This window comes from Rhinopithecus roxellana, chromosome 12, assembly GCF_007565055.1.
Source record: "Rhinopithecus roxellana isolate Shanxi Qingling chromosome 12, ASM756505v1, whole genome shotgun sequence".
Lineage (NCBI taxonomy): Eukaryota > Metazoa > Chordata > Mammalia > Primates > Cercopithecidae > Rhinopithecus > Rhinopithecus roxellana.
Genome location: NC_044560.1, coordinates 18,380,981 through 18,525,159, shown reverse-complemented (window position 1 = coordinate 18,525,159; position 144,179 = coordinate 18,380,981). Strand labels below are relative to the sequence as shown.

At 50.2% G+C, this 144,179-nt stretch overlaps 1 protein-coding gene across 1 annotated transcript; it reads right to left on the bottom strand.

The window, feature by feature from the left end:
* Window positions 1-50,902: 50,902 nt before the first annotated feature.
* Window positions 50,903-141,107, bottom strand: PTPRU (protein tyrosine phosphatase receptor type U). Its single transcript, XM_030913499.1, is given in 31 exon segments — window positions 50,903-52,113; window positions 52,386-52,521; window positions 53,889-54,046; window positions 54,187-54,312; window positions 56,896-57,036; window positions 59,809-59,982; window positions 61,598-61,747; window positions 62,242-62,377; window positions 65,010-65,164; window positions 65,946-66,062; window positions 66,161-66,249; window positions 66,921-66,957; window positions 72,265-72,341; window positions 72,844-72,919; window positions 73,658-73,848; window positions 85,850-86,007; window positions 93,046-93,104; window positions 93,106-93,185; window positions 93,938-93,974; window positions 94,919-95,192; window positions 98,074-98,176; window positions 98,560-98,761; window positions 99,096-99,205; window positions 101,945-102,253; window positions 116,196-116,489; window positions 117,039-117,213; window positions 117,515-117,630; window positions 117,737-117,818; window positions 118,306-118,577; window positions 121,742-121,873; window positions 140,927-141,107. Coding segments are annotated over 31 exon segments (4,302 nt in total). The 5' UTR covers window positions 141,000-141,107; the 3' UTR covers window positions 50,903-52,050.
* Window positions 141,108-144,179: the final 3,072 nt, after the last annotated feature.

Below are 144,179 nucleotides of genomic sequence, written 5' to 3'. Positions count from 1 at the left end.
TTATGCAGCTATAGATAGGGATGAAACACAGCCTAGTCTCCTGCAGCACCCCCAGGTTTGCTAGGGTTAGGAAATTCCAGCCTGGTAAATTCTAGTCAGACCAGTTCTCTGCTCTTGTACCTTGTTTATCAATGACAATGCATGCACAGCTGGACATGGAAGTTCATTACTGATTCTAGTTTTGCCCTGTGAAATCGCCATGACCTCCTGCCTTGTGATCTTTTTTCGCCCTTGAAGCATGTGATCTCAGTGACCCACACCCTATTCGTGTACTCCCTCCCCTTCGAAAATTGCTAATAAAAACTTGCTGGTTTTATAGCTCAGGGAGCATCATGGAACCTGTCAACATGTGATGTCTCCCACGGACACCCAGCTTTAAAATTTCTCTCTTTTGTACTCTTTCCCTTTATTTCTCAGACCAGCCAACACAGAGAAAATAGAAAAGAACCTATGTGAAATATCAGGGGCTGAATTTCCCCCGACACTCAGTGATCTCCAAGATAACACAGAAAAGCAATTCCAAAATTTATCCGAGGAATTTAACAAAAAGATTGAAATTTTTAAAAATCAAACAGAAACCTTGGAACTGGGAAATACATGTGCTCAACTGAAAAATTCATTAGATGGTCTCAACAGCAGAATGGATTAAGGAAAGGGGAAAAAATCAGTTAGCTTGAAGATATGCTGTTTGAAAAATAATCCAGTCAGAGGGGAAAAACAAAAAAGAATGAAAAAGAATGAAGATCACCTACAAGACATGAAAAATTACTTCAAAAGACCAAATCTAAGAATTATTAGTGTTCAAGGGAGGGAGCTGAGCAAGAGCAAGAGGTATAAAGCTTATTCAAAGAAATGATAACAGAAAACTTTCCAAAACTTGAGAAATATATATATATCCAGCTCCAGGAAAGTCAGAGGACACTACATAGATTCAACCCAAATAAGACTACCTCAAGAGGGCCAGGCATGGTGGCTCAAGCCTGTAATCCCAGCACTTTGGGAGGCCGAGACGGGCGGATCACGAGGTCAGGAGATCGAGACCATCCTGGCTAACACGGTGAAACCCCGTCTCTACTAAAAACTACAAAAAACTAGCCGGGCGAGGTGGCAGCGCCTGTAGTCCCAGCTACTCGGGAGGCTGAGGCAGGAGAATGGCGTGAACCCGGGAGGCGGAGCTGGCAGTGAGCTGAGATCCGGCCACAGCACTCCAGCCTGAGTGACAGAGAGAGACTCCGTCTCAAAAAAAAAAAAAAAAAAAAAAAGACTACCTCAAGACATATATTAATCTGACCCTCAAAGGTCAAGGACAAAGAAGGGGTCCTAAAAGCAGCAAGAAGAAAGAAGCAAATAACATATAAAGGAGCTCCAATTTGTCCAACAACAGACTTCTCATACAGGCCAGGAGGGAGTGGGGTGATATTTTCAAAGTTCTGAAAGAAAAAAAATAATAAACTGCCATCCAAGAATATAGTATCCAGCAAAGTTATCCTTCAAATATGAAAGAGAGATAAAGACTTTTCCAGACAAACAAAAGCTGAAGAAATTCACCACCACCAGACCCATTTTACAAGAAATGCTAACAAGAGTTCTTCAATCTGAAAGAAATAAAACTAACATTCAAATAGAAAACACTTGAAATATAAAACCCAGTGGTAAAATTAAGAAACCCAAAATACCCTAATACTGTAATTGTGGTGGAAATGAATTATGAAATCCACTCCTGACTCTACTGTGAATCCCAAAAGATAAATCTATCAAAAACAATAATAGCTACAGCAACCTGTTAAGATATTCACAATCTAGCATGTGTAAATTGGGACAACACAAAGTCAAAATTAGGGGGTGGAGTTAAAGTGTAGAGGTTTTCCCCATTTGTTCTTTCTTCATTTCTGTTCTTTCCTTTGTGATCTAAGATAGTTGTCATCTCTTCAAAATAACTTGTCATATCTATTAGATGGTTTTATAAGCCTCATGGTAACCACAAAGCAAAAAACCTACAATAGATTCACAAGATATAAAAAGCAGTGAATTAAAATGTACTACCAAAGAAAATAATTTCATCACAAAGTAAGACAAGGAAGGAAAATATTTATAAAACAACCAAAAAACTAGCAACAAGATGGCAGTAGTAAGACCTTACTTATCAATAATAACACAGAATGTAAGTGAATTTAATTTTCTAACTAAAAGGCATACAGCAGCTAAATTGATAAAGAAAAGAGACCCAACTTTGTACTGCCTTAAAAAAAAAAACCCCCACTTCAGGCCAGGCACAGTGGCTGATGCCTGTAATCCCAGCACTTTGGGAGGCCAAGACAGGTGGATCGCCTGAGGTCAGGAGTTCAAGACCAACCTGGCCAACATGGTGAAACCCTGTGTCTACTAAACATACAAAAAAATTAACCAGGCATGGTGGCACACTCCTGTAATCCCAGCTACTCAGGAGGCTGAGGCAAGAGAATCATTTGAACCAAGGAGGCACAGGTTGCAGTAAGCTGAGTTCACACCACTGTACTCCAGCCTGGGTGACAGAGTGGGACTCTTTCTCAGAAAGAAAAAAAAATCCACTTCACCTATAAGGACACACATAGACTGAAAATGAAAGGGTGAAAAAAGATATTCCATGCCACTGGAAACCCAAAAAAGAGCAGGAGTAGTTATATTTATATTGGATAAAATAGACTACAAATCAAAGACTAAAAAGAGGCAAAGGGCAGGGCGTAGTGGTTCACACCTTTAATCCCAGCACTTTGGGAGGCTGAGGCAGGTGGATCATGAGGTCAGGAGTTCAAGACCAGCCTGGCCAAGATGGTGAAACTCTGTCTCTACTAAAAACACAAAAATTAGCCAGGCATGGTGGTGGGTGCCTGTAATCCCAGCTATTCAGGAGGCTGAGGCAGGAGAATCCCTTGAAACTGAGAGGTGGAGGTTGCAGGTTGCAGTGAGCCACGATCACGTCACTGTACTCCAGCCTGGGCATCAGAGTGAGACTTCATCAAAAATAAAAAGAAGCAAAGAAGGTTACTATAAAATGATAAAGGGGTCAATTCAGCAAGATGACATAACAATTATAATTATCTATGCACCCTGTACTAGAGCTCCCAAGTGTATAAATTAAACACTGATAGTTATAAAGGGAGAGACAGGCTGCAATACAACAATAGTAGGAAACTTCAACACCCCACCCCCAGTAATAGATCATCCAGACAGAAAATCAACAAAGAAACATTGAAGTTAAACTACACACTAAACCAAAAAGACCTTACTGACCTTTACAGAACACTCACCCAACTGCTGCAGAATACATATTCTTTTCATCATCACATGGAACATTTTCCAGAATAGATTATATCTTAAGCCACAAAACAAATCTCAACAAATTTTTTAAAATTAAAATCATATCAAGTATCATTTATGACTGCAATGGAATAAAACTAGATATCAATAACAAGAAGAATCTTGGAAAAGACACACAAACACATGAAAATTAAACAACATACTCTTGAACAACCAATGGGTCAATGAAGAAATTAGGAAGAAAATTTTTTAATTTCTTGAAAAAAATGAAAACGGAAATATACCGAAATCTATGGGATACAGCAAAAGCAGTACTAAGAGAGAAGCTTACAACAATAAACATTTATATTTAAAAAGCAGAAATAAACAACTTGTGAGGGTTAATACTGAGTGTCAACTTGATTGGATTGAAGGATACAAAGTATTGATCCTGGGTGTGGCAGTGAGGATGTTGCCAAATGAAATTAACATTGGAGTCAGTGGGATGGGAAAGGCAGACCCACCCGTAATCTGGGTGGGCACAATCTAACCAGCTGCCAGTGTGGCTAGAATATAAGCAGGCAGAAAAATGTGAAAAGAGAGACGGGCCTGGCCTCCCAGCCTACATCTTGCTCCCATGCTGGACGCTTCCTGCCCTCGAACATCGGACTTCAGGTTCTTCAGTTTTGGAACTTGGACTGGCTGTCCTTGCTCCTCAGCCTGCAGATGGCCTAGTATGGGATTTTGTGATCCTGTGAGTTAATACTTAATAAACTCCCCTTTATATATATCTGTCCTAATAGTTCTATACCTCTAGAGAACCCTGACTAATACACAACCTAACGATGCATCTCAAGGAACTAGAAAAACAAGAACAAACCAAACCCTAAATTAGTAGAAGGGAAGAAATAATAAAGATAGAGCAGAAATAAATGAAATTTAAACAAAAAAAATACAGAAGATCAATGAAACAAAAAGTTGGGGTTTTCAAAAAAAAGATAAAACATAGACAAAGCTTTAGCTAGAATAATTAAGAAAAAAAAAGATAGAAGACCCAAATAAATAAAATCAGAACTGTAAATGGAAACATAACAACTGACACCACAGAAATATAAATAATCATTTGTAACAGTACAAAGACTGCTACAGACAACTATGTGCCAATAAATTGGAAAACCTAAAAGAAACAGATAAATTCCAGGACATATGTACCCTACCAATATTGAACCATGAAGAAATAGAGAACCTGAACAAACCAGTAATGAGTAACAAGATCAAAGTCATAAGTCTCCCATCCAAGAAAAGCCCAGAACTTGATGATTTCACTGCTTGCTGAATTCTACCAAATATTTAAAGAAGAACTAATACCAATTCTACTCAAACTCTTCAAAAAAACTGAAGAGGAGGGAATACGTCCAAACTCATTCTACATGTCCAGGATTACCTTGATACCAAAACCAAAGACACAACAAGAAAAGAAAACTACAGGCCAATATCACAGATGAACAGAGATGTAAAAATCCTCAACAAAGTACTAGCAAGCTGAATTCAACAGCATATTAAAAAGATCATTTGCCATGATCAAGTGGGATTAATCTCGGGGCTGCAAAGATGCTTCAACATACACAAATCAATAAACATAATACATCACATTAACAGAACCAAGAACAAAAACCATATGCTCATTCAATAGATGTTGAAAAAGCATTTGATAGTATTCAACATCCCTTTGTGATGAAAACTGTCAACAAGATCAGTATAGAAGGAACACACCTCAAAATAATAAGGGCCATATATCACAAACCCACAGCTAAATCACACTGAATGGTAAAAACTGACAGCATTTCCACTAAGATCTGGAACAGGATGCCCACTTTCACTACTTTTATTCAACATAACACTGAAAGTCCTGGGCAGAGCAATTAGGGAGAAGAAATAAAGGCCATCCATAGGCCACTGAAAACCACCTATGAGGGGGAAAAAACAAAAAAAAAGGGCATTCAAATTGGAAAGGAAGAAGTCAAATTCACCATGTTCACAGATGGCACAGTTGTGCTTAGAGAAACCTAGTGACTCCCCCTAAAAAACTGTTAGAACTGATAAATTCAGTAAAGTTGCAGGATACAAAATGGACATACAAAAATCAGTAGGATTTACATATGCCAACAGTGAACAACCTGAAAAAGAAATCAAGAAAGTAACTCCATTTACAATAGCTACAAAGAATATAAGATAACCTAGGAATCAATTTAACCAAAGAAGTGAAGGATCTATGCAAGAAAAACTATAAGACACTGATGAAAGAAACTGAAGAGGACACCAAAAAATGGAAAGATACTGCATGCTCATGGATTAGAAAAATTAATATTGTTAAAATGACAATACTACCTAAAGCAATTTGCAGATTCAGTGCAATCCCTATCAAAATACCAAGCACATTCTTCACAGAAATTCAAAAAACAATCCTAAAATTTGTATGGAACCACAAAAGACCCTGAATAGCCAAAGCAATCTTAAGCAAAAATACCGAAGCTGGAGACATCACACTACCTGACTTCAAAATATACTACAAAGCTATTGTAACAAAATCAGCATGGTACTGGCATAAAAACAGGCACATAGAACAAAATTAAGAAGCCAGATATAAATCCACACACTTATAGCTGACTCATTTTCAACAAAGGTGCCAAGAACATTCAGTGGGGAAAGGAGTCTCTTCAATAAATGGTGGTGGGAAAAAACGGGATAACCATATGCAGAAGGACGAAACTATACCCCTATTTCTCACCATTCCCAAAAATCAAATCAAAATGGATTAAAGACTTAAATCTAAGACCTGAAACTATGAAACTACCAGAAGAAAACAGTGTGAAAACACTCCAGGACATTGGTCTGAGCAAAGAATTTAGTGTAAGATCTCAAAAGCACAGGCAACCCAAGCAAAAATAGACAAATGGATTACATCAAGCTAAAAAGCTTCTGCACAGCAAGGAAAACAATCAGCAAAATGAAGAGATAACCTACAGAATGAGAGAAAATATATGCAAACTATTCATTTGACAAGAGACTACAGAATATATAAGGAGCTCAAACAACTCAGTAGCTAAACAAATAAATAATCTGATTTTAATTTTAAAAGAATCAGATTCTTCTTTTTGTCTTAAAAGAAGACATACAAATGGCCAGTAGGTATATGAAAAAATGCTCAACATCACTAATCTTTAGAGAAATGCGAATCAAAACCACAATGACATATCACCTCACACCTGATCAAATGACTATTATCAAAAAGACAGGCTTGAGACTAGCCTGGCCAACATGGTGAAACCCCGTTTCTACTAAAAATACAAAAATTAGCCAGGCATGGGGGCGAATGCCTGTAATCCTAGCTACTCAGGAGGCTGAGGCAAGATGATCGCCTGCACCTGGGAGGCGGAGGTTGCAGTGAGCTGAAATCGCACCACTGTGCTCCAGCCTGGGCAACAGAGCGAGACTCTGTCTCAAAAAAAAAAGGGACAGCTAATAATGGACGCCTGTGAGATGTGGAGAAAGGGGAATACACACACTGTTGGTGGGAACATAAATTAGTACATGCACTGTGAGAAACTGTTTTTTCCTCAAAAAACTAAAAATAGAACTACCATATGATTCAGAAATTCCACTACTGGGTATATGCAAAAGAAAGGAAACTAACATAATGAAGAGAATAAGCATGCCCATGTTTATTGCAGCACTATTCACAACAGCCAAAATATGAAATCAACCTACATGCCCATCCATGGGTGAATTAATTTTTTTAAAAAGTGGTACATATACACAATGGAATAGTATTCAGCCATAAAAAATGACATCCTGTCATTTGTAGCAACATGGACAGAACTGGAGGTCATTATGTTAAGTGAAATAAGCCAAGCACAGAAAGACAACTATCACATGTTCCCATTCATATGTGGGAGTTAACAAGGTGCGTCTTATAAAAATAGAGAATAGATTGGTGGTTACCAGAGGGTGGGAAGGAGGGGGGGACGAAGAAAAGTTGATTAATGGGTACAAATATACAATTTGATAGAAGTAAGACCTGATGTTTGATAGATCAGTAGGGTGACTACAGTTTATGATAATCTATTGTATATTTCCAAATAGCTAAAAGAGCATAATTCAAACATTTTGAGCAGAGAAAAAGACAAAGGAAGAGGCAAATGTCTAACCCTGAATGTTCCAAACTGCATCCCCAGGAGATCTGATTACCTGGTATTTTCCAGGGCAGTGGGGCTTTAAGATGCAGGATACTCAAAGTACATCAAACAGCCCCATTATGACCAATTCCCTCTTTGCTGTTGTTGTTTAATTTCTCCTGGAGAATAAGATTGGAAAGGCAGTGCTAATTTAATTTGCCGGAATGAATAAAGATAAGACAGTAACAGAGGGTGATGAAGCACTGGGAACACATAATTCATATCCCCGAAACCCAGTCTCCTTCCATCACAACTGCCTTCCCCATGCTGCAGCTAATTAAGCCAGAATGACGGCAGTTAATTATTTTCCTCTGTAGCTAGGGAAGGCTGGCTTCCCCGGCCAGGCAGTGGGCATGAGGGGGTTTGTAAAAGGAAAAATCAGATGAAAAGGAGGAACAGGGGCTTGTGGATCCCCTAGGGGCTCACAGATCTCCCTTACGGGGAGGGAGGTGGCACTTAGATAACATGTTCATTAGCTAAAAGTTCACCTGTCAATCCTGGTCTCTGGAGTCCAGTACTCCTGGAAGATGCATATGGGTGTATGTGAAAGTGGGTTCATCATTAAGCCCAATACTAGGTAGTCTTGTCAGGCTGGGTCCAGAACACAGAATGGCGTTCACAGGGATGGCATCACTATGACCTAGGCAGGCATCCCTGCGTGCAAAAAGGCTTTTCATCCATGCATGCAGGGGTGTTGCTCATCAGAGAGAAAAAAAGAGTAGCTTCATAGTACATATTGGGGTCCTCATTGGTAGAAGAACACATGGGTATACTTGGACACTGGTTCAGCCCCATACACATGAGTATGATATAATTAGAAACACCTGTATTCAGACAGCCCTGAGGGTCCCTGCCCCACTGCTAACTAGTTGCATGACCCTGGTGAAATTGCTTCTGTAAGCCTCAGTGACTTTGTAGAGTAGGGATAGTCATAGCACCCACCTTATGGAGTTTTGATGAGGACTAAGAGAAAGTGCCTAAAAGAGCCCAGCTCAGCATCCAGCCCATTGGAAGGGCTCTGATCATGAGTTATGATCCATGTTATAGTATCATGATGATCACATGGCTTCTCCTTTCTGAGTGCAGGTGGAGGGTGGGCCCTCTGGGCTGGTTCATGCACTTCATGGAGAGTTGTATTTATGGCCAGAGGGGAGACCTTCCTGTCATGTCCGAGATGCTCTTTTGTGATCCTCCTTTGTGACTCAGATAATGAGTACTCGGTGCCTGGCTAGGAGGGAGGGAAAGAAGGTGGAGAGCCAGCCACTCCTTCAGGGCCAGGAAATTTGGACTTTATGGAAAGCTGGCAGTCTGCTTTGCTGAAATTGAAGGCAATGTGCAGCAACACAAAAGGGTGCATTAGAGAGGGAGGGCCAGGAGTCCCAGCAATGGGAGACTGGAGGCTGGAAAAGAAGGGAATGAAACTGGCCCAGAGAAGAGCAATTTGAAATGCAACCAAAGCACGAACACATCTGCCAGGGACCGGGGTTTCCATTCACATGGAATGAAGGACCCATGAGGCAGGTGCCTTGTCTGGCTGGTGGAGCAGGGGAAGGAAATCCCCACAGGGGCCAAGCCTCGGTGGGCTGGGCTTTATTTCCTTTTCCATGAAGTCCAAAATGAGAACAGCTGGTGTTGGGCCTGGGCTTAGACTCAGATAGGGACTGGGATTTTTTCTTGGCTGAGGGAAAAAGTAGAGTCACAATCAAAGATGAAGGGGGTTTGGAGCTGGAAAGGCATCGGCTCAAGAGTGGATGCTGGCTGCGAGCGGGAGTTTCAGGGAGTAGGTAAGACTGAGGACAGCAGGTGATTCCCAGCAAAAGACTCAGGACTGTGAAAGGGGAGGGTGGGATGCGGCTCCAGGTTTGCAAGGAGCCTAGCAACTTAAAGGAACAGGAGCCTGGATGGCAGTACCCTAACCCCAACCCCAGCTCACCGTGGGTTTCTGGGACCCCTTGGGAGCCCAGAAAGTCCCAGATGGAAGAAATGTAATAAAATTCCACTACTCCAGTTTGGAGAATCATAGAGTACTGGGGATGAGAAAAGTCTTGGAAATGACCCAACCCATAACCATGCACAGGAAATTCCAAGGGCTAGAGATGGGCAGTGACCTGACCAAGGTCTCTGCAACAGTTTAGATTTCTTTCAGCAAATATTCGCTGGCCTCCCTCTTGAGGCAGAGTATATTTATCCATCCTACTGATGTAGAAAAGTTTGCCCATGTGACTTGTTTGGGCCAAGAGAATGTGAGTAGAGGTGACAGTTGCCAATTCTGAGCCAGGACCTGAAGAAGCAGCCTGTGGTTCTGCTCACTCTCTTGGCCTGGTGCCATTTTCAATGAGAAGAACATGACCTCGGGAGCCACGACCCACAGAGGATGAGCGACACATGAGGCAGACCAACGCCCGGCCCAGCTCAGAGGCAGGCCCCCGCAACCTGAACCTGGAACAGAGCTGCCCTGGTCAATCCCCACACCCACCAGCAGGAAAAATAAATGCCTACTGCAGTCAGCTACTCTCCTGGAGGCGGTGCTAAACAGCATTACAATAGAATAGCTGACAGCCACAGAGCAGGTCAGGGACTAAGCTGGACACAACCCAGGCAGCCCAGGAAGAATAAAGGACTCTTTCTCTCCACCTCTGTCCCCTGACCAGGCCATCGCACCTCTGGATAACATGATGGCCCAGGTCCAACTCTTAAGAAGCAGTGTGTGGCCACTGCAGCCAAGTGCACTGTCTCCGGGAGGCACCTCACATTGCCTGGAAGGGGTGAGCTAAACCCTCTCCCATCAGCCCAGCAGCAGGGACTCCTCTCAGACCAGGCAGAGATGCTGCAGCAATGGTGGGTGAGCCTAGCAGGGGGCCTGGAAGCAGAGCAAGCCCAGGAGGGCGCTGGACAGCAGCACCAGGGTGAGGGGTGGAAGCCTGAGTGCTGACAGGCACAGGAGGGAGAGAGGGGCGGGGTGCTCTGGAAACACTGTGTCCCAGGGGCCACTATCTGCAGGGAAGAGCCCCTGGGTATGGAGTGAGTAGAGGGAATTGGACCCTGCTCCATGCACACAGCTCCGTGGCCCTGGGCAACCAGTGACCTCACTGCTCTGAGCCAGGGATGGGGATAAGAATGTCCCCTCCAAGGACTGCAGTGGGCAGTCAGATAACCTTTAACAGGTAACATGCTCAGCCCAGTGCCTGATAGATGGGCTCCCTCCCCAGCCCCTGGCCAGGACACCCCAGGGGTCAGGATTGTGGGCTCCCCAGTCTCACATCTGGGAACTGTGTCCTGCTTCACTGCCTCTGGCTGTGTGACCCGGGGCAGGTTCCTACCTTTCCCTGAACCTCAGTTTCTTCTTCTGCAAAATGGGGATCATAATAGCACCTCCCTCCAAGTTATGGTGAGGACACAGGGAGATAATCCTCATAAAGTGCCTTGCACAGGGCCTGGCACAGAAAACTTACTCCATCAAAGGCAGTGGGTGTCGCCCCGAGCTGGGGAGTCTGAAGGGGACTTTTAGACAGTGACGTCTGGCCCTGCAGAAGGGGTTGTTATTCCCACAGCTCATTCGCTCTGGCTGTCCCTTCCAGGATTCACAGGTCCATAGCTATTCTTCTCCAACCCCCAAACACCTCTCTCTCCCTCCCCATCCAGCTTTGGCAGGGCAGGTCTGGCTCTATGTGAAAATGGATTTTTCTGTTCACATGAAAATCTCATGGAAAACAATATCTTTTTTTTTTTTTTTTTGAGACAGAGTCTTGCTCTGTCACAATATCTTCTTTATAAACAAACACTCTGTCCCCATGTGTGGGAAGATTATTAACAACAACTACCTGGGAAAATGTGGGTCCTCCTTTCAAGCCACATTATGTTCAAAGCAGTGTCCACTCCACCATCTGTTACCTGTTTCCTTTCTTTTCTTCTGAATGAGAGCAGCCTGCGTTTATTGCTATGGACTCAGTTGTGTGACCCCAAAAATTCCTATGTTTCAGCCCTAACCCTCAATGCAATGGTATTTGGAGATGAGGCTTTGGGAGGTAATTAGATTTAGATGAGGTCATGAGGGCGGGGCCTCATGATGGGGTTAGTGTCCTTATAAGAAGAGACTCCAGGGTGTTTATGTGTGCTCTCCTTCTCTCTCTTGCATGCCCTCTTTCTCGGTCTCTGCCATGTGAGGACATAGCAAGAAGGCGGCCATCTGCAAGCCAGGAAGAGAGCCCTCACTAGAACCCAACCCTGCTGGCACCCCGATCTGGGATTTGCAGTCTCCAGAGCTGTGAGAAAACTAGTTTCTGTTGCTTCAGCCATCCAGTCCGTGGTACTTTGTTCTAGCAGCCCAAGCTGACTGACACTCCTTCTTGTAAAAGATTTGCTAGGGGAGATGAATCCAGGAAATTCACCAACTCCTGGAAAGATGACTCTTGGAAAAAGCATTCATTGTGATGTGGAATAGGACTGAGTGTGAGTGGGTAAATCCAGGCAAGGGCATGGGACCATCATTGTGGGGGTTGAATTGTTTTCCTGGAGTTCTGTCTATAATTAATTACCTGCTCCTAACTGGTTCTCACAGCTTCCGTGAGTGAAATGGTTGAAGTCTGGCTGGATCCATCAAACCGTGTAAGGCAGGCAGGTAAAACTCTACCTGTATCTTACCTATCCAACTCTCTGGAACCCAGGCCCCTTCTCTGTCTGACTCTACCCTTGGGCCTCCATGCCCTAACTTGGGTCCTATCTCTGGTCCACAGTCTTGGCATGGGGTCTGTGAGTCTTACTCTGGCTAGTGGCTTGGTCCAGCCTCTTAGGTTCATCCCACTGCAGAGCCAGGCAGACATCCTGGCGAGTGGAGCAGGGCTGATTTCACACCATCCTCAGACCTGGCCAAGATGGATCCTTGCTCTGGGTCCCAGAATTTGAGGACTCTGCTCTGTTCCTCCTCTGGCCATGCCTCTCCTCATAAGATGAGGAATCTGTGTGGCCAAAAGGATGTGACCTTTGGAAACTAATCCCCAATTGAGACACTAGTTTGGGTACCTGAGACTGCAGCATTCCCTGCCCAGATATCCCAAAGCCGACTTCCCAAGCCCAGGTGGGCCTTGTCACTGGGTCCCTCCTCCTGAGGGTGGCCCGCACTGTGGGCGGGCACCCAGGCCTGGGTTGGAGGGGAGGGGGTGTGAAAGGAGTTTGAATGTGCGCTGGTGTCCAAAGGCATGGGAGGCCCTTGAGGTGTGGGAGGGACCTGAGGTAAGAAGAGAAGGGGGCGGACCAAGGAGGGGCTAAGTCCGGTTCTCCCTGCATCTCCACACCTAGGGTGTGAACTCAGGGGTCTGAGAACTTTAAACCCAAAACTGGCCTCCTAGGTTGTTATAAAGTTGCATTTGTTAAAGGAGGAGGGTAGGACATCTTTTCTTCACCACTGTGTTGGTTTGGTTTATCATTTTAAATATTTGGAAATGTGGGCATCCATTTGTGCTCTTGCCCTGGGCCCCCTAAATGTCAGGGATGGCCAGAGCATCCACTGTGCACAGACAATGTGCTTGTTCCTGGGGGTCAGAGCCACAGGCCACATCAGGCACCTCCCCATTACACGCTTAGGAGTTGGGGAGTCAAGGTGACCTTTCCAGTCTGGTCTGATTGAGAAGCAGAGAGTGAGGTGTAGTCCTCACTCGTATAGCACTCCCCCTGCAGTACCCGCCAAGGTACCTGTCCTGCCCATGGGGGAGCATGTGATGGCACCATGTGGAGGGGCACGCTCTGCCTAAGTGCAAGTTCACTGATGTGCTCCAGAGAGAGCAGGGCCCTTTAAGGAAGTGTGGCTGGAGAAGGTGGCAATCATCCTTCCTGCCTCCAGGTGAGGGCACCTCCAAACTCCTTGTCTGAAGAGACCAATCCTCTTCAGGGTCAGCAGAACTCAGGAGCTTGGGCCAAGAGCAGATTCAGAGGCTGTGGTGGGGGAGCTTTGTCAGCCGGGAGAGGTCTTTGTCATTCCTGCTCCCATCCTCAGGAGTTTTAATGCCCAGCACAGGGCTGAGCACAGAGAGAGCCCCTGAGGCACATGGTTGGTGAAGGGATAACACAGCTGCGGGGGCCAGGGTAGGGAGATCCCCCAGGACCCGTGATCCTGACCCCTCCTCGTCCCTCAGCCTCTGCCTTCAGCATCTGGGGCCTTCTCTCAGTCTCCCAGAATGCACCAGGCTCCCGCCCACTGCAGGGCCTTTACACGTGCCCTTCTCTGCCTAGATTCCTCTCCTGGTCCCTGTGGCTCTTCTTACCTTCTTGGGGCAAGTCAAGTCTCTGTATTATTGGGCCTCTTTCAAAGCATCAGAGCCCCCTCTTGCCTGGCGCTCACTCCAATTGTGACGAATTAATGATGTGGGCAGTGATTTCTTCAGCACATCCCTCCTCCACTGGCTGCAAATTCACCAGTGAGTCTATGCCACAGATTTGGCTGCAGCCCTCCGAGGTCCTGGGGGAGATTCAAGAAACAAGATGGTGCTCAGTAACTGAGGGGCCAGGAGGAGAGACGTCAGGACAAGCATCTTGGTGAGGTTGATGCCCCTCCTCCCAGTCCCTCTCTCCTCTGATAAGAAGCCACACTGGCACACCTGAGACTGTTCTTCAGTGGGCTGAGGGCCTGCAGAGTTGGTAGTATCTAGGAAGCGTTGGTGGAGTGACAGCTTTTTACTCATCCCATCCCCTTGAGGTCTGACATCTTAAAATTCATAGAATCACAGCATTTCAGTGCTGCAGGGACTTTCCTAGGCACTTGCTGATAACCTGCCATGGCAGGAACTGATTTATTATCCTGTGCATATTTCAATCATTTACATGTACACACATACACAAGAATGTTATCTTTCCCCACTCAGCTTCTCCCCTTCCCCTGCCTTCTAAATGAGAATATTATCTTTACAAGATGGTTTCTGATGTGGGTGTGCGTGTGTGCACATGATGCCAAGTCATGAGAATAGGCAATGGAGAGAGGAAGAAAGGAGGAACCAGAAAGAATAAGCTGATCTTTCCACATAATGAAGATGAGAGGAGGTGACAGAAATAGGAGACAGAGAGAACAGCTCTGCAAGCTTGTCTGGGGAGCTGCTGGAGCTTCAGCTTGTGAAAGGGTCTGCAATTCTTGATGGTGAAGAATGAAGCCTTCAGAGAAGAAAGAGAGAGAAAGAGAGAGAAAGAAAGAGAGAGGAAGGAAGGAAGGAGGAAGGAAGGAAGGAAGGAAGGAAGGAAGGAAGGAAGGAAAGGAGGAAGGAAGGAAGGAGGAGGAAGGAGAAGGACTGAAGGAAGGAAGGAAGGAAGAAAGAAGAAAGAAAGAAAAAGAAAGAAAGAAAGAAGAAAGAAGAAGAGAAACCCCCTCCCTCCTCCTCCTCCGCCCGCCAGCCTCCTTCTTTCTGCTGGGTTCAGCTTTCCTTCACGTCTGGCTTGAATGAAGGAAGGCATTCGGGAAGAAGAGCAGGCCCTCTCTAAGGGCGTGGCTTTGCACAGCTCCCCCAGCCAATGGGAGTCAAGTGCATGGACTTAGTTTAGACCTCTTTTCAGCCCCTCAAACTCTTGTTACCTGTGCTCTATCGGTAGCTGACTCCCAGCCCTGCCCTGGGGCCCTGAGCGCTAGGCTAAGGTTGGCCCAGATCTGCACATCCAGACTCAACAGGCCCCTCAGACTCCATCTGCCTGCCCTGAGCCCGTCACCCACGCAGCCTCCTCAGGCTCCGCCCCTTGGACAGTTCTTAGCCAACTCAACAGCTGGGGTCAGTGATAAGAGTAGCCATTTTGAGGAATAAGAATAAGTCGATCCTTCCATATAACAAAGATGGGAGGAGGCGACAAAAATAGGAGATCCAGAGAGAGCAGCTCTGCCAACATGTCTCGGGGTACTGTCCTGCCCATTGTCCACATTAAAGCCACATTTTCCTAAAGCACCCATCAGACCAACTCACTGCCCTGTTTACGGCCCACCAAATCTGGAGCCACTAATGCCACCCAGGCTGCCCCAACTCCCACCACCACTGTGATTGTCCTGTTGTTCTCACCATGGAGGAAACTAACCTGGGGCTGTCCAGGTGTGACCTACACTTGTCAGCCACCCAGCAGCCCTGCCATTGAGCACCAGATGAGGCTGCAAACAGTGGCTTCGTCTGACCACTCACCATCTGCTCACTCCCAGCCACACCCCTCCAGGTCTCTGTCATTTGTCTGTGGCCTGGGCTTTCTCCTGGGAATCAGGCCTCATGTTTTCCTGTAGAGTATCCACTGGGCGCAGCCATCACTGACTCTCTGGGGACCCAGCACAGGACTCTGTCTCTATCTGTGCCCAAGTCAGGGAGAGTGTCCACCAGTTCAGGGGCTGCACTCAATAGCTCTGGGAGGAGAAGGAGGGTTCTGGCTTGCCGGCAGCCACCACCTGCCAGATACCTGGATTTCCACCATGAGCACAGCGGGTCTTGCAGGAGCCTCTTCAGACAGGCATATTCTCTGTGAGAATAAATACATCATGTTTCTTCTGTTCTCCAGTTTTCTTCTCAATCATCTGAGAATGCTGAGCCCTAGATCCCCAGGTCTCTGTCACTAGGGGTCAGGTGCTGCTATCATGTGAACTGGAGCCCCTTCCTTGACCACTCTGGACCTCAACCTTGCATCTGTCCTTGGGACAAAAATATGAGACTGAAAACACAAGGCAAAAAACAGCCACCTCCAAGGGTGAAGGAGAGGAGTCGAGGAGAGGAGGCCTGTAAGTGCTTAGCCCGGAGCCTGGCAGACAGGAGGAGCTCCATACGGGCTGGCTGCTGCTGTTATCACTATCACAGCAGCAGCAGCGGGCATGGAGCAGTGAAGGGGTCAACTCCAGAGTCAGCCTGGCTGGGTTGAAATCTAGGCTGTAAGGCTGGGCGCAGTGGCTCAAGCCTGTAATCCCAGCACTTTGGGAGGCCGAGACGGGCGGATCACGAGGTCAGGAGATCGAGACCATCCTGGCTAACACGGTGAAACCCCATCTCTACCAAAATACAAAACTAGCCGGGCGAGGTGGCGGGTGCCTGTAGTCCCAGCTACTCGGGAGGCTGAGGCAGGAGAATGGCGTGAACCCAGGAGGCGGAGCTTGCAGTGAGCTGAGATCCGGCCACTGCACTCCAGCCTGGGTGACAGAGCGAGACTCCGTCTCAAAAAAAAAAAAAAAAAAAAAAAAAAAAAAAAAAAAAAAAGAGAAATCTAGGCTCTACCACTTCCCAGTGTATCATTTGGGCAAGCTACTTAACCTTGGTGTGCCTTAGCTTCTGCATCTGTAAAATGGGGATGGTGACAGAAACCTCACCACAGCGTTGTTGATTCAATGAGTTAATACATGCAAAGCATTTGGCACAGGTCTGGGCACACAGCACCTCCTCTGCTCACCTCCAGCCGGGCCCTCCCTACCCCATTAAGAGCAGCTGTTTGGGGGCCCATCAGCCTCACCCAACCCCAGGCTCCTCAAGGGCCATGCGTGTCTCTATTAGGGTGATGAACGCATCCCACTTTTTCCTAGGACTGTCCTGGTCTTATCACCGAATGCCCCGCGTCCCAGGAAACCTCTCGGTCCTGGACGACCCAGGAGGGTTGGTCACCGTAGTCTCCATCCTTGTACCCCCCAGGTTTGTCCCTTTGGGCCCAGCTCTGTGTCACCTCCTCAGAGAAGCTAGCCCTGACCCACCACCCAGACAGGAATGTCTCCCTCCTGGTCCCTCTGTCACCCGTCGCATGGGTTTGTCTCCACGGCCTCTATCAGGCGTCTTGTCCAGTGATGTTTCCACTTGTTTCCTATCCTCCTTCTCCACCTTGGGAAGGGAAGTAATCTGAGACCGGGAGTCCCGTTCCCCGTTTTCCACAGGATCCCCATAGAATAGGGCCCGGTATGCAGTCAGTGCTCAATACATATTTGTTGGATGAATAAATATCCATTTCCTCAGCACTATGTCCAAGGGAGGGGAGGCAGCACTGAGCAGGACAAATTCAGCACCCTGGGCCAAGCCCAGTGGCTTATGCCTGTAATCCTAGCACTTTGGGAGGCCAAAGTGGGAGGATCACTTGAACCCAGGAGTTCGAGACCAACCTGGGCAACATGGCAAAACCTTGTCTCTACAAAACAGAAAAACATGAAGGAATCAGTTATTTTACCCAGGAGGAAGCTGAGGCTCGGGGAGGGTCATGGGCCTTCCCCAGTCACATAGGAGTTGGTGATGAGGTTGCTGGGCTGGAAGCCCACTGCCCTGACCCGTGGCCGGCCTCTTTGGCCTCTGGTCTTTCTCTGCATCCTGAACCACCTCAGCCTCTATCGAACTGATCCTTTTTCCCTCTTCTCCAGCAATTCCTCGTTCACCTTCCACCCCGGTGGCTGAGACCATTTCTCAATGTCCAGTCAAAGGAGTAAAAATTACTGGATGTGACTTAAGTAATAAAACAATCACTGCTGAACCATCCGGGTGCTGGAGAGTGGGGAGCAGCAGGCATGGCTGCAGACATGTGCGTCCACCTCACTGCCTTGCCCAGGATGAGAGCTCAGAGGGGCTGGCTTGGGGCTCTGGGCCTGCCCTGAATCTGCACTTCCCAACTAAGTGAGCCTGGGTCCGCCTTCACCTCTGACAGCCTCCACTGCGAAAAGTGGAGGCCCACTGTGCATCCCACAGGGGTGGTAGTGAGGCCTGAAGACACCATGCAGCCCCAGCCCTGGGTGCGAACCAGCCTACTCCTGGAGGCACTCCAAACCCCTATTGGCAAGGAATGCTGTGGGTGCAGTGGTGCTGGTCCTGCCCCCTTCACAGACAGGATGCTCATTACCTAGCCATGCAAACCCACATCTCAGTGGCTCTATCTGGATGGAAACAAATCAATACACCCCACCATCACCACCACCAATAATTCTCCTGGCCCCAGAACAGGCCCTCTGAGTCCCTACTCTGCACACAGGGAGGACAGGGCACTGAGCAGAGACTCAGGTTCAAGTCCTGGCCCTGCATCTCCAGGGAGCTGCTTCCCCCTCAAGGCACACTGACTCATCTGTACAATGGGGTTGTTGTCCTTACCTCTCGAACTTGTTGAAGGGATTCTGATGCCCAAGCTCCCCATAAACCCCCAGCACTCCGCCGCCCCAGGTTTTGGGATTTGCTATTGATCTTGTTACTTTGTCCCCCCCGTGTCTGCTGCAGTTTCTCCCAGACCTTGGGAGCTCTTCCTCAGGGAGCTGGTCCCGGCTCTCACGATCCTCTCTCTCTGGGCCCTGAGTTCTCCTTAACAAGGTTTAGTCCCCATTTTTCAGCCTGAAGTTCATTCTTTTCTATTTGTTTTTCAGTCTGGAACAGCATTTATACTAGAGAGCATCTGGTACAATTCCCTTATTGTCAGGTGGGAATATAGAATCCCAGGAGGTCTCTCAGGGACTCAGAGCTGGGATTAGGCAAGGGGTTCTGATGCCAAGTCCAGGGCTCTCTCTCTACCTTCCAGGTGGCCATCCTTTTGACAGCCCTCCTCTGAGACCCATCCATATGGGGTCTCTACACACAACTATGCCCCAGATCAGGCCAGGGCAGATGTGCAGCAAGGCCTGGGGACGCAGTCATGCCCGTTGGAGAGAGGTAGAGGGGAGGTAGAGGGGAGCAGGGGTTACAGAAGCATAGATTTTTCAACCTATGAAGTGGACACAATAAGATCTCTCTCTCAAAGGTGGCGGAACAGAGAGGATTGCTTGAAATTATCCCAGTCAAGGGACACTGCCTGGTTGAATGTGAAAAATTCAAGAACGGGGTTGAGAGGAACAGGACATGATGTTTTCGAGGAAACTGATGAATAAGTTGCAAGTCATTCAGAGGTATTTGAAGCTTACCTGCCTCCACTGAATCGATCTCCAACTCTTTCCCTCCTTCTAGCGGAGAGTGGAGTGAGGAATGAACAGCAGCTGCCTCCCACACACACTCACAGGAGAGAGAGACCAGCCTCAGTGCAGACATCCCCTATGAGGGTGGTAGGGCTAGAACAGGGAGCCAAAGCCAACCTTCCTTCTGGGATCAACCACAATCCTAATACTAACAGCTACTGTTTGTTGAGTACCTACTTTGTGCCAGACACCGTGGTATTTTACATGCATTGTCTTTTTCTGTTGTCTTTATTTTTAATTGTTTGTGGGTACATAGTAGGTATATATTTAATATATTTATGGGGTACATGAGATAGTTTGGTACAGGCATGCAATGTGTAAAAATCACATCCTGGAAAATTGGTTATCCATCCCCTCAAGCATTTATCCTTTGTGTTACAAACAATCAATTTACACTCTTTTAATTATTTTTAAATGTACAATTAAATTATTATTGACGATAGTCCCCCTTTTGTGCTATCAAATACTAGGTCTTATTCATTCTTTCTGTTTCTTTTTTGTACCCATGAACCATCCCCACCTCTCCCCTGCGGCCCCACTGCCCTTCCCAGCCTCTGGTAACCATCCGTCTATTCTCTATCTCCATGAGTTCAATTGTTTGGATTTTTAAGTACCACAAATAAGTGAGAACACACATGCATCGTCTTGTTTCCACCTCTCAAGAAGACAGTGAGGTGAGCATTATGAACAGCCTCATGTTACAGAATTGCAAGAGGGTCAGATAGTGGCAGAGAGAAGGCTCTACACTGACATCGGGTTTGATTTCCACCTCTCACACTTGGCCATTGTGAGAACTTAAGCAAGTTATTCAGCCTCTCCAAGCCTCAGTTTCCTCATCTATAAAATGAGGAGTGACAACTTTGCTGGACTCTTTTGAGGAGTCTACGAGCAAATGGGTCAGTGTCTGGCATGTAGTAATTATTCACAAGTGGTGGTCATCGTTATTCATATTGTCATTGTTGTTCAAACATTGCTTCTACATCATTCCTTTCCCCTGTGCCGTCCCAGTTGCCCATGCTGGGGAGAACTGCAGAGATGAAACCAACCAAAAATAGAACACTGAGATGTCTCATGAACTTTAAGTGACTACAGAGAATTAAGACTTCCCTGCTGGGAGGCAACACACACACACACACACACACACACTTTTCTTCCAGCAAGGAGAAGGGAGGTGGGGATTCCCTGGACATTCTATGTCCTGGACATTCTACAGTTCCTGGACATTCGGTAATTCCTGATGATTGCAGGCCCAAGCTCCTGGCATGTCTGGACATGGGACCCTATTTGCTGGCACTAGGAGGAGGGTGAATGAAACCAGTGGGCAGGGACATTTCACTCTGCCTGAGGGGCCTGCCCAGCTATGGCCACCTCCTCTTCAGCTCCAAGCCTCCCTCCTGCTTTAAGACAATCTGTTCTCCACCTGACAGCTGCAGAATTGTCCCAGTACCCAGCACAGAGCCTGGCACAGAGTGGACATTCAGAAAATATTTATTGAATGAATTAACAAATTCTAAGATTCTATAATTCTAGGTGTCTACAATTCTATGACTCTGTGATTTGAGAATCTTAAACTACGGTTATTTTAACCCAGCATCCTACTCTCCAGTGCCAAAGGGGGCCAGGCAAGGAACATGCATGAGTGAAATGAGCCAGACGTAGGAGCAAATACACACTGTGCAAACGGGGCAGGCTGGGAGGGACTCCGCTCCCCATCATGGCTGTGGCCCATTCTGAACCTAGTGTGGGTAGATCTGCCGATTTTTCAGGACATGGCAGATATATGGGGTTTTTTTTTTTTTTTCTTTTTCTGTCTTTTTTGTTTAGTAGAAATGATGGCCCTGTTTTTTGCTCACTTTTAAAGAGTAGCATATTTTGAACAATATAATAATGAGGGAAACTGAGTGCTGGATTTATGGAAATTCTCTGGACTATCTTTAACTTTTCTGCAAATCTAAACCTACTCTAAAATTTAAAATTTTACTAAATGAGGGCCAGCCAAAGGAAATGGATCTGTGAACAGAATCAGCCCCTGGACAACCATTTGCAAAGTCCATTCTCAGCAGCGGTAAAAGTGAGTACTAGGTGTACAGCCAGTGCCCATGTCCTTGAGCGGCTCAGACACTCCCACTTCCCAGTCAGGCTGGGGAAGGTGGGGCCACCCCCAGAGACTGGGGCTGGGGGGACAGAGGGCAGAAGCTGGGGAGAGCAGGCTTGACTGGGCTGGAGGTGGGGGTGGTTCCAGGCCGACACATTGAGAGGCCTGTTAGACGTCCAAGTGGGGAAGTGTGGCAGGAGCTGACGGAGTCAAAGCCCAGGTGAGCAGTGTCAGTTTGGGGGCGGTGAGTGTGTAGATGGTATTGCTATGGGACTGGGTGGTCTCATCTGGGGGAGAATGTTGATGGAGAGGAGGAGAAGGTGGAAGACTCAGCCCTGGGCTCTCCCATCTTCAGAGAGCAGGAAGAAGAGAAGGACCCAGCTACGAGACTAAGAAAGGTCAGCCCGAGAGGTCAGAGGAAGACCCAGAGAGTGCATGCCCTGGACACAGTGTGGTGAGGTGGGGGACATACTAGACTTTGACACCTGATGGCCCTGTTTTTTATCAGATTCAGTACAAATTCTGAGATTCCATTATTTTAGCAGTCTCTGACTCCAGCAGTTTAGGGGAAATCCTTCAGACCTCAGGCTTGAGTCTGACAGAGTCTGAATCCTGATTCTGCCCCTTTCTAGCTGTGCGCCCCTCTTTAGGCCTCAGTTTCCTGATCTGTGAGATGCAGATAATAACTCTCTGTGGAAGTAGGAAGAGAAGGGAATGCTGGAGGGAGTGAAGGTCTGGACTCAACCCCCACTACAGTCCCCATAGTCCTTGGAAGAGGTAATGTCCTAGGTGTTCTCTTGAGCTCTGGGCCTCAGCTAGACTGCCCCCTTCAGCTGCTGGCAGAATGGACACACAACAGGAAGGCGGGTGCCTTATATAACCCAGGACTGAAGAGGAAGGTATTTATCACACAAGCAAATCACAGGAGGAACCAATCAGCAGAAACCACCAGTCAGATGGATCAAGCTGATGAATTCGTTTATTCAACCAATCACGTGTTGAGCAGCTGCAGTGAGCTCCAATTAGGAGACAGGTGGGCTTGGTGGTGCCTGCGGGTTCCCAACAGCCTTGGGCCTCCAGGCGGCTCCTACCTCCCCCACCAAGGAGCAGGTCTCACCAAACAAGCAAAGGATAAATGGCCTCCTATGGATGGAAGCCGTTCATCCTTTCCAGGCATAAGGGAGTGTGGGGGACACCCACCTGACATTTCAGTGGTGCATCGATACGCTCGCATCTCCAGGCCCCTGATGATGTCAAAATGTTATGATCTTGCTGGAAGAAGTGATGAATGGAGCACAGTGGAATTAAATATAGTCCTGAAACAGGATGTGGGCTCCCGAGCATGTAGCCATGGTGACAGCATCCCTGCTGACTTCACTCACCAAAGGGGATACAGGCACTTGGGGGGAAAGGCACCTGTCAGGCCCTCCTGGGGACACTGCCCCAGAATATCTGTCTCATCAAGAGACTGAGGATGTTCAACTTTGTTTACTCATTCACTCACTCATTCCATCTATTTACCTAGCACCTATTTTGTGCTAGACATCATGAACATCACAGGATGTTTCCCGTCCGGAGACAGCAAGTAGTCTAGGAGAGGAATGAAACATAAATAAACATAATTTAAAACATGTATGCTTATTGTGAAGTAAGAGAATAAAACAATGTGAGGGAGAACAAAAAGAGGGATTGATCTGGGGAGTCCAGGGAAGACCCCACTGAGGAAATATTTGAACCGAGACCAGGAGGGTCAGAATGAGCCAATCGGGTAAACAGGAGGAGAAGAGATTTTCTGGTGGCCAGAGTGGTCTATGCAAAGGCCCTGAGGCAAGAAGGAGCCTGGGGCATCCTGGGAACAGAGACCCCAGCGAGGTTGCAGCAAGGCTGGAAACACCACCAGGACTGGGTCAGGCAGGACCACGAGGGCTGTGCCAAGGCCTAGCAGCTTAACAAGCGCAGGAGTAGGCCATGGGAGAGGTTGAAGCTGGGTTGTGATGCCATTGGTATCCTGTGTTTAAATATCCTCTGTCAGCAGTGTGCAGAGTGGGCTGGAGGAGGGACAGGAAGAGAGAAGAGTATTCCAGGAAGAAGCAGCAGCTCACAGGCAGGTCAGGCTGAAGGCGTGGGCGAACATGTTCCAGAAACTGCAGGAGCAGGTAGCTGGGAGCCGTGAGGGAGGGGAAGGCGAGGGTGGGGATTTGGACGGGGATTTGGACAGGGCCATGCAGGCTTCATAGCTGCTGGTTCAGAGTATGGCTATTAAATGGGGAGAGATGACATGATCCCTTTTTTAAGTTCCCTTTAAACTCAGCCTTACTTTGTCCTACAGCCACCAGTGATCACATTGTAAGGAGGCTCAGCTCCTATAGGATGGGGGAAGGGATCCAACAGATAATAGTCCCAGCACTAACCTTTCTACCTGTGTGGCCTTGAGTGGACTCCCGAATCTCTCTGAGCCTCAGCTCTCTCCTCAAGAAATGAGGCTGAGGCTCCCTGCTCCATAGGCTTTAGAGCAGGCCTGAGGAGCTCAGGTGTGTGGCGCGGGGGTTAGTGCTACCATCCATGTCATTATGAGTCCATTTACCTCATAGACAAGGAGTCGCCGCAACATTCCAGGAAGCAGAAGGGTCAGGAGTTGTCCCTTCTATTTTCCAGATGAGAAAACTGAGGTCCAGGGAGGGGGAGTGGCTCTCCCAAGGGTGGCAGGGGGTAGGCAGTGCCCAGGAGATAATGAGGTGTAGGATGGTGGGGTGGTTAGAGCTGACCCTCTCTGGAGGCCCATGGACATAAGTTCCAAATCTCATCCCTGCCACTCACCAGCTGGTACCTGACCTCTCTGGAACTCAGTCACCTCACCCTTTTTTTTTTTTTGAGATGGAGTCTCCCTCTGTCGCCCAGGCTGGAGTGCAATGGCGTGATCGTGGCTCACTGCAAACTCTACCTCTACTTTCAAGAGATCCCCCTGCCTCAGCCTCCCAAGTAGCTGGAACTACAGATGTGAGCCACTACACCCAGCTAATTTTTGTACTTTTAGTAGAAACGGGGTTTCACCATGTTGGTCAGGCTGGTCTCGAACTCCTGACCTCAAGTGATCTCCCTGCCTCAGCTTCCCAGAGTGCTGGGCTTACAGGCGTGAGCCACCATGACCGGCCAGTCACCTCATCTTTAAAATGGGCTTTGTGCCCTCCTGTTCCGTAAGGTGTGAGGATGGACAAGACGGTGCTGGTGAGGGACTGCACCATTCCTGGCACCTTCTCTTCAATGCTTGTTCAATGGTAATTGTGGTGACAGGATCTGGGACTTCCCCCAGCCTGGCATAGGGTTCACAGTGGTCGAGGCTGCACCCATGTTTGTTGGGGTGAAAACTGCTTAATAAGCTGGCAACAAGGAAGCGCATCAGGAGAAGGCAGGAGGACACTGCCCAGGTAGAAATTACTCTCCCCACTCTGGGGGCAGCTGCCCTGAGCCCCTCACACTTGGGCTTCTCTTCTCCCCTTGGCTCTTGGTGGGATCCACTGTCACTTCTGCACAGGGATAACAATAACAATAACGATAATCCCAATCCTCGAATCTGTCCTCTCAGCAGAGCTTTGCCTGCACCAGCTGCCTCCCCGTCTGCACCTCCCCAGAGAGAGGGCTGCTAAAGGCAGAATCTTTGGGCAGGAGGTCCAACACCAACACACTGTGTGACTCTGGACAGGTCCTTTCCCATTCTGGCCCTCAGTTTCCCCTTCTGCACAACACAGGTGTTGAACTACATACTCCCAGGGGTAGGAAGAGTCAGTCCATTTGAGCCATTAAGTTCTGTAAGGATGTTCTGGGAACATACATGCATCTGCCCCCTCAGCTCCCACTGCCCCCTGACCTCATCCCCTCTCCTTTCCCCAGCACAAAGCTCTGCCCACAGTAACCTTACGCTATTCCCCAGGGCCTTTGCACAGGCTGTTTCTCCTGCCCAGGAGTATACTTCCCTCAGCTGTAAGCAGGGCTTGACCTTCACTTCATTCCCATCCCTGCTCAGATGTCCCCTAAAGTGTCACCAACCCCCATCTATCACTCTTTGACTCCCTAAATTGCTTTTGTCTCCTCAAAATACTCGTGTTGAAGCCATAACTTCTAGTACCTCTGAATGTGACTGTATTTAGAGATAGGGTCTCTAGAAAGGTGATTAAGTCAAAAATGAGGACCTAAGAGATTAGGACACACAGATATCAAAGTGTATACAAAGGAAAGACCACTCAAGGACACAGCACAAAGATAGCTAGCCAAGGAGAGAGATTCCAAAGAAACTAACCCCACCAGCACCTTGATCTTGGACTTCCAGCTTCCAGAACTATGAGAAAATACATTTCTGCTGTTTAAGCCACTTAGTCTGTGGTGTTGTTATGGCAGCCCTAGCAAAGTAATATGTCCCCACTATCTAGCACTGATCAGCCCCTGGCATTTGTTATATGTTCATTTGTTGTTTTTCCCCTCCCTACACCATACACTAGAATGTGAGCTCCATAAAGGCAGGGACTTGGCCTATTCTGTATCCCCAGACCACAGAACAGCACCTGGAACATAGTAGGTCCCCAGTAAATGAAGCAAGTGGAGCCAGACATCCATGATTTCAAGTTCTAGCCCTTTCACTCCTTCATGGTGTGACCTTGGACTGCCCCCTTAACCTCTCTGAGCACACTGTGTCTCATCTGTAAAATGCACCTAATAATCATACCAAACTCAGAAAGACTTGTGAAGTCATAGCAGACAAATGCAGGCAAACTGCCTAGCACAGTGCCTGGTGTGCAGTATATGCTCCAAAATAAAAGATACAATTGTTGCTGTTATTGTAACAGTAGCAAGTTTGATCCTTCATTTAACCCTCTACAAACACAAGTTGACACCTCTTCTGCTGTCTGATGCTGGAGACAGAAAAATCACTCTGGCCTCTGACCCAGGTTTGCTCACAGGTTAGTGGAGGAGATGGACCGGGGGACGTGTGCCAAGACAGAAACAGGCCAAGCAGGGAGGGCTTCACTAAGAAAGGGATATTGGAGCTGGATCTTGAGGCATGAGTAACAGCTCACCAGATCAACAGAGAGGGGAGGGCATCTAGACAGGGAGAAGGGCAGGTGCAAAAGTCGGGACAGGTGCTTTATGATTTGCATCTGGCTGATGTCTGTGCCTCTGCATGAGCTGTGAGCTGAGGGCACTGGGAGCCTGGGAAGGGTTTCCAGCTGGGAGGGATCCAGCCAGCTTTGTGCTGCTGAGGAGAATTCTGGGTTAGACTGGTGGGGACAAGCTTAAGGGCAGAGACCATGCATAGTGTGTGGAGCTGGGGCATGAGGTGGGCTTGACTAGAGGACCAAGGAGGGCACAAATGGTCAGGATGTGCCTCAGGTCAGCTGGAGAGAAGCAGTCAAGCCAATGGGCTTGATGTGGAAATGCCTGAGCTGCAGAACAAGGCTTCTTCAAACTCCCAACTAACGTTGGGGTCTCCCTACCTAGACAGAGATAGACTGGTGGGCAAGGCTTGGGGGCTAGGGGATCAGAGAGCTGAGAAGGTCAACCAGGGCATCACCCACACAACTCACAGGGATGTCGGGAGGAACATTCTCTCAACCAGAACCAGGGCAGGAAAGCTGACAGGACTAGAGAAGTTTCCTCCCACCAGACAACCAAAGGAAAACACATTTGTTTTCAGGAGACAACGTGATTGTTCTTTGCACTGAAAAGGCATGAATAGAAAATTCCACTTTCCAAGACAGCCATTTCCTCCCCCAAGCATTAAAGGGAGCTTCTGTCCCCAGCTTATTGGTGCTTGAAATTCTACCACTGGAGCTCCATTCCTATGGCTTGAGGCTTTGCCATTTGTTAAAATGCAAACAACCTCAAATAAGTCATGTCTTCAGCACAAACTTATTTTCATTAATTCAACAAATATTTATTGAGTTCTTTCTTTAAACCAGGCAGTACCCAGAGTCTCAGAACACAGAAATTAATTAAGTCTTATACAGAGCCAAACCTTCAAGGAACTGGCAGCTCTGTGTGGATAGCAGGTGGAAAGTAGGGGCGGGGATGCAATAAGGAAACCTGACCATAACGGTGTTGGAAATGATGGTGGTGGGAGCGAGGTGCTGTGGGAATCCCCGGCAGAGATTATTTATTTTAAAGTTGCAAAAGGTGAAAACCTGCGATCGAAAAGATAAGGAGGGTAAAGGCTGGGGGCTGAGAATCCCAGATGGAGGGTACAGCAACGGCAAATAAATGGAGTCATGAGCCAGTATGGGGAAGGGGGACTCCATGCCACTAAGCAGAGGGCTTGGCCATAAGGCAGGACATGGAGAGAGGGCTGGAGCAGCAGGCGGAGTTCTGATTGACTGGATCATATTCATGATCTCAGGCAATGGCGATGGCGTCTATCTCAGGGCTTTGTTGCCTCCCCAGCCCCCATGTCACCACTTCCCACCAAGTCCACAAATCCTCCCTCAGGGAACTACCCTGTCCTCTCAACACAAGCCCTGAACGACCCACCCTCAGCTTCAGGGCCGGATTCTGATTGGCCTAAGCCGTCGGTCTAGCCTATCTTGCTGGATACAGTGATTGGTTCTGGCAATAGCACATGACCCAGTTCAGACCAATGAAAGGCGAGGAGATGTTTGCTGGGGTTTCTGGGAAAGAGGAGCTGTCTCTCTCTTCAGAGGGAGCTCCTGGAAGCGACTGGCTCTTTTCTGATTGCTGCAGAGTGAGGCTGTGATGGGCCAGCAAGGATGGGCAATAGTCGAGAAGGAGAGCGGAGAGACTGCCAGAGAGATGGAGCCCGAACCTGAATGCAGGATCAAAGGGCAACTGGGGAGCACTCGCTCTGGAGTTCTCAGTCGGCTGTGCCGCTGACTTACCAAATTTGCCTAAGCCCGTTTGTTGGTGTTTTCAGGTCCTAACTGATGCGGTGCCATTTTTCAAGTTCAGAATTGGATAAGAGTTGGAGATAGGGAGCCGCCAGCAGGTGCAAGCGCTTCTGTGGGTCCAGTCCCTTTACTTCTGATTCTGTCTCTGTGTACGCTTATCACCAGTCAGGGTCTTGCCCTGGAAAACATCTCCCGACCCCTCTTGCTGGCCTGGCACCTGCACAGTAAGTCCTGGTCGGACAGCCCGGGTGTCAGGAACCCTGGGCTCTGTCCCAACCCTGTCTGCTGTCTGGCTGTGGGACCTGGGCTGAGTTACGCCCACTCTCTGGGCCAAATTTGTGATTCATCCACCAGCCCATAGATTGTGAACTCCCCGAGGGAAAGGGCAATGTCCAACCCATGCATGTGGCCCCCAAGCCCAGGACAGGCCTGGCATACAGCAGGTGTCCATGGGGCTGTTGACCAGTGTGGGAGTGGCACCTTCCAGCTCTAACCTCCCAGGATCAGGGCCATTCATGATGCTGACAGGGACAGCTACAATTCCTTCTGTCCACCCCAACAGCCTCCTGGAGGCCCTGGTCCGATGCTAGAGCAGCAGGAAATCTCACAGGAAGAGATTTCACACGGAGGCTTTGAGGCACAGGCCTCAGTTCGCACACAGCCTCTATCTCTGTTGAAGGTTCACTGAACCACAGTTAGACTATAGGGTGAGGAAAATCCCCCAAAGGCTCAATCCTTTACTCTCCAGCTGCAGCTGACCTGGGCAAGTTTTGAAACTCTTTCCTTAGTTCATTGGTGTCTGTGGCAGGGCTGAGGGAGGAAGAGCAATGATGAGGAGCTCGTTATAAGACAAAAATCAAAAAGAGAAATGAGGCTGGGCATAATGGCTTCCACCTATAGTCCCAGCACTTTGGGAGGCCAAGGCAGGCAGGTCACTTGAGGTAAGGAGTTCGAGACCAGCCTGGCCAATATGGCAAAACCCTGTCTCTACTAAAAATACAAAAATTAGCCAGACATGGTGGTGAGCACCTGTAGTCCCAGCTACTCTGGAGACTGAGGCAGGCGAATCACTTGAACCTAGGAGGCAAAGGTTGCAGTGAGCTGAGATCATGCCACTGCACTCCAGCCTGGAAGACAGAGGGAGACCCTGTCAGAAAAAGAAAGAAAGAGAAGAAAGAAAGAGAGAGAGAGGGAGGGAGGGAGGGAGGAAGGAAGGGGAAAAAAGAAAGAAAAAGAAGGAAAGAAAGAGAGAAGGAAGGAAGGAAGGAAGGAAGGAAGGAAGGAAGGAAGGAAGGAAGGAAGGAAGGAAGGAAGGAAGGAAGGAAGGAAGGAAGGAAAAAAGAAAGAAATAAAAGAAAAGAAATGGGCCGGGCATGGTGGCTCATGCCTGTAATCCCAGCACTTCAGGAGGCCGAGGCAGGAGGATCATGAGGTCAGGGGTTCAAGACCAGCCTGGCCAACATGGTGAAACCCCATCTCTACTAAAAATACAAAAATTCGCTGCACATGGTGGCAGGTGCCTGTAATCCCAGCTACTCAGGAGGCTGAGGCAGGAGAACTGTTTGAACCTGGGAGGCAGAAGTTGCAGTGAGCTGAGATTGTGCCACTGTACTTCAGCCTGGGTGACAGGGTGAGACTCTATCTCAAAAAAAGAAAATAAAAGAAACAAATCCATGGGGTTCAGCTAATGTTTATTCCTTAACAACAGCAGAGCCACTCCTCGGCCCTATTGGGTGGCATGGGCCGAACCTCAGATTGCTCAGAGGATGAGGACCTGTGTGTCTGTATTCACAGGCAGGAGCAGAGAAGGCAGGGGTGGAAAGACCCACTTTCTCCCATGGGGAGAGGGTTCAGTCTAAAGAGAACTGGAGGTGGGTCAGTGGCTCAAGGTGACCCTGTTGTATGTGTAGGGAGTTTGTGAGGGGAGAGTAAATCTTGTGTGACATGTGAGGGTGGGCAAGGATGAAAATAGAGGAGGAAAATGAGGAAGTGGTGGATGATGATCGGGAAAAGTTAAGAGCCAGAACATAAAACGCTGAATTCCAAGTCAAGGATCTTGGCCTTCACTCCGTGGGCAGTGTACCTCACACCACACACCCCAGAGGAATTTTGGCAGTGTGCCCAGAGATACATGAAGCCATAACATGGGTACAGGACATCATCCCTCTGTGTGGAAAATGCCCATTATTTTATATTTTATATTAAAAGAATCATGGATATATCACAGAGGGCAAAATATGCATGGCTTTGAAATATTAGATTGGAGAATTCAAAGAACCTGTGAGCCTGTGGCTGGAGTAGACGAAGCCCTGTCTGGATGCAGACCTCTCAGTAACCTGGATGTCCCCATGTCCTAATGCTATTAGCAGGAAACCCCCAGTTTCTCCTTCCCAAACTTATCAAAGCGCAACCTCAGCCTCCTCCAATACTGGGAGGGAAGAAATTGGGGGTGGCGGGGCCTGTCCATGGTGCTAAAACTGGATTAATCCATTTCCACAGATGAGCTCTGACCTTAAAGTTTCTATTCTGTCTTCACCTTCTGGAAGCTAGATGAAGGAGGGTGGCTCGGGGAGACCCCAGGAAGCTGAGCACCCCAAGGGCTAAGGAAGTAATAATCCTCAGGGCAAGGTAGGGCTGGAGAGTAGAGAGAGGACCTAGAGGAACAAGATTAGGACAATTATCATGTGTAGCATTCACAGGTCCTAGGAAAAATATTTTCTTGAGTTTGGAGACTTTCTCTGCTTCCTAAGAACCATTCAGTGTTCTTGAAGTGAGCCCTGAAAATGGTCCCTTAGGAAAATAGTTCCAGGATCTCCTCTTTATGTGTGTGGGTGTGTATCTGTGTGTGTAGTTGCTTCTGTATGCATGTGTGTGGCTCACTATGCATGTAATAGACTCTGTGTGTGATGATGCACAGCTCATATTAAAACAACTGGCATCTCATAATTCAATTCCTCAAGAGGAAAAATCTAGGACAAATATTTAGCTGGTATTTTATCCCAATTCAAAAATGTGTACATCCTGAGTTGTCTCATCTCCACCCACAGCCCTGTAGTCACAACCACCCAGGTAGCATCTGCTAAGAAGAGAAAGCTCCAGTCTCCATGTGCAGGGGTGGGGGTGCCTGTCTTGGTGGGGGCTGAGGGGAAAGCCTGCAAGCATTTCACAGTTCCAAGGAGATGGAAAGCCTGCAGCTCGGCACAGCCAACCTGGGCTTGCAGAAATGGTCTCTAGCTAAACTTCTTGTCTGGTCCATCATGACTAAAGGGAAGGGGCCTGCACCCCTGGTGTCTATACCCATCCATCTTGGGCTGCTCTATTCCCCAATCTTGCTGGGCCTTACAGGCCTGGGAACATCCAGCCTTCAGACATGGTGTTGGCCAACTCAGAACCTTGGCTGCAGGCAGAGCTGGGTTGGAGTCTAGGCTCCACTACTCACCCATTGTGGGACTGAGGGCATGTTGTTTCAACTGCTGCACCTCATTTGCTGTTGACCCCAGTGAGTGCCCCAGTGTGGCTGCCACACAGTCAGTGCTCCCTCACTGTGGATCGCCCTCTCTGTCTCCCTAACAGGAGACATGACAGTCATTTGCTCAGGTACATTTCTTCCTGAGTGATCTATTGACATGAAATTGGCCTTCAGTTTCTTCTTCTTCTTCTTCTTTTTTTTTTTTTTTTTTTTTTTTTTGAGACAGAGTCTCGCTCTTTTCCCCTGGCTGGAGTCCAGTGGTGTGATCTCGGCTCACTGCAACCTCTGCTTCCCGGGTTCAAGTGATTCTCCTGCCTCAGCCTCCTGAGTAGCTGGAATTCCAGGTGCCCACCACCATGCCTGGCTAATTTTTGTATTTTTAGTAGAAACGGGGTTTCACCATGCTGGCCAGGCTGGTCTTGAACTCCTGATCTCAGGTGATCCACCCACCTCGGCCTCCCAAAGTATTGGGATTACAGGTGTGAGCCACAGTGCCCGGCCTCAGCTTCTTATATATTTATCAATGTAGCCACCATTGGTACATAAACTGTTGTCCTCACAGTAAAATTTGTTAGCTACATTCCTTTGCATGTGTGATTTGGGCTTCTGTGCCTCTTCAGACTTCTCTCAACTCAGGACAAATCCATCTGCTCATCTGCATGAACAAGCCCTCTTACCTTCCAGTGGGATGGATTTTCCAGCCTCTCCCAGAACACACACATTTGTAGATTTACAGCTCCTTTTCCCACTTGTGCTGCCACTCTAGCTACTGCATACTAAGGACTTGCTCTTGGCCAGGCATAGTACTGAATGCTTTGCCAAGATTATCTCTAAGAAATGGGCACCATTCTTATCCCCATTTTACAGATGTGAAAACTGAAGTTTAGAACAGTTGAATGATTAGCCCAAAGTCCCCCAAATACTGAGTGGTGGAGCCAGTCTTTGATTTTAGATTTTTCTGATTCTAGAGCCCACAATTTCTGCTTGCATTTTGTACCACAGAATGGAAACAGTCCTCCTCCAAATGTTCCATTGTCTCCTTCTCTTTGTCCTTCTCTTCTTCCTCATCCTCTCCCGCCTCCTCCTTCTTTTCTTCTCACCCTCCTTTTCTTCCTCCCCATTCCTCTGTAAACCTCTTCTTTCTCTCTTTCTCTTCCCCCAGATATTTGCCCCCAGTCCAGCACTGCCAAACCTCTGCAGCCAGGATGTTTAAGAGCTGAGATTCCATGTCACCTGCTGGGACAGCAAGGGGAATATGGCTTCAGAGATACCCCTACATTATGGGAGGAAGGAAGGCCAAGGCCTCCAGACTTACAACCCACCCTGAGGCCCCTCCCCTGGCTTGGAGCTGTGTGCCTAGAAAAAGACACGTTGGTTTCTCCTTCACTTCTAGCAGCTCAGCGGAGGGACCATCCCTGTCCTCAGCATCCCATCGCTGCAGGTGTGTGGGTGACGATAACGCTGTTCCCAGGTTTACTTTCACACAGTGTGCCAAAGAGTTTCTTCTGGACCTCATGTGATCTCACAGCATCCTGAGAAGCAGAGATTATGCCCTTTGAATGGGGAAACTCAGGTCACATAGGAAGGTAGGAGCAGAACCAGCATCAGATTCCAGAGTGTCTCATTCCCAGGCCAGTGTCTGTAACAAAAGGGCAGGCCCAACCTGTGAGTCGGTCACGATGTCAGTTGTTTTAGTTTTTATTTCAGCACGAGTCTCACTGCCTGCTCTTCACAGCCGTGGGGGAGGGTGGGGCCAGAGCTGTCTGGATTCAGTTCAGGGCCCCAGCTCTGCCACTGGCTCAATGTGTGTGACCTTGGACACTGAGGCTCCTTTGCCTCAGTTTGCCACAGGCCTATTTTCTCATCTGTAAAATGGTCTTTCACGGGACCAGGGCACTGAGTTTGACTCTCCGGCAATCTGTGCTCAGAGCATCCCGTTCCCCAGGGGCTTCAGGGCTGGACGTGGCCTGCATGGCCACTTGGCTCTGCAGCAGCTGCTTCACTTCCTCAGCCAGGATTTTAATTCCTCCTGCTGGAAACTGGGTCCATGCATTTGGCCTGAATAAGTTGGTTTGTCGAAATTACTATTTCCTGAGGCTGTTCACTTCAGAAGCAGCAGGTGGTTCTTCCGTGTGCTTCAGAAAGCGCCCCAGAGTCCAGCTGGGACAAATCCATCCCTCCAAAGCAACATCTCCTGGAAGGCAGCACTGAATTACATCGCATTATAACAGCATTTCACTCGGTTCCTGTGACCTTCATTTAGCCAGAGCCAGAATCTCCTGCTGAGACGCCCACTCCCGCGTCTGGAGACTTTTCCTGGCCTGCACCAGGCAGACTGCATCATAGCAGGTGGGACAGGGGTCAACAGCAAGGTGAGGCAGGGGCGGGCAGGGATAGGCCCCCTTGACAGAGAGGAGAAGGCAGGATTCAGAGGACCACATCCATGGGACAATTTGCTTCACAGGGCCAGTCACCCACCATGGGTGGCCCTGGAGACTCCCGTCCCCTTCACCCATTCCCTTTCTCACTCAGCAAACATTTCTTGGCCACTGATGTGCCGGGGTGACGTGCCAGGTTAAGGGGACACAGAGGTGGGGAAGAGCTTGCCTTTATCTCAGGGACTGACAGTCTGGAACAGGAGACAGAAACACTGCGTCAAGTAACAATAACAGACATCAGGGAACAGGAGGAGGGAGCAGTTAACTCCCTCCAGGGTTAGGGGGACAGGGGTGAGTCTCGGGGTGGCTGCCGCAAAGGGTGCTCTTTTTGAAGCACATGGAAGAACCACCTGCTGCTTCCAATGTGAGCAACCCCAGGAAATGGTAATTTCAACAGCTTGCCCTGAGTCAAGGGCCCAGTGCTGATAGTTTATCTGAGAGGGAATCCCTCTCAGATAAAATGTGGAAACAGAGCGACTAAGCCGGGAAAAGAGAAAAGTCAGTGAAGCGTGAACTAAGCAGTGGGTTACAGCGACGGCAGCTTCGGGGCGCAGTCCTGCTGGGGAGCCTCTGAGACCTGCGTGGAAGACATCCCAGAGTCCACTGTCATGACTCAAGGGGCAGTGGGCCCTGTTCACCGCCTCTCGAGGAATTAACTCCTCCTGTTCCCTGTACTCCTAGCTGACACCTGCCACACAGACAAGCAAGTTCTCCAGGTGCCAGAGAAAGAGAGAAAGAGATACAGGCATTTGAGGTGGGAAGCCAGTCTGTAGCTGCAGAACTCAGGGAGCCAAGGGGAGGGGGACACCAACCACATCTGTTACAGCATCTTAGGAAAGCTGACATCTGAGCTGGGTTTGAAGGTGAGTAGGAGGTTTGCAGCTGGAGTGAGCAGAGGGAGTGGCTCATCTGGGCAGTACAAACAGTATGTGGATGGGAGGGGAAGAAATGAAAGAAATGAAACAGATTGGCCCTCAACTAGAGGAGGAGAGAGTCTGTCCTGAGATAAGGTTAAGAGTCCTCTTCCCGAGTTGGCTGAGAACAGGTTCAGGAGAGAAGGGAGTATTTGAGGAAGTCAGGTCGCTATTGGGAGTGAAGGAGTTGATGGTGGGACTAGGGGAGAGCTTAAGAAAGGTGGAGGATCTGAATAGTCCTTGAAGGGAAGGGAGGTCGGAGCAGATGACAGGGAGGTGGCAGAAACGATGGGTGATGCTGGAGCCTGCCGACATTGGCAATCACCCCTTGGCGATGTTGCCAGTACTCACTGAGTGCAGTTTTCTCAGCAGCTTCCCGGCAGCTCAGGAGTTGAGAAAGCAGATGGTTGTATTGGCAAGTGGCTGGGGGTTGGTAAGGCAGGTAGGCGAGAGGAGAATGTCAGCCACCTGCAGGCACAGAATTCCTCGGGGGAGGTTTCACTGGCTTCCCATTGCCTTCCTACCCCGGGAGCTGGGAGAAGAATGGAGAAGGGTTGAAAAGACCAGGGCTGGGGGTTTCGGTGCCTGGGCTCTCATCCAAGCTGTGCTGCTCCCTTTCTGTGTGACCCTGGGCAAGCCACCTCCCCTTGTGGGACCTCTCTTTCTACACCTATTAACTCAGGTCTTCTCATCCTCAGCACTACTGACATTGCAAGCCGGACAATTTCTTGTTGGGGGAAGGTGGGCTGTCCCATGCGTTATAGAATATTTAGCAGCATGGCTGGCCTCTACCCACTAGATGCCAGTAGCATAACCACATTGTGGTAACCAAATGGCCACTGGGAAGCAAAATTGCCCCCATTAAGCACTGTATTAATCAGAATAACAATAATATAATTGGAATAATAATGTAAGTGGAAAAATAATGATAAGATCTATCCAGCCAACCCACAAGAAGAAGGGTTGTCCTGAGGATCACAGAACATCATGGAAGTTGAGGTGGGGAGAAAGCCTTTGCAGCTCATTACAGCAGCTTGGATGTAAGCAGGCATCTGACACAAGCTCTCTTCACTTTCCCCGCCTGTAAAGGACATAGGTTAGAAGCTGAGCTGGACCTAGAACTCAGGCATCCTGATTCCCAGCTCCAGGCTTTGGCCTTTCCATGAGGCATGCTGGGAGGATGCCACATCCTCATCTTCGCCATTTTTGCACAGAAACTGAGACTTTCCAAGACGGATCTGAAAGAGGCAGAGGTGAAGAGAAAGGCCAAGAGGAGAACAAGGGGGAGGCCAAATCTTCATCTCAAATCTGATTGAGATGGAGGCAGCAAGGAGGCCAAATGCCAGGGTGGAGAGTATGTGAATAGGGACTATTCAGGAGACAGAGACCACACCAGTAACCTGAACATGGAAAATGTAATGTAAAGAACTGTTCATGAGGCCAGGCGTGGTTGCTCACACCTGTAATCCCAGCACTTTGGGAGGCCGAGCCAGGCAGATCGCTTGAGGTCAGGAGTACGAGACCAGCCTGGCCAACATGATGAAACCCCATTTCCACCAAAAAATACAAAAATTAGCTGGGAGTGGTGGTGTGCACCCATAGTCCCAGCTACTCAGGAGGCTGAGGCAGAAAAATCACTTGAACTGGGGAGGTGGAGGTTACAGTAACCCAAGATCGCACCACTGCACTCTAGCCTGGACAACAGAGCGAGACTCCATGTCAAAAACAAAACAAAACAAAACAAAATAAAAAAGGTTCATTAGTCAAAGGGGGTAAACTACTAACAGGGATAAAAAAGGACTCTCGAACACAGAAATGACAAGTAGAGGGGAATTTTACTACTTCTGGCAATGACTACGGGTGTGGCTGTGGTCTGTAAAAGTGGCTGCCAGTTGAGGAGAGCCTAGCCTGGGAGTGCAGCAGAGCTGGTCCCTGATGGCTGCTGAGGGGAGTGCCACTGGGTAGTTCCCACACCAAACAAAACAGAGGGAGGTCCAAAACCAGAAAAGAAATGTCATTCAGCCGGGCACAGTGGCTCACACCTATAATCCCAACACTTTGGGAGACCAAGGAGGGTGGATCACCTGAGGTCAGGAGTTCAAGACCAGTCTGACCGATATGGTGAAACCCCGTGTCTACTAAAAATACAAAAATTAGCTGGGCGTGGTGGTGTGTGCCTGTGGTCCCACTGCGGGGACACTGGTGTGCTACTGGGGAGGTGGAGACAGGAGAATTGCTTGAACCTGAGAGGCAGAGGTTGCAGTGAGCCAAGATCATGCCACTGCACTCCATCCTGGGCAACAGAGAGAGACTCCATCTCAAAAAACAAAACAAAAAAAGAAATACCATCCGTTTCTATTGCCTTGTAATACCCCTCCACTGCCCTCTATTGACAGAGATTAACATTGCACCAGCCTGCAAACAAATGTTTATAGGGTCCAGCTCCAGTAACACAAAGCAGGACACAGAAGGGTGGACTTGAGAAACAATCGGTGGAACCATCACAGTCCTTGCCTTTGACTAATCAGCTTCCATATATATCTTCTACACACTTTTAAACTTCCATTCACAACAAGGCAACTCTGTGTTCCCACCTAAGGAGATGCAGTTGTCCCTTGTACACATAAGGAAGTTCTCACCCTTGCCTCAAAATAAGGAGATACATAGTTCCAACATCATTTACCCCTTGCTAGCTGTATGAACTACTCCTCAAAATCAGCACAGTCACACTGAATATTCTGTTTCCTAAAGGCCATATGGTAAAGTTAACCTCCAATAACTGGTACATAAATAACAATGGGGAGAACACATGGACACAAAGAAGGGAACAAGAGACACCCAGGCCTGCTTGAGGGTGGAGGCTGGGAGGAGGGTAAGGACCAAAAAAACTACCTATTGGGTACCATGCTTATTACCTGGGTGACAAAATAATCTGTACAGCAAATCCCTGCCACACACAATTTACCCATGTAACAAACCTGCGCATGTATCCCCTGAACCTGAAATAATGGTTGGAAAGAAAAATAGGCTGGGCACGGTGGCTCACACCTGTAATCCCAGCACTTTGGGAGGCCAAGGTGGGTGGATCACAAGGTCAGAAGATCGAGACCATCCTGGCTAACACAGTGAAAGCCCATCTCTACTAAAAATACAAAAAATTAGCCAGGCGTGGTGGCGGGTGCCTGTAGTCCCAGCTACTCGGGAGGCTGAGGCTGGAGAATCACTTGAACCTGGGAGGCGGAGGTTGCAGAGAGCCGAGATTGCACCATTGCACTCCAGCCTAGGTGACAGAGCAAGACTCTGTCTCAAAAAAAAAAGAAAAAGAAAAAGAAAGAAAGAAAAAGAAAAATTATAATACCAACAGGAAGGAGGAGAGAGAAGGAAACAATTAACATAATCATAAATGTATACACATAACGAGAAATGAGAAAATATGCAAAGCTACTCTAGTCCTCATTTCTGTAACTGACCACAAGGCCATAATTTATATCCACTACTCATTCCGAATTTCCACTACCCTCAACCAGAACCTCAGCTAGTTGGGGATTTTTTACTGGGAAGAGTGAGTCAAAACATCATTCTTGAATGATATGAGCCCTCAATTATCCTGCCTTTTTTGGATTGCTGAAGTTTCCCATTAACCTTTACAGTTGGGCATGGAAGTACTAAGAGGCACCCCCGCAGAATCCCCTGAGTTCCAGACATAGCCCGCCTGTCCCCATTGTGTAGAAGCAATCAAATTTTTCCTTGGAAACCAGGATCAATCATTCCATCCAACAGAGTAACCCTTTTACCGCCCGTTTGATAGGTGATGTAAGGACCCCAAATGGCTAGAGGCAGTCTCATCCTTCCATTCATTGGAACCAGTGTTGTGTCCTCTGGGATTCCCCCCATCCTTGCCTTAGGAACAAAGATATCTGAGCCAGCAGAGCTCAAATTTACAAAGACAAGAAAAAAACATTCTCCAAGTGGGTGATGAAGAATAATAACGAGAGGAGCCTGTACCAGTTTTCATTTATTGCTTCTGAGTTCCAAATCCAACCCTCATGGCCTGCTTGTGAAACTAGAACATTTTCTCTTGCAAGCTGGCATGGTGTTGATTTTGTCAATAGATGGCACTGACAGGATGTTGGACACTCTGATTCCAGAGTACTTGGCTTCTTCTTGCATTCAGTGGTGTGCAGGACACTCAGTAGAGCACACCGCTGGTGAGAGCAGCAGCCCTCCCATATCTGGGTTCCCAAAGGCAGGATCTATAGAAGCCCCAGCTGACTTCCACTTATCTTCCCAAAAATGGTTTCCTATCCTCCTCGCCTCCCCCCCCCCCCCCCCAATACTCTGAGAAACTTATTGGCAGCCAGTGCTCCAGCTGGCTTCCCAGCAAGTTCAACAGAAACCCTCACAGGCAGCTTCTGAATTTCATCAGCATCTCAGCAGCCGTGTCCACTAACCTTGGCCCACCATGAGACCATCTCTGGACTGAAATTCCAGTGAAATTTTCTGCCATCCAATAGGCTGCAATTGTACCTTCCTCAAGGGCCTGAATCCCTGCTGTGGAGAGGATCCCCTCTTCCTTCTAAGTTTTGGGCCTTGTACATTCTCCTTCACCTTAGTGGTATTCTTTAGAGTTCTCTTTCATTCCCCCTTAGTTAATTTCATATGTTTTCTGTATCTTGATTGAAAACTGACTGACATAGAACCACTCCCACTTCCACCCCTGATTAATGGACCCATGTATTCTAACAATGAGGGAGGTAGCACTATACAATGGTGTCTGATTCAAAAGATATATCACATCCTTTCAGGGAATGTCTCCCAAATGGTGCCACACCTGAGCCTTCAGTAAGCCATTCCATCTTCTTCCTGGTGATGAGTGATGTGGTAAGACCATTAGTTCCATGGGAATGAGCCCACTTCTGCATTTCCTCTGTTGTGAAATGAGTTCACTGGGAAGAGGCAATTCTGTGTACTATACCATGATGGTGGGTGAGACATTCTATGAGGACACAGATGGTGGCAGGGACAAAAGAATCACAGGCAGGGACATAAAATCTATCCCCAGATAACGATCCTATTTCAATAAAAAAGAATCTATGCCCCCTACATGATGGGAGAGGTACAATGAAATCAAGATGAAACCTGGTAGATGACCAGTCTATCCAGGGAATGGTGCCATATTGTGGGCTCATGTTGGTCTCTTCCGTCGGAAGATTGAGCACCCAGCAGTGGCAGTGTCCAAAGAAGTCCTCAGGAAGGGGATGTTCATGTTTTTAAGCCCAGGTATATCTTCCATCCCTGCCACTACAGCCACTTTACTCATGGACCCACTGAACAAGCATAGGGACTGAGGAATAAAGAGGTTAACTGATCATCACAAAGCATGTCATATTGCTCACCTACTTACTGAAAGCCTCCACCGCAGTGGATGCCCTTTAGCAGACATTCACATGGGACACAAATCTTCACAGTCTATGCCCATTCTGAGAAGCCCATCCACATGACTATTCTGAAGAATTCCCCCTCATCAATCTTCCAATCCTGTTTCTTCCAAGTCTCTGACCATCCAGCCAAACCATACCATTAACAACTGCTCATAAATCAGTGTAGAGCCATACTTCTGGTCATCTCTTATTCCAGAATGGACAACCAAATATACTGCTTAAAAGATTTTCCCCCACCACTTTGTATTTCAAGGTCACCCCAATGGGGCTGTGATACCTCAGTCTTCTGTTTTGGGTGGTGTATCAGACAGCACCATCTGTAAACCAGGTTTGAGTTTTCATTTTTCAGCAACTGGTCATAAGGAGCTCCCCAAGAAGCCATAGGCATGATTTGAGAGGGTGACAAGGCAATGAACCAGGAGTTGGTGTTAAAGGAGTTTGAACTACTAATTCATACAACTTACTTACACCTTCCAGACTTGCCCAAGTGAGGTCTCTTTAATATCATTCTCATGAGATGATAGATTGCTGCCACACAAAGCTAACCTTATAGCTAGTTGTGTCAATAGAATCTTAATTAGCAATCTTAGGCTGCATGGTCACTTGATGTCCCAGTTAGGCATCCAGTCTCTACCACAGTCCAGTAGCAAGCTAGAAGCTGTTTCTCGGGCAGGGGTTGGGGGGGGAAGTGGTGTCTGAATAAACAGGCATAGATTTACTTTAGAATCCTGCAAGTTTGCATTGTGATTCCCCTTTAGGGGCTTAACTGTGATTCCATACAGCATCCCTACCTGCTATGGACAATTTGAGAATCATTGGATCTACTGGATCATCCACGTTGTAGAAAACCTTTTTCTGAAGCCTTAATTTGCTGCAGAACCTCCTTGACTCAAGACTGGAAGCCTGATGGAGATTTTTGCTCATGAGTCAAAGTTACACACTCAAATGTGACATATGTTGCCTCTAAAATCCAAAATGCCTACGAAGTGCTATGCCTCTTTTTTAGCAGTAGGTAATGTGCAGCAACTTGACTTTCACCTTGGAGAGACATCTCAACATGTTCCAGACCACTGAACCTCAGAAACTACCGAGACGGCAGACTTCTGAAATTTTGTGGGATTTATTTCCCACTCTGTCATTCACATATGTTGTACTTGCTACTTCCTGTTCATCAGGTATAATCAGTTCATCATCAATGTAGTACACCAGTGCAATGCTTTGTAGAATGTCAAAATGATCATATTATCTGTAGTCTAAATAATAGGAGGAAGCAAGAGAAATTGACTTGGCCCTGAGGCAAGACTGTGAATGTGTACTGTTGGCCCCTCCAGGTAAAAGCAAACTGTTTTTGATGGTCCTCACTAATTGGTACAGAGAAAAATTCAGTAGATGGGTCAACAGCTACATACCAAAGTGGTATACTGAGTTGCTCCAGTAAAGATGCTCTATCTGTAGCAGCAGCTGCAACTGGAGTTAACACCTAATGAAATATACAATAATATAGTCATTCTCCAAAACCCTTCCAACCTCTGCATAGGTCAAATAGGCAACTTAAATGGTGATGAGATAGGAATCACCACCCCTGCATATTTCAAGGCTTCATTAATCTCTGAAATTTCCCCAGGGATATGGAAGTGCTTCCAGTTTGCTATCATGGCAAAGAGAGGAAGTTCCAGAAACTTCTATTTAGGTGCCTTCTTCCATAATGGACCTCATTCCATAAGTCAAAGACCCAAAATAGGGTCTCTTTCAGTGAGAGTCTGCCAATTTCACTTATATATTCAGAAACTGGGGGAATAACCAACTGAACACATTTGGGCTAAATATCTATCATCTAATGATCTAAGTCAAGACTTTGAATGGTGGACCCCAGTGGCATTTTGCATCCCCAGGAATTATCATAAATTCAGAGTCATGTCTAGTAATCCCCCAAAGGTCTGGGTACTTTCTTTCCCCAAATGCAGTCATTCTAGTAAGTGGCCACAGGTCCCCTTGGAGAAGGCTTTGAGGAAGTTTTTTTAATTCTTTTTATTTCAAATGTTTTGGGGGCACAAGTAGTTTTTGGTTACATGGATAAGTTCCTTAGTGGTGATTTCTAAGATTTTAGTGCACCCATCACCCAAGTAGTGCACACATACCCACTATGTAGTCTTTTATCCCTTGCACCCCGCAAACCTTCCCCCACTGAGTCCCCAAGTCCATTATATCATTCTTGTGCCTTTGTATCCTCATAGCTTAGCTCCCACTTATAAGTGAGAACATACAATATTTGGTTTTCCATTCCTGAGTTACTTCACTTAGAATAAGGGAGGCTTGGAGGAAGATTTATGGTATATACTTACAGCACTACTGCAAGAATCTTCTTCAAAGGATCTGACATCCTCTTAAATCAAAAGCTCTGATCTGTGCATTGCTTTAGGTCTAGAAACTGGATGAGAAACCATAACTCCAACATAGTCATTCAAGTCAGGTTTTGGGCACCAGTGCTAGAGTTTTGTTTGTTCACTTGTTTTTCTGTTATACAGATCAAGCAGTGCTTTAGTAGGCTATCTGTCCATTTCCTTTCTGGAGACAAAGTGGTCAATTAGTCACCACCAAAGATCCCTATGGGCCAAGGCATTCTAATTACAGGTACATCCCTGCTGCCCTTTATGGTACATCACTCATATTGTCTTTGGCTATTAAGCAATCCCACTTAGCCTCTGCTGCTCCAGGAGGCTATCATACCCATGAAATCAAGAAGTTCATAGGAATGATAGCATAATCTGTGGTAATAACTGGACTATGAAGGTGAACATCCACAGAGTTTCTTAAGGATGAAAGTTCACCTTTCAATAATATATTTCTCAGTGCCTTAGTTAAGAAGGTGTCTTCTGAGAATTTTCATGGAACATAGTTTGGGGGAGTGGTTGTGCAGGTCACACATGATAAATTCACTCCAACATCCTATCTCCTTAAGCCTTTGGATTCCCTCTTCCACATTATGCCATGGAACCTCTGGCATTTCAATTTCATTAAATGTAAGCCACCTTCAAGTCCAAGTTTCAGTCAACCAACTGAGTAAACTGTTAGAGCCAACTTCAGCTGCACAACTTAACACATTAAATACCAAATTCACATCCATGAATTCAGAATTATTATCTTCCACCCTTAGAATCAGCTCTCATATATATTCCCTGAATTATGTAAAATCTTGCCATTAGCAAAACCTTGCCTTTCTTCTGTTGCATTGCCTCCTTCTGCATCACAGTGAGTACCTGTCCCTTTGAAGCATGCTGAGATTTGACCCTGGTTGTGGATCTAGCGGTAACAAAGGGTGCTTGTGGCATCTCCTGAGGATAATGGTCATGCTGTCTCAAGACATCTGCCCCACATGAGGTCATCACCACGTTTTCAAACAAAGGAAAACTAACCTCCCCAGATACAAGAGGGGAAGATATTTCCATTGGCAAGGGGGGCTCAGGGGGCCTCAGGGAATCAGGATTCTCCATTTCATCTGAGTCCAACCAGATGTCCCTATTCCAAGTTTCAAGATCACATTCTTCCCTAATTTATACCCAAACTTTCACATGAAAAACTTGTGATGCTATAAATTTAACTGACATTTAAATTCTGCCACCCATACAATTAAATTTTATGTTTGGTTTTCAGCAATATCAGCCCTGTGGCTACATGAAATATGAGATTCTTTTATGGATGACATGGAAACTCTGTGGTCCTCAAACTATGATTTCAGCTGAGAATTAAATAACCTCGACTTGTGTTTTTTTTTTTTTTCTAGTAAGTGCTCCAGTGCATGCAAGATTCATCCCACACCACAGTCCTTGCAGGCATCATTACTGGTGTAATCATGGTCAGGTGCAGGAGTCACTTGAGTTCCCAAGACACTTGCTCCAGTTGGCCTTGCACCAAAATCCACCACAGGTGATAGCATCGTTATGATGCCATTATGCTGTAGATTACGAGCATCCCATTCCCACTGGCAAGGAACTCAGCATTGTGCTCAACCCCAAAGGCACAATGAAACCTACCAAAATCTCATCTTTGCGTGTCTATCACCTGGGACCATTCCTGCTCTCGATTCCTTATCAGTTAGGATCCAGTCAGGAGACAGAGCTCACATCCATAATCTGAACATGGAAATTTTAATATAAAGAATTATTATCTAACAAAGGATAGCTAATTACTAAAAAGGGTAAAAGAACACTCTATGAGACCCAGAAGCAGCAAATGCAAAAAAGTAGCTACTGTGTCTAGGCTGAGGGAAAGTGAATAATGAAGGAATTAGGGCCTCAGAAGGTCCTCCCCCTGACACAGACCTCCTCTATGAGGGAGTGATGACCACGAGAACATGCAGCCTCCAGTGGCTAAGAAACCTGCCAGGGAAAGTAAGCTGGCTCAATCCGTGGACATGGCCGTCTTTGTGGGAACCTGATCCCACATAGGTGCAGGCTGGTGTGAGGTTTGAGTAGGGCTGGTCTATAGAATCAACGTCCAGGTGGAGAGAGTGAAGCCTGACGGTTCTTTTCTGTTATACAGAAAAGACGTTTGGAGCTGGTCCACACAGGCCACTGAGGCAATAGCACTGGGCCTTGGTTCCTGTGCTGAGGAAACAAACATATGGAAGGAGGACCAGAACCTGAAAGGGAAGTGCCTTCCGGCTGCTATCGCCTTACAGTGTCCCTCTAGCGCCCTCTCCTGACAAAGCCTAATATACCTCCAGCTGGCACGAGAACCATTCACAGGGTCCAGCTCCAGTATTACAAATCAGGGCAATGAAGGATGTATTTGGAGCTCAGAGACAATAAATTAATAACTGTCATGGGGGAGAGAGGCAGACATGGAAGGGAGCAAAGGGTTGATTGGGTAAGAGGCTAGAAGGGGAAGAGTTTCTATGCCTTTTTTAGGGAAAGGAGCATGCATGGGCTGGAGCCCTGGGGAGCAATCCTAGCCCTCTTCAAAGAGAGAATGTAGTCACAGCATAAACATAGCTCAAGAAAGCTACATTGTTCCACTTTCAAACCAATAGAAAATAAAATTCCTGGACAGGTTCCCTCTTCCCACTCCTGGGAGTAAGTAGGGAGTGGGTTGAGATACATTTCATTTTTCTTGAAAAGGCTTTCTCAGCTCCTGCTGACTCAGGCCACCTCCACCCTCTGTAGATTCAAGACATTAAATTGTCCAGTCACTGGCTTTTACTGCAGGCCTACTAGATGCCCAGCCTTGAGCCCTGTTTGACTGTGGGCCTCAGCTAAGCCTGTTTGTGGCTGTGGCTGAGCCTAGCTTGAGTGAGTGTTGAGAGGGCAGACTGGTTCATGGAAAAGACTTCCAGCAGACAATGTGTTTCAGGTTTAGATCTGCCAGTATTTCTCCAGTGATTACAAGAGCAATGGTTTGGAGTTAAGCGACATGGCTTCTAACCCTGTCTTGGCTCTTTTCTAGCTGTGTAGTCTTAAGCAGTTCACCTCACCTCTCTGAGCTTGTTTCTTCATATATCAAATGGTTTTGGTAACATCTATCTCTCAGGATTTCTGGGAAGATTCGAGACAATGTCCACATTAGGTATAATGCAAGGACCTGCCAAAGTAGGTACAGAGGCCCATCAGACCAAAGCTCAGACTACACCCAAGATTTCATCAGGCTCAGAAAGCAGATACTTAGGCCAGTAGCCTGGGCACTAATGAGCAATGCCAGCCCTATTGTCTCTGAGGGACGTTGAGCCCAGTGCTCTTCAAACAGGGATGCATTAAGAGAATAAATACAGCCCAAGAGAGCCACATTATTCACTTTGAAATCAGCAGAAAATGACATTTCTGGTCAGGGTCCCTCTTCCCACCCCAGGGAGAGAATAGGAGGTGAGCTTAGATTAGTTTCCTTTTTCTTGAAAGTTCTCAGCTCCTGCGCTCCCGCTGACTCAGGCCACCCTCACCGTGAGAATTCAGCAGGCTAGGATGATCCGGCAGTGTTTCAAGCCGCCCCGCCGCCTGCCAGCCCTGGGCCTGGAGAGGCTGTTGATGGTGAGGTTCAGTGGAGGTGAGCCCAGCTAGAGCAGACTTGGGAGAACAGCCTGGCTGAGGGTTGAGAGCAGCCTCAAACAGCTGGTGTGGTGCAGGCATAGACTGGCTGTTGTTGCTGAGTTTGCATGAGCACTGGCTTTGGAGTCAGTCCCAAGTTCTAGTCCAGAGACTGAATCTTTTCTAGCTCTGACATTGAGAGCTCTGCCCTCAGTTCTCTGAGCTTCGGCTTTCTTACCTGCTAAATGGGCTTGGTGATACCCAACTCTCAGGATGCTGGGGAGATTAGGAACAATGTCTGTATTAGGTACAATGCACAGCAGTCCCTATTATGATCACCAAGACCAGCCAGGGTTGGGGTGCAGGCCCGTCAGACTAAAGTCAGTATAAAGCCACCAGCCTCAGAAACCAGATGCTTAGGCCAATGGCCTGGGCCCCCCTGAGTAATGTCAGCCCCATTGTCTGAGGGATGTTGAACCTGATGCTGTCCTATTTAGAATGAGCTCCTAGAAAGCACCTAGTTCTGCCTCTTCATGAACAGTTCAGGAGACTGAGCCCCAGGTGTTTGCTCAATGCCACACAGCATGGTGGCAGCTGAGCCAGCACTGGAATCCAGCCTCATGTGGTCAAGCCATGTGGTCATCCAAGGACTAAAAATGATGTGCTTAAGAGTATAGGCTTTGGAGCCAGACAGACCTGAGCTCCAGCCCCAGCTCTGCAACTTTCATTCATTCAACAAATACTCATTGAGTTCTTGTCATGTGCCAGGCACATGCCCAGTGCAAGGGACACAGGAGGACAAGACCTACATGGCCCTGGCCTCTCGATACTCACAGTCTGGTGGGAACAAATACCCAGTGAATGAACAAGTTCATCATCCACTGTGAGAAAGCAATGAGGGGCACAGGATGGGCCCTGAAAGAGACAGGGGCAGTGGGTGCTGGAGGGCCACTCAGGGTATTCAGGGAGGGTATCTCAGGAAGGGGACATCTGATCTGGGGACTGGACACCAGGCAGGAGCCAGGTATGTGGGACTGGAGAAATGTGTCCACGCAAAGAGCTCAGAATGATGGGGGAAGAGCCTGGAGTGCGCAGGCGTGTGCAGGAGGGACGTGGACAGAGAGGGTGGAGCCAGGACATGCGGGCCTCAGAGGTCATGGTCAGGAGTGCAGAGCTCATGTACACAGCAGCAGGAGGCACTGGAGGGTTTGAGTAGGTGAGTGACGGGATCTGCCCTGTTTTTTCAAAGGATCACACTGGTTGCTGTTGTTTGTGTGACCTTGTTGTCTCTCTGACCTGGGGCAAGTTGCTTAAGCTCTCTAAGCCTCAGTCTCCTCATCTGTAAAATGGCGATGATCACAGTACCCACCTCACAGGTAGAACTGGAGACTGACATATGACAGTCTACGGAGAGCACTGGGCAGTGTGCATTTCAGTGCCAAATAAAGCTTTGCTTTCTCACATCCCCACATCCAAAGCCCTCATCCTCTACCAACTGGCCATTCATTGCCTAACTTGAACCTGTTGATCCTGCCTATGCAATGACTCCATTATTTCTGCACTGCCTTTAGCCATGGGGGTGTTGAGGCCAAAGCTCATTAAGCTCTTGTCCATCAGAAGTCAGCAGGGGGAGGTCCCTGGAGCCCAGGGAGAGAGAGTGGCCAGGCCCCACTCCCAATGAGGGCCTTGCAAATGGCCTTGGCATCCATCAGTGACACAGCTCCATCTCCTGGGTGCCTGGAATATATAATGCATCCCAATCAGGGACCAGCAGAGAGGTCGTAGAAGTAATCATTGCTTTCACTGACTCCTACAGCCAGATTTATTATGGCATAAAGAAACAACTTAGCTTCTGGCAGTAACAGGCAGCCGGCCTATCTACACTTGTAGAAATCTTATTTGCTGGGGCCTGGATGGGTGGAGGTTTCTACCCACACCTGCTTGGCCAGAGGCCCTGGACAGAACCCGGCTGGACCATTCATCTTCCTGTGCTCCAGGCCACCTTGTCCAAGAGGCCACCACCTCTGACACATTTCACAGCATTTGGGAAGCAGTGCTTAGGCCACAAATTACACATCTGGCATTGCACTGAGGGGATCCTTGGGCTGCTGACCCCAGGGAAGCCACAGAGCAGAGCCAGGTGTGGAGTCAGCCTAAACATGGGTTCAAGTCCCTGCTCTGCCATATGTTGGCCAGGTGACCTTGGGTGAGTAAACTCACTTCCCTGAGCCTCCGTGTCTTATCTGTAAACTGAAGGGGTAGGAATCCCCACTTTAAAGAGCTGCTGTATGGAGTAAGGAAGAGATAAAGGCTGTAGGGCACACAACACAGGAATAGGCACTAAATGAAAGGTGACCGTCACCATTTTCATTATCCAGGGGCTTCAGTATTATGGTGTGAGATGCCCTTTATTGAGGACCAATTATGTCACTAAGGACTATGCTGGCTCCTTTTAAATATTTTGTCCCTAGACCTCACAACCAATCCTGCAGATAGGTCCTGTTATGTTTATTGCAGGGTTGTTAGGGGATTGTGCAAGGTCACCCGACTGTGGGGTGTGGAGCTGGGGGCGGGACCTTGTCCTGTGCATTCTGGAGCTGGTGCTCCTTCTAATACACAGCCCACCTCCCCAGCTCCTCTGAGAGGCCAGATGCCCCTGGTCAGTCGGGCAGGCAAGTCCAACCTCTCCTTCCTTCCCTCCTTCGTGCCAACATTTCCAGGGCACTAGCTCCAAGACAAGCCCCTTACTGGGCAATGGACACAAGATGGCACAGAAACACTCCCTGCCCTTGAGGAGCCAGCACCAGAGCAAAGGGCCGAGCCGCATCCAGACTGCTCCACACGCGTGTGTGTCAGCGAAAGCTAACTGTGTATGTAACAAGGGATTCCAACAGACCGTCTTCAGAGAAAGAACCATTTATCATCTCTCCCAGTTCTAGGGGCTCATTGGGCAGTGTCTTCTAAGCTTAGCCATGGGGCTACACTTACCTGACAGGTCAGCTAGACTAGAAGGTCCAGGACAGCCTCACTCACAGCCTGGGAGTTGATACTGACTGTTTATGGCATGCGCTGGTTCTCCTCTGTGTGCCCTCAAATCATCTGGTAGGTGAGACAGGTTCCCTTGTATAGCAGAGTTCCAGAAGAGCTAAAGCAAAAACTGGAAGGCCTCATGAGACCTGGGATCCAGAACTCACATGCCGTCACTTCTGCCCCATGCTATTGGGCAAAGCAAGTCATATTCTATCACGGGGCCAGTACCCATGACACACATTTGTGATCCATCACGTAAGGCTCAGAGGTCAGCTCAGAATGAGGATGAGGGGTCAGTCTGTGCCCTAGTCAAGTGCGATCCTAACTGGCCAATTAATTTTTAACTCAGATTAAAGTATGCTGAATTGTGAGGTCATTAGAATGGGTTGTATCCTCTGACCAATGGAGAAACTGAGGCACACAGGGTCAGCCAGTGTGCAAATAGAATGAGTACATCATAGAGTCAGCCTTCACATGAAGAAACTGAGGCCCAGAAACAGGAATTGTCTTGTCCAAGGTCAGGCAGCAAGTCTGTGACAGAGCCAGGAGTGACCCGGGTCCCTACCAGCCAGCCCGCTCCTCCTCCCTCTCTACCCCATGAGGAGGCTGGGGCTGGGAATGGGCTGGGCTGGGGCAATGGGACGGTCATCCCCAGCAGGGCTATGTCTCCTCTGCCCCCATCTCTGCCATGTTTGTAAAGTGAGCCCTTTCAATGTGCCTGGCACTGCATAAGGCACTTAATCATTACCTCATCTGATCCAAACAGGACTGTCTCCACTTTACAGATGATAAAGTAGGCCCCAGAGAGGGCACTAACTCACCCAGGGTCTCGCAGCTGCTGGGCCCATCTGCCTGACACCACAGCCTGAGCCTCCCATTCTGCCCCAGAAAGAGCTCAACCTGATCCAGGGCCCCCAGTGGGGTGAGAGGCAGCTCTGTGGCCCTCAGGGGTCTCAGGTTGATATACCCTACCTGAGGAACTGCTTCAGAGGCCTGGGTGGGGGCAGCAATGGCCAGGGTCCCTTGGAACCAACTCTGAAAGTGAAAGGACCCTGAGCGATGTCCTGGTCCACACTCCCACCATTTTACAAATAGAAAAACCAGGACTGGATCAGAACCCAGGCCTCTCCAGGGCCCTCCCACTGCACTGGAGGCTGGGAGCAGGTGAGCAGGCCCCGTCAGGCTGGTGAGACACACACAGGGCTGCTCTGTGGCATTCAGAGAGCACGTTTATTTACAAAGCGCTTTACAAACATCAGCTTATGCCTCCCCACAGCCCCCTGCGAGGTAGGTCAGTAGTCATATCTACAGTTTACAGATGGGGAAATTGAGGCACAGAATGGGGGTGTGGCCTGCCCCATGTTAAAGAGACCTTCCCAACCACCCATCCAAAAATAACAAAAGAAACAAAAAAGCACTGGTCCTCCTTCCTCTGAACTCCAGAGGGTATGACCAGCCCTGCTCTAACACTGCCCCTCCCCACAAAGGGCGGCCTGACCAGGAGCCACAGGGGCCTCAACCCCAGGGGCTGTTGTTCAGCCTTGCAGATTGTCACTGGCCCAAGCTGAGCAGGACAGGCCAGTGAGGCCTGAAGATTGAAGGAAGAGGGGGGCAAGGTGACTTCATTCTGCAACAGTGGGTCAGGCAGGGAAGGAGCCCACCATGGGGCCCAGCAGGAATGGGCAGGGAAGCTCAGAGCACATACCAGGGAAGCAGAAGTGGGGAGGGATAGTGAGCAAAATATCCCAGGGGCTGTAGGGGGCAGTGGGGAGGAGGGCACTGCAGTTCCCCTGGGGAGGACAGTCAGTGTGCCCCACTGGCTGTTCAGAACAGAGTCCTGCTTCCCCAGGACCCTCAGAGGCTGTGCCAGATGGAATCCTAGATGCCAAGCCCCAGTACACCCTCTACCCACATGCCAAGCCCCAGTACACCCTCTACCCACATGCAGAGTGGGAATCTTGGCCTGGGATACTCTCTGCAGGGCCTCACTCATCCCTGCCAAAGGCCAGGATGGTGCCAAGGGGCTTGGCTTGAGTACCCCAGAGCCGGCCGTCCTGGGCCCTTGTCACTCTGCCAGGCAGTGCCAGGCCTCTCAGCACAGGCCTGCAGGACCCTATGGAGGTGGGGCTGGGCTGCAGACTTGCTACGCTCCTCCTTGGCCTACGACCTGCCCATGGGACAAAGTGAAAGACCCTGCCCACAGTGGAAGGGGCAGCAAGGTGGCCCAGCATCCACTCCAATGCTTGCCCCACGGGGGTGTGTTTGGGCAGAGCAGGAGGCACTGATCTTCCTTGCCAGTCCAGGATGGTGGGTCTGGCCCTGAGTGTGCAGTGGGTGCCCCAGGCCAGGGCCCCGCTATCTTGACTCCAGCCCCTCCAAGTATTCCAGGGCCACATCGTAGCAAAAGTGGTACTGATCCTGGGGAGAGAAAGAGAGGGAGGAAATCATGAGCCTGACCCCGACTCCAGTATTGTGGCGGCGGGGGGCGGGGAACGGGGAGCGAGAGGGCAAGCATGAGCCCAGGCCCGCCCTCGGGGACAAGGGGGAAATGGGGGTAATGTTTTAGGACCACAGGGCTAGAACCAAAGCCCAATGGTGGGGCCCAGATATGGGAGAGTGGTTGCTAAGGAACCTGGCCTGGCATGGACCAGGAAGGTAGAAGTGGCTGGGCACGGGACACAGCCCCTCACCATGGTCTCCACCATGTTGGGTTTGTAGTTCCGGAGAGTTTTGGCAGCAAAGAAAACGTCCACCAAGTTGTGGCAGCGTATCATCTCCAGGACCGTAGAGCAGGCGCAGAAGGTGCCGCTGCGTCCTCCCCCATTTCTGAATGAGAGATGCAAAAGGTTTGGGGCGGGGCTCAGGAGCCAAAGGTGAGGGGTGGGGCCTTGGAACCTGAAGGTAAGGAAAGGGTCAGGGAACCACGAAGGAGGGGCAGAGCCTAGAGGAGAGGGGCGGAGCTAGGGAACCCAGAAGGAAGAAGCCAAAGAGCCAGGAAATGAGAGGCAGAGCTAGGAAACCCAGAAAGGAAGGGCCGAAGAGTCCAAAGGTGAGGGGCGGGGCAAGGAAACTAAGAAGGGCCAAAGAGCCCAAGGTGACGGGCAGAACTAGGGAACTCAGAAGGGCGGGGCTGAGGACCCTGAGGTAAGGGGTGGGGCTAGGGAACCCAGAGGGAGGAGGAGAGGGCCCAGAGGTGACCAGCAGGACGAGGTTAAGGAGGATCAGAGGCTAGGACATCTCAGAAGACATGTTCTCAAGGCGAAACAGACTGCAGATTCTGAGAGAAAGGAGGCCTGACACACTCCAAGAGAAACACCCGGAGACAAAGGCAGTGACAAAGAACGGCGGGGTAGCAGCAAGCGCGTACCCAGAAAGCAAGGTGGAACAGGAACGCTGAGAAGACTGGTCACCACCTGGCAACGTGGGCACACAGGCACAAACGTACCCACACCCCAAGTCAAGCCCACAGCCTCCCACTGAGCTTCATCCCCTCTGTGCCTCTCCCTCCTTCCCTGTGACTCCACGTGTGGGGTGCCTCCTGGGGGGTGGCAGACTGAGGCGGCCCTCACTCCCCTTCTCAGGGGTCTTTCCCACCAGAAGAACCAAAACCCCTGGGGGCCAGACCCAGACTGACTCAGCTGCCCACCAGCTTCCAGTAGGCCCAGCCTGCCACTCGAGAGGCTCAGTAAGTGCTGAAAGCATGAAAAAGTGGGGAGCAAGGGAGTGACTGCACCCAGACATGAGTGAATACATGAACTTACGAATGCGGTATGTGGATGGACGGATGGATGGATGGATGGATGGATGGATGGATGGATGGATGGATGGAAGGAAGGAAAAAGTCACATGTGTGCATGCATGAACAAAGGCTGGTATTCTGTTGGCATAAAAAGTGTGCCACAATCTCATGGGGTAAAAAATTCTGACAAAGGACTCTCAAATTGGCGAAGTCAGACATCACACAGAGGGTACTAGGCAGTTGTTCAGGGCTGAGTCTATAGCCTGGAAACTGACTGGATTCCTCCAGAGCCAGCCTTGGCTGGTTGGGCAGCATCCAGGTCACAGCCATCTGAGAGCCCAGGGGTTTCGGTGCCAGCTTTGCAGTCCAGCCAAAGCTGGCACCCTTTCAGACTGGACCTCTGCCCCTGGCTCCCCAACCCCTCCACCCGCCCTCCTGCTGGGCAGGTACTCACAGGCAGTGCACAATGGTGCGCCCATCCCCACTCTCGGCCTGCCACTTGTCCACCTCAGCCAGCAGGTGCAGGAAGGCCTTCTTGGAGTCAGGCGTGTCCCGGTATGCAGACCAGCGCAGGAACTGGAAGTGCCGCACCAGCAGGTGCCCCTCCTGCAGCTGGAGACAGGGGCAGCCAGCCACGGGGACATGAGCACCAGAGTCCCAGGAGCCCCTGATGACCCGGAGGGTCATTAAAAGCTCCCCCAGCCACCAGCCACCACCCAGGGTCTTTCCCTGGGGATCCTCAGACCACTCACCCGAGAGATGTTCTGCACCCGGAAGACTCGGGCCACTAAGTCTTCATCTGCTGTGCCCGACATAAACTCCACCTCCATGAGGCCATACTGCTGCCGGCCTGGCTCTGGCCAGTACTGCAGGCAGGGCTGGGCATGGGTACGGAGAGGGGAGAGCTGAGTAGAGCCTGGCCGGGGCTCACCCCACAGCCATGCCCACTCCCAGGGCTCCACATTTGCCCTGTAGCTCCCACGCACCCTGGCCCACCCACTCTCTCCAGACTCACCTTCAGCGGCCCACCAGTCACCACCAATCACCCACAGGCTGCAAGGCCCACCTGCCCCAATACGTTCTGCACTGACACGTTCAGATCAGCCAAGACGAACCCTTCGCAAACAGTGCACTGATGCCTACTGCTGTGCAGCTAGAAAGCTACACCTTAACCGGTTCACACGCTCCTACATGAGGCTGCCTGCTTCCAGGAATAGGCCTGGATCACTCCCACCCACCCCAGAACCTCCCCCAGCCTTCTCTCTCACTGCCTCTGCCCTTCAGCACCAGCTCCCAGAGGTGGGGTGTCCCTGATGCTGCAACACAGTTCAGTACTCCCACTTCTGCCCCAGGACCCCTCCATGGAGTCAGGGTCCTAAATACAACCCCCTCCCAGACTCCAGACTATGGAGGAACAGAGGAGGTACAGCCCTCCGACCTCATATACACACACACACACACGCACATATACACACACGTGCACACACACACATGCGTGCGCACACACACATCCTCCAGGCTAAGTATCCTGAGCCTCAGTTTCTAGTCTCAGCTCTGCCTGAAGCCCAGGAAAGGCTCTTCCTTTCTCTTGGCCCCAGTTTCTCCATCTGTAAAATGCCTCCCAACCTCTTCCAAAAAGACACCATGCTCATCAATCCCCTCTGACCACAGCCCATGACAGGAAGACACCACCTTCCCCGTTTTGCCTCAGGTCCTGGCAACCCTGTGCATTCAGAACTCTGCACAGGCTGCTCCCTCTCCACGGGTCACTCCTCCTTCACCTCCTCAGCTAGCCAACTCTGCCCTTCCCACATATCTCTGGTCAGACACTACCTCCTCCAGGAAGCCGTCGCTGATACATGGTCCCCTGGGTTTCTCTGTCCCTGTGCCAGCTCTTTGAAAGCCCTTTTCCCTCTGTGCTGTCACTATCAGTTTTTCTACCTGTTTCCTCCTGGACCATGAGATCTGGGAGGGGCTGTGTCTCTTCTGCCTCTGTCTCCTCCCTGCCCACTGCAGGGAGCAGTTCATGGGCAAAGTTGGTTGAGCAGATGAGCAAATCAGTGCCCAGTGAATGATGTCTGTGTGAGCCTCCCTCTGGGCCTCTCCCCTCTACTCTCAAGGATGGTTCCTGCTACACCCAGGGCTGAGGCCCATGACCCTGTAGTCCTGGGTCATTTTCACAAAGTGCCTGATACATAAAGAGCCCAGTTAATGAAATATTCTCCAGGAGGCCATTAAGAAGCTGTTGTACTCATTTTACAGCAAATCTTCCTAGCCCCGAGCCCAGCAGAAAGCTGGAGTGGGAAGGGGTCCAGAGACCTACAGCACATGGTCAGGCAGGGCTGGAAGGCTGGGTATCTGTACTTCTTGGGAGTTCCAAAGGGAAATGGGGGAGTCAGAGGGGCTGCCCCCAGGCTGAGGTCACTGAACCAGTGTCTGGGCCAATCTCAAATGCAACTGTCACACTCATCATCTTTGTCCCTGCCTACTGCCTACACGTACCACATGCCTACTGTGCACCAGACACAGCAGTGCCATGCATCCTATGCACACCTGACCTGGTCCTCACAATAACGCCTTAAGAACACGTCCTATGATGGCCCCCATTTTACAGAGAAGGAAAGTGAAACTCAAAGAGGTCAATCAACTTACCCTAGATCAAACAGTCAGAAAGTAGGAGGCTTGAATTGTACTCTACCTCGGAGGCCCCCGTGAAGGGCGCTTTAGTGGAGTGACTAAAAGAGCAGAAGCTCTGGAATGAGGCAGTCAAGGCTGGGGAGCGCAGCTCTGCCCCTCCCCAGCCATGTGGCCCTGGAGAAGGCACTGTACCTCTTTGGGTCTTAATTTTCTCACTGAAGCCTTCCCTCCAAGGTCATTATAGATTCTAAATAAGACCAGGAGTGCAAAGCAGTCCCTGGCTTAGCAGGGGGCCAATAAAGAGCAACTGTGGACAGATGCAATGGCTCATGCCTGTAATCCCAGTACTTTGGGAGGCCAAGGTGGGAGGATCACTTGAGGCCAGGTGTTCAAGACCAGCCCAGGCGACATAGTGAGACTGTGTTTCTATTTAAAAAAAAAAAAAAAAAAAAATCAGCCAGCTGTGGTGATGCAGCCTGTAGTCCCAGCTACTCGACAGGCTGAGGTGGAAGGATGGCTTGGGTCCAGGAGGTTAAGGCTGCACAACTCAGTGAGCTATGATCCCGCTACTGCACTCCAGCCTGGGCAAAAGAGTGAGACCTTGTCTCAAAAAAAGAAAAGAAAAAGAGCAACTAGTGGTCTCCCATCTGACACCCTTGTTTTACAGATGAGGAAACTGAGGCTCTAAGAAGGTGTATGACTCGTCACACAATAAATAGATGGCAGAGCTGGGACCCAACTCTTGGCTTTGGGGACCATGCCGCTGAATACACAGAGGACCTGGGCAGCAGGTGGCCTGTCGGCCTGGCCAGTGGAGGCCTCACCCAGGCGGAGTTGGACTGGTTCAGCTGGTTGAGCATGACGATGGAGGTGCACCCGTAGTCGTAAACCAGTCGCCAGAAGTCAGGCGTGGTGCTCTGCAGCGGGTGCAGGGTCACGATGAAGGCCGCGCTCCGTGTGTAGCTCTGCAGGGAAACCGGGACTCAGCGGGGCCCTGTTCCCGGCCCCTGGCCTGGGCTGAGCCTCTGCCCCAGACTGTCTTCCCGCACTGCCCACCCTGAGTTGGGCGGTTGTGCCCCATAGGACCAGGCTGCCTCCAGTGGGCCATTTCTGATGCTGGTCGGCACACAGAGCCCCTGGGTTGACAGGGTGGGCCCAGGCCTCTGGGCACCAAGCCCAGGACCCCCCAGAACTAAACAGCAAAAGTTTCCAAAGGTATGGCGAGGGGAGCTTGGGCATGAGGCTGAGCTCATGGCAGAGGCTGGCCAAGCTTACTCCCTGCCTCTGCGCTTCGGCATCTGCTATTTTGGCTGCCTAGGCCAAATTTCCCAAATGTCTATATGGCTCTCTCCCTCACTTCTTCCTGGTCTTTGCTTATCACCTCCTCAGAGAAGCCCTCCCCTACCACCTCATCAAAAATAGCCCCCCGCCAACACCCCAAATCCACATTAAACACTCTGCCTGGCTGTTTTTGTAGAAATTTCCAGTTGATGACATTTCATTGTATATTTATTTCCTAACTATCCCACTCCATCTCCTAAAAGCAAGGTTCAGGAGAGCAGAGCTTCCAGGGTGTGGTCTCCACCCAGAGCCCTGTAGGGGCTCAGTAAATATTTTGAATAAATAAATCTCTAGGTCCCTCCCAACTCCATCAATGAAGGGTCTGGGACCCCAGGCTCCCCAGGCAGTGACAGGCCCTGACGCTGCTCACTGCTCCCTCGTCCTGCCAGGGGAGCTGGCACCCGGCCTTCTCCCGTCAGAGATCTAGCTCCCAGGCTCCCCTGGTGACCTGCCCTGCCCCACCCTGTGCCATATCCCCCTCTCTTTCCCGAGCTCTTCTCCTGACCCCCAATCTTCCTCCCGACCTAGGGGCTGGCACAGGCTCCCATGACCCTGGTCTTTGTCTGGCTTCTTCTGGCCTTGACCCTGACTTGGGCCCTGACCAAATCTTGATCTGCCCTTTGTAATCCTGCAAGTTGTGGTGCAGAGAAACAAGGAGCCCCCCTGGTCCCCCAGTGGTCCCTCTCCAGGACTCTCTGAAGGCTCTTGATTAACAACTCCTCAAGGCCAGGCCCAGACTCCAAAACTCAGGCCTGGGTGCCCAACGGGGCTCCTTGAAGACTTGACCACCAAAAAAAGATTCCAGCTGGCCCCTCACTGACGAGTTCAGGGCCTGTCTGAGAAATGGGGCCTCCTGGCTCCTGAGCCAATAGGACCCGCATGGCTGGGGTCAGACATCAGAGGCATCAATGACCTCAGGAGGGGACAGGGCTGTCCCAGAACTTCTCCATGTGATAACCCACCCATCAGGGCCAGGGAGCCCCAGCTCAGGACCCTCAGACAGTCTCCCTTCCAGGCCCCCATTGTGCAGATGGGCACCCTAAGGTCAAGGAGGGGGCTGGGCACAAGAGTACAGCTTTCTAAGTTTAGTTCAAAGATCTTCCCAGCACTATATGCCACTCCTCCAGGACCCCTGACCCCTCAGCAGGCCGGATGTTCCCAGGCGAGCATGTGAGCACACATTCCATCCACCAAGCTGAATGACAGTGACTGATGGGCCCCTCACATCTCTCCCATCAGTGGCTAGGGCTGCTCTTCCCCTCTCCTTCAGCTGATGCCCAGAAGCCCCCTGGGAGGTCACCCTCTTTAAAGAAACCCTGCTGTCCCCTGCACTGCCCTGCCAAGGGGTTCCTGGCCAAGCATCAGGCCATAAAAAGTCCATCTCCCTCTTACCCGCTGTGGGAGAACCTTCCCTGTCGGCATTCCTCATTTCTGTGTGGAGAGACGCAGCGGTGACACACCTGACCCTGGCCCACCCTTCACTCACTCCTCCCATAAGCGAGGCTGCTTGGCTCCACTCCCTCTTTTTCGAGGCCAGCCTACCCTCGGAAAGCATGCAGTCAACTGCTCCTGCTCCCTGCCAGTAACGGCCAGTCCCTGACGGGGAGGGGTGGCCTGCGGTTACACAGCTATATTGGGGAGAGGCGAAGGAGCGGCCCACCCATTGGCCACACATCTCAAACTCCATCTCCAGTTTTATCTATAACATTTGATCTCCACCTGTGTGTCTCCTGTATCTACATATGAACTAGTTCCAGTGTCGCAGAGGAATAGGGATAATAATCCTAGACCCTTCCCACCTCAGACAGCAGCATCTTGGAGCCATTTATCAGGGGCCTAAAATGCCAGCACCCATCTCCTGCACTGCTTGCAACCCTCAGTAAAGGAAGCAAAGCCTCTGAGCTGCAAGCAGGGAAAGAGACTTCTAAATGGCTCCTGTGCCCTCAGAGGGCCCATGCCCACCCAGGGAAGAATGGGGCCAGAGATCACTGTCCCAGGCCCGGTCCTGGATCAAACTCCAGCTCATTCTCCCCAGGACAAGCTCCCCTGGCTGCAGACATCAGGTCTCAAGTTCCATCCCCAAACCCTCGAGGTCTCCCCAGCCAAAGCCCCCTGAATCACTCATCCTACCCCAGGCTCTGCTGGGCCTGATCCTGGAGACAGCCCTGCCTGAACTCCACAAACAGACCCCGCTCAGGCAGAGTGTGGGGGACACTGGCTTGAATGCCCTGAATGGAAGATCCCTAGGGGTAGGAGAGTCACGCACGATCCTGTTCCCCAGAATGGGCAGGGGTTCCCCCAACCAGAGCCTTCAGCTCTGTTCCCTTGGACCCTGGACCTTCCCTGATGCTGCCGGGAGGGGGAGCCCCAGAGCCCCCTCCACCCCGAGCTCTCACATCAGTCAGAGCCGCATTAATGTAGTTGTTGGGGTCCCCATCAGTGGAGATGAGGAAGGGCAGGCAGCGGTCGGGCGGCAGGACATCCATGCTGCGGTTCTTGTCGCGGTTTCGGGGCAACAGGGCGATGCTGCACTCCTCTACGTCCAGCGGCGGGGTGACCGAGTTCAGCGTCTACAGGGAGCGGGGGTGGGGACAGACAGTTATGTCCAGAGCTTGCTGGGCCTCCTCATATCCCCGTGAAGGAGGCTGGACTGAGTTACTAACCCCATTTTATGGATGGAGAAACTGAGGTCCAGAGAGAAGGGTACAGGGCAGGGACCCAGACTCCCAGTCTCTAGGCCATTGTAGGGCCTGGACAGAACTCTAGAGACCAGAGTCTACCTCCTTGCCACCCACATAACCTCAGACAAGCTACTGCATCTCTCTGCCTCAGTTTCCTCGACTGTGAAATAGGGAAGTAATATACCTACTTCATGGGGCTGTTGGGAGGCCAAAGTGAGATCATGACAAGCACTGGGCTGAGCTCGGCACACACAGACGGGCACAGTGAGGATCTCTACTAGCTCATCAGTGCCTTCACTGAGGCAACCCCTGAAACCCCATGCCCTCCACAAAGTGGACTCCAGGCACTTGGAGAGGGGGTCACCTTCCTTGGTCATGGCCCTGTCTGAACAGAATGAAGTCCTAAGCACCGGGCACTGAATCACACCCGGATCTCTGGAGCATCTCCTCCACCCCCGTGCCTTCGCACCTCATGCAGCCAGACCCAGGGGCTCTGTTCCTTTCTCTTGTCCTTGGAGATCCCTCACAGGGAACGCAGTCTATCATGATCCCCAAAGCCTGACACCCTCCTCCGGGAATCCTGCACCTCCTGTGAGAAGTGCCAGGTCCCCAGCACGTGCCATCCTGCTGAGCCATTGCAGGAACCCTGGAGTGGAGAGGACTGCTGAGGTCTCTGCCCACCCAATGATCACTCTCAGGCTTCTCTGGAGAACCAGCCTTTTCCCATCTCAGCCATGTGATATGGTAAGCCAGGTCCTGCCCCAAGAGCCAGGCATTGGGTATGTGACCAGAGCCAGGGGCAATCAGCGAGCTCCATCTCTCTGACCTGTGACTGGTCCAGGGATGGGAACATGAGAGTCTGATCTAGGACTTTTGGGGGGATGCTGGGAGCAAGTGCCTTTTTCCAAAGTCACTGGACAATAGAGATGACAGGAGTCCAGCACTGCTGGGGACCAGGTGCAAGTCTGAAAATGAAGCCAAAACAGGAGAGCAGAACCAAGGCAGAGAGAAACCACATGTTGGCATCATCATCTGAGCCCCTGGATCCAGCCACAACTGAAGCTGCACAATCCTCAGGCTTTTCAGTTACAAAAGCTGGATTTTTATCACTCACAACCAAAAGAATCCCAATGAATACAAACACTCCAAGGGACATATTCACACTTTTCTTCTCTGGGTAACAAAACTGAGGCTCAGAGAGGTAAAGGGACTTGTTCAAGGATACTCGCAGCTCTTAACTAGGTAAGCCAAGATTTGAACCTGGGTTTATCTGACTTCAAAGCCTGGGCTCTTAACCGCTTAGATGCACTCTCTCTTCCGCTGTCTCAAGGTCCTTCCTAGTAGCTCAGCTCTGTCCCTCCAGCTGTGGCCTCAGACTGGTCCCTGCTTCTCGGCCTTCAATGACTCCTGCAATACTGAGGATGCCCCAACACACTCACACACACACACACACACACACACACACACACACACACACCCCTATACACGTGCACTCGTCCCCCACCTGGAACTCTTCCCGCAGCTGGGAGGAATTACTCTGAGGATCAATGCGGATCATCTCCTTGTAGGTGGCCTTGAACTCACTGACAGGGATGGTGGTCTCCCCACACAGGCAGGCCTCCAAGATTGCATCATGAATGAAGATGTACTGCTCCTGGAACAGGAGACGAGAATGAGGCCGAGGAGGGGCCTAGAAGCTGGAGATCTGTGGTGATGGGGCTTAAGCAAGCTCAAAGTTGAGGCAGGGTGCTCTGAGGTAGAGGCCAACCGTGTGTTACTACAGGCTGGACCAAGCCTACCTGAAACAACCTCCATGGACATGCCCCTTTATCTCCTATTTCATCCCTATCTCCTATAACAACCCTGTGAGGTGCTCTGAGAGGTGGGGGACAGCCCACGATCACACATCCAGTGAGGATGCAATCCCAGGTATGTCAGCTACAGGACCCGTTGTCTGACCCCACCCAACAGAACACAGGGGAGCAGTCCAGGATGACCCTATGCGGTTGGTGGCTCAAGGTCAGGGATGATCTGAGGGAAGGGAAGAGCCTCAGGACACCCTTTGGGCATGCCCCGCCAGCTCCAGGCTCCTTCACGAGAAACTCCAGTCCTAGAAGTAATGGTGGGGACAGGGCCAGGTCCCCGCACCTCAGTCTGGATCATGTTGACGCGGCGGGAGCAGAGAGTCTTCACACAGTTGTAAATGTCCACGACGCCCTCACACTCTGCCATGTCCAGCATCACATCCAGGACGATGTAGCAACCTGTGCGGCCAGTGCCCGCGCTGGAGAGAGAGCAGCCCCAGGCCATGTCAGAGCTTTGGGGAGGAAGCCCGGGACTAAGGAGAAGAAGAGAGGAGGGCACTGGCCATGTCTACACCATACAGGGGACAGGGACACAGAGATGATTGTCCCTCCCCAAGTAAGGAGCCAGGGCCCAGGCTGCTGGATGGAAGAGCTCTGGTGAAATGTGCCAGAGGACAGAGATGGGATGGGCCTTGGGGAAGGAGAGAGAGGGTGGGGAGAATGCAAAGGTGACACTGGCTCAACCTAGCAACATAGATTAGGAGAGATGACCCTCGGAGCTAATTCAAGACTGTTCTTTCCTCCTGAAAACCACCAAATCTCCTGCACATCCTTGAAAAGCCCACACACTCATACCCATTCACATAGCCACTGGAGCATCCCTGACCCTTCCAGGATGATGTCATTCTTTTGAGGTCCCAAAGCAATGTGGGCAGGTTTTTATTAAAATACTCTTCATGGCCATGCATGGTGGCTAACCCCAGCACTCTGGGAGGCTGAGGTGGATGGATCACTTGAGGTCAGGAGTTTGAGACCAGCCTGGCCAACATAGTGAAATCCTGTCTCTACCAAAAAATACAAAAATTAGCCGGGTGTGGTGGCACGTGCCTGTAATCCCAGCTACTCAGGAGGCTGAGGCAGAAGAATCGCTTGAACCCAGGAGGTGGAGGTTGCAGTGAGCCGAGACCACACCACTGCACTTCAGCCTGGATGACAGAACAAGATCCTGTCTCAAGAAAAAAAATTAATTAATTCAATAAAACACTCTTCCTGCTACAAAGTCATTGGTTATGTGGCTATCTCCCTAATTTGACTGGAGGCACATCAAGATCCTTGTCCTCACACAAGGTTGCGCAGAGTTGAAGGGGAAGGAGAGTGGACAAAGATGACAGCAAGATTTCAGGTTTCAAAATGGTGGCATCCACGTGCTGGCAAGGACATATAGCAACTGAATATCCTGCATATCCCTGGTGGGGCTTAACTTAGCACAACCCCCTCGGAAAACTGCTCAGCAGTATCTCCTAAAGCTGAACGTTCACACAGATAACAGTTCTACTCCTACATGCATACCACACAGAAAGAAATACATTTCTTGGCCAAAAGACATACGATTGAATGTCCTTAGCAGCACTACTCATAATAGCTCAAGACTGGAAACAACCCAAATGCCTATTGTGGCAGAATGGACAAACACACTCATTTATTCACTCGATGGAAGATGATCCACTGTGGACGAACCTCACAAATCTAAGGCTGAGGGAAAGAAGACAAACAGCAAACAGTACATGCTGTATGATTCTATTTATGACAAGTCCAAAAGCATGCGAAACTAACTTTGCTGTAGAAGTCAGAACAGTGATTTCTCTGGGACTGGGGATGGGGGAATTCAGGCCAGAAATGGGCTCAAGGGGGCTTCTGGGGCTTCATGTCCTGTTCCTTTCTTTACTTTAAAAAAAAATTTTTTTAGAGGCAGAGTCTCGCTCTGTTGCCCAGGCTGGAGTACAGTGGTGCAATTACAGTTTACTGTAACCTGGAACTCCCATACTCAAACAAACCTCCCGCCTCAGCCTCACAGGTAGCTGGGACTACAGGCTTGTGCCACCACGCCCCACTAGTTTTTTTTATTTTTGTAGCAATGAGGTCTCATTATGTTGCCCAGACTGGTCTCGAACTTTTGGCCTCAAATGATCCTCCCACCTTGGATTCCCAAAGTGCTGAGATTACAGGCATGAGTTCCTGTGCCCAGCCAATATTCTGTTTCTTAATCTGAGTAGAGCTGGTTATTTCACAGGTGTGCCCAGTTTATGAAAATTCATATTTTTAAACATATTTCTGCACTTTGCTTTAAGTGTATTATATATCAATAAAGTTTTGTTTTTAAAAGATGGCATCTCAAAGAGGCCTAAAGAAATCAAAGAGAAGCTGGTTTAGGTGGCAGGGCAGGGAGGACGACTCTACCATGCGGCATCTGGGGAGCTGATAAGAACACAGTAGAGGAACCGCAACGAGACCCAGAGGCCATAGACAAAGCCACAAAGGTTGGGGGTTAGGCTCTCCAGGAGGAGACAGAGGGCAGACCAGGACAGCGTGCTGGGTCCCCATTTAAGAAGCAAGAGAAAGATGTGGAGCCAGGAAGGAAGCAGAGAGAGGAGGGGCAGCTAGGGTCACGGGAGCCAGTCAGGGTCTGCACAAGGTGTGAAGGCCAATGGGTGGGCAAGGCCCACTGGGTTTGGTGGAAAGAACTGAAGTCCTTCCCACCCCCAGGCCAGGCCTAGCACGCAGCAGGTGTACAACGAAAAGCTGCTTACTGAAAGCAGGCAGAACTCAATCGTGCGGTGTCTCACCAGCCCCTAGGCCCTTCCCTATCTCCAGTGCCTCCTCAGCAACTGGGTCAAGGGGCTTCACAGGTCTTGGGGAGCACATGAAGGTGCCAACTTCAGAGCCAAAGCTCAAAGGGGACAGGGTCTTTGGGGGTTGCTCCTCCTGCACTTTGTCTCTAAGCAGGAGAACCCAGGCCTGGTCTCCACTAAGGATCCTAAACCAACCCAACCCCAAGCCCAACTTCCCAGGGAGAAGGGCCCCTTTTCTCCTTAGGATTCCCAGTGCCCCCACCTGCAGTGGATGACAATGGGCCCGGCATCAGGTGGGGTGGAGGCCTTCACGCGTCGGATGAAAGCCAGCAGCCCCGTGGCGTGGTACGGGACGCCATGCTCTGGCCACGCTGTGAAGTGGAACTGGCGGACCTCGTGCCGGGCAGAGTAGCCTCTCTGGGGAGACAATGGGAATAATAGTCAGAGTCCCTGGCAGCATCTATTAGACACCTGCTGTGTGCCAGGCACTGTGGTGAGCGTCTCATTGTATAATCTCAACTAATCCCAATGATCAATTTATTGATGAAGTAAGTATTAATGTCCCATCGTACAAACAAGAAAACTAAGGCTCAAAGAGGAGAAGCCACTTTCCCAAGTTTAGAGAAACCGACAACATGCAGGATTTGGATAATGGTCTGCCTGATGCCTAAACCTGGGCTATGAAATACTCACCTCTGCCACCAGGTTGCTGTGTAAACCTAGATCATTTTGACTCCCAGGGTCTTAATTTAAAGGAAAAAAACTATATTTCCTCTGAGGACTTTACAGAGCAGATCAAATGGGATCGTGGACAGGACTCGCCAGCCAGTCACTATGTGGCCTTTCCTGCCTGGCATAAGCCCTCTGAGCCTCACTTTCCGTATCTGGGCTAATCCCACGGAGCTTTCCAGGACTGAAACAATATGTGTAGCAGGCTCAGCACAGAGTAGGAGCCAGCACCTGGCAGATACTGTCAACCCCTTCATTGTCTCGGCTTCCTCTTATGGGCACCAACAAAGGCAGTTACCTTCCTGCCCTTCCAGAGTGTTCCCAGCAAACAGTGACCAAGTAGCTTCCTTGCTGGGATGGGCACTGGTGTGCTCCTCACCCTCCTGCTCCCAGAGTTGGGGGAAGTGGGAGTGGGCTCTGATCCCTGCTCAGGCACCCTCTGCAGGGAACAGGCGGCAGGGAGACTCACCCGCTCCAGGGCAAAAGTGCGCACGACATACTCAGCCAGGGTCTCCGTCTTCACCAGCGTGATCTTGATGTCCCCGTAGGTGTCTGAGTCCTCTGGCCAATACCGTGAGCATTTCACCTGAAGGCCCCACAGGACAGGACTCAGTGGGCTCGTCGCTGCCCCCTTGGCCTGCCATGCGCCCCAGCTCGCCCCACAGCCCGGCTTACCCTGCCCACCTCGACCAGCTTGGTGATCATGACGATGCTGGAACAGTGCTCCTGCCACACCATGCGCCAGAAGTCATAGACCATCTCAGGCTTCGGCCCTGGGGATGCAGAGGATGCCTGTCCCTGAGACAAGGTCTCCACCCCAGGTCAGCACACCCAGCACCATCCAGCACCACGCCCTAGGCCAGGAGGCCTCCTGAGCCCCAACAGGGGCTTCATGCCGCCCACAACACCCAGCTTGCAGCTGACACCTGCCTGTAGGGCCCTGAGGCTGCATTGCATCAGGAGAGGGCCTGGCTAAAGAGCCCGCTCATCCTGAATGGGACCCTGGAGGAGGGCCAGATGGTTTGGCAATGGCATAAGTGTCCAGGAGGGACAGACAGATGGACAGTCGTGGAAAGAGATGCAAACAGAAGAACCCAGGCAGCCACCAGACTGAGAGGCCCAACTCACACCCATGAGGCCTGAGACCTGCTAGCCCTTTTGCAAATACCACTTTGGAGACAGGCAGGTGGACCAGCAACTGCAGATGGACTAAGCACATCAGGGAGACACAAACACAAAGAGGTGACAAAGGCAGTCGGCCAGATTCCAAGAGACCCAGCAGAATAGGGAGCAGATGAACAAGCAGGGAGCCAGAATGTGGCGAGGGTTGGGGTCATTCAGGAATCCAAGTGGATCAGCAGGGGAGGCAGAAAGGCAAGCTGAGGGCATTCCAGCATGCCAGAAGGCACACAGGAAGGCGCATGTGGGCAGAGGTGCCAGGTACCTTGAGTGGCTATGAAGTGGTTTGACCTGTGGTAACCCTGGAACAGGAGGAGAGGGAGCGGTTAGACCCCAGGGAGCAGCCCCTCACTCCCTCACACACCCTCTGCCCTCCCCTTCCAGAGGCAGAACCCCTACCCCACCAGGGAACTGTTCCCTCGCGTCCCTAGGACCTCCTACCCAGGGTGACTCTGCATCCCCCCTAGTCCCCTAGGAAATGGAGAAACGCAGCTGGGACACCAGAGTTGTGGGCTTAATCCAACCTGGACTGTGCAACCCCAGAGAGAACATGACTCCTTTATGTGCCTAGAGGGACCCCCCACCCATAAAGTGGAGAGAGGCATCTGCTTTCTGCCAGGCTGTCGTTGGGAGACAGAGTCCCCAGTGGCCCTGCCTGTTCCCAGGGTTCCAGAAGCTCTAAACAACCCAGATCCCAAATGTGGGGTAACCAGAGTTTGTCAGTTATCCTAGCCCCCCTCGGGATAACCAGCATGGACAGTACCCCTCCCCCCTACTCCTCAGTCACTCAGAGCATGGTGGGCCGAAATGAGGGCTTCAGGATGGAAGTATATGGGCACAGGCATTACTCACGGCCCTTAGATAAAACTGTTAAAATCTTTAAGATCAATAATAATGACCCTGTTATGGTCACGTACTGTGCTAAGCACTTTACCTGTACCACCTCCCACAAGAGAGAGGCCAAGAGCTACTTTATCCTCCATCCCCAGAGCCCCCAACCTGAGGAGAGAAACCTGCCCTCCCACAAGCCACCCCAGGGCCACAGCCACCCATGAGGTCCTGCCATAAGGCCTCATCTTTCTAAGCAAAAGAATTCACCAGATACCAAGGGCATCAATGCGGAAAGGGGAATTAGTACTGCAGGGCTGGCACTGAGAAAACCAGCCCAGGCCCCTACCTCAAGTTTACACTCTCAACACAGCTCCCAGCAACAACTCTGGTCTCGTGAACTTCCCAGACCTGAGGAGCCCGGGGGACAGACTGCCAAGGTTCAAATCCCAGCTCTACCTCTCACTAGCTGTGTGCCTTTGAGCAAAAACCCCCTCATTTCTCTATGCCTCCATTTTCATGTCTATAAAATGGAACAATTACAGCATTTACCTCTGAGGGGCTGCTGTGAGGAGCAAATAAAGTAGTATGTTAAATGCCTGGCACTGGGTCTAGCACAAAGTCAGTACTTAATCAGTAACACCCATTATTATTACTACTACTACTATTTTAAAGCTGAAGCAGTATCCTTGAAGATACAAACGAATCAAGTGTGTCAAATGGAAGTCAAGAATTGCTGGGGCAGAAGGTGATTGACTATGGGGTGAAGAATCTGAGTGTTGGAGCTGAATGGACCTGGGTCCCTGCCACAGCTATGCAGTAGTAGCTGTGTAACTTTGAGCGCTGAGAAGGTGCTTCTCAGTCTTTCTTGAGCACATAAATCTCCCGGGGATCTTGTTAAAAGGCAGATTCAGATTCAAAGGTCTGGGGTGGGGCCCAGGATTTTGCATCACCAGCTCCCAGGGGGTATCCATATTGCTGGCCTCAAAACATCCTCTGAGTAGCCAGGCTCTCAACCTCTCTAAGCCTTTGTTCTCCTCTGCAATATGAGGATAATAGTAAGACAAACACTCAGAGATTCTGTTGGATACCTGCTCACTGTTCCCATGAAAATGACCAAAACACAGTCAAAGTGACTAATGATAAAAAGCCTCCCAGCGTCTCCCAGCCCTCAGCACTGGAACTTCACGTCTAGCTCAATTCCCTCCTGCTGTCACTCTATGCCACTGTCTCCACTGCAGCCTCGAACTCCAGTGCTCAAGCAATCCTCCCACCTCAGCCTCCCAAGTAGCTGGGACTACAGGCACAGGCCACTATATCCAACTAATTTCTGTTTGTTGGTTTGTTTGTAGAAACAGGGTCTCACTATGTTACCTAGGCTGGTCTAACTCCTGAGCTCAAGCAATCCTCCTGCCTCAGCCTCCCCAAGTACTGACATTACAGGTGCGAGCCACTGCACCCAGCCAAGAAATATATTTTTTAAAGGAAAAAGGAGACAATATGGAAAAAGCACCCACAAAATAGCATATGAGTCATTAAATATTATGAAAATAGTATATACATATTAAAAATCCCCAGCCTAGGCAACATAGTGAGGCCCCATCTCTCTCTCTTTTTTTTTTTTTTTTTTTTTTTTGAGTCAGGGACTGGCTCTGTTGCTCAGTCTGGAGTGCAATGGCACGATCTCGGTTCACTGCAACTTCTGCCTCCTGGGCTTAAGCGATCCTCCCACTTCAGCCTCCCCAGTATCTGGGACTACAGGCATGAGCCGCCACACCCAGCTAATTTTTGTATTTTTTGTAGAGACAATCTCACTATGTTGCCCATGCCGGTCTCGAACTCCTGGACTCAAGCAATCTGCCTGCCTTGGCTTCCCAAAGTGCTGGGAAGACCCCATCTCTTTAAAAAAAAAAAAAAAAAAAAAATGAAAAAAATTAGCCAGGCATGGCAGCACACACCTGTAGTCCCAGCTACTCAGTAGGCTGAGGTAAGAGGATTGCTTGTGCATACGAGTTCAAGGATGCAATGAGCCATTATCACACCCCTGCCCTCCAGCCTAGGTGACAGAGCAAGAACCTGTCTCAAAAAAAAAAAGAAAAAAGAAATCAAATCAGAGAATAGCTAGATGAATTATGGTAGTTATTTTTTTAATTTTAAAAGGCTAAAAAATGGGCCAGGTGTGGTGGCTCATGCCTGTAATCCCAGCACTTTGCGAGGCCAAGGCAGGTGGATCACCTAAGGTCAGGAGTTTGAGACCAGCCTAACATGGTGAAACCCCATCTGTAGTAAAAATACAAAAATTAGCTGGGCGTGGTGGTGCATGCCTATAATCCCAATTACTTGGGAGGCTGAGGCAGGAGAATCCCTTGAACCGGGGAGGCAGAGGTTGCAGTGAGCCGAGATCGTGCCACTACACTCCAGCCTGGGCGACAGAAGTGAAACTGTCTCAAAAAGGAAAAAAAAAAAATGCTTAATTTTAAAAAACAGAATATCCAAACTGCTCCCTCCAAAAAACATTCAAATTAAGGCTAAATGGAGGGTAAAATGGTCGGGGTTGAGTTTCAGGCAAACTGATCATGAAGGTATTTGAACACTAGGGAAAGTAGTTTTAGGAGGCTGACCTGGGGCTGTCCAAGCTCTTGACCCTCAAGCAGCAGAAACAGGGCCCTCCAGGGCAGCTTCCCCTGCACCCTCCAAAGGGTCCTGTAGAAGGTGCAGCTAGGGAGGACTCCTTGGGAATGGCGGGACCAGGGAAGGAAGGTGACAGACAGTGGTGACCAGTGCAGAATGGGGCAGGGGAAGCACCCCCAACACTGCTGCCCCTGCTCAAGGCAGTGAAGGATGGGAGGGAACTGCTTACAATAGGAACACTCTCGAATCTTCAGCCCTGGGCGGCCCCTGGCCAGGCTGCTGAAATGGACGGTTGGTGCGCTGGGCACATAAGTAGAAAGGAAGGACAGAGACAGAGAGAGAGAGAGACAGCCAGAGACTGTGAGAGTCTGAGATACAGCCAGTCAGACAGACAGGAGGAAGAGGAGGAGGAGGAGAAGGGGAGAGAGATACTTACTTCTCGGTTTATCCGAATCTTAATGATTCCAGTGAGGGAACAGTATAAAGCAAAAGAGACAGATATTAGGCCAGGGGCAGATGGAGGTGGACGGAGCACAGGAGTGGCCAGAATGGGCGATGTGAGCAGGGCAGGCAGAGCGGAGACGGGCAGGCTGGGCCGGGCTGAGCCACAGAGTGGGGAGTGGTGTGTCCCTGCCAGGGCCCAAGAGAAGCCAACTGGGACCTTGACAAGACCAAGGAGAGGCCCACTGTCACCAAAGCTGCCCATGTCTGCGAGGCCAGGCCTGGCCCTGACTCCAACCAAGGGATAGGATGAGTGGGGGAGGCAGCAAGGGATTCTGGGAAACATGGCATGGCACATCTGGCCCCAGGAGGAGGAGAAGAAGAGGGAGAGGAGAGGCCACCTCCAGAAGCCCTGACTACCTCGGCTCCCAGACCTGTGCCTTGCTCCACCTGGCCCCCCAGGCCTTTGCTTAGGCAGCTCCCCACCCGGGATACTCTTCCCTCTCCTCTCCAGCCACCTAGAGGCAGCTCAAGCCCTGCTTCCTCCACAAAGCCCGCCACACCAGCCCTGGCTCTGCCACTAGCCTGCTGTGTAACACTCAATCTGTGTGATCTCTCTTCTGGCCTGCGCTTGCTCATCTAATCTGAAGTTATTTTGATTTGTAGAAATGTCTATCTGTCTCACCCACTTGAATAGATACGTTCAAGGAAAGCAGAGGTCATGACTGTCTTGTTCACATCTGTATCCCTGGTGCCCAGCACAATACGTGGCACAAAGGAAGTGCTTAAAATTTATTTCATACGTGATTAAATGATGCTCTCCCAGACTTGGTTTGCTGTAGGGGTTAGGGGCCCTGTCCCGTCTCACCCCTCTTCCACACCTAGGGAGTAGACTCATCACCTCTCCTTGACACCCAAGCCCAAGCCTCCTGGCTGCCTACTCTGTCTCTGGCCCCTCCCTCCCATCCATCCAAGTCCTGTTGCTACAGCAGTGGGCAGGACAGCCTCACAGCAGCAAAGGCTTTAGAGACAAAGACAGGCTGAGATTTGAGTCCTTTCTTTACCACTCACTAGCTGTGCAACCTGGGACAAGTCGCTTCGCGTCTCTGAGCCCCAGTTTCCTCACCTGTAAAGTGAGGTCATGGTGCTAAGTGCCTCGGAGGGTGGGTGGAGGAATTACAGAAAAGGAGATCTTGGGTGTAAAGTACTTAGCACAGTGCTTGGCACCCAGTACATGCTGGATAAACGTGTGTTATTATTCTTAAAGGACCACTCTGATTATGGTCAAAACACTTTAACAACTCCCTGGTGCCCCTAGGAAAAAGCCCCCACTCCTGAGCCTACCATTTGAGGTCTTCACAATCCAGCCCCTGCCTACCTCTTCAGCCTCACGGTGCATGGTGAGAATCCCATTCTCCATGCCTCCCGCCTTCCTCACCTCTTGGCCTAGCTGTCTGCCTCTTCCCTTTGTTCTGCTTCCCTAAAGCACCTCATCTCTCAGGCCAACTCCAGCCTACAGAAAGCCTTCCAGAATCTGCTGCCCACTGTCCTCCCTCCTCTGAGCACCCTGGCACTGACTGCAGAGATGGGGGCACTCCAAACTCAGCCACTTGAACCCCCATTTATCCAACAGGTTTCTGCCCTGCCTGGATAGTAAGCCTGGAGCGGGCAGGGCCAGGTCTGCAGAAATGACAGGGCAAGGCACTCACATCTATGTAGTTGGCATTAATGTAGTCAGCATTGGGGTCTCCCAGCATCGGGTGCAGTTTCACTCGGTGCCGATCATCTGTAAACACAGAGCAGGTGGGCAGGGGCTGAACTGGGGAGCCCAGAGCTAGGCAGTCAGGGAGGGATTCCTGGAGGCTGGGGATAGGGCACAGGCAGGGCCACCAGGGAACCTAGAGTCTCAGGGCTTACCAGTAGTCTCTGGGCACCATGGGAGGCGGGACACACCAGGGGCTAGAGTCTGGGCTATGGAGTCAAGGAGGCCCAAGAGTGTATGCTGCTCAGGCAATTACTAGCTCTGAGACCTTGAGCAGGAATCTTAATCTCCCAAGCCTCAGTTTCCTTATCTGTAAAACGGGGATTATAGTATTTCCCGCTTCACAGGGGAATTGACGGGAATAAATGAAATAAGCACAGGGCGTGGCGTGTGGCAGGACCCTCAATAAAAGGTGGCCAATGCTACTATCATCTCTGAGGCTGCCCCAGCTCACCCTGGCTGTGCTCCCCTTCCTGATGCCCTCCCGCCCACTGCCCTGGACCCCAGGCCCTTCCCCAGGACTCACAGGCAGGCATTGGCTCCTGCCGGCTGCCCTTGACCTTGTCTTTCTTCTTTGTGGCGTCCCAGCCTTCAAAGAAGCTCTACCAGAAGGGGAAGTGGTGGTCAGTGGGAGAGAGGGACCCTCACTCATAGGGCCCCTTCCCCTCAATGAGGATGATGTAGGCAGGATGGGAGTGGGACAATCAGGGCCAGGTTCAAGCTGAACTTGGGCCTGAGATAAAGTCACTGTCACTGTGGGTCCTTTTATCATAAAGCCAGCCAGGGACCAGGGTCAAAACCAAGGCGTGTGGGGGGAAGGGAAATGAGAAAAGAGGAAAAGAGGGTCAGGGTTCAAAGACATTTTGGAATAAGGGTCAGGCTTAGAATAAGAATTAGAAAGAAGGTAAAGGTGGGGGTCAAATTTAGATTAGGATAAGGGCGATGTCAGAGTTCAGACAGAGGTGAGATGAGATCCAGAGTTCAAATGGAGCTTAGGATGACACTCAGGATCAATGTCAGGCTGGGATTAGGTCAAGGTCAGTGTCAGTGGGCAGGTTCAGACTAGGGACAGAATAAGGATCCTGATCACAATCCACATAGAGATGGAGACGGGATTCAAGGTCAGATTTCAAATCAGGGTTAGCATGAGAGTGAAAAACCATATCAGTCTAAAATTCAGATGAGGGTAAGAGTCAAGGGCAAAAAGGTTGAGTAGGGAACTGTCAGAGCAGGGGTCCAACCAGGGCTAGGCTGAGGGTTGCCAGGGTCAGAGTCTACAGAGAGTGAGAACCAGGTGAGGCCTCCGCAGGGGTCCTGCTGGCCCAGGGGCCGGCGTGCACCTCGTACTCCTGCTTGAAGCCGTAACCCTCAGCCGTCTTCATCTGGTTGATGTGCTGCAGAAGGTCCGCCACACGCACTGCAGGGTGCAGCTGCCCCGTGTGGTACGGGGAGCCCTTCCGGCCACAGGGACGCCTTGGGGAGCCCCCCAGGAGGCTGCTGGCCTCAGTGACCCCACCGCTGCGCTGGTCTCCTGCAGTCAGAGAAAGACAAAGCAGTTCTTGACACACACGCCCCAGCCTTGGGGGCCCTGTAGAGACTGGGGGGCTATGGGGGAAGGGAGGCACAGCCAATGCCAAGGATGGCTGGGTTGTTGGCTGGAGCCAAGCACCTAGTCAGGCCCACCCTGTGTGGTCCTGGGCACATCCCCTCCCTCCGAATCTCAATTCCACCTGTAGAATGAGCAGGTCAGATCAAGTGGTCTCCAAGGGCCCTTGTGGCCCAGCCTGGCTATGATTCTATTATCCCCTCACTCCACCCCATGAGGCTTCACCGCACTCCCTGCAGAAGGCAGCGCTCCGCTGAGCCCACGACAGACAGCCCCTTCTTCCTCCCCTTCTTCCAGAGAACAACCTGGAACACTGGCAACTCCCAGCAATTACCCCCATTCAAAGACAAGCAAATTGGAAATTAGCAGCTACTGCCAACCCCTCTGCAGATTAACACGAGGCACCTGAATAGGAGCCTGTCTCCTGCACAGGCAGTTCCACTGTCAGCCCGTGCGGGGCCGCAGCCATTGGGAGAGTTGCGTAGCTCCTCACACACCCTGGGAAACCACCCTCCCCGCAGCCCCCAGGACCACCCTGTCCCCGGCTGTTCTGCTCAGCATTCCCAAGGACGTCCCACTCTGGTCTTGGAGATTAGGTCCCGGAACTGAGAAAACAGCCATACCTGCCTTGGGACACACACTTCCACTCACTCACTTAATACTCATGCATTGCTTAACCACAGGGATACGTTCTGGAAAACGCATTGTTAGGTGATTTGGTCTTTGTGAGAACACCACAGAATGTATTTACACAAACCCAGATGGTACAGCCTACTCCACAGACCTGGGCTGAACAGCATAGCCTATTGCTCCTACGCTACAGGCCTGTACTGAATACTGTAGGCAATTATAACACAATGGTAAGTATTTACGTATCTAAACACAGAAAATGCACAGTAAAAATATGCTATAAAACAATAAATGGGCCGGGCACGGTGGCTCAAACCTGTAATCCCAGCACTTTGGGAGGCCGAGGCAGGAGAATCACGAGGTCAGGAGTTTGAGACCAACCTGGACAACATGGTAAAACCCAGTCTCTACTAAAAATACAAAAAGTTAGCTGGGTGTGTTGGCACGAGCCTGTAATCCCAGCTACCTGGGAGGCTGAGGCAGGAGAATCACTTGAACCTTGGAGGCAGAGGTTGCAGTGAGCCGAGATTGCGCCACTGCACTCCAGCCCAGGCAACGGAGTCTTTTGCAAGACTCCGTCTCAAAAGAAAAAAAAAAAAACATAATAAATGGTACACCTGTATAAGGCAATTTACCATGAGTGGAGCTGCAGGACTGGAAGCTGCCCTGGGTGAGCCACTGAGTGACTGGTAAGTGAATATGAAGGCCTAGAATATTCCTGTACAGTACCATGAGCTTTATAAACACTGTATGCTTAGGCTACAATACATTTATTTAAAAATAGTTTTCTTTCTTCAATAATAAATTAACCTTAGCCTACTGAAATGTTTTAATTTGAATTTTTTGACTTTTATAATGACACATGCACATAGTACAGCTGCACAAAAATATTTTCTATCTTTATTCGACACACTTTTTTCTATTTAAAATTTTTTTTTGGTTTTTTAAAATTTTTTGTTAAAAACTAAGACACACACACACACACACTAGCCTAGGCCTGCACAGGGTCAGGATCATCAGTATCGCTGTCTCCCACCTCCATGGATCTTGTCCCACTGGGAGGTCTTTAGGGGCAATAACACACATGTAGCTGTCATCGCCTATGAAAACGGTGCCTTCTTCTGGGACACTTCCTGAAGGACCTGCCAGAGGCTGTTTTACAGTTAACTTTTTTAAAAATAAGTACACTCTAAAATAATGATTAAAAGTATAGTATATTGGCCGGGCGCGGTGGCTCAAGCCTGTAATCCCAGCACTTTGGGAGGCCGAGACGGGCGGATCACGAGGTCAGGAGATCAAGACCATCCTGGCTAACATGGTGAAACCCCGTCTCTACTAAAAAAATACAAAAAACTAGCCGGGCGACCTGGCGGGCACCTGTAGTCCCAGCTACTCGGGAGGCTGAGGCAGGAGAATGGCGTGAACCCGGGAGGCGGAGCTTGCAGTGAGCTGAGATCCGGCCACTGCACTCCAGCCTGGGCGACAGAGCGAGACTCCATCTCAAAAAAAAAAAAAAAAGTATAGTATATTAAATACATAAACCAGTAATACACTCATTATTATTAACTATTACGTACTGCACATAATTTTATGTGCTAAACTTTTTTACAACTGACAATGCAGTAGGTTTATTCCAGCATCACCACAAACCAGTGAGTAATGTATTGCACGACGACATTATGATGGCTACAATGTCACTAGGTCATAGGAGTTTTTCAACTCCGTTATAATCTTATAGGACCACCATGGTATCTGCGGTCCATTGTTGATCAAAACTTCATTATGTGGTGCATGACTGTACTAATGTCCCTCCTGCTGCCCTGGGTGAGGCTGCAAGGGGCTTATTCCAAGTCCAGCCCTCCCATTTTCGAGCCAATCTCTGCCCAGGTCTAAGCTGGCAGGGTTCAGTGGGGGACTGTCAGTGGGGCTTAGATACATGCCCCTACTCCCTGTGCCTTCACATATGCTGTCCTTCTCCCTCCAAAATCCCTCCTCCCCCTACTTTTCTTGCCTGATGAACTCATACTCATCCTTCAACTCTCAGCTGAAATGACCCTCCCTGCAAGAACCCTCTCCAGTGCCTGGCCTAGAATTCCTACTCAACAACTAACTGGCAGAATGAATGCAGGATCACCAGGAGACCCCCTGATGAGCCCAACTTCCCCAAACTCCAACCAGGTCAGTGAGGCTGCCCCATTGTGCTTGGGTTCCACCTTCCTGTGCCATGGTTTGAAGATGGCCTCACCTCATTTGTTTCTCTGCTCTCAGGAACCACAGTCTTGAGCTGTCTATAGTTCAATGTCTGAAAGCAACTGATTCCTATATTTTAGCTGGATTTCTGGTTGCTTACAGCTGGATGGCAAATCAAGTACCAGTTATGCCATTGTGGTGGGATGCCCAAACCCTTAATTTTACAGATGGGGAAATTGAGGTCCAAAGAGAACAGACCGGCCTAATATGGTGGTTGCCAGAGTGTTTCAGAAAATAGTAGGGACGTGAGATCATTAAGTGGTATCCCATTAAAAAGAAGAGCAAGAGGAGGAAGAGGAATTCTGTGTTTTAAAGGAGTCTGTGAAATTCTAGTTTAAACAAAAACAAACAGGTTTCTTCCCTGCAAGACCTCTCGGGGCTTTTGGCGTGTTTGTGTGCATTTTAAATCTTCAAGACAGGAGTGGAAACAGCAATGTTCCATAAACATCTTTCGCCACGGAGGGCTTTTCTTGTTTATTTCATGAAACATCCTCAGGGGAACACAGTGCAATGTAGACTCTGAGAGATGGGCTCTGGAGTCAGACTTCAGATCAATTCCCAGCTCTGTATGTGACCGTGAGAATGTTACTTACTCTCTCCAAACTTCCATTCTTACATGTCAAGTGAAGGTAAAAATTGTTACAATCCAATATGATGATGTAAATATTAAATATAATAATGTATATAAAGCACGCAGCCCAGTGCCTGGCACACAGCGTGCACCTGCAAGGGCAGCTGTTGACATTACTAGTCATTTCCAGGAAAAGATGGAAGCTCCTGAGTGCCAGAAAGCCAGGGCAGCTGGCTGACAAGAGTCTTGGTCCTTCTCTGCTGTAAGATCTTGGATCTGGAATCTAAAAGGCAACTTGAAAAGATGATTCCAAGGAGCATCCATAACACACACACAAGACAAGTGCAACAGTTTCAAGAAGAGGGACTTCTGTTGGCTTAAAGAACTCAGAGAAGAAACTGGCGAGATGGAGAAGCCCTTGTGCTCTTTGCAGGAAAGTGGGCCGACAGCTCCACAGAGAGCTCTCCTGGCAGAGAAAGGAGCAAATGAGGGTGGCAGAGAACCAAAGAGTTTATCCCAGAGATCCTGAAGGGGTGGCAGCCCTGGCACAGCCCCACAAGGAGGCATGCAATCAGCGCACAGTGGCTGAGAACAAGTAAAAAGTCCCACCTGGAAAGCCAGAGCCACATCTGGGCAGCTGACAGCTGAGCCTAAGAACAACACAAGATGTTCTACAAATAAGACCACCGGGAAAGGACAGGATGATGATGTTCCCAAGAGGACCCTCCAATTTCTGGGCCCAGAGAGGACAAGTCTCTACTCTCCTTGCCTATGAGTTCCCCTGTGGGACTTGAGACACACTTCCTACCTCATCCCATCCCCTACCCCTAAGGACCAGTTTGCCCAGAGGCCCACCTTCAAAGTCTCCACTCCAGGGCTCTCCCAGGCCCTTCCTGGCTCCATCGTGACTGTGGAACATCTTCTGTGAGTAGCCACTGGACAGCTGACGTTTTATGGGGAGGGCCGAGGCCCAGAAAAAAGAACACTAGGTTTGGAGTCAGAGAGACCTGAATTCAATTTCTGGCTCAAGTTCCTTGACCTCTCTGGGTCTCAGTCTCCTCATCTGGAAATGAAAATCCTCAGTCCTCCCTCAGCGATGGGCACTTCCCCTGATTCCCACCACCCTCAGATGAAGAGAGGCCCCCAGTTATACCATTTGGTAGCACCCTAAACTTTTCCTCCACTGTTTGCAATTAGCAAGTAAGTTTCTTTCCTAAAGAAGCACAGCCTGTAATAAGGCCTAGCCATCTCTAACATATTGAGTGCCCTGCACAATTCTTAAGTCACTTATTCCCTAGAACATCCCTATGGCAGGGGCACTATCATTGTTCCTCTTGTGCAAACGAGAAAACTGAGGCCCAGAAGAGTTAAGCTACTCACTCATTAAATGGCAGCACTAGGATTCAAACCCAGGCTTGAATTCACCTGACTCTGAGACCCTGCTGTCCCCACTGCCCTCTCTGCTTCCCTGATTAGGGCGCATTGATGGGCATGAGAAAAACTGGCACTTATTTGACAAACAATTTGGCCAACACCAACTGGCACCCACAGGAGTCAATAGCTCCAGACAGACAAGGCCCAGGAGGATCTGAGGGTTTTCGCAGGCAGAACTTCAGAGACAACGGGGCTCATTCCAATACCTTGGGAAGGTTCCATCTGGCTTCTTCACACCAGCCCCGCCATCAGTTACCCACGGTGATAAGTCCTTCATTTAAAATTTGCACAGAAGGATGCACTAAAATCAACATGGCTTTCCATTCTAAACCAAAAAACCTGGCCTCCACTGTTTGGAAAAGAAGGAAGTGGAAGCCAGACCGGCATGTGGAGGGCAGAGAAGAAGAAAGAGAGAGAAGGTGCTGAGGCGCAGCTCAGCTCATCTCCTGGACACATTTTTTTTTTTTTTTTCTTTTTTGAGACAGAGTCTTTCTCTGTCTCCCAGGCTGGAGTACAGTGGAGTGATCTCGGCTCACTGCAACCTCTGCCTCCTAGGTTCAAGCAATTCTTGTGCCTCAGCCTCCCAAGTAGCTGGGATTTCAGGTGCCCGCCACCATGCCCAGCTAATTTTTGTATTTTTAGTAGAGACAGGGTTTCACCATGTTAGCCAGGCTGGTCTTGAACTCCTAACCTCAAGCGATCTGCCTGCCTCTGCCTCCTAAAGTGCTGGGATTACAGGTGTGAACCACTGTGCCTAGCACCTGGACACATTTGGAGTTTCCAACCATCACCTCTGCCCAAGCTCAGTGTCCCTTCCTCCTCACCATCCCATCTCCAACCGTACCCATCTCACCAAAATGCTGACCATTCCTGCCCAAGGGCATATTTTCTCAAAACTGACAGCACTGATTGTCCCCACTATCCACATAGCAATTAGCCTGGTCCCGACTTCGCTGGGTCAGTCCTGACTCCCCATCTCATCAGTGAATCCCAGGAGCAGAGCCCATGTTTCCTGCCTCTATCTCTCAATAAGAGTCAGCAGCTAGGCATGAGCCCACACCACCCCGATCTCCGGCTCTCTCTAGCACACACTGGAGGATTCAGTGCAGTCGCACCTCTCCCTGTCTCCTCCTGTGCCCGTCATCACACATTTGCACATACTGTGCCTCCTCTACACATGCCCTTTCCTTCCCATCTCTGTGGTCTGAATCCTACCCATCCCTCAAGGTGCAGCATGATGCAGTAGAAACAAGTTTGCAATTCAGAAAGATTTGCATTTAAGTCCTGACTCTGCCACTTTCTGGCTGTTTAACCTGGACAAGTGACTTCCCCTCTCCAAGCCTCTATTTCCTCATTTGTAAGTTGAAGGGTTAATAACTGCTACTAAGCAGGCAGGCACGGTGGCTCACGTCTGTAATCCCAACACCTTGGGAGCCCAAGGTGGACGGATCACTTGAGGTCAGGAGTTTGAGACCAGCCTGGCCAACATGCTGAAACCCCGTCTCTACAAAAAATACAAAAATTAGCCAGGCGTGGTGGTGGGTGCCTGTAATCCCAGCTACTAGGGAGGCTGAGGCAGGAGAATCACTTGAACCCGGGAGGCAGAGGGTTGCAGTGAGCCGGGATCGCACCACTGCACTCCAGCCTGGGCAACAGAGCGAGACCCCATTTCAAAACAAAAAACAAAACAAAACAAAACAAAAACAGCTACTAAGCAGGGTAAAATGGTATAAAATGGTGAAAATTTAATGAGAGAGATGACAAAGATAATGTGATTAATAAGTGCATAACACTGAGTTTAAAAACATAAATAAAATGACCAAATACCTAGACAAATATAATTATCAAAAATATAACTTTCTATTTAAAAAAAACCAGAAAGCCTGAATAGTTGTTTAGTCCTTTAAATATATCAAATTAGAAGTTTAAAATCTAGCCAGACACAGTGGCTCACACCTGTAATCCCAGCACTTTGAGAGGCAAAGACAGGTAAATCGCTTGGGCCCAGGGGTTCGAGACCAACCTGGACAACATGACAAAACCCTGTCTCTACAAAAAAATACAAAAAAAAAAAAAAAAAAAAAAGTGAGGCATGGCAGTGGGCACCTGTAGTCCCAGCTATTCAGGAGGCTGAGGTGGGATGACCACTTGAGCCCAGGAGGTTGAAGTTGCAGTGAACCATGATCACAACACTGTAGTCCAGCCTGGGCAACAGAGTGAGACCCTATCTCAAAGAAAAAAAAAGAAAGAAAGAAAAGAAACATCAGCCAGGCACGGTGGCTCACGCCTGTAATCCCAGCACTTTGGGAGGCCAAGGTGGGCAGATCACGAGGTCAAAAGATCGAGATCATTCTGGCCAAAATGGTGAAACCCCGTCTCTACTAAAAGTACAAAAATTAGCCGGGCGTGGTGGCAGGCGCCTGTAGTCCCAGCTACTTGGGAGGCTGAGGCAGAAGAATTGCTTGAACCCGGGAGGCGGAGGTTGCAGTGAGCCGAGATTGCACCACTGCACTCCAGCCTGGCTACAGAGCGAGACTCCATCTAAAAAAAAAAAAAAAAAAAAAAAACTAAAGAAAAGAATCATCATAATCATCACGACCAAGTTGAATTTATCCCCTGAATTTAAGGTAATTTTTTTTAAAACCTAAAAATGTCACTAATCCCATTAGCAGACAAAAGGGGAAAAATAATTATCACAATGATTGCAGAAAAAAGTATTTGGTAAGTTTAATGCCCACTTAAAACCTCTCAGCAAACTAAAAACTAAAGGAAACTTGGTTAGCCTGATAAAAGCATTTCTACCAAAACCCAAAGCAATCTTCATTCTGTGTTTAAATGTTAGAAACAGTCCTTTTAAAATCAGGAGAAGAAGACAATGATTCCAGCTACAATCACTCTATTCAACACAGTAATGAAGGTCCCAGCCAGAAAAACATGGGAAAAAAAGAATAAGAAACGGGAAAGAAGAAACAACTATTTCTTCTGCAAAGGATATTCACAGATCCTTTAACTGCTTAGAAAGCCTGAAACATTCTACAGACAAATGAGAATAAGAAAGCATATCAAGAAGTATGAATATAAGGCTGGGCACGGTGGCTCACGCCTGTAATCTCAGCACTTTGACAGGCCAAGGTGGGTGGATCACCTGAGGTCGGGAGTGCGAGACTAACCTGGTCAGCATGGTGAAACCCCATCTCTACTAAAAAGATACAAAAATTAGCTGGACGTGGTGGCGCATGTCTGTAATTCCAGCTACTTGGGAGGCTGAGGCAGGAGAATCACTTGAACCAGGGAGGCAGAGGTTGGAGTGAGACGAGATTGCGCCACTGCACTCCAGCCTAGGTGACAGAGTGAGACTCCGTCTCAAAGAAAAAAAAAAAGAAGTATAAGATCAATATACGATCAAAAATAAACCGCATTTCTCTATATAATAAATAGAAACGTAATATTTGAAAAGTGTACCATTTGCAATAGAAGTCAAAAATAAAGAACCTAGGGACATCTATCTAAAAAAAGATGTACAAGATTTTATGGAGAAAATTATTGAAAGACATTCAAGACCTAAATAAATGGGGCAATATACGTCACTTTCATGGGTAGAAAGACAATTTCATAAGATGTCGGTTCTTCCCAAATTGATCTATAAATTCAATACAAATCCATCCAACAAAGTTTTTCAAGAAACTTAAAGAGATGACTCTAAAATTTATAACAAAGAGAATTAGCCGGGCGTGATGGCTCATGCCTGTAATCCCAACACTTTGGGAGGCTGAGGCGGGCAGATCACGGGAGCCCAGGCGTTTCAGACCAGCCTGGAGTAACATAGTGAAACCCCATCTCTACCAAAAAAAAAAAATGCAAAGATTAGCCGTGCATGGTGGTGTGCCCCTATAGTCCCAGCTCCTCGGGAGGCTGGGGTGGGAGATCGCTTAAGCCTGGAAGATGAAGGTTGCAGTGAGCCCAGATTGTGCCACTGCACTCCAGCCTGGGTGACAGAGCTAGACCCTATCTCATTAAGAAAGAGAGACAGAATGAAAACAAAAATAGCCAAGACATCCTTGATGAAGCACAAAGTTGGCACGGCTTCATGTTTCAGATATCAAGACTTACACAGCATCGATAATTAGACTGTGTGGTTGGGAATCAACGAAAACGACCAATGAAAGAAACAGGGAACTGAAAAATGATCCATGTATCTGTAGAAATGTGGTGTGTGAGAAGGATGGCACCGCAAATCAGCAGGGAAAGCGTGAACTATAATAAATGATGCTGGGACAGTGGCTTATCGCCATGGAAAAAATAAAATCCTTAATTTATACCATCACACACAAAAATCAATTCCAGATGGATAAAGACTTAAATATAAAATGTAAAATGTTATAAGTTCTAGAAAAAAAGCAAAAAAAAAAAATATAACTTTGGGTAGGGAAAACTTCTTTAAAAAACACAAAAAGCAGAAATCACAAAGAAAAGACTGATGAATTTAAGTACGTGAAAATAAAAATCTTCTGTTCATCCAAAGACACTATAAATAACCTAGGAAGATGAGCCACAAATTGGGAGAAGATATTTGCAATTCATAAGTGACAAATGATTATTATCCTAAAAATATAAAGAACTCCTAAAAACCACTAAGAAAGCAACAGAAAACCCAATAGAAAATTAGGTGAAAGACATGAACAGGCATTTCATAGAAAAACAGACCTGAATGGCCAATGATGACTTGAAAATCTGTTCAACCTCATTAGTCATCAGTGAAATGCAAATTAAGACTATAGAGAATTACCATTTTATACAAACCAATGCGGCAGAAGTGAAGAAGGCTGGCAAATTTTGATCTTGATGTAGAGCAACAGAAACTCTTACACACTGCTGCTAGGAAAGAAAACAGGCAGAGTTGCTTTGGAAAGCAACTTGGCACTCTTATTAAGCTGAAGATGCATGTACTCCATAATCCAGCGATTCTATTTCTAGAACCTTGTGTGCAGGTGCATCTAGAGATCCACATCAGAATATTCATAGCAGTCTCATTTGTGATAACAAGAAAACTAAAAACCAATCGAACGCCCATGGATGGCAGAATGAAGAAGTCAATTGTGATACAGCCATACAATGGGAAACTATGCATTTGTAAAGTAAATGAACTGCAGCAAAATATCCACATGGGTAAATTTTAGAAATATGATGTTAAGAAGTAGTGTGTGATTTCATTTTTATAAAGCCTGAAAATGAGCAAAACTATACAATGCATTGTTTGGGGATATATGTAAACGTGGTAAAACTACCCCCAAAAGGCCGGGCGCGGTGGGTCATGCCTATAATCCCAGCACTTCGGGAGGCTGAGGCGGGTGGATCACCAGGTCAGGAGATCGAGACCATCATGGCTAAGATGGTGAAACCCCATCTCTACTAAAAATACAAAAAATTAGCCGGGCACAGTGGCGGGTGCCTGTAGTCCCAGCTACTAAGGAGGCTGAGGCAGGAGAATGGCGTGAACCTGGGAGGCGGAGTTTGCAGTGAGTGGAGATCGCGCCACTGCACTCCAGGCTGGGTGACAGAGCGAGACTCCGTCAAAAAAACAAACAAACAAACAAACAAAAACTACCCCCAAAAAAGGTAGGAAAATTATAAACATAAATTTCAAGGGAGGCTGGGCACAGTGACTCACTGCCAGTAATCCCAACACTTTGGGAGGCCAAGGTGGGCAGATCACTTGAGGTCAGGAGTTCGAGACCAGTGTGGCTAACATGGTGAAACCCTGTCTCTACTAAAAATACAAAAACTGGTTGGGCGCAGTGGCTCATGCCTGTAATCCCAGCACTCTGGGAGGCCAAGGTGGGTGGATCACCTGAGGTCAGGAGTTCAAGACCAGCCTGGCCAACATGGTGAAACCCTGTCTCTACTAAAAATACAAAAATTAGCTGGGCGTGGTGGCACACACCTGTAATCCCAGCTACTCAGGAGGCTGAGGCAGGAGAATTGCTCCATCCCAGGAGGCAGAGGTTACAGTAAGCCAGGATCGCACCACCGCACTCCAGCCTAGACAACAGAGTGAGACTCTGTCTCAAAAAAACAAAAAAATTAGCCGGGTATGGTGGCAGGTGCCTGTAATCCCAGCTACTTGGGAGGTTGAGGCAGGAAAATCGTTTGCACCTGGGAGGCAGAGGATACAGTGAGTCGAGATCATGCCACTGCACTCCAGCCTGGGCGATAGAGTGAGACTCCATCTAAAAAAAAAAAAAAACACCACAACAATTTCAAGGGAATATTTACATATAAGAAAGAGGTAGGGGTTATAGCTAGGGAGGTGTACCAAGATAATGTTCTAATTCACCAATGAGGTTCATTGCTGTTTGTTGTATTGTTATCATTTTATGACTTTCATAAACATTACTTATTCTTTTCTGTACAAATCAACACTAAACAGAATAAAAAGATGTGGGATGAAGCAAGTTATGACACAGACCTAGTACATGATGGCTGACTCACTATATTCTGTGAATACAAGCACAGCCCTAAGTGATTTTGCACACATTATCTCATTTAGTCTTCACATCAGCCCTACTAGCAGAGGCTATCGGCATTCCCATTTTATACATGAGGAAACAGACATCCAGAGGGCTTAAGCAACTTGCCCCAGGTCACACAGCTAACAAAGGGAGAGGCAAGCCCAGGTCCGACTCTGTATCAGTCTCTCTCAGCCACTGTATCCCCACCTCTCACATAATAGGTGCTCAATAAGGGGTGGCCTAGGCCACTCTGATCCCTCTGTTCCTACAGCAGCACCTCCTCTTGACAATTGTCACAACGAACCTTGCATTCCTCTTATGCTAGCAGAATTCCTTCCAAGACTCCTCCAGTACACAATGCAAAAATGCCACCTGTGCTGGCTCTGTACCCAATAGGTATCCAGCAGGAGCACCATAGATGCTTCACTTTTGGTTGCAGGTGTTACAGAACTCATCTGATGTGGGGACCCTATTGTCTCAGGTCGGGAGCCCCAGAGCCATGAGGAAGGGGTAGGAGGGCAGGGGCACTCACCCCGGGTGCTGTAGCCATGGGTGTCCATGAAGGACAGGCCCAGCCGCTCATCCTCCTGCAGGGTGCTCTGGTCTGTGAAGCTGCGGTCGACGGCACTCATCATGTGTGTCTTTTCCTGGCGGTAGTTGACGGTGGCCTTGGTCATGTTCACCGGCTTCCTGGAGACGGGGGTTGAAGGAAGACACAGGCACTGTGTGCTGCTGGACAGCACCCAGAGGTGGGTGGGGAGGTCCTGGAGTAAGGGGGCCTCAAGGCCAGGAGCCAGCAGCTGTCCTAGAAGCATCTCTGGATGCTGAGGGCTCTGCCTCCATCCTTCATTCACTAGACCCAGAGCTGCTGCTTCCCTGAAAAGGGCTTGGGAGAGCCCGTCCTAGGGACCTCTGCTAAGGGAAAGGGGTGGAGCAGCAGTGGCCTCAGGCTGGGATCCCACTCCTAAGTTCTACTCCTAAGTTTCACTGGCCCCCTGGGCTTAGGAAATGGGAAAGAAAGTCACTCCAGAGCTAATGTGGTATTACAGCAGACAGCTCCCCTCACCCCCACTGCACCCCAAACTAGGAAAATGGCTAGTCCAGCTCTGGGCCCAGCATGTCCCCACTTCTCTCTCTTCTCCCCGTGTTAAACAGGCACCGCTCTCCAGACTCCTCTTTCTCCTGCAGGAAGGAGGGACTACAACCCCTCCTTCCCCGCAGAGGGTCTGGCTCTTGCTCAGCCAGGTCTCTGGGGCTTCCCCCATGCACACAATGAACTCTGCCCTTGGCTTCTCCCTACTCTCAGTAGCACCCAGGATGGTCCCAGCATAGACCACCACAGACTTGTAAAGAGACCCACAGAAGGTCTAGATTCCCACCACTGCACACCAGTCCGTCCTGCTGCTCAGAGCAGCAGGGAAGAGAAAGAGAAACCTCCTCTCCCTCCAGGCCCAGCTTCATGGATGAGGATGGCAGTTTGTGGCTTCAAAGGAACTTGGAGGAAAGTGGGAGGGAGAAAAGGAGGTGGGGAGACAGGGCTGTGGACAGAGGACAGCCGGCCAGCCTGGCTGAACATGGAGCCCAGAGAGGACCCATCAGTGAGTGGATGCTGGCCTAGAGGGCGGTCTCCTGTGGTGTGCCACAGACTCTGTTCCCAGCCCAGGACTCTTGGCCTACCTGGAAGAAGAGCTACAAAAACAAACCAACCCGATCCCCAGAAGATAGAAACCGGAAGGAACACCTAACGCTGTTGGCATCTGGCTGAGCTCAATGCGAGATTAAGCAGGGGGAATTTAATACAGATTCTTTGAAGAGTTCTGCATCTGGTTTTGCAAACTAACTGCACAAGCTGCAGGGAGGGAGAGCTGCCTGTCCACAGCCCCTACAGGAGCCGAGCTGGGGGCTCAGCGTGAGTTGCTGGGTGTTGAGTTGCTGGAAAAGCTCGTGTCAGGAAACAGCAAGGTAAGGAGCCATCCAGGGAGGAAAAGGTGAGAGACCCACTGTCCTCAAGGCTGGCCTGGCACTCTCTGGGCCTGCTCTTCAAGGGAAAACCAGCACAGGTGTGGGAGGAATGTTCTGGAAGGCTTGCAGAGTAGAAGAGACAGAAGACAGAGTAGCATAGGCAGGCTGTGGAGTCAGCAGGGGCCTGGGTTGTATCCCAGCTCCAGCGCATTCTGCAACCTCCCACAAGTCCCTCGGTCTGAGCCTCAGTTTCCTCATCAGTAAAGTGGGAGTGATAAGAGCTCCTATTTCTCAGAGCTGTTTTGAGGACTCTGTCAAGAACTGAGCACAGGGCTTGGCCCAGAGGAGGCTCCCAGGAAGTGGTCGGTCTGCAGAGCTGGGGCTGCCTGGCTGGAGAAGGGATTTGTGGGGGCCTGAGAGTTGCCTGTGCTGTGGGAGGTGCTGCCAGTCTCAAAACAGGTAGGCCCCACCCACGTGCACACAAGCACACACATGCACATGGACGTGGGCTCCAGAGTATGTCCTGACCGTGGATTTGGTTGGAGGTCAGAACATCCTTCTAACACGGAACAGTAGACATAAGGGGCTGCTCTAGTGGTGAAGGGGACATTGAGGTTCAGGGACTTGCTGGGGGTAACTCAGCAGGGCCAGCTCTGAACCCATGCCTCTGAAGGGCAGAACCAGCACTTGTGACCACGACTTGAGGAGGAAGATGCAGAGGGGAGGGACAGAGCAGAGGAGAGAAAGTCAGAGGCCAAGGTGACCACAAAGAACGGGGTGGACACCAGACCAGGCTGGGTGCAGCGAGACTAAGCCCAACCAGAGAGGGCGGGGGCAGGGGGTCTCCCCCTAGGCAGGGCCGGGGACTCCCAGGCAAGGTGGAGCTACTTACGGGTAGTAGGAGTAGGCATAGTGGTCTCTCCTGGCAGCATGCAAAGAGAGAACAGCACAGTCGTGTCTGAGGTCCATCCACCAAGGCCAGGCTGAGGCAATGCCCATGCAGCAGGGTGGGGCCTGAGTGCTTCCCAGGCTGGGGAGGGGGCTGGCCAGGTACTGGACAGGTCAGAAGGACCTTCTTGGTCCCAAGAGCTGGTCAGGCTCAGATATTAATGACCAGGACCCAAGGCCCTTCTGGAACCTTCCCCAAGCCTACTGCAGGAGTGAGGAGGAGGTGGGAAAAGGGCCTGGGGGGCCACAGAGCTTTCACACACAGTCATACACATATGCACACTCACACACATGTAGATATAGGCTCACATACACTGATACATGGAGAAACACACATCAACACACACAAATGCAGACACACAGGTGCAGACAGGCATACACACGTATTCAAACACACTGACACACACTTAGACATATATGCGCACACACACACACAATAGACATCCCTGACACACACAGACTCATACTCTCCAGGCTAACTGCACTTACCAGGGCTGTTCTCGTCCCTGCAGACAGCACCCCACCCTCCCTCCCTGCACGTCCCTCTGCCCCTAAGAGGTCAGCCTTTTGCCTGCACCTCCACCTGGGTGGGGACAGAAAGTGGGCAGAGTGGAGAGGACTCCAGATGGATGCCCAGGATACACCTAGGGCCCGCCCTCGCCCACCCTGCAGGCCCCTGGGTGTGGGATCCACTAAAGGAGTCAGGTCATCCCCTCCGGGAGCACCTGGGGTGCAACTTCGGTCAAAAGCCCTACCTTACCGCAAAGTACCCACAGTGTAAAGCAGGTTGGATTCGCATTTCACAGGCAGGGAAGCTGAGTCAGGGAGCATGGGCTGCCTGGGCCTCTCTGGGAGTCAGTGGCAGAGTCCAGAGCAAACACCTGCCCCAGGACCCTGGCCCTGGAACCTCCTCTGTGCTCCCTTCCCAAGCTCTCCAGAGGTCTCCATTCACTTGCCCCCACATCACCCTGTCAGCAGGGACCCAAAGAATGACCTTCCACAGGAAATCCTGCAGATGAAGGGGAGGAGAGTGGAAGACGGACCAGCAAAGGCAGGCGTTTGGCCCCAGGTCACAGAGCACATCTCCTCCATCCCAGGGAGAGAAGGAAGGGTCCAGGGCACTGGAGCTGTTGCAGAGGCCCCACGAGGGAGGCTACAGCTGAAGAAATGGCATTCTTCTGACCTCAGTTGACACACTGTACCTTCAAAAGGGCCTTCCCAGACCACTCTCCCACGAGTGCCAGGTACATGACGTTTCCTATATTCTCTTTGCCCCCAACACCCAGCACCTTGTTCTTTTCACAATTTGTAATTATCTCATCCATTTGTGTTTTTTTCTAATTTCATGCCAGGCTCTCCACTGGCTACAAAGTACAGGAGGACAGAATCCTTGTCTTTTTGTCTCCCTCGGTTTCCCCAGGGCCCCACACATTGCAATCCCGCAATAAGTATTTTGTTGAATGGAGTAATCAATAAATGAGTAAAAATAAATAAAAGAACTTCACCTCCATGCGCTTCCACTTTCTTCTTTAAAAAGTGAGGTTAAGGCTGGGCGTGGTGGCTCACACCTATAATCCCTGCACTTTGGGAGGCCAAAGCGGGTAGATCACCTGAGGTCAGGAGTTTGAGACCAGCCTGACCAACATGCTGAAACCCTGTCTCTACTAAAAACACAAAAAATTAGCCGGGTGTGGTGGCGGGCGCCTGTAATCCCAGCTACTCAGGAGGCTGAGGCAGGAGAATCACTTGAACGCAGGAGGTGGAGGTTGCAGTGAGCCAAGATCGCACCACTGCACTCCAGCCTGGGCAACAAGAGCAAAACTCTGTCTCAAAAAATACATACATACCCATCCTGGCTAACACGGTGAAACACTATCTCTACTAAAAATACCAAAAAAAAAAAAAAAAAAATTAGCCAGGCATGGTGGTGTGCGCCTGTAGTCCCAGCTACTCGGGAGGCTGAGGCAGGAGAATGGCGTGAACCCGGGAGGCAGAGCTTGCAGTGAGCCGAGATCATGCCACTGCACTCCAGCCTGGGCAACAGAGCTAGACTCCGTTTCAAAAAGAAAAAAAAGAAAAAAAAAACACATACATACATACATAGTGAGGTTAATAATAACCTCCCACAGGGACTGCTGTGAGGCCCCAGCACCAGGAAGCACCCAGCAGTGCCCACAAACCACTCCTCCCTAAACCTCAGAGTGGGGAGGCCCGATTCCCCTGGGCTAGATCGTGGGTATACACAGACAAGACAGGGCTTTCTCGGCCCTCATGGAGCTCTTAACCCAGGAGGGAAGACAAACATTGAGCAAAACACTACAAGTAAGTAAATGACAAAGTGCAGGGAGAAGAAAGTGCTGCCATGGAGAAGGGTGGGGTATGGGGACTTCTGAAAACAGAGCTGGGGGATCTGACCTGGCCTGGGGTCACCAGCCTCCCTTCCATGCCCTGGAATTCCCCTACAGCAGAAGCATCCAGTCTGATCGTCCACAGAGGCAGGGCAGGATGGAGAAGCTGAACTCTCCTCCCAGCTGGCCCCTATTTCCCATAATCCCCAAGAGTCTCCCTCCTGCCTCCAATAAGGCTCCACGGGGGTGTAGTAACTGCCCTCCTCAGCAACTTCCTACTCTTGTTAGTTACGTTGGCACCCCAAGTTGATCTGAATACCCCCATCCCTGACAGGGCTGCTGCATCCCATGATACCCACAATGCAGACTGCAAGAGCCCTGGGGAGCACCAAGGGCCTTGAAGGCCAGGCTCAGATCCAGGGGGATGCAGTAGGTGCTACACAGTGAGACTGAATGGCTTTTAGAGGAAGTAAGGAGTTCCGGGGTGATGGGGGATGAGGGGTTCCTGGAGGCATCTGGGATAACCTGGGTTTATAGGGTAGCAAATACATAATGGAAGGTCTCCTAGTGAGGCCCTGACAACATTTCTGATGCACCCTGTCCTGGGCCCAGTGCTCTCTTTGCAGGGGTGGGTGACACCCCCTACTCTGCCAATTCTCTTCTCCTTGAGGGTAGATTTCTAGAACCTCAAATACCACCTGAAACTGAAATCTGCCTCCTCCATTACAGCCCTCTCCAGCCCCAGCCCTACTTAGAGTCAATTCTCAGGCCCCCCTGCTGGGGAGAAGTCAGGGGCTTGCCACTTTGTGGGCACCGCCTATGCACCAGACTCGGTGAGGCCTTCACATTTGTAGGCCAGCCTGAGTTGAAGTCAGGCCCTACTGCCCATCAGCCAAGTGGCCTGGGCGAGTGCTTTCATTAGTTTCTTCATCCAGAAAAAAGGGAGTCAGTCAAGATCCAAGAAGGAAATGTTCTCTGACACACCCCGAGTGCCTGGTACACAGTAGGTGTCTAATAACTAATGTACTCCTGGATGATGTGTGTGAAGCTCCTGGAACATAGTAATTCCTCATTAAATGATACTTTAAAATAGTCTCTCTTAAAGCTGTGCAGGAACAACGAGAGGAAAAATCAGAGAGTATCGCCCTGACTGGGCCATCTCCCCACATCTCCTCCACTCTACTGCACACTCCACCCCTAGACTCTCTCTCTGTTGCTGGTGTCTGGCCTCAGGCAAGGTAGCCCCAGCCAGCTCTCTCTCATCTTCCTGGATCCTATTATCTGCTCCTGGCAGGCCAGAGATATAGCCAACTCATCCATGTATACCCAGCCTGGCAGCAGTAGGGGCTATAGAAGCCAGAGCCCAGGTGGGGAAGGGTGGAGCTGGCTCTGCCTCTGGCTCTCTGGGTGGCCTTGGGCAGCCCTGCATCCCCCTCTACGCTTCAGCATCCCCATCCCTCATTTAAGGTGCTTGGACCACAGTGTCCCACAGCTGCCTGGTGGGGAACATGGTGGGGCAGAGCTGGCAAGCAGAAAGGTCCCAGAAGCCCCCACCCAGCCTCCAACCAGCACTGCTGCTCAGCCTTCATCTGCTCCATGTACTAGGCTCCCAGGGAAGGGTTTTCTGGTGTTTTGAAGGCAAGTTCTGTTTCTTTAAAAAGAATTGAAAACCACTAGACTAGATGACCTTGAACTACCCGGCAGCTCTTACGTTCTGGGGCTCTGAGCCTCTGCAATTCTAAAGCCTAAGATTCCTAGAGTTCTAAATCCTACATTTCTGAAACTGCAAGATCCTAGGTTCTGGATTCTACAATGTCCTGGGATTCACGCTGCCCTCTGCAAATCCGCTAGGAAACACATTTCATGCAAACACAAGGCCGGACCTTTGAGACCTGAGATAGTAGGGGCAGCAGGTGGACAGTTTTCTCAGTCACAGGCCCAGGAGGGTTCCTCAAGGATCCACAGTAACAGGGTCCAGGGCAATTTGAGCCTGAGAGAAGGTGGATCCCAGGAAGAGACATGGCTCAGGGCCCTTGGGTTAAAGAGGAGTGAGCTCCATCCCCTGCTCAGGTCAACTGCACAATCCATGAGCAGGGCAGACACCTTGGCTGAAGGTCTGCAGAGGGGTAGGGGTTCAAAGCCAGGTCACCTCCATGCCATCCCTATTGAAAGAGTCCCAGCAGGCATAGCTCCTTGGCACCAGGCACTGCGCGGCCCCTTCCTGAACAGCAGCACCTGGCACCAGCCAGACCTTACTCCAGCCATGCCACTCCGGGGCAGCCTCATCTGCCCAGTCTCTGGCTTCCCACCACCCAGCTCAGATCCGTCTGCAGAGCTGATGCCCAGACTGGCAGCCCTCCACACACCTGCAGGACAGCTGTCCTACCAGCTCTTAGCCACTACTCCTCTATGCCACCAGGCCTCTAAGGGGTAGAAGGCACTGGTGGGACAGGGCACTGGCCTCACTCACCCTTTGCGGATGATGACAATGATGGCACCCAGGAGAAGGATGAGGACAGCAAGGCCGCCCTGCACAGATGCCCAGGATAAGCCCCATCTCCTCCGATCTCTGGGACACCTCCAGGGGCCGCTTGCTTTCCTTGCAGGCAGCTGGGGAGAACAAAGCAGAACAAGGGATCAGAGGAGAGAGGGACCATCGAGCCCCTCCTGTAGGTGTCTGTGCCCAAGGAACAAACTGGGCTGCACAAACCACCTCACATCCTCAACACATGTCCTGCCTTTCCAGCAAATCTCCCTCCTCACCATCCCTGACACCTCCTGCACTTCCACACCACGGTCCTCACTGACATGGCTCCTTTGCCAGGAATAGCTTCCCTCGCTCCCCACTTTCTCAGATCCTCTCAGCTCTCAGTAGATAGGGGAGAGCAGACACCTGGGCCTTCAGCCCCACCCTCTTGCCCTCCTGGGAGGTAACAGGGATTAGGAATTGTGTACCTAGGGCATGGTTAGTCCATCTCAGGATGGAAAACCAACCACATTCCCTGTGTGAAAGCACGAAAGACACCTAGAGCACAGGGCCCATGCTGACCTCACCTTCTCCCCACCACAGGAAAGCCGGGCAGATACGTAACCCAGAACCAGCACCCAGTACCCATCACCCCCAGGGCACAACTATAATGGCTCCTCTCCACAAGCCTTCTCCAGGCCCCTGCTGTCAGCCTGGGAGAAGGCGCCCTTGAGGTAAGGCACATGGAAACCCAGCAGAGAAGCCCTTCCTGGCCCCAGCCTGCCCAACCACCCTCCTCTACTCCCACAGCCCTAGGTTCTCAGGATCCACCTCCCCAGCGCTGGGCAGGTGAGAAACCTGCCGCTGAAGGGCTGCAGGAACCCAGCAGACTTACCTTTCCTGGCAATGCGGATGCAATTCAGCCGGGTCTCCTGGAGGCACAGATGGGGGTCTCAGCGCTGCTGAAGCCCCGACCTCTCCCTCCCCAGGGTGGGAACCTCAGACAGCGTTTCTTGGGCCTGTTCAGGGCTTTGTCTGGCGCTGATGGCACCAAGGGACACCCCACCCGAAGGCAGGCCTGGGGGGACCCCTGAGAGCGGGGCCTAGAGGGGAGGTACCTGCAGTGCCTTAGGAAAGGGAGATGAGATCGGAGGCAAAAGAGAAACAAACGTCATGGGGAAGTGGGCGGGGCCTCGGACATCGGGGCGAGTCCTAGGGCCAGAAGTCCAGCTAGGAAGTGAGAAATCAGGGAAGAAACAGAGAGGAGCCTGGAAGATAGGGCGGGGCCTCAGGGAGGAGCAGGTCCTAGGCCTTAACACAGGAACGCGGGAACCTGAGATGGACTCCTCCGGGAAAAGAAGTATCTAAGATAGAAGGCAGGGCCTCAGGAAGGGGCAGAGACTAGCCTGGGGACCTGGATGGAAAGGAGGAGTCTGGGAAAGAAAGCTCAGGAAGTGGATAGTGTTCTGTGAGAAGGAGTCTGGGGTCTGGAAGGTTGGCTATGGGAGGGGTGGGACCATGGGGGAGGGGCTGTGGGAGGCGGGGCTGTGGGGGTGGCTCTACGGAAGGTAAGGCTATTGGAGGTGGGGCAATGGGAGGTGGGCAAAAGGAGACAGGGCTATGGGAGGGGCAAGGTTATGGGGGAGGAGCTGTGGGGGCAGGGCTATGGAAGGTCGGGCTACAGGAGGTAAGACCATGGGGGTGTCCTATGGGAGGAGGAGCTATGGAAGGTGGGGCTATGGGAGGTAGGGCTATGGGAGGTGGGGCTAAGGGAAGGGCTGGGCCTGGAGTCTGTGCTGGGCCTGCTGCAAGGTATCCCCTGTCTGCCATCCCCCACACCCAACCACACCCACCATGACCCTGGCCGGTCCCTCACCCCCTTCAGGTGGCTTGCTGCCTGGAAGTAGATGAGATAGGCCTTCCTAGGCTCAAGCGGTGGGTTCCAGAAGCCTCGGTAGGTCTGGTTGTCACCCACGGTAAAGGGCATGGCCTCAGGTAGACTGCTGGCCACCAGTTCGGCCCCGAAGTAGTGCACCAAGCCTCGGGCCAGCGCCGCCTCAAAGGTCAGTGGCACTGGGAAGCAATCCTGTCCACCTGGCTCCCGCCGCAGCCTCCGCGCCCGCTCCTCCTCCACAATCACCTGGTACACACTGAACAGGGAGGAGAGCGTACAGGGGATCACAGGCGGCCAGAGCACTGGGAGAGCCAGCTGGCAGTTAAAGGCATGGGCTTTGCGGTCAAAGCCTGGGGACTAACTTCCACACTGCCTCTTACTAGCTGGGCAAATCCCCTAACCTCCCTGGGCCACGGTTTCCTCCTTCATAAAATGGTAGTGATTGTGAGACTGTTCCAGAAGGTAGATGGGAAGAACAGGCAAGTTAAGCAAGCAGCCAGCGCATGTCAGCAGTTATTCCTGTTACTAATCCAGGCTAAGAGGATCGTGGACCCTGCTCAATAGAACCAAGCCGTAAGGCCCCATCCTGCTTCCTCCACGAGTCCTCCTATGTGTGTGACACAAGACCTAGGAAATGGCCGGGCGCGGTGGCTCAAGCCTGTAATCCCAGCACTTTGGGAGGCCGAGACGGGTGGATCACGAGGTCAGGAGATAGAGACCATCCTGGCTAACACGGTGAAACCCCATCTCTACTAAAAAATACAAAAAAAAACTAGCCGGGCGAGGTGGTGGGCGCCTGTAGTCCCAGCTACTCAGGAGGCTGAGGCAGGAGAATGGCGTAAACCCGGAAGGCGGAGCTTGCAGTGAGCTAAGATCCGGCCACTGCACTCCAGCCTGGGCGACAGAGCCAGACTCTGTCTCAAAAAAAAAAAAAAAAAAGACCTGGGAAACCAAAGCGACTGACAGCTCCCTTCTGGGACTCAATAAATGACAGGGTTAGCCAGATTCATTCATTCATTCATTCATTCATTCATTCGTTCGTTCATTCATTCATTCAGTTGACCAAGCTCAGACGATGAGCCCTGTGCTAGACACTAGGCATCTGGGCTTCCTAAAACTGACCTCTAGTGAGAGACAGTCATTTAGCAAACAAGGACACCCAACACTATGTCTCTAGCACCCTCTCAATGCCGAGGCAGCCTCTGATCAGCAAATCAGAGCCTTGCTGTCTCAGGATCCTGACTGCCCACTCTGGTTCGTGCTCCCTGGTCCTGGACTGTATTTCTGTTTTATCTCTTTACTAAGCAGGTTTCTGCTATGAGCTCCTCCAAATCCTCTGCAGAACAAAGTGGAGAGTAAATGCGTGAATGCTGACAAATTTAAATATTTCCAGTTACAGTCTCGGTCACATCTTGGTGTGTGACATCCCATACTGACAGCCTCTGCTCGGGGAAGAAGAAATGTCTTTTCCTTGCTCACCAGATGTTTCCTTTGAGCGTCCAAGTTGTGGGGAATCATCCCAGAGTGTTGGACACCAGCCCATGGCTTGTCACTAGCCCATTATAAACACCAGTCCAAGCCCCTCTCAGCCTCCATTACTCCAGGCTAAGGTCAGGCCTCTCCTAGCCCTAAGTCCCACTGGGAGGTAATCATTAACATTAGCCATGAACAAAGTGCATCTTAATCTAGAATAATCCCCATTGCGCAGATAAAGAAACGGAGGCTCAGGAAGGTAACAGGATATGCCCAGGGTCACGCAGCCATCTTGCCACTCCCCTCCCACCAAGTCCCATCCCCTGCCCCCACCTAGCCTTGAAATCATCAACCTGAGGGACCCTGACCAGTGCTGCTCACAGGATCCCTCAGGAGGACAAGGAAGGAAGGGTTCTCAACCCATCCCAGACTCAGCGGCACAAGGGCCCTGAGGCTCCAGCAAAAGGCAAAAGGCCCTGCAGACCCCGTGACTTTTTCCTGGGTCTTCCTTGAGGGTCTGGGAATCAGCCCAGGGCAGGATTTGCAGTGACAAATACAGGAAAGAGAAAGCAGAAGAGGAGAGGATACAGTTGGGCGGGGGGGTGAGGAGGTGAGGGACTGCCACAGTCACCCGGGCAGCCCACTCTCTTCCTGGTGAACTGACTAGGATCCTCACACTCCCCTCCCCCACCTAAAGGCTGTCACCCTCTCCCAGAGCATGTACCTTCGTGGAAGGAAGGAGTGGACCAGAAGGGCAGGGAGGCTCTATAACTTCTAGAAAAGGTACAGGCACAGCAGACAGACTTGGCTTCCAAATCCCAGCTCCACCACTTATTAGCAGTGTGGACTTGGGGGCAAGTGATTTAGGCTCTCTGAGTCAGTTTCCCGATACGTAAAATGAAGGTAATAAAACCCATTCCATGGGACTGCCATGAGGATAAATGGCTTCATGCAGATAAAGCCCCTAGCACAGGGTCTAACACGACGTGCACACACTTGCACAAACACCCTCATGCTCTCACACACATGCACACTTATGTCTCCCACACGCACCTCCCACACACATTCACACCACATATCCCATGTCTTTATCATAAAGACACACCCAGGTTCACATCCCATGTACACACACACACACACACACACACACACACAGTCTTGTCTCCAGCACCTCTCCCTAGCAGAGGCAGTCACCACGGCACCAGCAAGCCCAGCTTCCTCTGGGGAGATGAGGGGGAGAAGCCAAGCCCCTAGCCATTCCAGAGAGATGGCCCTGTCTGGCTGGCTGCCCTAGCCGTCTAGAAAGCCCATCTCTATGGGCTTCCAGGAAAAGGCTGGGATGATATAAGGTCCCCAGAGTTTCACGTCTCCAAGGTGTCTGAGGAAAGGCCCCCTGGACAGACCTGGACAGTCCCCTCTCCAGGCTGGACCTATCCAGGGTCCTCCTGACAGTTACCATCTAAGACCCATGGCCTCAGAGGGGAGAGACTGCAGGCTTCTCGCCTGCCAAGCATCACAGAACATTCTCCTCCAGACACTCCGAGCCCTGCGTGGGAGACTGAGGGAGGAAAAGGGTGAGCTGGCCTAGGTTGGGGCTCTGCGTCAGAGGAGGGGCCTCTTCCCTATGGCCCTGGCCTCCCATCCCTCCATCCCCGCTTTCCCACCTGATGGGTGCACCGCGGCCCTGTGCCGGCCTCAGCAGCACGGTGATGGTGTTCTCAGACTCGCCCAGGGGAGACGGCATGTCGGCATAATCAAAGCTGGGAGCTGGGGAAGGGGACAGGGTCATAAGCATGGAGCTTGGCCACTGGACCAGGAAGACCAGGCTTCCTCCTCCTTGACCACAGTCCTCAGATCTCCCCTACTTTAACCTTAGCCTCTTTGTTCCTGCTGACATGACCTGAGCTACCCTGGCCCCTGACCTCAAGCACCAGCCCCAACCTCAACCTTCTGATTCCACTGACCACAGTGTCCTGACTCCTCTGACTTCATCCTTCCTGAGCCTGACTTTAACTCCTAAACAACATATTTTTCTCAGCAGGGGCCCTCTGTAACTACCCCTGCCATGCCCCCCATTTCCCCTCTGCCTATGGAACCCTGGGATTCTGGGCCACCTCCAAAGAGGCTGGGCTGAGTCGGGTGGGGCTCACCAGAGATGTTGGTGGTTATCTCAGTGAGTGCTGCCTGTCCGAAGCCTTTGCCTGTGCGGGCCCGCACGGAGAATAGGTAGGTGGTGCCTGGGTGCAGGTTGGAGAAGACGTGGTAGGTCTCGTTGCGGAGCTTGGAGATGGTACGTCGTGGGCCCGGCACGTTCACTGCCGGGTCTGATGACTCAATGCTCTGGTAGCTGATCTGGGGGCAGGATCGGCAGGCAGGTGGGCACAGGAAGAGCAGAGCATCCCTGACCAGCAGCCTCCACCCACCATGTTCCAGGGAAGTGAGAGATAAGGCTAAGCAAAGGAGACAGTGGATGCCATCAAGCCAGGCTTCTAGTCATCTTCGCCTCTCTCTCCTGCCTTCAGGACCCTTTTCTAGAATTCACAGGGCACAGACCTGGCCATAGTTGAAGAAACTATGACAATCACATCTGTCCTCCCATGCACCTCCTACTGTAGCAGCAGAGAGAAAAAGGGTCACCTCTCACCTTCCACCAGGGTCCCCCACTGTAATAGGGTCCCAAACCCACCTCATACTGAGTGATGAGACCATTGGGCTCCTGGGGTTCTTCCCACTTGAGGAAGATCATGTCCTCCAGTGGAGTGAAGGTCAGGGACTCGGCTGCAATCCCACCAGGCACTGCAAGGGAAAGGCGGCAGGGGTCAGGGGAAAGTAGGCTTTGGTGCCAGACACCTGGGTTTAAATTCCAGCCTTGCCACTTCCCACCTGGTTCTCACAGACTACTTAGCCTCTCTGCACCTTACTTAACTCAGCTGTGAAGTGGGGATGATATAACCCCTCTCAAGCTAGGACTCAATGATGTGATGTACATAAAGCCCCAAGGCAAACATCAGCAATTGCATATGGTTCAACCTATTACTAAGTACTCAAAATGGATAGCTGGCATTTTCATTACCGTGTAGGTTGCATTCAGGAGAGAAATACGTTTGAAGGTTCCAATTTTGTTCCAGTTGGGTAGTTTTCAGAAAATATGCACGTGTGCCAGAGAAATGAAAACAGCAATTGCACTGGGGTATTGGGATTCTGGGTGGAGATATTTTCTTGTCTAAAAATTTCTAATTACATAAATGACATGTTCAATGTAGAAAATCAAAATGAGCTTAAAGAAAATTAATGGCATCTACAATTGTATCACCCAGAGATACTGTTAACATTTCAGCATTAACACTTGCAGGCATGGCTTTGTTTTGTTTTGCTTTTGTGTAAATGTATACTGTTAATGCCAGGCACAGGAGTGTCATTTAGGAAGAGAATGGTCTTCGCTTGGGAAAACACCTTGATAAACCACTATGAGGAAGCTGAAGTCCTAAGGCAGAGAAAAGCAGAAACTAAGGAAGGAGCTGAATTTTGCGTCTAGGCCAATGCTGTGCAGAACAGAAAACTATGCACGTGTGGCAGCAAGACAAAGCCATAAACCAAGGAGCTTAGGGGTACCTGGGATCTGTAGGAACCCAGGGAAAGGCTTTGGACCTGTGCTAGTATTCGAGTGTAGCTCTTAAGGATGACAACTTGTTGGCGCAGTGGCTCACACCTGTAATCCCTGCACCTTTAGGAGGCCGAGGCAGGCGGATCACTTGAGGTCAGGAGTTCGAGAACAGCCTGGCCAACATGGTGAAACCCCGTCTCTACCAAAAATACAAAAAATCAGCCTGGCATAGTGGTAGGCACCTATAATCCCAGTTACTCAAGAGGCTGAGGTGGGAGAATCGCTGGAACCAGGGAGTCGGAGGTTGCAGTGAGCTGAGATTGCACCACTGCATTCCAGCCTGGGCAACAGGACAACACTCAGTCTCAAAAAAAAAAAAAAAAAAAAAATGACAACTGTGAAGCCAGATGGCCAGTTTAGAAAGCCAGCTCTGCTACCTCTCTACTGCCCATGTGACCTCTTCTGTAAAATGGGAATAGAAATAGTAACCTACCACATAGAGTTGTCATGGGTATTAAATGCAGTAATATATTAAAACCATTCAGAATGGTGCTTGACATGTACTAAGGGCTAAATAAATATTAGTTTGACATACGTAGAACATTACATTCAACAGCAACAGAATACATGTTCTTTTCAAATACACATGGAATATTTAGCAAAATTTAACGATATGTTGGGCCATAAAGTAAGGATCAAATTTCAAAAGATAAAATTTAGAGTATATACTCTGACTACAGTGGAAGTAACTGAGAAATCAATAATAAAAAGACAATTAGAAAAGTTCCAATTGCTGGCCAGGTGCGGTGGCTCATGCCTATAATCCCAGCACTTTGCGGGGCCAAGGTGGGCAGATCACCTGAGGTCAGGAGTTCGAGACCAGCCTGGCCAAAGTGGCAAAACCCTGTCTCTACTAAAAATACAAAAGTTAGCCAGGCATGCTGGCAGGCGCCTGTAATCCCAGCTACTCAGGAGGCTGAGGCACAAGAATCGCTTGAACCCAGAAGGCGGAGCTTGCAGTGAGCCAAGATTGCGCCACTACACTCCAGCCTGGGTGACAGAGTGAAACTGTGTCTCAAAAACAAAAAAGAAAAGTCCCAATTGCTTAGAAATTAAGCAACATAATTCTAAATAACTCTTAAGTCAAAGAAGATGGCGCCACTGCACTCCAGCCTGGGCAACAGAGCAAGACTCTGTCTCTAAATAAATAAATAAATATTATAAACAACTTTATCTCAAGAAATTTGACAATTTAGGTGTAATGAACAAATTGCTTAAAAAAAACACAGTTCATCGGGCCAGGCACAGTGGCTCACGCCTATAATCCCAGCACTTTGGGAGGCCGAGGCAGACGGATCATGAGGTCAGGAGATCAAGACCATCCTGGCTAACACAGTGAAACCCCATCTCTACTAAAAGTACAAAAAATTAGCCAGGCATGGTGGCAGGCGCCTGTAGTCCCAGCTACTCGGGAGGCTGAGGCAGGAGAATGGTGTGAACCCGGAAGGCGGAGCTTGCAGTGAGCCATAGTGCCACTGCACTCCAGCCTGGACAAAAGAGTGAGACTCCATCTCAAAAAAAAAAAACCCAAAAAAAACACAGTCCATCCAAATCGATACAAGAATAAAAAATCTGAATATCCCAATATCTATTTCAAAAATTAAAATTTACTAAAAATCTTGCCACAAAGAAAACTCTATGCCCAAATGGCTTTACTGCTGAATTCTTTCAAACACTTAAGGAAAGAAAGTAGACTAATCTAACCCAAAGTCTTCCAGAGAATAAATAGAAGCTATCATTACTTTGGTGTTATACAGTTGGTTTAATCCTAAGCAAAAAAAAAAATAATACTCTCAGTAAATTTCAGTCTCAGACATGGAGTATCTATGGAAGGCACACAGGGCCCTGGGAATTAGGGCTGAGACTCTTACCATCCTCATCCGTCTGAAAGGTGACCTCCTTGCCCTCTTTGCGCCCCTCAGGGTTAGTGAGGACAAGCCTCACATGAACGTTCCGATAGGGCAGCAGGTTCTTGATGGTGTAGCGGCTGACACCTTGCTCTGTCTTCACACACTCTCGGATGGTCTGGTTGTGGCTGCTGCCCAGGGTGTAGTGATAGCACAGCGACACGGTATAGGTGTGGCAACGCGTCACGTTGTAGCCCAGTGGTTCCCACTGCAGGGTCAGCTGGCGGGCCTGGATCTCAGCGAAAGCCAGGCCTTTGGGGGCCCTCATGGGCTCTGGAGAACACAGGAGGCAGAGAGAAGAGGTTAGAAGAAATGGGAAGAGAAGAGGAAGAAGAACAGGGAGAAAAAGCATCAGTCAGCTGCCTGAAATCATCCCTCCATTGCCCCCAAGAGCTCAGGGGTTCCCTCCCAAAGAACATCAAACAGGAAGTAAGTGTGTGCTCTGGAGTCAGGTGGGCTACATTTGAATCCTGGTTCTGCCACTTGCAGCTGGCAACTGCTAGCTGCATCACTTCACCCCTCTGATCCTTAGATTCCTCAACTACAAAATGGAAAGATAATAGGCCCTGCCTCATAGGATCATTGTAAGGTTTAAGGAAATACACACGAAGGATGCATGACAATGGCTAATATACAATAAGCTCTCAAAAATATTACCTTTTTCTTTTTTTTTTTTTTTTGAGACAGAGGCTCACTCTGTCACCCAGGATGGAATGCAATGGCACGATCTAGGCTCACTGCAACCTCCACCTCCCAGGTTCTAGCAATCCTTCCACCTCAGACTCCCAAGTAGCTGGGATTACAGGCGTACACCACCACACCTGGCTAATTTTTCTAGTTTTGGTAGAGACAGGGTTTCACCATGTTGGCCAGGCTGGTCTTGAACTCCTCAAGTGATCCGCCCACCTCAGCCTCCCAAAGTGCTTGGGTTACAGGTGTGAACCACTGCACCTGGCCATTAATTCATTTTTAATAGCATAGTTCACCTCCTTATTCAAGATCACCCTGGACTACATACAACAGGCCAGTCTGAATCAAACTGTTGATACATTTTTCTTAAGGTATTAATTCCAAACTTGTTCTGAAACAATGTATAGTAATACATATAATATAATAACATACAGAAATCAGGGTAATGAGGGGAATGAGAGCCAAATAGTTAAATAAAGCCAGGGAATGACAGGGAAACAGAAAAGAAATACATGACATTAGGTCCTATGTGGAGGTCTAAAGATAAGGTTCAAATTCAGTGGTGAGTTCCCTGGCTGTCAAAGCAAAAAGGGAAGCACAATCTATTATATAATGATAATAATAATAGGCTGGGCATGGCGGCTCACGCCTGTAATCCCAGCACTCTGGAAAGCGGAGGCAGGTAGACCACCTGAAATTAGGAGTTTGAGACCAGCCTGGTCAAGATGGAGAAGCCTCATCTCTACTAAAAACACAAAAATTAGTTGGGCATGGTGGCACATACCTGTGGTCCCAGCTACTCAGGAGGCTGAGGCAGGAGTATTGCTTGAGCCTGGGAGGTTGAGGCTGCAGTGAGTCATGATCACACCACTGCACTCCAGCCTGAGTGACACAGTGAGACCCTGTCTCAAAAAAAAAAAAAAGAAAGAAAGAAAAGGAAGGAAAAGCCAAGCCAAGGCTTCTGAAGCAAATGCAAGATGGAGCTCCGGGCTCAGCCCATAGTCCTGCATCGGCATGGACCAGCTGTGTGATCTTGGGCAAATCTCTGGGCCTCAATTTCTAGATCAGTAAAATGAGGGAAGACACCAAGGTTGTGCCAAATGATCCTTTTCTCTCTTGCACCCTGATTCCGTGAAGTGTAGTTTCATTACTCTCAAGTTCTGTGAGGGCCTGCAAAGTGTCCCCAGCTAGAGGGACCTCAGCATCCCTTAATGAACAGGTGAGAAAGCACCGCTACACAATCTCTTCAGAAGATTAAGTACAACCCCAAGGAGCCTTTTTTTTTTTTTTTTTTTTGAGACAAGGTCTTGCTCTGTCACCCAAGCTGGAGTGCAGTAGCAGGATCACGGCTCACTGCAGCCTTGATCTCCCTGGCTCAAGTGATCCTCCTGCCTCAGTCCCCCAAGTAGCTGGCACTACAGGCATGTGCCACCAAGCCCAGCTAATTTTTATATTTTTTGTAGAGATAGGGTCTTGCTGAGATGCCCAGGCTCATCTCAAACTCCTGGGCTCAACTGATCCTCCTGCCTCTGCCTCCCAAAGTACTGAGATTACAGGCTTGAGCCACCATGCCCAGCCCCTAAGTGGCATTTTTTGTGTGATTAATTTGTTCAGAATTCCCCTTATGAAGAAGATACAAAGGGAAGCATTCGCCCAGGTTGCTCCTATCTTGGGAGTGCACCGGTAACACAGTTTCCAACTCTGGCCTCAAGTACTGCATAATACAAGTTTCTGTTTCCACCCAGAAGGTTTCCTTTCTTCCCTGGAATGCACGCAAGCAGCATGTCTCCAGTTATATATGGAGCCATCCAAGAGAGATTTCAGCACTTCCTAGGAACAAAGCCTGCCTCCTGACTGGCTCCCTTCTCCCCACAAGCAGGGCCCACCCAAATCCCATCCCATATGGACACTGAGGGGCTGGCTGCCACTGCTCCCTGTATCCTGGGTACTGCAGGCTGCAAGCCCATTCACCACACTTAGGTTTTTCTCTCCCATTCCTGGCCCATAGAGATTTTTCTGATTTTTTAAATGTATTTTTGTTTTAAGCCATCATTCTTCTATGTTTGCGCCAGAGGGTCAGATCTGGGGTGTGCTCACTCGCCATCCTTGCCAGAGGTCCTCGCGTTATTCTCCGACTCTCTGGCTATGGTCCTGGCTGCCCTGTGTGCACTGTCCTGGGAGTCTACAAGAGCCGAGGTACCACTGCTTTATTTGCACTACTGGGAGTGGCTCTCTGTTCCCTGCAGCTCGGCTCACACCATCCCCACCCCCTGGAATGCAGCCCTACATTCCTTTCCAGCCTCTAGGGCTTGGCAGAAGCACTCTGCTTCCTAGTTCTCCTGCAGCATTGACAGAAGGGCAGGAGAAGTTCCATGTCAACGGCAGACCTATGCTGGGTGAAGACCATGGCAAACAGGACAGTAGATGTCCCATCCGAAAGCGGCAGCTACTGCTCACCTCTAGATGACTGCTGCCAAGCAGGACTACAGGTTCACGGTTGCCAGATCCTCCCATTTTTCAAGAGCAGCCAGAAATTTCTATTTTCATGTGAAATCTCCAGATTTTTAAATACTGGCAACCTACTGAAGCTTCTTAAAAATCACCTTACAGGGTCCAAGATAGCAACTGTGGAGGATGAAACTCCCAACTTCAGACTTAGGCATCTCATTCTTCGACAACTGTGCTACCTCCCATCTACCCAGGTAGACTGAGGGCTCTTTGAAAAGAAGGTCTACTTCTCTTTGTTCTTCCTTCCTACACTGATCATATCTGGACAGATCCAGGGAGCTCAAATAGTTTGTTGCCTACAGACTGATATGTTGATTGAGGGGTGTGAATCCATGAGTTTCTCCATGTTTCTAAAAACCATCTGGCACCCAGACACACTCTCTTCCACTGTCAACACACATTGACAACACAGAATCTGGGGACCTCAAAGCCCCATCCCTCTAAATTACACAGGGCTACAGGTCACTCAGAGATCAGAGGTCAAAATGCACATTAAAACAACGAGGATAACATTTAACAGCTGTTGAATTAGGCTACCATGTGTTGACTTTAATAAGGCTAAACAAGATGCAATAACCCTGAAATGTTCAACTTTTTTTCACAGGAGGAGCTTTGGACTGGGAGCTGGTACACCCAAGTGCACATCCTATCTCCACCCCTCATTAGTTATTTTTATTATTTGTTTGTTTGTGTTTGTTTTTTTGAGACAGAGTCTCACTGCCACCCAGGCTGGAGTGCAGTGGTGCTATCACTGGCTCACTGCAGTCTCAAACAATCCTCCCACCTCACCTTCCTGAGTAGCCGGGACCACAGGCACGTAATGCCATGCCCCCGGTTAATTTTCTGTATTTTCTGTAGAGACGGGTTTCACCATGTTGCCCCAGGCTGGTCTCAAACTCCTGAGCTCAAGTGATCCACGTGCCTCAGCCTCCCAAAGTTCTGGAATTACAGGTGTGAGCCACAGCACCTGGCCATACTTCTGTGGCTTCATGCAAGTTATTTAATCCCCTTTGAATGTTGATGTCAGGTTCTTCCACTAAAAAATGGAGATTATGGCTGGGTGCAATAGCTCATGCCTATAATCTCAGCATTTTGGGAAGCCGAGGCAGGAGGATCACTTGAGCTCAGGAGTTCGACACCAGCATGGGCAACATAGTAGTGAGACCTCATCTCTCTACAAAAATATAAAAATTAGCCAGGCATGGTGGTGCATGCCTGTAGTCCCAGCTACTTGGGAGGCTAAGGTGGGTGGATAGCTTGAGCCCGGGAGGTAGAGGAAGCGGTGAGCCAAGATCATGCCACTGCACTCCAGCCTGGGTGACAGTGAGACTGTCAAAAAAAAAGAAACAAAAACGTAGATTATAATGCCTAAAGAGCAAGTGTGAGAGTTACATGAGATGATATGAGTCAAATTGCCCAGCCTACAGTCATTAACAGCCTATAGTAATTAATAAACATGTGTAAATTAACATGAGATGCCAGTAGCAGTATAAATTAGCACACCCATTTTTTAAAGCAATATATTTAAAAGCCCTTTTTTCAACCACTCCTGACTCTTCATCCTAAAGAAATAACTCGGAGTGGGGGGAGAAGGGAAGAACTGTAAGTGCTAGATTTCTCAATATAGTATTATTTATCATTATAGAGGTCTGGAGGGAAACAGTCGAGCCAAATGGGGACATTCAATGGACTTCCAGAGTCAATAAACATAATTATAAACAACATAACACATGAACAACACCAAGCAAATGAAGCAGCATACGGAATCCTTTCTACATCCCAATGCAAGGGTGGAAAAATGTCTACTGCAGGCATATGGGCAGAGATGTGAAGAAGTCAGAAAAATTAAAACAGCTGTTGGGCTAGGATGATGAGCTTCGGAGTGCTTATTTTTAAAAACGCCTTCGCCTGATGCTATATTATTGTTTTTACAGTAAATAATATAGTGTGAGGGGAGTTTCATGGGGATGGAGGAGATGACAACACAGCTGGCCAACAGCAAAACAACTGCCGGCCAACGCGCCTAAGCAGGGAGGGGCCACGATGTCAACAAAGAGAAGCGAGTAATTCAGAAGGGCGGTGGGGGGGCTGTGTTTGCACCCTGTCTGCCAGGCCCCTGCCCCAGCTTCCGTCCTGGCCAGCCTATGAAAAGTGTCTCGCAGTGCCCAGCACAAAGTGGGCATTCAGTCCATGATGGAGGCAGCTGCTGCTGCTGCTGCTGCTGTTAAAAACACTGGATTAGGCTGGACGCACTGTCTTCTGTCTAATCCCAGCACTTTGGGAGGCTGAAACAGGAGGATCCCTTGAAGCCAGGAGTTTAAGATCAGCCTGGGCAACACAGTGAGACCCTGTCTCTACAAAAAAAAAAAAATGATAGATAGATAGAGAGAGAGAGAGAGAGAGAGAGAGAGAGAGAGAGAGAGAGAGAGAGAGAGATTATCTGTGCATGGTGGTGCAAGCCTGTAGCCCCAGCTGCTTAGGAGGCTGAGGCAGGAGAATCACGTGAGCCCAGGAGTTCCAGGCTGCATGCAGTGAGCTATGATCATGCCACTGCATGTCACCCAGGTGACAGGGTGAGACCCTGTCTCTAAAAACAAAATGAAACAAAAAACTAAAACAAAACACTGGATGAGAAATCAAGAGATTCAAACTTTGATTCTAGCTCTGCCATGGACTCACTGTGTAGATTTGTACAAGTGGCTAAATCTCTAAATCTAAGTTTATTCATCTGTAAAATGGGAATAATCAACAGCCATCATCATGAAACCTGGGTTCTTCACCCACTGTCTGATCACAGCCAAGTCTCTTCCCCTCTCTGGGTTTCAGCTTCCCCATCTGTACACTAAGGGGAGTGCAACAGAGATCCTCTATGGAACCCTGCGCTATGATTCCTTTTATCCTAAGTGGCAAATCAGAACTGCCTTTGAAAGATTAAAAATACCATCATTTACTGGGTGCTTACTGTGTGTTAAGTGCTATACTTCACATACATTTCATGCAATTGTCTCCATTTAACCCAAACACTGGAGGCTCCAAGGTTCAGGCTTTACAACTCCTCTTTCTTCTATCTACATTTATTCCCTAAAAATCTAAGGACTAAATCGGGGATTCTCAACCTCAGCACTATGAACATTTTAGACTAGATAATTATTTGTTTTCAGTGGCTGTCTGTGTATTGTAGGATGTTGAACAGCTTCCCTGGCCTCTATCCCTTTAGATGCCAGTAACACCCCATTGCCGCCACCCAGTTGTGACAACCGGTATGTCCTCAGTCACTGCCAAATGTCTCCTGGGAGACAAAATTGTCCCTAGTTGAGAATCATTAGCGTAAAAGATCTCATCCAACCTCAGGGCTTTAGATGCCATCTATACCATCTCCACACTGATGACTTTCAAATTTATATCTGCAGCCCGAACCTCTTCCCTGAACTCCACACTCATGTATCCATCTGCTGATGGGTATCTCCGCTTGAATGTCTAATAGGTATCTCAAAGTCAACATTTCCAACACAGAACTCCTGATCTATGACACCCACATCAAATCAGCTCCCACCACAGTCTGCTCCTTCGCAGGAAACGACAGCTCCATCGTTCCTGCTGCTCTAGCAAAATGCCTTGGAGCCATCCTTGACTTCTATTTCCCTTTCTCTCATCCCATATTCAATCCATCAGCAAATGCAGTTAGCTCTGCCTTCAGAATAAACCCAGAATCTGACCACTTCTCCCCACCACCACCACTTCCACTCGGCTCCCAGCCATTACCACCTCTCAAGCAGATCATTGCAGTAGCCTTCTTCCTGGTCTACTGTGGCACCTTTGCCCTCCTGAAGAATGTTCTCCACAAAAGGACCAGAGGGATCCTTTTAAACAAAAGTAGATGATGCTCACTCCTGCTCTCTAAAACCTTCAGTGGCTCCCCAGCTCTCTCTGCGTACAACAGCTCTAAGTCCCACATCTGCAGCTCAACTTCAGCCTCTTCTCCTGCCATCTCCCGCTCAGTCACTGATGCAGTGACACCTGTCTCCTGGATGCCCCTCACACGTGCCAAGCATGCTCCAGCCTCCAGGCCTTTGTGCTGGCTGCTCAGTTGGCCTGGTGCTTGCTTGCCCCAGCAAGTCCCCAGCTCTCTGCATGGCTCAGTCCCTCACCTCCTTCAGATCTCTGCTCGAATGTCACCTTCCTTGAGACTTTTAAAAATAACAACCTTCCAGTCCCCATTCCCTGCTTTTCTTCTTCACGGCACTTATCACCATCTGACAGGCTATACAGTCCTCCCTCGGTATATGCCGGGGATTGGTTCTAGGACCCCTACATATAACCGAATTCACACATATTCAAGTCCCACAGTTGGCCCTTCATATATGCAGGCCCTAGAAACACTGGAGTTTTTTGTATTGTTGGTTTGTCTCTAGATAAGATCTTGCTCTATCATCCAGGCTGGAGTGCAGTGTGAAATCTTAGCTCACTGCAGCCTTGATCTCCAGGGCTTTAGCAATCCTCCTGCCTCAGCCTCCTGAGTAGCTGCGACTACAGGCACATGCCACCACATTCAGCTAATTATTGTTGCTGTTGTGTCTTGCTATGTTGTCCAGGCTGGTCTCAAACTCCTTGCCTCAAGCATTCCTCCCATCTCAGCCTCCCAAAGCACTGCAATAACAGGTATAACCCACCATGCCCAGCCCACAAATACCGTATTTTTGATGCATGTGTGAGTGAAAAAAAAGTCTATGTAAATGGACCTGCCCAATTCAAACCTGTGATGTTCAAAGGTCAACTGTATACTTCACTTGTTTACTCATCTATTATCTATCTCCTCTTGCCAAAATGTGAGTTCCATGAAGAACTCACACGTTGGTGGCCTTTGTCTGTCTTGGTTACAGTCATATACCCCTAACAACCACAACAGCACCTTGCACGTAATAGGCACTCAATAAGCATTTGTTGAATAAATCTTCAAACTAACCCTATATGGTAAATGTTATTATTCCCATTTTGTAAAACAGGGGAACTGAAGCTCAGAAAGGTTAAGTAACCTGACCCAGACCCCTTCGCTAGAAAGCAATTCGCACTGAAATACTCTGGCCCACCACCCAAGAGTCTCCCAAAGTGTGATATTAAACCAGATTTTAGACCTACCACCGAAGGAGTTCCCAAAGTGTGGCTTTAAACTGGATTTTAGATAATTCACAGATCGGCTTTTTAAAACACGAATATTGATTAGCAACAAATAACACTGACCTAAACCTCACACCTTACCCAAAATAGATCATGAACTTAAACGTAAAATGTAAAACTATAACACTTTTAGAAAAAAAACAGGAGGCCGGGTGCGGTGGCTCATGCCTGTAATCCCAGAACTTTGGGAGGCCGGATCACCTAAGGTCGGGAGTTCAAGACCAGCCTGACCAATGAGGAGAAACTCCGCCTCTACTGAAAATACAAAATTAGCCAGGCGTGGTGGCACATGCCTGTAATCCCAGCTACTCAGGAGGCTGAGGCAGAAGAATCGCTTGAACCCAGGAGGCGGAAGTTGCAGTAAGCTGAGATCATGCCATTGTACCCCAACCTGGGCAACAAGAGAAAAACTCTGCATTAAAAAAAAAAAAGAAAAAAAGGAGAAAATCTTTGGGAGACAGGGATAGGCAAGGAGTTTTCAGACTTGATACCAAAACCACAATTCATAAAAGGGAAATTTTATAAACTGAACCTCATCAAAACTGAAAATAGTTCTGTGAAAGTCCATATAAAGAGGGTGAAGGACAAGCTACAAACTTGGAGGAAATATTTACAAACTCCACATTTAACAAAGGACTGGTACCTAGTATATACAAAAAACTCTCAACACTTAACAGCAAAAAAAGAAAAAAGAATAATCCAATCAGAAAACGTTCAAAGACATGAACAGACAATGCACCAAAGAGGATATACAGATGGCAAACAGCACACAAAAAGATGTTCGTCCAGGTGCTGTGGCTCATGTTTGTAATCCCAGCATTTTGGGAGGCTGAGGCAGGCAGAACAGTTGAGGTCAGGAATTCAAGACCAACCTGGCCAATATGCCAAAACCCCATCTGTCCTAAAAATACAAAAATTAGCCAGGCATGGTGGCATGCACCTGTAATCCCAGCTACTTGGGAGGTTGAGGCACAAGAATTGCTGGTTGCAGTGAGCTGAGATCATGCTGCTGCACTCCAGCCTGGGTGACACAGTGAGACTCCATCTCAAAAAAAAAAAGAAAAGAAAAGAAAAAATGTTCAACAGCACTAGATGCTGAAGAAATGCAAATTAAGACCATGATGGGCTATCACTACACACCTCTCAGGAAGTCCAAAATAAAAAATAGTGACAACACTAAATGTTGGCAAGGATGCAGAAAACTGGATCACTCATACATTGTTGGTGAGAATATAAAACAACACAGCCACTCTGGCAGTTTCTGATAAAACTAAACATGCAATCACCATATGACTCATTGACTGTACTCTTGAGCATTTATCCCAGAAAAAATGAAAAGTTATGTTCATGCAAAAACCTGTGTGTGAATGCTCACAGAAGCTTTACTTGTAATAATGAAAAAGTGGAACCAGCCCAGATGTCATTCAACAGGTGAATGGTTAAACAATCTGGCATTTCCACACCATGCAATAAAAAGTAATAAACTAATGATATACACAACTTGGATGAAGGAAACTACGCTGAATGAAAGAAATCAATCCCAGTGCCAAGGTAATTCAATAAGGAATGAACAGACTTTTCAACAAATGGTAATGAAGATCTACATACAAAAGAATGAAGTTGGCCACGTACGCCTATAATCCTAGCACTTTAGGAGTCTGAAACAGGTGGATCACCTGAGGTCAGGTGTTCGAGATCAGCCTGGCCAACATGGTGAAACCCTGTCTCTACCAAAAATACAAAAATTAGCTGGGCATGGTGGTGCGTGCCTGTAATCCCAGCTACTCAGGAGGCTGAGGCAGGAGAATCACTTGAACCTGGGAGGCAGAGGTTGCAGTGAGCTAAGATTGCACCATTGCACTCCAGCCTGAGTGACGAGAGTGAAACTCCATCTCAAAAAAAAAAAAAAAAAAAAGAATGAGGTTGGATCCCTACCTCACACCACGTTTGAAAAATTAACTCAAAGTGGATCAAAGACCTGAATGTAATAGCTGAAACTATAAAACTATTAGAAAAAAAACACAGGAGTAAATCTTCATGACTGTGGATTAGGCAATGGTTTCTTAGGTATGACATCAAAAGCACAAACAACAAAAGAAAAAAATAGATGAATTAAAAACTTCCATGCTTAAAAAAAAAAACTATCAAGAAAAAGAAAATATAATCCACAGAATGGTAGAAAGTATTCGCAAACATTAACATCTGATAAGCATCTAGTGTCCACAATATATAAATAACTTCTTTTTTTTTTTTGAGACAGAGTCTCTGTCACTTAGGCTGGAGTGCAGGGGTGCCATCTCAGCTCACTGCAACCTCTACCTCCTGGGTTCAAGTGATTCTTGTGCCTCAGCCTCCTGAGTAGCTGGGACAACAGGTGCCCACCACCACACCCGGCTAATTTTTGTATTTTTAGTAGAGACTGAGTTTCACCATGTTGACTAGGCTGGTCTCGAACTCCTGGCCTCAAGTGATCTGCCCTCCTCAGTCTCCCAAAGTGCTGGGATTACAGGCCTGAGCCACCACCGTGCCAGGCCTACTCAGAATATATAAGCAATTACAAATCAATAATAAAAAGACAAATAACCCAATTTAAAAATTGGTCATGACCGGGCACAGTGGCTCAAGCCTGTAATCCCAGCACCTTGGGAGGCCAAGACGGGCGGATTACGAGGTCACGAAATCGAGACCATCCTGGCTAACACAGCGAAACCCCGTCTCTACTAAAAAATAAAAAAAACTAGCCAGGCAAGGTGGCGGGCGCCTGTAGTCCCAGCTACTCAGGAGGCTGAGGCAAGAGAATGGCGTAAACCCGGGAAGCGGAGCTTGCAGTGAGCTGAGATCATGCCACTGCACTCCAGCCTGGGCGACAGAGCGAGACTCCGTCTCAAAAAAAATAAAATAAAAAAAAATACAAATTGGTCATTTTTAACACTCTGAATAGACATCTCTACAAAGAAGACGATATCAAAATGGTCAATAAGCACATGAAAAAATGCTCGATACCATTAGCCATCAGGGTAATACAAATCAAAATCACAATGAGATACCATTTCATATACACTAGAGTGCTTATAAGATGACAGATAATAACAAGTGGTGACAAGGATGCAGAGCAAGTAGAACTCTCATAGACTAGTAGTAGGAATTTAAAGTGGTACAGCTGCTTTGGAAAACAGTCCAGCAGTTCCTCAATGAATAAACACAGAGATATCTTATGATATACATGGTACATATTCAAGAAAAATGAAAACATATATCAATATAAAAACCTGTACACAAATATACCAATACTGTTCATAATAGCTAAAAAATGTAAACAACCCCAATTTCCATCAACTGATGAATGACAAATAAACTGTGATATATTCATATAATGGAATATTATTAAACAATAAAAAAGAATGGAATATTGATACATGCTACAATGAGGATAGACCTTGAAAACATCATGCTATATGGAAGAAGGGTCAGGTGCGGTGGCTCACGCCTGTAATCCCAGCACTTTGGGAGGCCAAGGCAGGCGGATCACCTGAGGTCAGGAATTCGAGACCAGCCTGGCCAACACGGCCAAACTCCATCTCTACTAAAAATACGAAAATTAGCCAGGCGTGGTGGCAGGTGCCTGTAGTCTCAGCTACTCGGGAGGCTGAGGCAGGAGAACCCCTTTAACCCAGGAGGTGGAGGTTGCAGTGAGCCGAGATCAAGCCACTGCACTCCAGCCTGGCGACAGAGCGAGACTCCGTCTTAAAAAATAATAAATAAATAAATAATAAAATAAATTGAAGAAGCCAGTCAGAAAAGACTATATATTTTATGATTCAATTTATGTGAAACGTCCACAGAGAGGCAAATCCATAAGGACAGAAAGGAAATTAGGGGTTGCCTAGGGCTAGAGGTGTTCAGGTGAAATGGGGATGACTGCTAAAGAGTACAAAATTTCCTTCTGAGGTGATGAAAATGTTCCAAAATTGATTGTGTTAATGGTTGTATAACTCTGTCAATACAGTAGTACCCCCGTATCTGCAGGAGACACATTCCAAGACCCCTAGTGGATGCCTTAAACCACAGAGAGTTCTGAACCCTAGATAAACTACGTTTTTCCTATACATACACACCTATGATAAAGTTTAATTTCTACCTTAGGCACAGTAGGAGATTCACAACAATAATAATAAAATAGAACAATTGCAACACCACACTATAATAAAAGTTACATAAATGTGATCTCTCTCTCTCAAAATATCTTATTGTACAGTACTCACCTTTTCAAGCCCCAAGTTGACCACAGGTAACTAAAACCATAGAAGGAGAAACCTCAGGTACATGGGGACTACTGTATACTGAAAACCACTGAATTGTACATTTTAAGGATTGAATTGTATGAGATGTGGATTATATTGCAATAAAGCTGTTACCCAAAAAAAGCCAATTCCAGAGGTTATATACTCTGATTGCATTCATATAATATTTTTGAAACAACAAAATTTTAGAAATGAAGGACAGATTAGTGACTACCAAAAGTTGGGGAGTAAAGGAAGAAAGGGAGGTGAATGTGGTTATAAAAGAGTCCTTAAGGGGATTGAACTATTCAGTATTTTGACTGTAGTGGTGAATACACAAACCTACACATGTGATAAACTGTGCAGAACTACATACACACATGCACACACACAAACAAGTACAAGCAAAACCAGAAAAGTCTGAATAAGATCTGTGGTTTTTATCAATGTGAATATCTTGACTGTGATATCATACTATAGTTTTGCAGCATGTTACCAAGGCAGAAAATAGGGTGAAGTGCACAGAGAATCTTTCTGTATTTTTTTTACAACTGCATGTGAATCCACATTTATCTCAATAAGTCCATTAAAAAAAAACACACTAGACCAGGCACGGTGGCTCACGCCTGTAATTCTAGCACTCTGGAAGGCCGAGGTGGGTGGATCACCTGAGGTCAGGAGTTTGAGACCAGACTGGCCAATGTGGTGAAACCCTGTCTCCAGTAAAAATACAAAAATTAGCTGGGCATCATGGCACATGCCTGTAATCCTAGCTACTTGGGAGGCTGAGGCAGGAGAATCACTTGAACCCAGGAGGCGGAGGTTGCAGTGAACCAAGATCGCATCACTGCACTCCAGCCTGGGTGACAGAGCAAAACTCTGTCTCAAAAGGAAAAATAATAATAATAACAACAACAACACTAAAGTCACAAAAAGAAAAACTTGTTGTGTTCTCAATTTTTCTTCTGATTAAACGAAAAAAGACCCTCATCTGGCACAGGTGTACCATCCTCCAACAGCTGCTTTGCCCTTTTTAACAAGGAAGAGCAGACCTCAGGCTCAATGCCCAGACAAGAGAAACCAGCTAGAATATATAACACACTTGTATTTGATGGCATTTAGTTGCTTATTTTATCTAGATGTAGAATTAAGAACACAGATTCTGGAGCCAGCCAGTCAAGAGTTCCAATCCCATCTCTGCCACTTAATAGTTGTGTGCTCTTGGGCCAGTCACTTAACATCTCTGTACCTCAGTCACATCTGTAAAATGGGTATGACAAGAGCACCTACATCGTGGTGGTGTTGTAAGTTTTAAATCTATAAATACGGGCTTGTGTGTGTGTCTACACACAGATATGTTTAAGTGCCTGATACAAAGTAAAGTATTAGCTATCATCATCTTTGATAAAACAAGGGTTAAAGAAAAATCGCAATGTTTTAGAAAGGTTTACAAGCACAGATCCAGGCCACGCTACCTCTCGAATGCGTCCCTCCATAGCCCTGGGCCCATACCCAGGTGTCCCACACCAGGGACTGAGGTCCGGAGTAGCGGCTGCACCCACCTGCGCATTTGGTGCGGCTGATGAGGGGTGGCCCGGGGCGGCCAGTGCCGCCGTCTCCAGGACGCGTGAGCAGCACGCTGATCTCATACTCTGTGTCGGGGTCGAGGTGCCACAGCTTGTAGGTCTGCAGGCTGACAGCATGCACTTCGGCCCAGGGCCCGCGCGCCATGCGGTACTCAATCTCCTTGCGCACGATCGGCCCGTCGCCAATAATGGAGTTGGTGTTGAGCTGGATGATGAGGTAGGTGGGACCAGCACGCAGCAGCTGTGGGGGCGCAATGGGAGTGGGGGGCTCTGCGAGGAGATGGGGGAGAGGCGGGGCGGACCGATGCTGCTGTGAGACCCCAGCACCCAACTCTGCGTCCCACCACACCCAAATCCCTCCCCGTCCTCCCAGGGCCTCTCACGCTGCTACTAAGCCCTCAACCAGACCTGCTCTCCTACCCCCACTAAATCCCCAGGCCCTAAGGGGCACCTGGCTCCAAAGGCTGACCCCGCCCTCGCCCATCATCCCACAACCCCCCTCTCAGGCCCCTCCTAATCCCCCAAATCCTCGCCTCCTGGAGCTGACCGCAGGCCAGCTAGGATCAACACAGTGGTCACACAGCCAGACTCCCACCCCCTCTAGGCTCTCACCTTGACCCTGTCCGTCCCCCTCGACGCCAGCCCCGACCCCTAGATCAGATCTCATCCCGGGTGGACCACTGCCATCTACACAGGCCCACCTTCAGATTGCGCCCCCGCGACACCCTGCCGGCCCCACCCCCCACGACCACGCCCCCCGGGCAGACCCCGCCCCTCCAGGGTGCGGGTCCCGGCACTCCCCGGCGTCCGCCAGCTGACCCTTGACGATGAGCTCCGCGAAGTTGGAGACGCCCGCTCCTCGCGGGGCCTGGGACACACAGCGGTACAGGTCCTGCTCGGCGCGGCTCACGGCAGCCAGCGGGAAAGTGGCCAGGAAGCGCCGGTGGCTGATGTGCCGCACGCCCGCCGCCGGCACCAGCGCCCCGCTCTGCCGCTGCAGGGAAGAGAGTGAGAGGGTCAAGGGCGCCTCGAAGCGAGGGGTCCCGATCTCGCTCTGACCCGGGCCCCATTTAGCCGTCCCTACTACACAGCGCGGACATAGGTTCCTGGAGCCGCGCTCTGACCTGGGGAATGGGAGCCCAAGAGAGTGCAGAGCGGAGCTAGGGGAGGGCCGGGACGCTGTGCGCGGTGCTGGAGTACAAAGCAGGGACTCAGCATCCTGCAGGGAGTCAGTGCCAGAAGCAGCCACCAAACCCCCCAACCCGCCCCCAGCCAAGGTCACCGCTCCCACTCACCTGCAGGAGGAAGCGTTCGGCCTCGGCCGCTCTGCCCGCCGCCATGCACTGGAACGACGCGTTCTGGCCCGCGTTGACCTCCACGTCGCCCAGGCGGGAGAAGTGTGGGGCCTTTGCTGCGGGGTTAGAGCCGCGTAGTGAGCTGGGCCTGCGCCCCCTGCAGGCAGGAGCCGCGGCCGCCCGCACCCCTTACCCCTGCGCCCCCAGTGGGCCAGGACTCACCGCAGGGGTAGCTGAGAAGCAGGATGTCGTCTAGGCCCACGTAGCCCCTGCGGTCTGGGGAGATGAGGGCCTCAAACAGCACCTGGGGGAGGTGGGAGGGCCCCTGTCATACTGATATCCCTCCAGCCTTGCCTGGGGAGGTGCCCACTTTCAGCTTGGCCTCAGCTTCCTCTGCCTCAACTAGCGCAGGTCAGCCTCGCTCACACTGACGCTCCCTCCCAAGCCAGCTAGTTGGGAGTGGGGTCCCAGCGCCCATAGTGAATAAGGTGGAGGCCAGAGTTTCCATCCAAATCCTGGACAGTTACCCTCAAGCAGCTACACAGGGTTTCCAGGTCAGCACTGTTCCAACTCACCCTTGACCTGGGCCCAGAGGCTACAGCTAGGAACAATGACCTCAGATGCTAAAACCAGACTGGCCCCAGACTGACCCCTGGCCTTGACCACAGGTGGCCTCTGATGCTGAATGCAGACACATTCTAACTTCAGCCACTCATCCACTCCGACCTCAAGCTGACATCCATCTGCCCCACCTCCAGGCACAGGCTGACCCCTGACTGAACCCAGCCCACCTGATATTCATTGGGCCAGAAAGTGCTGACAGCCAGCTCAGCCTGGTGCCACTGACGGCCATGGGATCCAGTCATATTCCAGACAGCACTGCCCAGGGGGCCCCCATTAACGCGCACGTAGACACCCAGGGTGCCTGGGCTGTGCCCGTCCCGGCTGTACAGGAAGTAGCTGAACTGCACACAGTGGGTGTCATTCTCGCTCAGGCTCTGGAAGATGACATGGGCTCGCTGGCCTGGGGCATGCTGGGAAGTGTTGACCATCAAGTAGGAGCCTGGAAAGAGAGGAGGAAGAGGCAGGAGCTGAGGAGACCTCAGGGGAGGGCCAGGGCCAGGGGGACACTAAGAAGGACTCCAGGCATCGGGACCCACCAGGAGTCAGGGATTCTGAGTTCTGTCCCCAGCTCCACCTTCCTGGGTGAGTCCCTTCACTTCCTAGCATCTGTTTCCCACAGGAGACCTGGAGCAGTAAAAAACACACAAACCTGACTTTGTCAAAACCATTTAAAGGCTAGGCGTGGTGGCTCTCGCCTGTAATCCCAATGCTTTGAGAGGCTGAGGTGGGTGGATCACCTGAGGTCAGGAGTTCGAGACCAGCCTGACCAATATGGTGAAACCCTGTCTCTCTATTAAAAAAAAAACAAAAATTAGCAGGGTGTGGTGGCATGCGCCTATAGTCCCAGCTACTCGGGAGGCTGAAACAGGAGAATTGCTTGAACCTGGGAGGCAGAGGATGCAGAGTGAGCCAAGATCACGCCACTACACTCCAGCCTGGGTGACAGAGCAAAACTCAGTCTCAAAAAAAAAAGGGCGGGGGGAGGCTCCTTACAATCTACAGGTCACAAAGCCCATGCCCGGCCTAACCACAGCTTTCCCCATGTTCTGAGCCATCCCTAGAGGCAGGGACTGGGTCATTCACCCCTGAAGTCAAGATCTTGGCACACGACAGTCCCTCAAAGGCCACCCCTTCCAAAGCCCTCCCTCCGCCTCCCACCAAGGGCTTCTCTCCTGGCCCCTGGGTCATTACTAAAGCGCCTGTCTGTCTCCCATCAGCCTGTGAGGTCTCAGGACGCAAGCTGAATCAATAGGTAGAACAGAGATTGAATGAAAGGATTCCAATTTCCCTTCCAGACCCCATCCCTGAGTCTAAATTCCTGGGATACAAATCCCCTTGACTTCCAACCTGGAGAAAGGCAGCCTGTCCCTTCCCCAGAGACCCAGCCTGGGTACTGGGGGAGTAGAAGTGGACTAGGCTGGCTCAGGACCTGGCTGGAGGATTTGGGCTTCCCAAAGGGCATCTGAAACTACCCAGCGCTGCCTCCTCCCAGGCTTGGCTGCCAGCCAACACAAGCTCATTCAGATCCCCGCTCCAGGAGGGCTCCCTGGGGACTCTGCTGGAGGGTATCTCATTCATCTCTGTAAGCTAGAAGGCCTATGGAGGCGGCTCCTGGATCAGTCCCAGCAGGGCAGTAGTAAACTAAACTCAGGTTCCCATCCCCATCCAGGAAGGGGCACTTCCCAACCCCCAATACACTCCCTCTTGGCCCACTCATGCTACTTCTCTCTCCTCTCCCTGCAAGCAGCTGTGTGCATCTTTCTCTCTCTTTCAATCTGACAGTTTGTTCTTTCCTCCTCCTTCTGCTGCTTCTGCCTCTCCCTCCGCTCACTGCATCCCTCCCCTTCTCTTTCATTTACTCCCTTTGTCCCTGTCGCTCTTGCTTCTCTTCTCTCCTGCTCTCTATCTCTGAGTGTGAATCTCCCTCCTTTCTTCTCCCTCCACCCCCAGCTCCATTTCCTAGAATGTGAGAACCAGGAGGACAAAGACTGTCCATCTGGCTCACCACCACATCCTCAAGACCTAGCACAAGGCTCACACTAATTGCTAAATTCCCCTCTCCCCTTTCTCACTGGGTATATCTCTGCTTGTACGTGACAAGAGAGGTAGAGTGAACTCAGGGTGGTCAGGACTGTAAGAGGTGAATTCCAATCAGCTGCTTTGTACCTGAGTGCCAACCATGTATCAGACTGAGGCTGGGCCCTGGGAATATGGAGAGGCCCCCACGAGGTCCCTGCCATGGTGGTTACCTTTACAGATTATTTTCAGAGAAGTCAAACTGTGATACCCACTAACACCTGCAGAGGCAGAGATAAGTGCCCCAGGAAGGGCACAGTGTGAGCAAATGCACAGAAGGGGAGGGGCAGGGCAAGCTGTGAGAGTCTGCAGGAGGCACCTGTGCCAGGTCATGAAGGTCTTCTCTCCTAGTGGCTTCAAGTCTTGGCCCGACCACTGAGAATCTTCGCTGCCCCTCCCTGACAACAGATGCAATCTCAGCCATGCTGTGAGCTGGGCAGTAAAGACCCTGGGCACTAGTGTGATGGGGCAAATGGAGGGGCTTCCGGCTGTGGAATATGGGGATTCACTCAGAAAGCCTATTTGATACCCACACTATCTATGTCCTCTGACACAGCCCTTATCAGTAATAAAGTTGACAATTTGGCCTTTATTTGTCTCATTCTTTTTTAATTCCCAGTTGATTCTGCATCCAGTGAAGAGGAGTACTAATTGTACAACTTCTCCTCCCCACAGGTCTTCCCCAAAGACCCTCAACAATAGCAACTAAATAACTGACTCCTGCATGCCACCCTTGTGCTCTGTACTTTATACGCATCATCTCATGACCCTCTGAAATGGAGTCCTGTTTGCCTCATTTTACAGTGAAGACAATGGAGGCTCACAGACGTTAAGTGACTTGCCCAAGGTCACACTGCTGGTAAAGTGATGGAGCCAGGGTTTGAGCCCAGGTCTTCATGACTCTGGAATGAGTGCTCTAGGGGCCATGATGAAAGCAGGAAGTCAGTCCTAGAATCCATATTATTAGTCTCCTAACTCCCAATCCAGAGCTCAGGATGACAAAGGTGCCCCATCTTGAAACAGGAACAGAGCAAGGTCAAGTTGAGAAGGATCTGGGACTTCCACGAGGAAGAGGGCAGAGGAAGGAAGGTTTTAAACACGTCTAGTCCCAATGTTACTGCTCTTTCAGCATCTTCAAGTCCTGGAGAGATCAGGATTCTGGGGCTCCTTGGGAGAAAAGAATCTCTGAAGAGAGCCTCCCAAAGATGGAGGATTTAGGAAGAACTGAGAGTGGGAGTGGGCTGGATCCTGAGCTAGGCAGCAAGGGGAGTAACTGGAAGTGAGTTTTAACTCACAGCCATGAGGGCCTTTAATGGCTTGAACCTGCCATTACACATGAAACTACCTGACATGCACAATTAGACAGTGTCGAGAGAAAGCCACACTCAGTGTCACATATGTCATTAAAGATGTAAATGCAGATGGGGCCCAGAGAGGTTAAGTAAAGTGCCCAAGGTCACACAGCAGGTGGGTAGAAGTTTCTCTGGAAGGAGAAGAAGGGGTAATGGCGATGGAGAGTAGACTTACCATGGGGCAGGTCCGCAGGGGCCCGGGTGCCAGGGTGGATTCGCACTTGCTCCCACTGGAAGTCATCGTACTGGGCCTGGCTGTACTCGCAGGGCACTGCTGGGTCACTTGCCTCCTCAAAGGTGCAGCCAGCTGTGAGAGCAGGGTCTGGTTAGCCCAGGCTAAGGCAGGACTGCTGGCCAGCAGGATTCCAGGAGGGTAGCCCCCACCCTCCTCCCTTTCTTCAGGCCCTTCCCCACACTGCTCCCTCCCTCTACCAAAATTCTCCCTCCTCCACTCTCTCCCTCTACCATGGTCCCCCTCACTGTCCCCTCCCAATACCAAGATGTCCCTACATGCCTACTCCCCCAGTACTTCCCAGGACCGCCCCCCACCACCACCACCACCACTGGCTCAGCCATCCATCAAAGACCCTCCTCAATAAAAACTACTTATCAGGATTGCTATATTATTAGAACTTCACAACAACCCATAAGATCAGGAATAGAATTATCTCCACTTTGTGGATAAGGAAACTGAGACCCCAAAAGTCTGAGTGACTTCATTAGGGTCACACAGCTCACTGGCAACAGAGATGGGGTTTGAACTGAGATCTCCTGATTGTTACCCAGTGTTCTGTCCCCTGCCCCTCTATCTTCCTATAGAGGACAGACAGTGGGCCCTGGGCCTGGCAGGACCATGCATGCCATAATCCAGCCCAATGAGATCTCCTTTAAAAATAACAATTGCCGGCCGGGCACGGTGGCTCACGCCTGTAATCCCAGCACTTTGGGAGGCCGAGGTGGGCGGATCACGAGGTCAGGAGATCGAGACCATCCTGGCTAACATGGTGAAACCCCGTCTCTACTAAAAATACAAAAAATTAGCCAGGCATGGTGGCGGGCGCCTGTAGTCCCAGCTACTCGGGAGGCTGAGGCAGGAGAATGGCATGAACCCGGGAGGCGGAGCTTGCAGTGAGCCGAGATCGCCCCACTGCACTCCAGCCTGGGTGACAAAGCGAGACTCCGTCTCAAAAAAAAAAATAATAATAATAATAATAATAATTGCCACCAATCCACTCAAGCCAGGCACAATGCTAAATGGTGTAAGTACAGAGCCTCGTTCAGGCCACACATTCTGAGTCAGGCACCCCTATTTTTCCTACTTGACAGATGTCGATGGGATTCAGACATTGCCCAAAGTCAGTCAAGTTAGGTCTCTGCCTGCGGGAATGTGACATGCAAAAGCATAGTCATGTGTGGACGAGGTACATGTATGACTAGATGAAGCAACTTCCCATGATTTGCAACCAGTACTAACAGTTTAAATGAGAAAGGGGGAGGAAGTGGGGACTGAAATAGATGTGAGTCCTTTGGTTGGTAATGAGGTCTATGTATCTCAGTGAGTTCATCAAAGCCCTAAGCTGGTTGCCTAATAAACTTGAGATCACTATTGGTTGAGAAAGGAACTGAAAGCTTCTCCCTGGCACTCACTCCAAAACCTTAGTGTTTGGAGCCCCATCAGGAGCCTGAGGCACCAGAAACCCAGGAAAATGCCCAAGCAAGTGGCGAGGAAGCAAGTGCAAACCATGCCAGACCCTGTCCTGGGTGCCTGCCAGCCACTGGTACTCCTCCCGATTTGACAGATGACGTGACTGAGGTTCTGAGGAATGAAGGGATTTGTCCACTGCACTACGTGGCGGATCAATGAGTGGGCTTTGGCATCACAGACTTGGGATCAAATCTTGACTGCAATTTGCCAACCCTGTGACCAGGGGCAGGTGGCTTCTCTTTCTGAGCCTGTGTTTCCCTATCTGCACATAGGCTGGTTGAGGATTTGATGTAGTGGCCCACTTAGCACAACGCCTAGCATACGTAAGCACTTAGGAAATAGCAGCTCTTATATGTACCATGCAAGTCTACATAAGGAACAGAGGTGGGATTTGAACCCATGTGGGTCAGATGACGAACTCCAGGCTTCCCCCAAAAAGAGGTTTTGATACCAGAAGGAGCAGACCTGAGCTGCTTCCCAATCTCAAGAAGAAGAGGGAGAGTATAGATAGTTGTGATATTTACATATATTTGGTTGGTGCAAAAGTAATTGCAGTTTTTGCCATTTTTTTTTTTTTTTAAAGTAAAGGAAAAAACAGCAATTACTTTTGCACAACCTAACATATATTTATTTATATATATAAAAGCCTTTGTACAGTCTTATAATGTTGGGACACTTTAGGCCTCAGAAACAGGCTTCAGGAAACAAAATTTCTCTCTGACCTACTCCTGTCCTCCTTTCACCTGTCCAAGGCAGGGCTCTAATCTAATCATGGGTCATTCCAGAGAGGGTCCTGCCTGATACCCTAGAGGAAGGAATGCCACGGAAAGGCCAAGACAAGTTTAAGCAGACAGGCCTTGCTGGGTTTAGATCAGGTGCTTAATGTGCAATCACATTTGTCAATCACGCTTACATAAGGAAACCTCTGTAAATACCCAAAAGGACAGGGTTAGGAGAGCTTCCAGACAGCAGAACACACGGAGCTTCTTGGAAGGTGGTGGGTCCAGAGAGGGCAAGGAAGCTCCATGTGCCTTTCCCCATACCTCACCCTATGCATCTCTTCATCTGTATCCTTTGCAATATCCTTTATAATTAACCAGTTAATGTTTCTGAGTTCTGTGAGCTGCTCCAGCAAATTAAACCCAAAGAGGGGGTCGTGGGAACCCCAACTTGCAGCTGGTCGGCCAGAAGTTCTGGAGGCCCAGACTTGCAACTGGTGTCTGGAGGAGGAGGCAGTCATGGGGACTGAGCCCTCAACCCATGGGATCTGACCCATGTGCTGGAACTGAATTGGAGGACACCCAGCTGGTCTCTGCTACAGAATTAATTGTTTGCTTGGTGGTGGGGAGAAGCCCCCACACATTTGGTCACAGAGGTCTCCTGTGTTGATGGCTGCTGCTGTGGTGGTGTGAGGGCAGAGGAAAAACAGCGTTTGAGGGAGGTTTCCCCTAACAACAGTACTTGGGGAGTGAGTGCCACATGACATTTGAGGAAGCTTTTCCCAAATAACAGCACTTGGGGGGTGAGTGCCATGTCACAGGCACAGTGCTATAGGCATCTTCACACGCAGCAAGCGACTTCACTTAGGAGGCTCTACTGTTTCATCTGCAGCTGCAACTCCTCTAGGTTGTGATGCAGATGATGTAAAGTAGCACATGAAAAACACACCCAGGCCAGGCGCAGTGGCTCACGCCTGTAATCCCAACACTTTGGGAGGCCGAGGTGAGCGGATCGCCTGAGGTCAGGAGTTCGAGACCAGCCTGGCCAACATGGTGAAACCCCGCCTCTACTAAAAATTAAAAAATTAGCTGGGTGTGGTGGCGCTTGCCTGTAGTCCCAGCTACTTGGAAGGCAGAGGTAGGAGAATCACTTGAACCTGGGAGGCAGAGGTTGCAGTGAGCTGAGATGGTGCCACTGCACTCCAGTCAGGGTGACAGAGCATGACTGTCTCAAAAAAAAAGAAAGAAAAAAGAAAAACACACCCAGAAGAGCCAGGCACAAAGGGCACCTCACTGCTGGGGGCTCCCTGTCTTCTCCTGAAATGGTGAGACGTAGATATGAGGATGGCACCAAGCAGATGGGATGAAGTAACAGAATACTCTTTCCAGAGCTGGGGCAGGACCTTGGCTGAGCTCTTTGGCTCTTTGTTTGAAAAGCCGTGGTCAGCATCATGCCCTGTTGACTGTGGGAGGTGGTTTTAACCCCATCTGTGCCTGGAGGGCCTCAGCTTCCCCTCTAGAAAAAGACCCACAGTGCAGCAGAGAGAGAGAACGTGGCAAGTATAGAGAGAGAGCATAGTGGTCAGGGAGGACTTCCTGGAGGAGGAGGCCAGCTAACTTCAGCTTGAGCTGGGCCTGCCCTAAGGCTCTTAGCCAAGGCCTCCTTGAGATGGAGGGGTTGCCACAAAAGGAAGCCCAGGATCTAAAGCCCTGGCTGGGGTTCAGGCCTTTCCTGTTCCTTCACAAGTAACAAGGCCGCCACCCCTATGTCTCACCCACCGCCCTGGGGAGACCCTGGGAGTGCCAGCCCCTTGGCTTCCTCTTATTCATCCTGAGCCAGGTCACACAAACTGCCAGGACTCCCAGACTGACTAACCTGGTCAGAATGACACCCAGACCACCTGACCTCAGTCAGAGGAGCCCCCAGATAGACTGACACCAGTCCTATGATCCCCAGACAGACTGACCCAAGTTGGTGACCCCCAAATAGACTGACTTCAGCCAGCCTGGCTCCCAGCTGACTGTCCCTGTTGAAAGTGGCCTCAGCCTCATACAGATAACCCCCAGACTATCTCACTTCAGCCAGAATCACCACCAGACTGACTGACTGACCCCAGACCTGCCCACCCCAGCCACAATGACCCCTGACCTCTGCCAAATGACCCCTACAACTGACCCCGGCCAGGGTGACCTCCAAGGAGTCACTCTAGATGGGCTGACTGATTGACCCCATCCAGAGTGATTCCTTTTTTTTTTTTGAGATAGAGTCCCATTCTGTCACCCAGGCTAGAGTGCAATAGCGTGATCTCAGCTCACTGCAACCTCCAGCTCCCAGGTTCAAGCTATTCTCATGCCTCAGCCTCCAAAGTAGCTGGAATTTTAGGCATGCGCCACCGTACCCAGCTAATTTTTGTATTTTTAGTAGAGACGGGGTGTCACCATGCTGGCCAGGCTGCTCTCAAACTCGTGGCCTCAAGCGATGTCCCCACCTTGGCCTCCCAAAGTGCTGGGATTACAGGCATGAGCCACTGCGCCCGGCCTCAGGGTAATTCCTTAACTGGACTGACTCTCTCTCCCTGACTCATGTCCATCTCTAGACCTGTGTCTCTGGGCCAGGCCCAGTTCTAGCTCCAGCCCATAGTGGGTAACATCTCTGGAGCCAGGCTCCCCAAGAAGCACCCCAACCTTACCCCTTCCCCTCGTCCCCTGAGATGGGAACAGTCAGCTAGGAGCCAAGAGCCCCAAAGCCAAGTCCCAGTTCTGCTAGAGACCCAACTCCTACTGGAGGCCACTAAATCTGAGTTTGAGTTCAGAGCAAGAATGGTAGCAAGGAATCCTTCCGGACTCCACTGACACAAACATGGGCACAGACATGCACATATACACATCAATACCTCTACGAGGGGGCTGTGAATTACCACCATGACCACCTGTGCCGGTGAATCCTCTTAGCAACTCAGAAGGTAGGTAGTATTATTTTTGTCTTATTGTTAGTTTATTAGGCACTATTATTATTCCTAATTTACAGATTAAAACAGACTCAGAGAGATACAGCTGCTTACTCAAGACCACACAGCTACGATGTGCAGAAGCTCAGACTTAAACCCTCTATTTTTATTCCAGGAGACTGGGCACAAACAAAACAAAACAAGGCCTGCTCTTCTGCTGGCCGGAAGTGTTAATTCAGCTTCATTCACGGGGGATTTCTTCCCTGCCAGTACAAAGCAGGTCCCAGGCTGGCACTATTAGAGGTACAAGGATGATGAAGACTCCGCCCTGCCCTCAGGGACCTCCTAGTCCCACTGAGGGTGAGGAAGAGGGAATGAGGGAATAAGAGAAGGTTCAAGGCCACAAGAGGGGGTCCAGGGAGGGAGCGAGGTCGAGGGGGAAGGCCTCCTGGAAGAGGCGGCATCTAAGCAGAGCCAGGAAGGATAGGTAGAGATGGGTGGAAGGCATTTATGGCAAAGGGCCCGGGGGAGCAAAGCAAGGCAGTGAATAAACACAGTTTGTCCAGGGCACAGAGAGGAGCCCAAGTTGGCTAAAGCCATGAGAGCTATGACTGGAGGGAGGGGAGGCTGAGGCCAATTCATGGAGGACCCTAAACACCAGGGTGAGGAGCTGGGCCTCATTTTGCATTGAGGAGCCACAGAAGGTGTCTGAGTAGGAAAGTGCCTGGATTCAGATGAGATAAACGATATATCCTATAAGCCATGAGTAGGGCAGGTGGTGTCTCCAGAGAGCACAGCAGGATCCAGAGGTAGCTTGGGAACAAGCCACCAAGGGGTCTAGAGTCAGATGTCAGAAACTGGTGAGGACAGGGGCCTCGAGTCCCCTTCCAGGATGCAAACAGCACACCCTCCAATCACACTCAGAGAGGTGCAGAGCACACAACACACATATGCCCAGAGCCCCGCACTCAGTGTTCACACACACTCCCTTTCTGCAGCCTGGGCCAAGCCTGGGGATGCGGTCTCAGCTAGACTGGGAACAGGGAGAAAGCCTGTCCCTGGGCACCCCATATCTAAGGAGGCCTCCCTGAGAGGGTGAATTGAATCAACCCAAGACCCCCAAGGGCTCCCCCAGCCTCAGCTCAAACTGGCCCAGCTACATTCCTCAGCTAATCTCCCCAATCTGGCAGGCGGTTGCCTGAGCAACCGTCAGCCACAATTTGGGAAGGCAGGGGGATGGTTTAGCCACATCCGGCTGGGCTCAGGATGGGGTGATGTAAGGGCCAGAGCTGCCTCTGGAAGAGTGTGGGAGGGGTCTCTCTGGTGGGAGGGGCTCTACATCTCCACACGCATGTTTCCACATGCAGGTGTGCATGTGCAGGTGTGCGTGTGTGTATGTGTGTGTACACATGCACTAGTGGCTGTGAGATGACAGGACAGCCTGATACTGAGTTTCAAGTATTCAAATGGCAGGCGGGAGACCTGGATCTTACTCCTGCTGAGCCTCTAAGTCCCTCTGTGACCTTGGGCAGGTGACTTGCCCTCTCTGAATCCTTACCTCCTCACCTGTAAAATGAGAATGGGGACCGCTAAGGTCGGATGACAGATTGCAGTTGCGTGAGTGTGCACGTGAGCAAGAGTCATCTGGGGGCAGAGGTGCATGAGGGTGAGCATGGGTGTCAGAAAGGGGAGGTGTCCCGGGCAGGCGCTTTGAAGCCGCGGTTGTACAGACGTGCATTTACAAGCAAAGGTACAAGGGCACATTTAGTGGTAAGCTTGCACCTAAGGGGGATGTGGGTATGTGCAGTAAGGTAGATGGGATTTGTGCATACCTGTGGATGTGTGAGTGTGAACACCACAAGCACTGCACACCAGACTTTCCTCCCACCAGACAGGAAACAGCACTCCATGCCCAATGCAGTTGCAGCTGCAACCAGTATTTTCTGAAGATCCCTGGCAAACACGAGACTTTTGTGCCCTTTGGTTTGTCCACAGAACATCCAATTCCCAAGAGTGGTCCCGGGAGAAGCAAAACTTCTCCCAACAGATTGCAAAATTAGGGGCTGGGATTTCACCTGAGCCCAGGTACACACCCAGTTGTGGGTGGGGGAACTCAAATACAACCCCAACAACAACAGTGGACTATTTCATCATCCAAGGTTGTACCCTTATTCTCAGCAGCCCAACCCAAGCCTGGCACCAACACTGGCCTCACCCCTGACTTTCTTGCCTAACCCAGCCCCATCCTGCGTTCTCCACCCCAACTACATCTTCATCTCAGGCCTGTCTAATCCCTACCTCCTCCCTGCCTGAGGTCAAGGACCATCTCTCATGCGTTTGAACCCCATCCCAAGCCCTGTGTACAGCCAACAGTGCCTGGACTTATTGACCCCGTGATCCCAGCTAGTCTGACCTTCACCAACCACACTCAGCTCTAGAACCATGACTCCAGCCAGAGGCCTGGCCCAGCCCACCTTGCTACTCTCCTTGCCCCAGTCAACGCATCTAGACCTAGGCTGAGGCTCCCAGAGCTGCGGGAAGAGCCCTGACGAACTGACGGGTCATTAACTGTAGTCAGGGCTGGGAGCAGTATGCCCATTTTCTCATCACCCAGGAGTCACCATAGCTGCAACCAGAAAGATCGCTCAGGGCTGGGCCGCAGGGAAAGTTAAGCTAGCACCACCCACAGAGCCAACACACAGCCTGACAATGCCAACATCTTGCCATCTCCACTGAGAATGGAAGGAAACCAAGTACAGCAGGGGATCTTATGCCAGGCCCACTCCCCATCTCCCTGATCAATATGTGCTGCAAATCCCAGAGTTAGCAGTAGAGCTGCCACACTGGCAGTATGAGGGGAAGGCACAGGCCAGGGATGGATGCCAGACAGACAGAGGAAAAGGGCCGAATGGAGGACTATGTTGTGCAGTGGTACAGCGGGCAAAGAGTTCACAGACCTGTCCTGCAGACACCCTGCGTCATATGAAGACAGACTGCAGAGTAGAAGGGCATGGGGCTGTGCACAAACCCGAGCAGTGTGATGATCTGTACTTGATAAAGGTCCATGGAGAGAGGCCTCTGCAGTGCCACAGTGCAGGGTGTTGAGGGTGCAGTGCAGCAACTTCGCGGTGTAGAGACAGAATACAGTTATACAATGAAGGGAGCAGAGCATACAGTGTGCACAGGCCTCATTACAGACATCTGGTACGGCATGGCAGAACTGGCCAGGGCCATGATGCAGCACGGAGGTGCCACATCCATCATGGGTATGACCCAGAGCTGCACAAGGCACACTGTGCCACTGCAGTGCATTTAGTGGTACACTGGGCTGGCACTCAGTGCTACACGATAGGTGTATGGAGGAATGCCAGCATGGTAAGTTTAAGCCTTACTAGTTCAAGCTTCATGCATTCTCAAGGGAAAGGTGTGTGCCCCGCATAGACATGCAGCACAGGCACACAGAACAACAGAGAGATACAGGGATGGGAAAGAGGCAGTGAGTGCAGAAGAAACTGCTGGGTGCAGCAACTCAGCCTAGAATATAAGCCCAATAAATACAGTCCCAAGGAACAGAGTAGGTGCAGACTCGAGGCAGGGGTAGGAAGTGGCACAAAATGGAGTACAATTAAGACAGTGTGTGAAGAGGCCGGGCGCGGTGGCTCAAGCCTGTAATCCCAGCACTTTGGGAGGCCGAGACGGGCGGATCACGAGGTCAGGAGATCGAGACCATCCTGGCTAACCCAGTGAAACCCCGTCTCTACTAAAAAATACAAAAAAAAAAACTAGCCGGGCGAGGTGGCGGGCGCCTGTAGTCCCAGCTACTGGGGAGGCTGAGGCAGGAGAATGGCGTAAACCCGGGAGGCGGAGCTTGCAGTGAGCCAAGATCCGGTCACTGCACTCCAGCCTGGGCGACAGAGCGAGACTCCGTCTCAAAAAAAAAAAAAAAAAAAAAAAAAGATAGTGTGTGAAGCTGGGCACAATAGCTCACGCCTGTAATCCCAGCACTTTGAAGAGGCCAAGGCAGGTGGATCACTTGAGATCAGAAGTTTGAGACCAGCCTGGCTGACATGGTGAAACTTCGTCTCTAGTAAAAATACAAAAATTAGCTGGGTGTGGTGGCGCATGCCTGTAATCCCAGCTACTCGGGAGGTGGAGGCAGGAGAATCACTTGAACCCAGGGGGTGGAGGTGGCAGTGAGCCCAGATTGCTCCATTGCACTCCGGCCTGAGCAACAGAGTGAGACTCCATCTTAAAAAAAAAAAAAAAAAAGGTTGCTGTGTGGAACCAATGGATTCAACGCAAGGGCTCTGGGTCCTACAATCTGGTAGAGTGCACACAACCCAACAGTGAACAGGTTCATTGCAGGGTAGAGGCCCTGGGCAGTAATCCTGTGCAGTGCACAAATGCAATGTCAGATACTGTGCAGTGGTGCTGCCTGTGCAAACCCAAGCCAGTCCTGAAGCCCAAGAAAGCAGTCCTACGCTGTACTACAAGTATAGACTCCCTGAGTCATGTGCAACGTGGGGCAGTGAGGACACTCAATGCAAAGATGTTGTTCACCTAGGGCTGACAACAAAAACCTGGAAAAGGACACCAGCCTACAGATACCTTGGTGGTAGGACAGTGAAAGGCCGGGACACCACAGGGGCAGTGTTTCAGCAGCAGTGGTGCAGTGCAAGGGTTGGGCCATGAAGCACATATCCAGTGCAGCAAAGCAATGCACATGCACAGAAGTGCTATGTGGGGCAAAGTGCACTGTTGGTACAATGCAACCGTGGAATGCAGAGGGGCCGTGCCCAGAAACTCAGGAAAAGTTCACAGTCCTGATGCAATAATGACGTCCATGCAATAGAGCAGTGCAATACAGAGATGCCGTGTGATGCCAAGATGCAATGTTGTTGTAGCATGCCATCTGTTGGCACAGTACAGTGCTGCAATGAGAGGAGCGATGCCCAAACCCCAAAAGAGTCCACATGCCCAAGCACCAGTGAGGTACTGAGGTGCAGAATATAAACGCTTTATGATACAAACATGCAGTGTGGCCACAGAAAACCACGTGTTGATCTCAGACAGTGGTGCAGTATGAGGGGCTCCACCCAGAAAGTCAGAAGAATCCACCTTCCCAACGCAACACTGACATCCAGCAGAGTGACACAGTATGCAAGAGAGCAGGAAAGACACACACACGGCAGGACCACGGCAGCACGGAGGCACAGTCCAATGGGACAATGCAGAGGCAGAGCATGCAGAAACTCAGGAGAACCCACACCCTCGATGCAATGCAGCAATCCCAGCGAAGTAGAGGGCTGAGACACAGGGCAGTGCGAGGAGGCTGGACCCAGGAACCCCAGATAGCACATATACAGAGCAGTCCAGAGCCTGGCACACCGCAAGAGTGTTGGTGGGAGGGTCGCGATGCGGAGAGGGGAGCTCAGATCTACCTACAGCTCTGGAAACCCTCTACCTACAGCTCTGCCCGGCCATGCTGGCTCACCCCACAAGTTGGGGGCCAAAATCTCATCTGGTTTGTCCTCCTCCCTCCAACATCTTCCACCCCAGTAACTCTCCAAGGGTAAAGGATGAAGCCACTGCCAACCACAGGGTAGGCCGTCTAGAATCGAGCACATTGTCCAGGTATTATAACTAAGCAGAGCCCCAGCATGCTAGCAGGAAAACAATGAATTCAAATTCTGCTGGTAAAGGTTTCGGACAATTAAAGTACAGCCCCTGGCCCCCAGCCCAGGGTACGACAGAGGAGAAATAGAAAGAAAGACCTATGGGATTAGGCCCTGGGACAGGGTGGGCAGGAAGTAGGACCAACAAGAGGTTAGGATGTCAGAGAAGAGCCAGAATCAATCAACCTGGCTAGTCACTCCCCAACCACCACCCCCATCCCCACCTCTATTACTTCCTCACAGGCCTGGACTGCACCAGAAACAAGAACAAACTTTTCTGGGCACACAGGATGCCTGCACGCATGCACATACATACATCATAATAGTGAACACTTACACAGTGCTTACTATGTGCAGGACCTGTTCTAACCTACATAATCATAACCATAAAACATATCCTCATGACAAATGCATGCAGTGTGTTCTATTACTATCCCCATTCCACAAATGAGAACACTAAGTGCCCAGAAAGGTCAGTAACTTGCCAAAGTATCACACAGATAGAAGTGTTGGGCCCAGGATTAGAACCCAGATGGTCTGGGCCCTGGACCTATGCTCTTAACCACCACACGCTAGACAAACACATATTGACACGCCGCATGCACAGCCGCACATGCACAGCTGCAAGTCCACATGTACACTCATGTAAACACACATACATACACATTCTGAGCAATGCATTTCCCACTCTCAGCTGAGACTCACTTGTCCTATCCACTAGGTTTCTGATACCTCCCAGTTGTCACCTCTTATCCCAGCTGTCCCACATCGCCCTGTTCTATCATCCACCTGTCCCCCAACCCTCAGTTGTTCCCCCAATACTGCCTGTCCCTTCACTGTCGGCTGTCCCACCCCCCAGGTATATCTTTCCCACCTTATCTTCTATCCCCCAGTGGTCCCCCAGGCCCCAGCTGTCACCCAGCCCCAGCTTTATCTTGCCCTGTCAAATATCCTCAGCACCGCCCCTTCCTAACAGCCCCATCTCAATCTTTCTCCTCGGCTTCTGCCCTCAAACTCCCAAACCTCAGCAGCCCTCCAAGCCCCCTTTCTCCTTGTCCCTTCTGAGTCATCACAAGGTCCTGTGGTTTGCATCCTGGGAATCTGCCCAAGACCTTCTGCATCATCTGGAAGCAGCATCTTCTGAGCTGTCCCCCTCAGGGGTCCTCCCACAGTCATTCTGCAGGCAATGGCAGCCCCCAACCCAGAGCCAGAGGAGGAGGCTGTGCTGCAGAACCTCAGCTCCTGCCTTCACCCCTCCAAGTCTTCCCTGTGCACCCAGAGGCATCGAGATGCAGTCACTTAGTGTGCATCTGCCATGTATAAGCCCTGGGGACCACAGATGACAAAGACACAGCTCAGCCCCCAGGGGATCCCAGCCTCATGGAAAAAGGAGACGGAAAACCGCAGCACATTGTCAGACATCCAGTATGGGAAAAATGAGACCAGCTGCACCAGGAGAGGGCTGGGAAGGCTTCACTGCATCAGTGGCAATGGAGCTGAAATGTGAAGGCTGAACACGAGGTGAGAAGTGGGGAAGGGCACAGTGTGTGCAAAGGTAGAGAGGTGTGAACCGGCATGGAAGGCTCCTGGATCAGCAATTTGCCTGGTGATTTGGAGCAGACAGCGGATAGGCAGGAGTGGGGTCAAGGAAGAAAAGCACCATGTGAAGCTGCTTCAGAAAGAAACGGCTGGTCACGCAGGGCCTCATCTGCTATGCTAGCGTTTGGGTTTTGTCCCGAGTTCTGGGGAGCCTTCAGCTTGAGACAAAGGAGTGACAGCATCCTATGTCTTCCTTAGAAGCTTATTCTGGCCACAGGGTGGTGGAAGCATTAGAAACTGAAAGCCTGGGCCAGGCGTGGTGACTCACGCCTGTAATCCCAGCACTTTGGGAGGCTGAGGCAGACAGGTCACAAGGTCAGGAGATCGAGACCATCCTGGCTAACACAGTGAAACCCTGTCTCTACTAAAAATACAAAAAATTAGCCTGGCGTGGTGGCATGTGCCTGTAGTCCCAGCTACTTGGGAGGCTGAGGCTGGAGACTTGCTTGAACCCAGGAGGCGGAGGTTGCAGTGAGCCAAGATGATGCCACTGCACTCCAGCCTGGGTGACAGAGTGAGACTCCATCTCAAAAAAAAAAAAGAAACTGAGAGTGTGATGGCAGGCAGAGTAGAGGCCAAGAAGGCTACCAGGCTACTGCAATAGTCCAGGCAAGACCTAATAAGGCTACAGAGAAGGGGCCTGGATTGAACAAAACCTTCATCAGCAGCCACTGAATCATGGTCCATCCAGACCAATTCCCTTCCCAGAGATGCCCAGGCCTCACTAAAGGTGCTGCAGGCTGCCTCACGCTGCCTCACTCCTCTAGACCAGCGCTGTCTGCAGAACTTTCTGAGAGGATGGAAATGTCCTCTGCCTGCATTAACCAGTACAAGGAGAGCCACTAGCAACATGTGACTCCTGAGGACTTGAAATCTGACTAGTATAACTGAGGGATTGAATTTTTGTTTTAATCAATTTAAATGTAATAGCCATACATGACTCAGGAGCCACTGTATTGGAGGATACAGGTAGAGGACAATTTCCATCACCACAGAAAGTTCTATTGGATAATGCAGCTGTAGGCTGACTGTTGAAAAACAGAACTATTGGGGCCCCTTCTGAGGCTTGTGGCTTTGGAGTCTGAAGAGCGATCAGAAGGCAAGTCCCAGGGAAGGGGCCACCAGAGGTTGAGTTGGGTACAGCCACCAGGATATTCCCACCCAACACGTCCACACCCCTCATGGACACATCCTGGATACACAGACACCACCACAGGTCACAAGGGCACCTCCACAACTAAACATACAAATAGACACAAGAGGCCAGGCGCAGTGGCTCACACCTGTAATTCTAGCACTTTGGGAGGCCGAAGCAGGTGGATCACCTGAGGTCACGATTTCGAGATCAGCCTGGACAACATGGTGAAACCCCATCTCTAGTAAAAATACAAAATTTAGCCGGGCATGGTGACAGGTGCCTGTAATCCCAGCTACTCGGGAGGCTGAGGCAGGAGAATCGCTTGAACCCAGGAGGCAAAGGTTGCAGTGAGCCAAGATCGTGCCATTGCACTCCAGCCTGGGTGACAAAGCGAGACTCCATCTCAAAAAGAAAAGAAGAAAAGGCTGTGTGCGGTGGTTCACGCCTGTAATCCCAGCACTTTGGAAGGCCAAGGCGGGCAGGTCACAAGGTCAGAAATTCAAGACCAGCCTGACCAACATGGTGAAACCCAGTCTCTACTAAAAATACAAAAATTAGCCAGGCGTGGTGGTGTGCGCCTGTAATCCTAGCTACTCAAGAGGCTGAGGCAGGAGAATCACTTGAACCCATGAGACAGAGGTTGCAATGAGCCAAGATCACGCCACTGCACTCCAGCCTGGGCGACAGAGTGAGACTCCATCTCAAAAAGAAAAAAGAAGAAAAAAAAATAGATACACGGCACCCCACACCCAGACTCACTAATACCTTGATTCTTCAGTGACTGGGCACCTGTTGCTTCATACACAGACCCCCCCACCCTCAGATACCCGGACACTTGCGGATCCCTATAACTGGACACTCAGGCACTTGGCCAGCCCCATACCTGGACACAACACAGAGACACTCCCCACTTAAATACCCACTAACCTGAGGACTCCCAGACACATGGATACACCCACCTCCAGACCCAGGGATGCTGGGATAGCCTCTGTCTGCACACCCTGATCCTCCCACACGCGGGTAGTAGGATGTCCACACCTAGATACCAAGACACCACCCACCCAAATGGCTCTGCACCCAACTCCAGGAATGTGATACTTGAATAGCCAAACACCCTTAGCACCAGGTTCGACAGGGGTCAAAGCAGTTGGTTACCTCCCTCCTCCAAACTCAGATCCTGCCACACCACAATAACCAGACGGCTAGACACCCTAACAGGTCACATGTGTCCATGCACCTAGTTACAATCCCTACACACCACCTACTCTGACTGCCCAGATGCTGAGTCACATCTGCACACACCTCAGCCAGCCTCCCCAACCCCATCTGCCAGGGCCACCACAGGACCCAGTTCTCCCTTCCCTCCAGTGCACAAGCGGTCAGAACAGAACAGAGGCTGTGACACCACCTGCCCACCCTAAGATCTAGGACTGAGGACTGAGGACTGAGGACTGAGGACTGAGGACTGAGGGAGGGTCTTCCAGGAAGCTTCCCTCCCACTCCTAACACAGGGCTCTGCGGGCTCCCTCCCTCCTCCCCAGCCACTCACACAGACCGTTGAGACTCAATGCCTCACCAACTGCCAGGTCCCCTCACAAAAGGCTGAGACTGGGGGCTGGAAGGGCCCTGCCAGCTGCCAGGGGTGGGGCTGGAGCCTAGGGGAGGGGCTGGCAGGCAGGAGGCCCATTCCCTTCAGTCTCTTCCCAGGGACTTAACCTCCCCAACTCAAAGCTCCCAGCTGACACTCTCAACATGGCCTTTTCACAACATAACACCATCCCCCACCCTCCAGGAATTTTCCAGATTCCTGGAGGGAAACCTCGTTCTTCAATCTCTACCTTCAGTGGAATCAGTGCGCCCCCATCTGGCATCTCCACCCCTGAACTTGACTCCCTGCAACTTTATTCTTTCAGGCCATACATATTTATTCAGACCCGGTGGGCCAGGCCTTGTACCTGGCACTGAGGATTCAGAAGTAAACTAAAAACCCAGTCTCCGTCCTCAGCTCTCGGTCTGGTAAGGGAGACAGCACTAATAAACTGTAATTACAATAATTACAATGCTACGTAAAAATCCTATTGACCCCCACCCCCCACTTCCTAGGCTAGGACAGGGCATCACCAAGGAAGGCTTCAGGGAGTGGATGATGATTAGAGCTGAGAGCCGATCAGGTTGCAGGAGTTCACCAGCGAAGAGCTGGAGTTAGAAAGTTCTGCAGAGAAAGCACAGCTTGCCCAAAGGTCCAGAGAGGAGACGGCAGGCTGTGGGCATTTGAGTCTTTGGGAAGAAGGTCAGACTGGCCAGATCATAGGATGCAAGGGGAAGTGACACAAAACAAGATGCAGCTGGACAGGCGGGCAGGGCCAAGGGATAAGGACTTCACCCTGAAGGCAATGGGGAGCCTTCAAAGGGTTTTAAACCCTTTGAGTTAAAACGTGTTTTACGAAGATCCCTGGCACCATGAGGGAAGGAGGGAAGGAGGAGGCTGGAGCCTTCCTGCAGGTGAAAGATAGCTGAGGATGGACAGAAGGAGACACATTAAAGAGTCTCTGAGAGGGCAGACAGGACGTTCCAGTATGCAGGAGGGCGACTAGGAGGAGAAAAGGGGGCAGCGGGAGGAAAGAGGAGCATAAGGCACCCCCTGCAACTCTGGCTAACCCAGGCCTGCATGGGAAGGCCACCCCACACGCCCAGCTTAGCTGATGAAAATCATGGAAGGATGGTGGCCTGTCTCCATCAAGCATGATGCTTGTCCTAGGGTTTTTTCTGACACCAGAGCTGGGCAGCAGGCTGTCCAGGAGCTCAGCGTCCCCACCTTGGCCACTGTCACTGCTTCCTGCTAAGTCCCCTCCCCCAGCCCCAGATACAATGGAGGAATGCCCAGACAAGCCTTTATTGCCTAACCTGAAACCACTGGGCAGCCGCTCCCTCATTCCTGCCGTCCACAACTCCTGCGACAAAAAGGACAAAATAGCAAGAACACAGCAGAATAAATAACTACCAGGTATGCAAGGTTGAGAAGGCAGGACACACCGCCCCTACCCGGAAGCTCCTCGGGCATTCAGGGATCTGGGCTGACTCTGTCCAGACTGAAGACAAGGGGATATCACATCTACTCTACTTCAGCTTCTGAGTTCATCTCTAAGAGTAACAAAGGGGGCCAGGAACTTTAGAAATGAAGTGATTTGCCAGAGGTCACATGGACAGCAAGTAGCAGAGGCAGAATTTGAACCCCGGATGCCCCAGCTTTAAATCACAGCCTCTGGGGCTTTATAACAACTCTCAAATCCATTTTTTGTTCCCTGGCACTCACAGACATAGCCTTACTTTACAAGGTACTTGCTATCTACCAAAAGTGCCATACACCATTATCATGATGGCTATGAGGCAGAGAAGGAAACTGAGGCATCAAGAATGGGAGTAACCTGCTCTAGGCCTCACTCCCAAACTTCAGTTCCTGACAGTCCTCCTGTTGGCAGGGCTTGGGGCTTGTGAGTGTTCTTGAAACCAAAGCGAGGGTGGTAGGAGTGGGGGTGGGGCGCATACAGTACCCCGCGGGTTTGATCTCACGGTGGGAGGGGGAGGCAAAGTTGCTGCAGAGCATGGGAGAGAAGTTGGGATGGATGGGGAGGGAGGTGGCCTTGGGCTTCCTTTCCGGCACGGGGGAGGTCAAAGCTAAAGCTTTGCCCTATGGCCCCGGAGAGCTGCAGGGCGAGGCCCAAGCGCTGGCCACTACGCGTCAGCCACTGGAGTTCCGGCCCAAGACACCGGAGGCGGCAGTAGGGCCGCGAACGCGATCCCTGGGAGGTCAGTTGTCTGCGGCTGGCAACCGCGAGGAGGCGGCTCCGGTCCGGCACGTGTCTCGGCTCGGATCCCGCCCCGGGCGTCTCCCGGCTACCCGCAGCCCGCGGAGCACCCCAGCGGGTGGCGAGGGTGGGGGAGGTCACCGGGAGCAGGGCCCCGAAACTCCGCGGGAAGGGGCCGTGGTCTAGGATCCCAGGCCTCAGGGTGGGATGTGGGACACGCGCACGCACACACACCCGACACACCGTCCACACTCCGACGAGCACACGGACACACAAACACAGGCTCCGTATACATACATTCAGCTGCGCTAACACACGCGCGCACGCACACCACAAGACACCAGACTCCGAAAGACACCCGGAGAACGCGACCACACAGCAGACAAGCGCGGACCCACACGCTCACACTCACTCACGCACACACCTGGTGGTCCCGGCCGGCCGGGAGGCCGCCCAAAGTTGCGGGCTCCACCAAGGGAGTGTCCCGGGAGGCCCGGGCGTCCCCCTCGAGTCCTGCGCGCCAAGGGAGGGGGCGCCGTCCCCCGGCAGCGAGCCAGGCCCTGCCCGCGCCCCGACGTCGCAGCCCAGCCCGGGGACAGCCCCGCCCGGCCGCCCGGGGCGCAGCCGCGGCCCGGCCACCGCAGGAGCGCCCGCTGGCCTGGCCCTCCCCTCTCCGCCCGCCGGCCCCTCGCCTGGCCCCCGCTAGCCCGGGCGCCCCGCAGCCCAGGCGCCGCCTCGGATCAGCAGCCCGCCAGCGCCGCGCGGAACTTGCGAAACAACAAACAGTCCGACATGCCCGAGGCGGCGGCTGCGGGGCCCGGTCCTCCACTGAGCCTCGGGCCCTGCCCGACCCGGGCTGCCCAGGGGGCGCCGCCGCGACAACTTGTTCCGGCCCAGCGCGCCACACACGCGCACACGCACACGCGCGCACACACGTCCTGCCACCGCCCCCTCGGGCGGCCCCGGGCCCAGGGCACACTCGCAGCCGCGGCCCAGGCGCGCTCCACACTCGCAACATTCCTGGACGCGCAGCCAGCACACACGAACACATTCGCTCACACTCACATCCGCTCCAGACTCGCTCCCACACACGCATTCCCAGCACACTTGGCATTCACTCGGACCCACGCGGCCCCCGGCGGCACACACCATATACCCCAGGCACTCTCCACACGTACACAGCGCACGGACACACACGTTCCGGACCCGTTCCCACGCCTTCACACATGTACACGGATCTCAAAAGCACACACGCCACACACGCGTTCCCGGATCCACACTCAGGCGGGATCCAGAGAGCACCCCCGGCCACAGGCATAACACAAACACACAACCCATTCTCAGACACAAAACAAACAGCACTCCCAGCCACTGCATGCAAAATACAAATGCAACACACTAGCAGATACAACTCCCGCGATACAACCAAACTCAGATACATACACACACACAACCCACTTGGCCACACAAACACTACACACTGGCAGACCTACAAGACACTCAGCGCACACCCAATGCCTCGATGCACACAACATTCACCCCAACATACTCGCAGACACACATCACCTTTTCTTGCGCACAGAACTCACGGACACACAACATTCGCAGTCACGCAACATCCCGGGCACACAATCGCCCATCCTAGGCTCAGACACACACAGGGAGCACGATCGTAACGCCCGGTCACTCAACACTCACACTTTCTTCCGAGCTACGCCACGGGCCCCGAGGCTCGGCGGGGCAGGCTCGGTCCGGCCGCCGCGCGCTTACCTGCCGGAGTCTCGGTCTCCGGCGCGCAGAGCTGGAAGGTGAGCGCCAGCACCAGCGCCTGGGCACTGCCCATGGTTGGAGCGCCGCCGCCCGTCCCGGGGCCCGGCGCGGGGAACGCCGCCGCCGGAGCCCGAGCCCAGCCAGAGGCGAGCCGGAGCCCTAGCTGGAGCGGAGCGGCGCGGCGCGGAGCGGGACTGGCGCCGAGTCCAGAGCGGGAGCCGGAGCAAGCGGGGCGCTGACGTCAGGCCCGGCCGCGGGTTCGGCGGTCTCGCGGCGCTCCCTGCTGGCCGCGGCGGGTGCTGCAGGCGGGTCCGGCCGCCCGCTAGCCCCGGCGCGCCCCTCCCCCGCTCCCGCATCCTCCCCGCCATGAGGCCCCGCGGCTGGGCCTGGACGCCCACGGACCTCTCCACAGACCGGGCACCAACACTGCCCGGCGAGCACGCTCATGGCCCACGCCTAGCTCCGGTACAGCGCTCTCAGGGACAGTGACCCAGGGACACCCGGCCTCTGTCCCATCCGATGCCTGAATCCCTTCTACCTTGGCTCCTTCAAAAGCGTGTTCTACATACCGCCAGGAACAGGGCGCTCATCACCTGCCAAGAGCGGTTGTTGGGGCTTTGGAAACGCCGGCTTTTAGAAAGTTTATCGTTTCAAGACGTGCAAGTCTACCACCCTCACTAACCCTCACTGGTCCTACTCTAGCCTCAGGCTACACAGGTTAAATATATTTGGGCCTCTACGCAGAACAAGCCCTTGCACTATGATCTGCAAACTCGTTGCTCATTACTATTTAAGACCAGGTACCTTCTATGTATTTTACCCACATGGACTCATTTAATCATCATATATTAGGTATGCAACAATTATATTGCATAGATACTGTTATGCAACAGTATTTGACAGCACCAAGATTTGAATCAAGGTTGTTTGGTTTGAAATAAATAGGGGCTGAGACCTGCCTCCCATCCAGACACCTATTCATTCAACAAATATTTACTGGGGTCTATTCATTTATTCAACAATTACTACAGGCTACGGTAGAGATATAAAACAGACAAAAATTCGCTACTCTCATGGATCTTACATTCCAGTGGGAAAACAAGAAGAGTAAACAACTAAAAAAAAAAAAAAAGCGAATCCTCTGGTGTATGTCCCTTATCACTGTCTCATATACCAGGAAATTTGAGGGTGGTGGGGGGACAGGGAAGGGAAGGGGAATTGTTGCAATCTCAGACAGAGCATGGGCTATATGATGAATACATTATCTGTCTCCACCTCTAGAAATAAGCTCCCTTGGGAAAAGACTCATCTTGTATTTCAGTGCCCAGTATCTGGCATTTATTTTATTTTACTTTATTTTATTTTATTTTATTTTATTTTATTTTATTTTATTTTATTTTATTTTATTTCGAGATGGAGTTTCACTCTTGTTGCCCAGGCTGGAGTGCAATGGCGCGGTCTTGGCTCACTGCAACCTCCGTCTCCCAGACTCAAACGATTCTCCTGCCTCAGCCTCGCAAGTAACTGGGATTACAGGCAGCCACCACCACGCCTGGCTAATTTTTGTATTTTGATTAGCGACAGGGTTTCACCATATTGGCCAGGGTGGTCTGGAACTCCTGACCTCAGGTGATCCACCTGCCTCCGCCTCCCAAAGTGCTAGAATTACAGGCATGAGCCACTGCGTCCGGCCTCTGGCATGTAACTGATGCTCAGTAAATACTGAATGGATGGAATGAATGAAAGGGAAATGGTCCTAGCCTTCATGAAGCTTACATTCTAGTGGGAGAGCCCAACAGCAAACATGTACATAAATATATCATTACCATCTAATATATGCATGCTAAAGGAAACGAGGGAGCATAATGATAAAGAAGATAGGGAAGGGGCATCTCCTTTAAATAAGTGGTCCAAGAGGGCTTTGCTGTAGAAGTGACATGGTACCATTTGAACGGAGACCTGAAGTATGAGAGGGAGACAACCTCATGCAAATCAGTGGGGAGGAACATTGCAGTCAGAGGGGCCTGTGCAAAGGCAGGAGCTGGTGGGTACAAGCAGCTGCAAGGAAGCCAGGCAGCTGGCATGGAGCAAGTCGGGGGCAGAAGGGAACCAGGTGCGGCTGAACAAGTCAGCAGGGTCTGTAAGTCAGGCAAGAAACTATGAGCAAGGAAGGGGCTTGAGGTTCAACCCTAAGAGCAACGAGTGGCCACTGAAGTGGAATAATTAAGCAGAAGAGTAATAAGGAGTAATAAGTTCTGATCTCTGGGTTCTGTTTTGTTTTGTTTTGTTTTGTTTTAACAGCTCCAGCTATAAAGACTGCTGAAGTAGGGAAAGTCATAGGCAGATGGGTCTGATCCCTGGGCAGTGACACTGAACAGAGTGTAGGAGTTCAAGGTATATGTAGGCCCTCTCGGTGCCCTGCCCCCTCTCCTAGCTGGCTTCATGCTGAGATAGGCACACCTTGAAGCTGCCCTGGGGCTGGAGGAGGTAGAGTTGAGCGGAGAGTTCCTGGGCTCTTCGTCTCCTCTCTTGTGAGAGCTGATGAGCTCCACGCTGAATTAGGAAAGGGACCAAAAGACACAGAGCAGGCAAGAATCAGACACAGATAATTAAATAGGGAGAGGGAGGCAGAAGCAAGAAGAAATCAAGGGGAAACCTTAGGGAAGAAACTAAGATATAAAGATGCTGGAGCAGAGAGGAGCCAGAGGGGCCCATCCAGAAAAGGAAACTCAAAGAGAGAAAACCAGTGAACAGAAGAAACAACCAAGGGTGCTGTTTGCAGAGGACTCTTGAGGGAGCCTCATAACCAGAGTTTTACCAGTGATCCCATTTTACAGGTGTGGAAACTGAGGTTCAGAGAGCATATGACACTTGCCCAAGATCACACAGCTAGTAAAAGGAGGGTGGGCCCCAGGTTTGAACCCAGATCTGACTGATTCCACATTCCTTTGCTCTTTGCGCAGGGGAAAACGGCAGAGACTATAATGGAGGGAGAAAGAGAACACAAGAAACAGTTAGACAGATGAGAAGAGGACACTCTGCTTTACTTTAAAAAGACCACAAACTTCGGCCGGGCACAGTGGCTCATGCCTGTAATCCCAGCATTTTGGGAGGCAGAGGCGAGGTCAGGAGTTTGAGACCAGCCTGACTAACATGGTGAAACCCTGTCTCTACTAAAAAATAAATAAATAAATACAAAAATTAGCCGGACGTACTTGCGGGCACCTGTAATCCCAGCTACTCGGGAGGCTGA